Here is a 144,179-nt window from a genome sequence, read left to right as displayed (position 1 = left end):
GATATTGTCCATGATTGTGGCTGGTTCTTGTAATGTTTTCCATGATCCTTTACCTTTGACCACCTTGATGAAGACCTCTGCTGAGAGTACACTCATATTCAGGCATATCAGTTAGCACAGCTTCACAATATGCACCCTACCAAAGCTGCATGTCAGATCCCTGATGGATGTACTCTGCATTATTCATGTAAGGATGTTTATCTCACACAGGCATCCTCCCCATTGTTATGTCACCTTGTGCGACAAAACACATTTTCACTGCATAGAACCTCCTGTATCATATAAATGTGTGATTGGTGTTGCTGCTTCAACCGTCTTCCATTGACATCCCTCCTTTGCTGTACATTAGGTAGTTTCACCTGCCCTGTTTCCCAGTGTTCATTTCCACAATTCCTGTGTGTGTCCCAATTCAATGCACACACTTCCCCCTGAGTGTTCATTTTACATTGCAGTCCATGGCCCATTATGGGTCTACTTTGGTAGACCGAACTCCTATTACCCGACTCTCACTTGCCCGAGACGAAACCACCAATAACTACAGAAGACAGACATCCAGAACACCGACTTCGCACACGAGGTAAGTAACCGCTTGGCCATCCCGAACAAAAACAATTAAAAAAACTAAACCCACCAATGTGGGGGGCTTTGCCCACCACACCCCACTATGTGGGGGGCTTCATCCCCCACAACCCCCTAACTAAATATACTAACTCTGAGATTCACTACTGCGAGGGGTAAGGGGCAAAGTTCAACAGGATGGTCAAACAGTTACTTACCTCGTGTGTGAACTCGGTGTTCTGGATGTGAGTCTTATGAAGTTCTCAGTGCTTTCGTCTAGGAAACTTCAGCTTCAGGTAAGTAAAAGATCATTTAAACAGCTTCAGTACACAGTGCCAGAAGTGGGATATCACAGTACTGTGCACTGTAGGTACACTGCCCTGCACTGTTTTTGGACCATATACTTTGCATTCATACCTCTCAACTGTCCAGATATTCGCAGGATGTCCAGATGTGTTCCTTATCAAGTTTGTTGTTTTCTGTCATTAGGTGGGATTAGTGGTGGTATTAATCTGATATTGTCACTGGGATGATCTCAGGACTGATGTAAGTCTATTACATATATTTCAGTTCTTTCAGTTCATACCTCTCAGCTGCCCTGGTTTGTGCAGAATGTCTACTTTTTGTCTCATATTTTTGATCATTTCCTCATAACATTTTGTTTTTCTGGTAAATCATTGGCATGTCATTGCAGATTGAAGTCAGAAACTGATGACGGACATTTGAGTTTCAAGCTTCATGCTCTTCATAAAGTGCAGGCTAATGTAAACCTGTTATTCTATCAACTTTGTAAGTTTGGAAGAGCAATATGAAACATCTGTCCCTATTTTTGGGCCCTTGTCTCCTCCTCCCCCCATTATTTATGGCTTTCACCAGTTTCTTGCTCCAACAGGTTGAGAGGTAAATTTGAGTTTCATTCTATCACAGTTCTATGTGACATCTATGTCAGATATGTGCCTATTTCTTGCTAAATGTCCCACAATGTGTTGGCATTTGTGCAGGTGTGTTGCATTAACAGGTTAACAGCCATCTCTGAAACTTTGGTGATCATTGTGGCATTCCGCTCAAATCCGCAGACCGTAGATGCTCTGCTTTACACAGAATTGATGTTTGCTTACATGTTTTTCTGGCCAGCAACACTGTTGCCAGCCGTGAAACCTAGCTTAGCCGAGCCACTAGGGTTGCCAGTTGTCCAGTTTTTGACCGGACTACGGTTTTCAGTGAAATTGTCCGGTGAAAAAAAATCATCAAAACTGGACTAATGAAGTCCGTTTTTTTTTTTTGTGCAGTCAGGAGTCATCCGAGTCAAGGAGGACTGAAAAGTAAAAACAACTGAAACATAATGCAAATTCAGTTAGCAGCAGACACACACAGTGCAAATTACCGCCGCCGCCCGTGTTCTCTCTTCTTTTCCCTTTAAGTTGACTACTCCAGGCTAGGCTAGCAAAAGGCAGAGTCAGTAACTAGGATGTTGCGCGTTGCGCCTTTGTCTAATTTGCTTTGATCACACCAACCTGAACCACCATCACTCACTTTTACCTCCTGTTGCTGTTAGACAGTAGGCATTCTGTTCTATTCTGTTTAGTTGGATCAGCACGGTATTGCAATGCTTTCTATTTCATTCACGATCACGGTCCAAGTACTGTACGGGCCGGCTTTAGTCATCATCAGCTGTTCAGCTCATGCGTGCGTGCATGCTTATTCCATTCACCAGTGTGGTGGAATGGAAATAAATCGCTCAGAAATTTTAAGCAGCACAGCACAGTTCCAGGCTCCAGCGTGTGATTGAAGAGCAAGAGCCGGCCCAAGACTAGGGGGAGTGTGTGTCACCACCACAACCACGTACGCGGACTGCTAGGTCAGGTGACAGGTCAGTCAGACTCAGATTATTCTCTCTCTTTTGTTTTAATAAGTCAGACATCACCATATAGCACTGCAGCCTGTCCTCAATGATAAAATTAGTGGATGGTGGAAAAGGTAACCCAGACTGGGATTTTGGGAATAATGACAGATAAAGTTATATTTATTTTATTTTAAACAAAATAATAATGATGTGAAGTAATAATGAATATAGTGATATAAATACATAATTTATTATTTATTGATATAGTATTTTATTCATCTGTTAAACAATTAACTCTACTAGGCATAAGTCTGTTTTAGGGGTGACCAGGGAACACTGGCGAGTTAAGAGACTTGCTTAGAGTCACACAGCAAACAAACAGAGGCTGAAAGAATCAAACTCTGAACTACAGGATGAAGCTTATCAGCAGCATAGCTTTTTCTCAGTATTTTTTCCTCCTTGCAGCTATCCATTAACTGTCCCTAGCACCTTTTCTTGTCCACCAGTTCTACAGCACCCTCCTTCCCATAGACTACACTCTGCCTCATGCATCAAGGCCAGTGAAGAAATTGAAGCAGTTGGGGAAGCAACGTACTGTTGCCAAGGAGCATTTTTAAATCCCCTACCTCCTCTTTCTCTTTTGTGTGCACTCTTCAGTCCTTATCCAGCCATGAAATGGTGGCTGCTGGCATATGGTTCCACATCTGCAGCAGTTCTGCAAATGTCCAATACCACCACCACCTAATGGAACTCCAATTATACAAGTAAGGGTCCACCCAATCTCCCCTTGCCAGCATCTCAGATGCCCAAGCTACTAATCAAACCTGGGACACTTGGACTATAGTCAAGGCTTTATCTCTCTATACTATATGTCAGGTTTAATGTTTCTTTCTTCTCTTTCTGATTATGTATGGAAAAAAAAACAGTGGTTTAACTATTTTTGTTAAAGCTTTATTTGAATTATTCATTTGTCTGTTTATTTTTTTATGTATTTATGTATGTATTTTATCTGGTTATCTTTTGTTGTATCTTCTTTCTTTTTCTTTTAGATGTCAGAAATAATTTATACTGAAAAAGTAAGGCAAACTGAAATATTTTTTCTCACATTAAACTTTACTGTGATTCATAGCTACAATGCAGATGTCCTTCAAGGATGCATCTGCAGTCCTTACATATGGGTTGTCCTGCCTCAGGCAGCCTTGATCGGATTCCAAAGTCTGGGTCCGCGTCGACTGAAGTCGCCCTTTCCCGACGTCACAGCCTGGGGTATAAAAGCGTCAGCCGGCGCCATCTTCCTCAGTCTTTCTTGCGTGGTGCCGAAGCAGAAGCAGTTCGCAAGTGCTGGTCGGCCAGCTCCTGTAATTCAGCTACCGAAAACTTCAAAAGCTAAGTACCCCGTTGGGGACTCTTTCTTGCCTCAGCTGATGTCAGATAAAGTTAATAATTGCTTAACTTGTGGGAAACAAATACCTCATAAGGATTTCCACTCTTACTGCCTCCCCTGCCTAGGCCCAGACCACGACGTCTCGGCCTGTTCAGCCTGTGCTTCCTTCAATCGACGCACTCTTAGGCGTCAGGCGGAGTTTGCAGAGGAATTTTTTGGGACTACTTTCTCTTACAATATGCCATCGGAGACTCCGACTCCTCATTTAACCAAGAAACGGAAGGACAAGGACCGACACACGCGGACCGTGGTTTTGGCTGAAACCACGGCTAGGCCTACCGCGAGTGTCTCGGTCTCAGCTGAAACCGAGTCCTTGGTACCTCTGACCACCGAAACCGCTCAACCGACAACCTCGGCCCCGGAGGCCCCTTCTGAGTCAGTTATTGAATTCCCTTCTGAAACTGGTGTCCTGGAAACTTCCGACACCATTCCCCTAGACAAAACTACACCAACACATGGTGCAGCCAGGCCTCCTGCATCCATGTCCATAAAGGCATTCACCAGGGCTAAAGCTGCTAAACACCCAAAAGCTTTGCCTCCCAGGGCTATTCCTCAGGGACCCACTACAGGTTCACAGATCCTAAGTTTATCTGAGGACCTTATTTCCTTAATTAGGGGCTCTCAGCCACATCCGGACAGGGGCTCTCAACCTCCTCTAGACAAAAGGCCCAGGGTTGAGCCCTCTGATCCCCACAACTCAGATGAGGCCTCTGATGGCTCTGCTCTCTCGGATTACCAGGAGGAGGCTTTTTCGGCCTACAAGAATTCTGATTCAGAGGAATCTATCCCCTCGGCCTCCCCTCCTGAAGAGCTGTCCTTTGGGGAGACCCTTCACTCCATGAGAGAGCATTTCCAATGGCAGGGCCAGGATTTTTCTGATTCCAGGAAGAGGTTAAGGACTTTTTTGCATTTACCTCAGCATAGACCTTTGGCTATTCCTCCTGTTTTGAATGTCATTGATGATGTGTACTGTGAGTCTAGCATAACCCCTGACACTTCCTCCGGCTCCTGTCAAACCCGATAGGTACTACAGGGTCCCGGACTCTCATCTTTTCCTTTACAAGGCCCACTCTGCTGATCCAGAAACTATTTCCCAGGGCCCTAAAGGGGTTGCAGCTGCCACTACTAAAAATCCACTCCCCTCTGAAAGGGAGTCCAGGGCTTTAGAGAGATGGGGTAAAAAAGTGTATACCTCTACTACTCTTTCTATGAGGGCATTAAATTGTCAATTTCGTATGATACAGTACCAAGAGTATTTGTTAGATGAATTGCATAAAAAACTGTCTTCACCTGAACCCCTAGATCGCAAATCACTTCAGGATCTGGTACATAACAGGTTAGCAACCATTTCTTGCAGTGTGGTTATGATGCATTGGAAGCTTCATGTAGGTCAGCTATGACAGGTGCAGTCATACGTAGGCATGCTTGGCTGAAGGAATAATCTCTGCCAGACCATGTTAAAGCAAAGCTTCTGGATGCTTCACTGGAAAAGCAAAAGTTATTTGGCTCCACTGCTCAGGAGGTCTTAAAGAAATTTGAGGAAAAGGCAAAATCTGTACAAACAGTCAAAGATTTTCTCCAAGTCCAATCACCAAGATTCATCAGAAATTGGCCTTCCAAGAATTGGTCCTTTCCAGACACAGAGAGATTTCAAAGAGGCAAGAACAGGCGTGCCAGAGGTAGAGGGCAAGCTAGAGGCTCCTACAGAGGACGTCAATGGCAGCCTCCTAACCAGAGAGGTAGTGCAGGACCTACAACTGCTGCACAAGGACAGACTCAATGACTTTACTTTGACCCCCGCCAACCAGGGCTCAATTGGAAGCACCTTTGGGTGGGTAGAAAGCTTTCTTTATTCTCAGAAAATTGGCACAGTATTACAAGGGACAAATGGACACTGCAAATAATAGACAAAGGATACAGGTTCCATTTTCACACATTACCAAAAAGAAAAGGCATGCCAGACTTGCCACCGAATCAAAGGGCAGAGGCTTTGAAACAAATCTCCAACTTAATGCAAATGAAAGCTATAGAAAAGGTTCCTCTTTCAGAACAAGGCCAAGGATTTTTTCCAGACTATTCCTTGTTCCAAGAAAAGAAAAACAATGGAGGCCTATTCTCGACTTGTCCGCACTGAATACTTATCTCATTGTGCCAAAATTCAAAATGCTGACTCTACAGCAACTCCTTCCCATGCTGGGCAAGGGGTCTTGGCTGGTAACTCTAGACCTCAAGGAGGCATACCTGCATGTCCCTATCAGACAAAGTTGCAGAAGACACCTCAGATTTCTTGCAGGTTCAGAGCATTATCAATTCTTAGCATTGCCCTTTGGCTTATCTACTGCGCCCAGAGTATTCACGAAATGCCTGGCATCAGTAATTGCACACTGCAGACTTCAGGGGATTCAAATATACCCATATCTGGACGACTGCCTTATACAAGCGGACAGCCAACAAACTTTGGTAAAACACTTGAATTATGCCATCCGCCTACTTCAGGCCTTGGGATATACAGTCAACATTCACAAATCAAGACTTGTTCCATCACAAAGAATAACTTTTCTGGGTGCGAATCTAGATACAACCACCCGAATGGCTTTTTTCACAGAAGAAAAACAGAGACAACTACTGGATTACTTCAAAAATCTGACAAGACAAACTCAGCTGACTGCAAGGAAAATCCTGCAGGCCCTGGGTTACATGGCATCCTGCATTCTGCTGATTCCACAAGCAAGGCTGCATATGAGGAAACTACAATGGTACCTAAGGAGTTTATGGACTCAGCACAGTCACAGCTTAGAAACTTTGATACCACTCATTCCATGCCTTCAAGGTGGGCTCAAGCAAGCCAGTCAAACAGGGGTCTGCCCTTCAGCAAGCCAATAACCAGCCAAACCATTACAACGGACGCTTCAGACCACGGATGGGGAGCACACATGGAGGGCAGATGCATTCGAGGATTATGGTCACGAAAAGAGCTACGCATGCACATAAACCAAAAGGAAATGCTGGCAGTGATACATGCAATCGAGGCCTTCAAACTCTTTCTGCATCAAGGCCACCTGCTAATAAAAACAGACAATACCACAGTTATATGGTACATAAACAAGCAAGGAGGTACCCATTCCTACCCTCTTTGCAGACTGGCAATGAATCTTTGGGAACTTTCCCTGAAACTCAATATAGAGCTGCAATCCCAGTTTGTGCCAGGAAAAGACAACATACTGGCGGACAGCCTAAGCAGAAAAATCATGGATGCACACGAATGGATGCTGCACCCAAACATCTTCCTTCAGATAACTCAATCATGGGGGAGGCCGGACATAGATCTTTTTGCCTCCCACCACAATCATCAGCTGAAGAAATTCTGCTCAAGGACATACCACCCACAAGCATGGAAAGTGGACGCTCTCTCTTTCAGCTGGAGAACTCTAACAGTGTATGCATTTCCACCTCTCCCATTAATGACCAAGGTCTTACTGAAGATCAGGAGAGAGCAGCCAAAAGTGATTCTGATAGCTCCAGACTGGCCAAGACAGCACTGGTACCCACTGTTAAAGAGCATGTCACGAAACCGTGGCCTCTTCCTCAATGGCCACTTCTTCTGACACAGCACAATTACAAGACTCTGCATTCCAACCTGAAAACCTTGCAGCTAACAGCCTGGAGAATACCTTGACTCCTCCCCAGGATAAGCTATCCAAGAGAGTGAAGGATATCATCATGGAAGCTCGACGGCCTTCCACAAGAAAGGCATATTCAGCAAAATGGAAAAGATTTCGCACTTGGAGCACCACAAAGGGCCTAGATGCGACAGTGATGAACATGGAACATATCCTGGAATACTTGGCAGAAATGCTCCACAATGGCCTGTCTTACTCTTCCATAAAAATTCATGCTTCAGCAATTTCAGCAGAATACAATACTGATCCACCTGTCTTCTCTCATCCTCTCCTAAGACAGTTTCTAAGAGGAATTAAAAACATCAATCCTCCAAGGAAACCACCAGTGCCTACATGGGACCTTAACTTCATGTTGGAAAAACTAACACTGCCTCCCTTTGAACCAGCAGCATCTTCAGAACTACAGTTCCTGTCTTGGAAGACTGCCTTCCTTCTGGCCATAACCTCAGCAAGAAGAGTATCTGAGTTGCAGGCCCTCATGGCAGTACAACCATTTCTTATCTTTCATCAGGACAGAGTCTCATTGAGAACCAATCCTTCATTCATGCCAAAGGTGGTATCCAGGGTCTCATTGAACCAAGCTATTCACCTGCCTACCTTCTTTCCAAATCCACAAAACAAAGGGGAGAAACTTCTGCATACCCTGGACATTCACAGACAGTTGCGCTACTACTTGGACAGAACTAAAACTTATAGAAAAACTGACCAGCTGTTTGTAGCATATGCTGCTGGTGCACAAGGAAAAGCAATTTCCAAACAGACAATTTCAAAATGGATAGGGAATTGCATTCGATTTTGTTACTCCTTTCATGGCAAAACTGTGCCATCTAACATTAGACCTCATTCCACCAGAGCCACAGCCACCTCCATAGCCTTCTTAAGAGAGGGGTGGCTACCAAGGACATTTTAGAAGCTGCTACATGGAGCTCTGTGCATACATTTTCCAAGCATTACAACTTACCCTTATATTCCAGATCCAGAGCAGGCTTTGCTACGGCAGTCCTGCAGGGCATTTTAGCTACACCATCCTGTTCTTAGATCCTACCACCCCCACATTGGCTATGGTATTCTACCCATATGTAAGGACTGCAGATGCATCCTTGAAGGACATAGTACAATTTTGTACCTACCATAAATGTAGATGTCCGATAGCTATGCATCTGCAGTCAGGTTTACCCTCCCTCCTTCCCCTCTGTGGTATTCCTTGGGTACTTATCCCTCTCATAGCTAGCTGGGGTTATCTATTATGGTGTATTTGTTTTATATTTCTGTGCATGTTTGGATTTTATTGCATCTCTCCAAATTTAGCCTTCCTTAGAGGGCACCTGGCATCTGGGGCAAGAAAAACTGAGGAAGATGGCGTCGGATGATGCTTTTATACCCCAGGCGCTGTGACGTCGGGGAAAGGGCAACTTCAGCCGACGCCGGACCCAGACTTTGGAATCCGGCCGACCGAAGGGCTGCCTGAGGCAGGACAACCCATATGTAAGGACTGCAGATGCATACCTATCGGACATCTACATTTATGGTAGGTACAAAACTGTACTTTGTCTAGCCTGGCTGCAGTCTGACACTTCAAGACATGGCTTGAATATCAGTAGCATAGTTCTTTACAAACATGTAATATATTCCATGTAATATAAGCTTAAATATGTTTACAAAAAGAATCAGTTAGGTGACAACTCCAAAAACTGAAAGACACACAACATTTTCTCACATCATTTTACTTGTCAGTTTGTCTGATGGTATGCTTGTTACATTTTTTTAATTTTTTTCTTTTGTAGTTTTATCTGTGGTATGCTTGTTGCCTTTTTTAACTGGGTTTCTATTGCAATTTTATGTGCATTTGATACAATAAACACCTCTAAAAAATGGTGAAGATGAAAGAAAAGTCTTAAAGGCAGGATGTCTGTATGAATGGATTTCTTTTTGGTATGGTACAGAAAAGGTACAGAAAAACAGACTGGATTTCATCCATATCATCAATGTTTAAAACATGTCCTTACAAAAGAATATTTTATTCAATAATATTTCAATACCTCAAATTCTCTTTTTATAGTGGCCAAGGATGAACACAGGATAGCAGCAGATTTCTTCAGCTCCACCAATTTCATTACATTGACAGGAATTAATTACTTAAAAAATTAATTCTTGAAGTAATTTTCTTTCTAAATATGTTTGTTTTATATAGTTCTTGAACTATATCTAAAAAAGAAAGGAAATCTTAATAATATTCCTGTCAGAAATTACTTTGGAAATTTTCCTGTCAGTTTATCAGTCTGAAATGAGTTCCAGTAAGACAAATTCTCAAGACTCCAGCATCAAGAAAGAACTTCAGTCTCTGATAATTATAGTCCAGCAACTTACTGCTAAGATGGATAAAATGGATACTAAAATAGACACTTTCATAGAAAAAACTACAAAACAAATAGACTTGTTACATATGGACCTGCAACAACAGAAGATCCAGATGACAGGCATAGAAGAAGCTGTGAATGACATGGAAAATAAAATACAAGAAGAGGGAATCAACATTGAGTTTCTGCTGAAACAAAATACACATTTACAAACAAAGCTGGATGACCTGGAAAATAGATCTAGGCAATAACATTAGGATTTTGGACTGCCAGAAAATATTGAAGGTAACAATATTACTTCTTTTTTAACAACATGGCTCTCTAAAACTTTAGATTTACCAGAAGCATTCTCTTTTGGTATCGAAAGAGCACATAGATCTATAGCTAATACTAACTCTAACAAAACTATCCTAGATCAGTTATAGTTAGATTTCTATCATCTTTTGATAAAGAGATGGTTCTTAAATCTGCTTGGGCTAAAGCTCCTGTTAAGTTTAATGAGACAACTGTGCGTTTTGACAATGACTATTCTTCCATGGTAATTGCTAAAAGAAAAGTTTTTCTGCCACTAATAAGGGAGCTTAAAAGCACAGTTTAAAACATACCTTCTGTTTCCTGCCAAGCTTAAAATCTTCCTTCCTGATGGTCCTAAGGTCTTCAATGATTTAGACTCTGCTTTACTGTTTGTCAAAGAAAAAGGATTTTGGATAAAATAGAAGAAATGGAATGGGCCAGTTCTTCATTGAAGAGATTGGCAACTGAAGCTTCCTGGAAGACTTCAGAGAAGAAGAAGAGACTAAAAAACAAATGATTTGTTATATGTTTTTTTTCTCTCTCATCATTTTAGTTCATTATTAATCTTTTTGAATATAGTTCCTGCATTTCCAGAAAGCCACAAATATTTTGGAAAAGATTTAATCAAAGTTATTCTCTATGTGCAAAGAAATGTTTTGTTTCATAACCAGTCAAAATGCCTGAGGATTTAATGGCAGGCTGTGACTCGATTTGTTTCTCTTTCTGAAAAAAGTAAGGTTAGTAATTTGATACATTTTTTATCTTTACCTTTTCTTTCCTTCTTTTATTATTTTCTTTGTTTAAACAATGACATTCTATTTAGATTATGTAGTGGGTAAAGGGTGGGGGAGGGCAGGGAGAGAACAGTAATGAAAATATCATTAATAGAATAATAACATATTTATTTCTTGTAAAAGTTTATAAGTTCTTCAAATGCTATTTCTAATTATACTTTCTTGATTATACTGCTTATGCTTGTTTGTAAATAATCTGTCATGCTTTAACTAATAATAATCAGAACTAAATAAGAGTAAATAATATGTTTTATTTTTAACTCTATTAATATAAACAGTAAGTAACATTCCATTGTATATACTTCTTACAGCTTTCTCTTACATTTTTTATTTCTGCCTCACTCCCTTTTATTTTCTACTCTCTTTTCTTTTCTTTATTAATATATAGAAATGCTTTTGACTGTGTGGGCACAGTGAATAATAGGATTTGTATGAAAACTGAGTTGGGAGAAGAATGCTGAGTTTTATTGCTTGTTGGTAATTTTGAGTTTAATTTCACTTGCATAGAGGCTGTGATGATCTGTGGAATACATTGTGGAGGTTCTGTCATGTTTAGATGCATTTACACTGCTAAATGAATGTTTGTCACTAGATTTTAATAAGTTTCCGCCAAAATGTTAAGAGAGACAATCTGGGATGTGGGCTGTCTCATGCACAGTGTCTGAGTTACCTCAGAATCTTCAAATGACAGAATTCTCACAGAGAAACTGAAAGCAGTTAGTATAAACATTGACAAGGTTATCACACTGACACACCACAGATTCAGGAAAAATACCCTGTTCATAAAATATGTCAGTTATAATGAGTTTAAATGATGTAGTTTCTTGTAGTAAGTAAATGTCTTATTTTAGAAGGCATAAAAAATGAAACATTTATTTAAATGTTTTGGAAAATCTACTTAGCAGCAGCATAATAATCTGTGTTAAAATTTGTGTCCCAAACATATACTTTACTATAACTCATTTAATTCATCTGATTGACAAACATAAATAATCTTATAACTCTATTCTGGAAGAAATGTCATGTGATATATTTTAAAGCAGTAGGTTAGCATGATTGTAAAATCTGGTTACTAATATGTGTTTGCTGTGCATTATTTTGTATAAAGCAGACAGATTTATTCTAGGAACAGCAAATAGGATACTGCTCTACAAAGACACAACTCAGTGAGATCATATATATATATATATATATATATATATATATATATATATATATATATGTGTGTGTGTGTGTGTGTGTGTGTGTGTGTGTATGTATGTATGTATATATGTGTATGTGTATATGTGTGTGTGTGTGTGTGTGTGGGTGTGGGTGTGTGATGGCTTTTTTTTTTTTTAGGTAATAACGCAGGTGTTTCTGAGAATCTGCATAACTATGCAATATGATTTATAATAATTTTTATAAATACAATATTTAACTCTATTGACAATAATGAGTTTAAGTAAATGCTCATATACAAACAATTCAAGATTTTTTTGGAAGCTGTTGATAGAATTCACATGACAGAAAATAGATGCATCTTAATGCATGTAATGTCTGAATCATATTAGCCAAAGTTTTTGATTTAAATGAATGTTAGAACATAATTTTCTCTCCTCTTGATTTCTAACATTAAGATTATTTGAATGCTATTAGAATACAAGTGTTATATATTACATAGATCTATATAATAGTATGAACAGTTTTTAAAAAAAAAAAAAGTTTATTTTAGTTTATATGATGCTGTTTTACCAAATGTGTAGTTTTGTCTTGATAGATAATTGAATTGAAAACTGTTAACCTCAGTTAAATATAACTAGTATTAAATTGATAAGGTGGTAGCTGAGGTACTGCTGCTTAGGGTAGGGGGTTAACTTGAGTAGCAAATACTACTCTAAGTTGGAGTTTTTAACTCCAGGCGGGATGCAAGGTTTAATCCTTACATTATTTTCACTTGTTCATTGTTATATGTATATAGTTTTGACATCCACAATATATTTTGTACACTCATTGTCACTACAAACAAAATTGAATCCTATACAAAATCCCATAAGAGATTTAATAAATACAGCTATATTTAAAGGTACACCTAAAGAGGAGATGTAACATTATTTATCTTGTTATTTGTTATTTCGATCATAAGATTCTTGAGTTTTAAAAATACCAAATGACATCTTTAAAAGGAATTTCTTTAAACATTAATGGATTGAATAATCCATGTAAAAGGGCAAGCCTAATAAGATACATTAATCTACACAAGGCCAATCTAGTCTTCCTGCAAGAAACCCATCTCTTGAAAAAGATATTGATAAACTAGCCACTAATAAGTATACAGTATTGGTTAGTTCAGAGCACACTCAGAAAAAAGAGGAGTGGCTATTTTATGGAATAAAAGTATGCCCATTCCTAAAACCATTAAGTCTTATCAGGATGACAAAGGAATGTTTTGTATGGTTACAATACAAATTAATGGGAAGACTTACACTTTAATTAATGTATATTGGATACCTGGAATTGGTATTAATACAGTGAAACATCATATTGATAAGATCATATCATTCTCTATAGGGGATATTATTTTAGCTGGTGATTTTAATTGTATACTACATGAAAGTGATACTACCACTATAAAGAAAAGAAGAATTACATCTAATGCAAAACATTTAAATGATTTTGCTAATTCTTATCATTTGAATGATATTAATAATCAGATAGAGTCAAAATCATTACCATACACCTTTTTTCTAACAGATACAAAACTTATTCAAAAATAGATAGGGTCTTTATTTCTAACCAGATGGTAACAGATTTAATTAATTCCAAAATCATTTCATGTCCTATATCTGATCATAACTCAATTGTTTTGAATTCATGATAAAAAATACTCATAATGTTCAGATCAAAAGGATACCAGCATACTTAACTCAGCTAAAAGACTATAAAGAATATATACTTTCAGAAGTACAACATTTTCTAGACATAAATAATACTCCTGAAGTCTCCATTGTCTATGTTTGGGATGCCTTAAAATCATATCTATATGGACAAAGTATCAGATGGTATAATAATAAAAGGAAATCTTGGGATAAGGAATTGTTAGATATTCAAAGTAAACTAGACTCTTATAAACATAATAATAAAGAAAATATTATGGACAAGAAAGTTATTGAAGAAATAAACAAACTAAATGAGAAATACAAAGAAATTTTAACTCATAAAGTTAAAATAACTTTAGAGAAATACAAGTTTTTGTCTTATTCAATAAGCCCCAAATACTTACATAGACTTAAAAATAAAACAAAAAGATTGAATAAACAAAACCATATCAAAGAAATCTTTTCTCTAAGGAAAAGAAGAATGTTTCTAGTATACCAGAAATACTGGATGAATTTAGAAATCACTTTCACAAGATTAACCATAACAACATTAACATGGAACCTAAAGATAAAATAAAGGAGTTTATAACCACAAACATGAATAAAAAGCTTAATAAACAACAGATTAAACTATTGGACAAGAGTATTTCATATACAGAAGTTATTACACAAATAAATAAGCTTAAATCAAACAAAGCACCGGGTAATGATGGTATTATACCAGAGATATATAAAATCCTTTCTAAAACTACATATTCATTAATACATAAGGTTTTTATTCTGGCCCAAACTGAGTTAATAACCCCCATCTTGGCAATATACATTTATTTCACCAATTTTAAAACCTAATAAAGATCCAACTAGATGTTCTTCATATCGACCCATCTCATTACTTAATGTTGATTATAAAATGTTTATGAGTATTTTTGCTGATAGATTGAAGACAATTATCCCGGCATTATAGACATAGATCAGACGGGCTTCATTGTAAATAGAAATACTTTTGATAATATAAGAAGAACTTTAACATTAATTGATTTTGCAAATAGGAAAAAGAAAGATTTAACACTTATTAGTCTTGATATAGGTTCAGCATTTGATTCAGTAAGTTGGGACTATCTGTTTACCTTAATGAAATGCACAAATTTCTCTGATGCATTTGTAAATTTAATTGAACATTTATACAAAGGAACGCTGGCTTATATTAAGGTAGGAACATATGTTTCACAAAAATACCCATTCTTAAAGGTACAAAGCAAGGATGTCCACTTTCTCCACTATTATTCACTTTAGTAATGGAGCCTTGGGCTAATTTGATTAGAAACAGTACTGACATAGAGGGTTTTGAAATAGAAGAAAATACAACATCAAAAATTCAACTTTTGCAGATGATGTTCTAATTACATCAGCAGGATCTAATTCTTCTATGCAGTCTTTATTTGATAAAATGATGAATTTTAAAAGTATTTCTGGTTTAATATTCAATGAAGAAAAACTAAAATACTACCTATATATACACGAAAAATACTCTCATTAGTGATTTTACTAAATATGTACCCAACTCAGGTCAGATAACTTATTTAGGTATAATACTATCTAAAGATATTAAATCTATTATATATAATAACTATAATACCTGTTTTCTTAATATACAAAATCTTTTTAATACCTGGAATAATATGTTTTTACTGTGGAGGAGAGACTTACAATTATTAAAATGATAATATTCCCCAAGATTTTATACTTAATACAATCAATAATACTTTCACCTACAAAAATAACTATCAAGAAACTGAATACACTAATGTTAAATTTCTTATGGGCACCTAATAGACCTAGGATTGCATTAAAGAAACATACTAATAGCTGGTCTCAAGGGGTTATTTCTTTTCCAGACTTTAATTTATATATTATCTCTTCTATTATAAAAGTTATTACTTTATTAATAGATCGGTCATATGTCATAAAATGGAAAGATTATTGGGAGCTAATTAGTATGCACTTCATGAAAATCTCCTTAACACATAAAAATATGATTATAAATAACTCCATGTTGTGGTTGCTAAAGGAATTTTGTACTTCACCTATTACACCTAAACATATGGTCTGTTACCCATTAAATATTATTATTAGTTATCGTAACTTTATATTCATGCACCCTAAGTATAGGGAATGGAATTTTATTGTATTCCTATAATTTATACTCAGGGTATGCTTATGTCATCTACTTCTGAAGGAGCTCATTTAGCTATAGATAATAATCTAAAGTACTGGTATCAGCTGATATCTGATAATAAAGTTAAAAATCTAGATTTCTTAAAACAAGAATTTGATCTAAGAGAAACTTGCTGGTTAGAGGTTCAGATCTTTAGACAACATCTCATTGATAGAATAGATCTAATGTCTATAACAGTTAAAGAATCTATTCCAAAACTGATTGATTACTTGATAATAAATTTACAGCATAAAGTTTCTGATAAAGGTAAACTTTCATATATATATAAAATTATCAGACAAGAAACTTTTTACAATGTAGATTCATACTGGAATTATTTCACCTCTATTAATGGGGACCCACCAACTCAACAAGATAAACAATATATATTGGAATCTGCTTATAGAACTACATCTTCCATTGTCTGGAGACTTTATACATGGAAATTTTTACATAGATCTTTTATACACCTTTGATGATGAATAAAATTAATAATAAAGATAATCTATGTAAGAGATGTAATGTAGAAATTAATGCTGACTGGGCTCATATGTTTTATGACTGTATGAAGTTGAAAGAATACTGGAAGTCAATTAATGAATTTTTGCAGGCTCTTTTTACAGATAATTTCATTATTTCTAAGTCTCTTATATTATTCAACACACCTGTACCTCAATGTGTTAAAAAGATTAAGCTTCCCTTGTTATGGTCTATCCTAGCAGTGGCTAGGAAAATAATAACTAGAAATTGGATTTCAGATACACCTCCTTCGTTCAATGAATTTAAAAATGTTATGAATATAATGTGTCATATGGAAATAAGCACAATTAGAATGAGAACAACTAGAAAAACATCACATTTTATTGTATGGGATAATTTACAAAATTTGTTAAAAAAATTCTAATTTCAATAGCACAATATTTTAGTTTAATTAATTGATTTGATTGTAGTGGATGTCTTTGTAAATACTTTAGTTGTTTTGTTGAATATTATAATAATACCTATTTTTAATTATTTGTATAAAATTGTTATGATATTTCTCTTATATGTTAAAACAATAAACTTGTTTTGAAAAAAAAATTCTCTTTTTATTGTACCATCTTCATTTTCTTCAACCTGGTCCCTATATGTTGACTTCAAGATTTTCACTGCTAGCTTTTGATATGTTTGAACAGCTAAACATAGTCTGCTAGAAAGATACAGTTTTCTAAGTTTCGTATATTGTAAGTAGTAATCACACACGTGTTCTAAGCATTCACAGTTAGTAAGATGGCAAGAAATGTCATATAAGTGAATGAAGTTATATAAAACTCAAGAAAATGTGGACAAAGAAAACTGTAGCCTTACATTTTCACAATGGCTATATTGAGAGTTACTGTCATTAAGTAAGAGGTATTAATTCTGAGTGATATAAATCATGATGAAGCTAATGCGTTCCAGAATTATGTCTAATAATCTCAAGATGATTTCTTGATGAAATTATATCCTTCTGCAACTTTATTATCATAGTCACTGACAGCATCTGTCATCACGGGCCATTACAAATTTACAAATTTAGAGCAAAATGTGTTTTTGAAGTACTGCCAAGTTTTTGTTTGTTCTCTTGTTAAAAATATGCTTCTGTCAGAAATTATTGCTATGACAGCACTGAAACAAAGCTGTTTACTTTGTGCCTCCATGCTAATTGCTGAGCAACAGCTCTAAAGTAATTGCTTCATGTAATAATTGGCCTGAGTGTGAGAAGCCCACTATACTACTCTAGTGTAATTCCCATTCAGTACACCTAACTCTGCTATTATACTTTACATGTACACCTGTCACCCAGGACACCCTATAACTATACCTCCCTAAACAACTTTATAATATTACAGAATCACTCTCAATATTGTCTACCTGCTGTCATCTTCCATCTAACATTTTGCATCATTCCCAACAGCCTTTTTCCCTCCAATAGTGCCTTGCTCTATATACACTCCAAGTCAGATCCCATTTCCCAACAGTAAATAAGACATTCATTACCAAAACTCCTTTACCATTCATCCCTGCAATCTTCTCTTATATACTACAATCAGATTGATATTTATCTCTAATCAATAGTATCATGTTACTAATGTGCTTAAACTCCTCTAACCTCAATCTCTCTATATACATTCCCATTTAAAAAAGTAATTTTTGTCTTACTACCCTTCCTTTCTCATACCTATTCTGCTGTGTCAGCAGACCCCTAACCACATACATTCAACCTCATTTATATTGATATCTCGAATGCTTAAAAAAGTGAATGATGAATAATTGACCCCATGTAAGCAAAAGCTTACAATCTCAAAAGCTCAGAACAGGGATTTCTTACCAAGGGAAAAAAATCGCTGTTCCAAAAAAAAAAAGAAAGAAAAAATAATTGAAAGAATACATAAAGTGGGAGGCTTTGCCTCCCACACCCCCTACTTAAATATATCAACTCCAAGATCGTACTAATCAAAGGCAGTTTTGATTTATTCCAAGTTTTAGTTTAGTACATACTAGTGTAAAAGTTTGTGTAAAATGACCAGACAGGCATGATTTAACTTTGGGTGTGTAATTCAGTGAGCTCTCTCAATACACACATAACAGTATTCCTCAGAAACATTGCCAGAATGCCAGTACTTTCTGGAGAAATATAAAGTGCTACTGTCCTCCTTCCCCTTAGGCAAGCCAGTAACCTTTAACTTGTTTCTACAGCAGCAGTATTCCAACTCATTGAGTTTGCTTTCTAGTTTCTCTGTACTATATATATATATATATATATATATATATATATATATATATATATATATATATATATATATATATATAAAATATATATTTATAAAATCTATATGAGAGAGAGAGAAATACATGTATAAAATACAAGTATGTGTGGGTTTAGTGTATTTATAGGCTGCTAATGGTAAATGTGAATTCAAGCACCACAAATAAATTAAAAAAATAGTAAATTCTGTACAAATCAGTTTGATATAGAAATGACATATAATTCTTTACAAAACTCCAGCCAGCTGTGTTGGCATAATGTTACACATCCACTGCCCTACTTCACCAGGCATGGCTGGCAGTACCTCCTATCGTCACATCTACTCTCATCATTTTTGTATAATGCTTACATTGCCAGTTTCACATTTAACATTATAAGGATTTTCTTTACTCCTGAGCAGCCGGTAGTATTTTCTTGCTTGCTTGTTAAGAGTTCTTTCTGGATACCAATAACAGTAGTCCAAAGGCATGCAAATATGTAATGCACATGGCAATTTAAGCAGGACAGTGGCTGGAGTATCCAAAGGTGAGTTCTGCAGCTGTTAAGATGGTATTTTACCAGGACAAAACAGATTATCTTTTTGGTACCCCCTCCAATTGCTTATAATAGGGATTACGTAGGGTTGCCAGCTGTCCGTTTGCCCCTAGTCTTTTTGAGAAATACTATGATATATTTGTGCATCTACCTGGGTACTGCCAACTCAGTGAAATGTCTCATCTGAAGAACAGCACATTCAGAGGAGTGCAGCATCCCTTAATACTGCACTACAGTGTCAGTAATGGAAAAAAAATTAGTCTAGTCACCTGAAGTGGGACTAGAACTCACAATCTTCTCATCTTCAAGAACCAAAGGCAAGTGTGTTACCTGTTGAACACTGACACTGCAAGTAAACATTTAGAACTTAGCAAGGAGATGATGAGAGTTTGAGAGTCAGGGCCCAGGGCAGGGGTCAGTATAATTTTTGTATGGCATATATTGAGTATTAAGTGTGTGTGAGAGATAGAGGGAAACAATAATAATAATAATAATAATGTAGGGCATCAGATTAGATTTTGGTGTTTAGGGCAGCCAACGCAACTACTCACATTCTTCTTCTTTCAGCTGCACCCATTAGGGGTCGCCACACAGCGGATCATCTGTTTCCATTTCTTCCTGTCCTCTGCATCTTGCTCTGTCACACCAACCACCTGCATGTCCTCTCTCATCACCACACCCATAAACCTTATCTTATGCCTTCCTCTCTTTTCCTCAGAATAAAACAATATGATGACCCAGAAGGCAAAACAATAAAGCACAGAACGGTGCTGCCACTTCCTCTTTTCCTGTTACCTGGCAGCTTCATCTTTAGCATCTTTTTCCCAATATGCATCCACCCTCAGCACATGTCCAAACCAATGTAATCTTGCCTCTCTGGCTTTGTCTCTAAACCTTCCAACCTGTGCTGACCCTCTAATATACTTATTTCTAATCCTGTCCACCCTTGTCACACCCAGTGCAAATTTTAACATCTTTAACTCTGCCATGTCCAGCTCAGACTCCTGCCATTTTGGCAATGCCACTGTCTCCAACCCATATAACATACATAGCCTTCTAGCTTATCAATGGGACTGTGGGACACCATGGTGTGGGAATACCCAATGCTACTAGACAGTAGACTCTGCCAGTATAGCCTTGCACCAGTCTGGGGACAGACACTAACAAGCAGATGTTCCTTTCATAAGAAACAGATACTTCAGTGATGCAAAAGTAGTTGCACAGTATTTCTGTAGACTCTTTATTAACGCAGCTTTTTGTCTTTAAGTTTAACTAACTCATTATATGTCTGCTGTCACTGTCTACAGGTACTTTATTAATACTGTTATTATGGAAGACAGGAATAACGGTGTCCGTGTCAATGATAATGAGAGTTTTGGCAGCCCAACTACACGGTCAGACAGGTCTACCCCACCAAAGAAGCGAAAACGAAACATCTGTTATAATGCAGAGTGGGAAAGGGAATTTTCATGGATACAAAAATGCACAGAAGATACAAAAGCTAGATGCAAGCTTTGTGCAACATCATTCACTGTTGCATATGATGGAAAAAAAGCAGTTACAGCACACCAAAGCACTAAAAAGCATACTACTTGTTCCCAAGCTAGTGCGTCATCTCAACGACTGAAGACATTTTTCACATCGCCAAACAGTATGGCATCTCACAAAGTATCCCTAGCGGAAATTGCTGAAGTGTATCATGGAATTAGACATCATATTTCATATAATGCACAGGACTGTGGTATCAAAGTTATGAAGTCTATAATTGATGACTCTGAAATCGTTAAAAAGATGACCTGTTTCCGAACAAAAGTTTCCGCCATAGTCAACAATGTTTTGTACCCATTTTCACTAGAATTCGTCCTTGATAAGCTACATGCTGGTTTGCCATTTTCCATTGCTACTGATGCATCTAACAAAGGGAACCGTAAATTCTATCCGGTTCGTGTTCAGTTCTTCACCCCACAGAACGGAATTTCTTTCTGTGTTATTGACTTTTACGAGGATGCATTTGAAGACTCCAAGTTCGTTAAGAATCAACTCTGTCATGTTTTATCAGAATGTAAATTGTCTTTGCAAAATGTTACCGCTTATGCCGCAGATAATGCATCGGTAAACTATGGCATAAACAACTCCATTTATCAGAAGTTAGTTTCAGAGGAGAATCCTAACATTATTGCAGCACACTGCAATGACCACGTTATGCATAACTGTGTGAAAAATGCTTTAAAGGGCATGTCATTTGATGTTGAAAATTTCGTCATGAAAGTGTTTGCTGAATTCAGTAACTCTGCCTTGAGGCGAGCAGAACTGAAGAGCTGCTTTGATTTCTATGAGTCTGAATACCACGAGATAATCAGACATGTTCCAACGCACTGGTTGAGTTTGTTCAAGGCTCTTGACCGAATTTTGCTGTGCTGGATGCCTTTGAAAACGTATTTCTTGTCTCAAGGAGAAGCTGATTGTCTGAAAGTGATATGGAAAATGTTAAAGGACCAGGAAAACGAACTGGCACCAGACGACAGCCCAACAAAGTCGGAGCTGTATCTATATTTTACACACTTCTTTATGTCATCCTTTCAAGAGACATTTTTAAAGCTTGAGAACAAGTCAACAACAGCTTGTGAACTGTACGGTATAATGGAACAGTTTAAGCTGTCTCTGCAGAACAGGACTGATGATAAATTTTTTGGTATGAAGGTAGCATTTGCTCTGCGCAAAAGTTATGTACCACAGCAGTTCATTGAGAAGTTCATAATTGAAGCTCTGAATGTGTACAAGCGAGCAATGACATATTTGAACAAATGGTTTGCATTTGAACATTCCCCATATCGTCACTTCAAGTCACTGTCTTTGACTAGTGTCACAAGATTGCCTTTGCTTGATGAAGTGATTGACATTTGGATGCAAACGCCTCTATCCACCCACCGTCCATCCGACAGCCTGCACGATGAAGTGCGCGCTCTTAGTGAAGTGTTTGACGTTATCCATAGCTGTGCAAGCACAGCTGAGGCTTGGTGTAAGTTTTTCGAGCACGAGTCTGCACCAAATATGTTGAAACTTGTTCAGCACATTCTGTCTGTTCCAGTCTCGAATGCATCCGTTGAGCGTGTGTTTAGCATTATGAATAACATTTGGACGGATGAACGAAACAGACTTACGCCAGAATCAGTTAAAAGTGAACTGTCAGTTTTCTTTAACCTGCCATATTCCTGCACCGAGTTTAAGTCTGTTATTTCACAGAACAAGTGCCTGATCAGGGCTGCTCAGTCGAACTCCAAATACCACAAATGTGGAACTTCAACTGAACTATGCACTATTCCTAACAGACTCTAAAAATGGACACTCTACACACAGTGCCCAAACTGTGACCACATTCCAACTATGAATGTACAGTACAAGTGCATGCAAAGTATGGCTGTACAACTCCCTGACCATCACCACAGACCAGAGCTGCTCCACAAGAGTTCAGACAGAATGAAAGAACAGGTCTTTGGGAGCATAATCTGTTGTCCACCCTCTCAGTCCATATAGGTGAGGGATGCTCTCAAGTCAAAAAGTTTGAAAGTTATGATCAAAAAAATTCCACAGGCACAGTGGCACAGAGTGACAGAGGTTAAGACTGTTTCAAACCCTCAGGTCTACACAGTTCAGTCCCATCCACTGGTTACTGTATAAAGTTTGAATGTTCTGAGTGAGCTTTTTTTTGTCTACTTCAGTCTGTTCCTGCCTTCCAAAAATAAATTAGCTGATTGACTATTTTAGTCTCTGTATATATATTTAATTGTCCTTGCTCTTGTGGCCTGGGTCATGGCTGAAAAGGGTCAAAGCACCAGTTCATTTACTCAGCCAATGAATAATGCACAGAAGTTAGCCTACTCCAACACAAATATTAGGCTGCATAATTGACAGATTTCTAACAACATTTATTTACATCAGGAAGCAGCAGACACAGCAAAGCAGGCCGAACTGAACCGGGTCTAATGGATTTGTTGTCAAGACGAGCTCTGAATAGGTTTTCCTACAAGTTTGCAAAGGACAACTGGCCATTTTATGAATGGCCAAATGTCTTTGCCCAACACGATTCAGTTTCTGAATGAAAATTCGGCAAACTGACCTGTGTGAAGGAAGGAGGAGGTACAATGAGGAAGAAGTAGAAGGATGGAGGAGGTTACTAGGGAGCAAGAGGAGGAGTTAAGGAGTGAGAGTGAAAAAAAAAGACATCTAACGTTACATGGCACTTCACCACCAGTGGAATCTGGGGAGATGCTTTAGACACTGATTAATGTGAATGAACAACTCGTAAGAAGCCCATGTTTGAGTTGCTTATTTACATTTTTTATAGGACATTGCTCACGTACAAGGAACACTTTTTAAAATATTAGCGATGTTAATCTGAGAAGTTGACAAAATAACTGGATGTGTGAGCTGCACCTATCTCTTTGGCATGTACTTGACCAGACACACAAAACAGCTGGAACATATTTAAAGCTTCCTTACTAGAAAAATCCAGTGTCTAAACACATTGTCTTATACAGATCTCCTTAAAGCCCTATCACTATACCGGGTCTCCAACAGGTTACTGAGAAAGAATGTCTGGCATACAAGGCATCCTTGGATCCAGCACTGATTGATGGACCTTTTGGACAGCCACAAAATGAACAGTATCAAACCATTATATCCAAAAATTTAAATTTTGCTTGTGACATAAATAGGCCATGTGATGTTGTGTTGATGAGACACAAATGTGTCTCAGAGAGGGTCCCCATGCACTGGAACAAGCTTCCCATTCATGTGGAGCACAGTCTATCCCTAGGCTAGCCCTATTTAAGCATAACGTTGAGTCTTTGAACAATAGGTGGGAAATTGGAAATCACCCTGTTGCCACTGCCAATATGCAATGCCAGTTATCTGTTTTTTTCTGGACTATCCACACAAATCAAATCAATTCTCTGCTCTGGACTGGTAGTCAGGAAATTGGGAAAACACTGTACAAACTCCATTTTTCTGTTTTACAAAAAGAAACAGACTATCAGTGTTTGTTACAATTGGCTGATTTGCTATGCTTTTTTTACAGAAAAGCATAGTAAATCGGCTGAAAGCAGGCATCTGGAACAGAAAAAGAGAGTGTTCCTATCCGCTGATGTCACGGTGATGTCACAGAAATGGGCGTGGCATTGATGGGAAAGTGGGTGGGAATGGGTGGGGTTATGGGTGATGCGAGGGTCCGGTTTTAGCCACAAAGAAATCTGGCAACCCTACGAGCCACGCAGCATTAATATTCACTGTGCACTCCAACTCACCGCACACACCATGCAAATATGTAAAGTCCGTGTAGGCTTTTCAGTGAACCTACACAGAGTTTATTGAATCACAGGGCAAATCGTAATTTTAAGAAAGGCATCAGTTATTTTAATATGTCCTAAAGTAATTACTGAAGTGGCATCTGTTTTTATTATTCTGTTTTATTTTATTTTATTTTCATCGCTGCAAATCGTCTAAATGGGTGAGGCCTGTGTACAGCGAAATTCTGAAAAAAAGGCTCTAAAAGGGAATTCATTAAAATGTTATGTAAAGTTATTTATTTAGAAAGAAGTCCACTAAAAATTGATAATTACAAAAGATAACAGCCAGAATTGTTATTGGATGTATTATCAGTTTTTATTTATTTTTTTGATTTCAGTTTGTTTACTGGGATAGAACAGTTCGTATTTCATTTAATCGGTGGATAAATAATCACATAGTGAAACCGATAGTTTGTCATGAGTTGTGCAGTTTGCATGTTCTCTGTATGAGCACTTTTTTTTTTCCCGCTGGGTACATCAGTTTCCCCTCACATGTCAGAGATCTATCAGTCCTCCGACTTGATTGTAGGTGTGATATATGTGCATGCAGATGTGGACACACATAGGTATGTATGTGAGCATGTGTGTACTATGTAACAGCTTGTCACCATGCCCCGGATTAGTTTCTCCAGAGCTTTACAAAGGAATCTAGCCTTTGGGGCAATATATCCACCCCCAATGGAAATTCACAATAAGTAATGAATTTTCATCTGCTATTGCATTCCAAGTGTTTAGGACATTTACTTACTCTGTGTTGGTTTCACAATAACTACTAAATTAACTTTGAAATAAATATTTTTCCAAGATGTTCAAGAACAAGTGCACCAAACCTACTAAGCACAACACATCCTATATATTTTGTAGTTTATGTTGCAGTGTGCATTCCTCCTGGCAACCACCAGTGTAAGTGACTTCATGCCCACACTTTTAATTTATGTAACTATATTAACTCCAAGATCGGACAACCTTGTGGAATTGAGAAACACTCTACAGGGGTAAAAAGAATAGCTGCACAAAGTATGAGTGGGCATCTACTTCATTTAATAGGAAATACATATGGGAAAATGATACTTTGGGGAAACTATTCTGGAGAGTGAATGGTTGGCCGTCTGCCTTTTGACCACATGTAGGAGAGTCATATACAATGTATAAAATAAGTGTATAGTATAAACAATATTTAAGCGTAGTGATGCAGCTTTACAGCAAGAGGTTCTCTGGTTCGATTCTCAGCTGGGGAGCCTTCTGTGCGGAGTTTGCATCTTCTTCCCGTGTTCGCGTGGGTTTCCTCCGGGTACTCCGGTTTCCTCCCACATTCTAAAGACATGCATTTGGAGCATTTTTCCCTGGGCCTTCACAGAAAACAGGCTCTCCTAGTCGGACTTTCACGGTCAACAAATAAAAAATTAAAAAAAAAATCAAAATAGCAAAGTCCAAAACAAAATTTTATAATTAGTAGAATTTGTTGATAATGTACAAAAGTAAAGAGGAGGGTAAACAAAAAAGTGCATTTTTTGCATAATTAATGTATGTACTTTAACAGTGTCTTAACACATGGTCACATATTCATCAAAAAAGGCGCTAAAATCTGTGAAGAACTGATCTGGTATCTCAACCTGTAGCCTCAAGAGTCTTCAGGACAAAAAAAAGATTAAGAATAAGGATAAATGTTCAGAATATCAGATCCATCCCTCAGTTACCTTAGAAAAAACTTAGCAAAAATAAATAAAATTATCTTTTCAGTGGGTGAAAAAACAATTCAATTAAGGGCTTAAGTGGATTTTTATCCAGTGATGGGCAAGCATTCTTGTCTGATTCTAAACTCACAACTGAGCAATTTAAATAATATCATTCCAGGTGGCAATGCCAGGTCTATCTTTGTGGAAATGGAAAAAGTAAGCCACCATTTGTACAGTCAGTGGAAAGGGGCTATACCTGGTGTGTCCATGTTACCCAGAAGACACAAAAGTCTATCGTTTCACATTGTAATAGGTATCTTTCACCAGTATATAGATGATATCATCTGAAGAAGTCTCCATGAGAGATGAAAGCGCTTATGTGATGTGTTTTAACTAATAAATACAATAGTATTTTATTCACGTTAAAGTCTGGTTAATTTCTACACTTTTTTACTGGTTTGGTGAAGTTTGAGCCATTTACTCTTTTGTGTCCATGTTACCCAGAAGACACAAAAGTCTTATATCATTTCACATTGTAAAAGGTATCTCTCACCAGTAAATCCCAGAAGTAATAAATCACCACCTTAATATAAAGTGAATGCATAAAAATATGAGCAGAAATCTGAACATTCTGTGAAAATCTGGGCAGTTGAGAGGTTTGTTTGTGTCTTTCAGCTTTTCCTGGTTAGGGGTCACCACAGCGGAACTCCGGTCCACTAATGATTGGTAGTTGATTTTTACGTGCTGAGTTACCAGCCCTGATGCACAACCTTCAATGAAGGTACGCCCATTCACGCATGTCTCTACACAGAAGACGCTCTAACTGAGAATCGAACCGGACAGTGTCTGACTGTGAGGCGACAACGCTACCGCAGTACCACCACCGCTGGGCAGTTGAGAGGTAGTAAGGCCTTATTAAGTTTAATTATGTTGACTGTTAAAAAAATACTGGAAAATGAAATCAAAGTCTACACCAACTATATTTGAGGTACTGAATATTATAAAAAATAAAAGAACTGGATGACAGATCTTTAGAAAAGGGAAGGAAAAATAAACATTACCAGAATTGTAAAAAAAGGGCAGGTATAGTGAAAAAGGATTGTGGGTATCATTTAGGGTAGCTGTGGGTGACAAATGAAACAGATTATTATCCTTACAATAATGGTTTCTGCCATGTTACATAGAAAAGTTAGTAAACAAAATAGGTTTATAAACTCTGTAAATGAAGAGTTTTGCAACAAAACCTCTTATTACAATTGACAATTTGACACTACTGAAAGTGAATAGATAACGTAAGGAGAAATGGGAATGTGCATGTTTGTATGTGTCATGGGATATCTATGCACACATACATGAGAAGACACGTTGGGAAAATTAGGGTACTGTGATATGTGATGAAGCAGTGATTGGTATGAGACAATCTTTAAGTCTAATTGCAGGATGAGCTGTGCCCATTTAAAACCTAGATAATTATAGGCTATGCATTGCAAACATCATTTGGAGATGTTGACAGGTAGGATTCATGTTGTGGCTCAAAACATAGAAACTGGAGAATATAAACCACCATTCTTGCTGTAAGTTAAGTACTTTAACTTAACTTCATTGGTATGGGAAAAGAAAGTGGGGTATATTCCACTATATGTAGCAAAGATGCATGGCATGAAAATGACAGCAGCAGGCCAGCACACAAGCAGTACTGGATAATAGCTAAAGCTTACTAGGGGTCACATATAGTCAGTAGATAGATCACAAATGTAAACTGAACTATAAAAAAAAGGTACAGTTAGATGACATGAGAAATGTATTACCTAATTAATGATACTAAAAATGAGGAGAATCAGTCAACTGCTAGTCCCACAATAGCAGGTCACTCAGAGTTGCATCCATTTAACTTATAACAAAGGTGGGAGGGAGAGGTTGTGGTTGGTTAACACTGTAGATATTCTACGATTTGGCTGATTCACATTGGGAATAAAATCAATGGCAGTACAAAGGGTGTAATATAGTTGTTGGTATAAAGCAGAAAATCAGACTGAAAAGAAAAAAAAATAATGGGAGAAAAAGTTTGTATACAAATAGAACAGTAGTTTTTTGAAAAAAAAACTAAGGATTAGTCACACGCATACAGATATAGTTATATAAACAGGAAAGACTTTACGACATCATCCTGAGAGAGGTGTGTGTGTATGTGAGTGTGTGTATGTGAGTGTGTATATGTGTGTGTGTGTATATGTGTGTGTGTGTGTGTGTGTGTGTGTGTGTGTGTTGCAGTAAGAGTGAGATATATGTCAAATGAGCAGTTCTGTGGTGATAAAATTTAGGAACTTCTCCAGTATTAAAGTTATCAACTATTTAATACATATTATGCAGGCAAATGCTTGGCAGCAATTATCATTTCTACTACTAGATTCCTTTTAGTGTAAAGCTCTGTGAATCACTATTATAAGCCTTACAGCAATGCCTGGTTTAACTTTGAAGTTGAAATGAATGATAATTTCTAAGTAACAAAGAGAACAGGGTATTTAGAGGCCCAGAAGAATATCAAAGAGTGAGTCTTCCAACTCCAAGTGTAAAGATTATGGGTGGTCCTTCAGTGCAGTAAACACCAGCGTTCCTTTCAGTTTTACACTCACTTAAGACTTAAAAAAGCTTTCTGCTAAATATAATTTATAATTTCAGAAGTTTGAAGGCTTAAGAACAAAGATGTAGGAACTGACCACATTACTGAATTATTAAAAAAAATAGTCAAGGCAAGCAGTTGACAGCATTCGCACTAGGACAGGCCAAAAGCTAAGAATGAAAGCTTAACTTTAGAAATCATCTCACTCTGTGACCTCCACTTTTTCATCGACTGCTGATGTACTAAATGAAACTGCCAAAATGAACTGTTATTGTTGTTCTTTTAAAAATACACATTGACAAAATATTACATCACTGCCCTGATTTTCACCACACTCAGTCTCTTCAGAAATTCACACAACACATCTCCAAATAAGAGCGTGTGGGTTAAAGATATATCTGAAATTTCGATTGCTGGTTGGGATATAAATCAGCTTGAGGGTGTCTGAGAGAAGGAGAAAAATTAATGCTGTTGCAGCTACTCTGTTTTTTCTGCTAAAGCAGCACAGTGTTTATTGAATGCAACATTTTGCAAAACAAAATAAAAATATCCTTTCTGCTGGGAATTCTTTGCAAGATGGAACTTATGTCCAAGTCCTATCACCTTTAGCCTTCATAGGGTTCTCAGTTTTCTGCCTTATACCCACTGCCTCCTCAGATAGTCTAACTCCACCACTTTCTTGAACTGGGTAAAGCAAATAATTAGTTACTTAATAAATTATGTATAATGTTACACAGTTACAGAAGAATGGTGATAGGTGTTTTCTTGTTAGAGCAAGATGGTATGTGAGTCCAGTGCTCTGAAATATACATTTAAATTACAGAAATTAGTTATTGACAAAATTTACATTATTTGCAGTAAAAAAAGTTATAGAAGAAAAAACATTAAGTAAAGGGTAAAAGGCTAAAAGATCATGGATAAGGTTAACAAACTGTAAAGGTGATAAGTGACAGGTGAGTTCTAAAGGTTTAGAGCCGAATTAAGTGAATAACAAGAATTTATGCTAATTCAATAGCAACCCCCTGTTTAAAAAACTTTAGTTATTCTACCCATAACTGTTACAGCTACAGTCTCAGGAAGTTATCTAAAGGAAACTAAACAGCAGCTTCTGTACTGATAAGTTCTTATTGTTTTTCTGACTCTGCTATATTACAAATCATCTCACTATAAATTTTTGTCACTTAGTTCATGATGTAATTGAGCAAAACTTGTTTCTTTGTTTCTCTGTTTTATAATGTGTAAATGTATCTGTTCTTATTTCATGTCCAAATGTAATGTGTAATATTTGTGGAGCTTTTCTCCCTGGGCCTCCACTGAAAAAGGATGTGTCCAGTCAGACTTTCCCGATAAACAATAAATTTATATCGAGGGGGGGTGGCCCGCAGATGAATAACTTGAAAGGAAGAAGCTGGGATATGTGAAGTTAAGTGGGAGAGACTGAAAGGCATTAAGACAGAAAACAGAGCAGTCATGTTTACATGCTGAGCAGCGTTATTCTAGTTAACAGTATTATCTGTAAGAGGGCGAGAGATGATGAATGAAGAGGTAGATAAAAGAAATCTGATGTAGAGGATGAAGCAAAATTGTTATGGAATTTGTGGTAGAAGCAGCAAAAGGATGCAGTAAGTAGGGCTTTTAGCTTGGAGGATAATGGTTAATAGTTTTATTCTGTGTCACACTGACATGATGGTTAACGAGCTTTGTGCAACAATGAAGGGATGGGAAGTTTTGTAGTCAAGTGATAGTAACTATAGACCATTCTACTGCTGCACAACCTTACGTTAGAAAGGTGGTCTTTTGTGAGCTTTTTGAATAGAGGAAGGCATAGAGAGCTGTGGTTATTAAAGTCTCATATTTTGGTCTGTAAAAAACAAGAGAAACATCACTGTATAACTATTTGATTTGTTGACATGGAGTGTTAGTCAGCAAGAGGAACACAGTAAAGTACCAGGTGCTCATATCGTCAGTAATCTTTTTAAGGAGAGGCATTTTACTGGTGTAATTGTGACTGATTTTACAGTTCTGCCCAATCATTTATTAATTCACTCTCTTATTTTGTGCAGGGATCATAGAGTCCCCATTTTCAGTCACAGACTAATTTCAGAATGCCATAAAAGCTCATTTAGGAAAGCACTATTTCATACTTAATTAATACTAAGAGGTTAAAGAGCAATAAATAATAAAAGGATGCCAGCTTAGCACATTACTTAGAGAAAAGGAAAGCCTACCAGTACTAAAAAGTTATATACAATAAAAAGCCTTCAGTAGTTAGTGTTCAGACCAGAGGAATAACTCACATCTGCCCCTGCTGATCCTTACTGTAACTAAACTGCTGTAATTGAACCTTCATATTAGTCAAAAAACTGCTGTTTGATAAAAGTCATAATGCAAATTAAACTAAGCCTGATACTAAGCCTTTTAGTAACAGAACAACACACACACACACACACACACACACACACACTCTACAGCAACTCATAAGTTATTTACAAGGTAAAGGGTATAGTTGGAATAAATTAGACTACAGGAGAGCTATGTCACTAGTCAAGAAGTTTTATAGATGAATTAGTATATAATGTAGTATTAAGAAGGCTTAAAACTATGTGATGAGAGTGCATCAGAAATAATGTGCTTGAAGGCTCAGAGGTTTTTTGAGGACTATTAAAGGGGGCAATGAGGGCTGTACTGTAATGTTAGGTTGTAGCTTGTTCCAGACTCTGTGCTAGAACATTATATATTTGAGGTGTATGCAGTGATAATGTTCTTACGGAAAGATTAAGTCGTAGGTTTAAAGACCAGTGTAGAGGTTAGTATCACTATCCTAATATTAACAAGGAGCCATCCAACTTTTGTGAAGGCAAAACAGTGATCTTTCCATTTAATGGACTTATTCATGATATAACAGGTTTGGTTTAAGAACACTTGATTTCTGTGTTGGATTGTGGTAAAGGAAGATTGTATTATGCAAATAGAACTATAGCAGTCTTCCCTAAAGTTATCTTTGCTGCAGCTATTAGGAAAGGTAATACAAAGCTGTAAGCCCATCAGCAAAGAAGATAATTTTGCTTCTGATTTGTTGATATGCATAAGAAATACCAATATAGGTCCATCCACATACCAAGATATTTAAATGATTCAGCTATTTATTAGACAGAGACAGACTATGGATCATCATGGATATTACAGTCTAGGATTTCCGAAATTTGCAGTATCCATTCAGCATTCTAAATAGCATTGCTGTGGTGTTTGTAAAATTTATTTTTGCTCATCTGGGGTAAACCACCTGGAGATAAAATCAACATCATATGTTAAAAACATTGGAGCATTACCAAGATTTTTGCAGTTGTACCACAAATTCCACTAAGTTGTCCCACACCGCACATCAAGTGCATCTCACTCGAACTATGAACAGTCCACATTTCTGGGCAGCATACCTTTACAGCATGGTTCCCTATTGAAATGCTGAGTGCAGACAAGTTGAAAAAAAAAGGACCGAAAACACAGGAGAAGAGCGAATTTCTAAAATCACTCTCTTCCCTTAAAGTGGAGGAAATCCCAAGCCTGTACCTCAGTGAGGTGGGCAAGCACCTACCACCACCAAACTTGTATATATACCAACTCTGAAATCACCATACCCTAGAGAAAAGGAAATATTCAGAGAAATGGTATATTGGACTTAGTTTATGTAAGCCCATTCTTTCGGCCATTCAGTGTCTGTCTTTTGGGACTCACTGTAGCTCTACCTTACAGAACAGTCCAGACAGACAAAAAAACTCCTAAAAATGACAGACTTAAACAAAAAAAAGAAAAGTACGACAAGATTTTTTTAAGAATTAAAATTTTAGCACATATAATAGATACATGATTAAAAAATGTTTGCCAGGGCATGTAGGGCATAGGCCTGGCTCTGTCTTGTTGAAATGGAGCTAATGAAGGTAGGAAATAGCATTTACTTTGAAATGTGGGTTGTGGATGATACTTATGATCAAGAAGAACAATGATAGATCACATAGTTGTCTTTAATATACATCTCTGGCAAGAGCAGGAAGACGAGAGAGTTGTGTACAGTGACTGACATGTTCCCCACGTAGTCTTTAAAGCAGTTATAGACTTAGTGTAGATCGTGGGGACCAAATCTATTGGGCTTCATAGGATGACAAACTGACACAAAGTCTTTTTGAATTTCACAAAGTTTACCATCTTCTGTGTTACTTGAATGTTTAGGTACTTTGAAATGTTTTGGAATTAGGCCGTGAGAACCTAGATAGTTTTTACTTGTCTAGAGACCAGTTTATCTCAAAGCTTACCCAGGGTGAGAACCGGAGAAATTGATCTGTAATCTGACCCTGTACTGTAGTCCCACTCATTGGGAAAGGAATGACAGTTGCAGTTTTCTTCAGTTACGGGAACAAACCAGTGGAATGTGGAACATTAAACTTGCAATTGAAGGTGAGAAACTCTGAGGTGTTACATCCGCAAAGACATTTTCGAAATTGTTTATCGGCACCCAGTTAACTAAAGTAAGGAAGCTCCTTTTTGCATTTAATTATTGGTAGTGAGTGTATGATGTCCAGATAATGTCTCACTGGAATGCCAACAATAATGTGACATCCCCTACTATCCTTGGTCAGTAACTAGGGAGCTTGACTCCAGTGTGAGACTGTCACGTAAACAGGAGTAATATTTAATAGTCATCCCAAAGAGCACAACAGGAACATGCTCTATAACCTGGGACTGGACTGTATACTTCTGTCCACCCCAACTGTGACTCTTTGTTGCACACTTCAGAACAATGTGTCCCAGTTTAAGACCTCTGATACACTCACACTTAAATAAATTAAATTCACACATCCAAACACTTCTGGGAAAGCCTTACACAGATTTCCAGCTGTGTCTCTTCCCCAAAATAATACTGTAGCATGCTGCCACCAACCAGAGAGTCTACATGCCCTTTTAAAGGGGTGTCCAATTATGAAAATTAGATATTAAAACAAATGATAGCAAGTGACCTAAAGCAGACAGGCTTTTGTAGTGTCCCAGGAAGTTATCAAGGCAAGTATAAGCACTCTCAAATTACTAAAGAAAACACTGATTGACCAGACACAATGTAAATTAATAAAAAATATTTAACGATGAGCAAAATTATTAAAAATATAAAGCAGTAATTTCCAATAAACAAACAGAACTCAAATCACCAGGAAAATGAAATCAGTACTGAAGGATAGAAATTCAACATTTATAAGAACTCTGATTAGTTATAATTTTCCTGTGTGACTAAAGAACACTGTCCCTGATCTTACTAAAGTATTATAACAGAGCAAAGGCGGGCTTACAGTTCTTGGTGAGTCCATTTAGGAATCCACTGCGCAGTACAACTGTTAACAGCTGCAATAGGCAACTGACAACTGTAACTGACTGTTAACTGTCTTCGGAAGTCTGTTTTATAGACTAGCTTTACTGTCACAACCATCCCAGTTCTAATTTTCATTTTATATTTTAAAAATCAACCAACAGCTGTTCACTAAAGTTCATTCCTGTCTTTCAGCCTCTGACAGTAACACATAGCAACTGTCAACATTTCAGTGACATTATCTGCTGATCAGCTGATTCTGAAACAGTCTGCATTTAGAATAATCTTCACAAATATGCACAGTTAGAGATGTAAAGGGACACTGTTCAAGTCTTTAAAACATCCTGCACAAACAGATTATAAATCAATATGTAAAAACTTATTTACAATTTCATAGCTAGTCATGCTGGCATGTAATACACTGGTTAATCTTAAATTATGTACAAAAACTTTAGCCAAACATGCTAGCACTGATGACAGTGTCTAATTTCTTTATATTTCTCCCTCCATGAGTCAAGTACGGTTTTCACGTAAACCTTGAAAAATAATGCTTGAGAAAAGGGGTCTGTCTGGGAATATCAACCCACTCCTCTCTTGGACAATCCATTTGCATTGGCATTATTAACCTCACTGCAGTGTTCTTCTCCTTCTGAGTACAGCCCCCACCCCATAATTTGAAACATCTACTTGCACAACAAATTCTGGGTCTGCCTGGGAATATCAACCCACACCTGCCTTGGCATTATTAACCCCACTGCAGTGTTCTTCTCCTTCTGAGGAAACTTGGTTGAGTACAGCCCCCACCCCATAATTTGAAACATCTACTTGCACAACAAATTATTTTCTATAATCTGGGCTGACTAACACAGGGGGTCCTCCCAAAATCTCTTTTTTGGAATGCCTGCTCACAATCTGTGGTCCACACCATCTTATCCCGTTTATTTTTCCTAGTTAGGTCAATAAGGGGTGCAGCTATTGTACTAGAATTGGGCACACATTTTCTGTACTACCCCACTGTCCCTAAAAATGCTCTTACTTGCTTTTTTGTAGCAGAAACTGGCCGCATTGAATAGCTTCCACTCTTGACAGGTTCTGGCCTAATCTTACCACTCCCCACTATGTGTCCTAGATAAGTGACCTCTGCCATACTCACCTGACAGTTACTTGGTTTAATGGTTAACTTTGCCCTTTTAAACTGGTCTGAAAATGCCCATAGCATAGTCTTTAATGTACAGTTTAACCTTTCCACAAGGCAGTTAGTCTGGGGATGATAGGGGGTGGTCTTTAAATGTTTCACCCCACAATGCTTCCACAGCAAGTCAGCAGGTCTGACATGAAATTTGCACCTTTGTCAGTCAGTATCTCCCCTGGAAAAGCTACCCTGCTGAAATTTTCTAGCAAAGCATTTGCCACCATTTCTACATCAATATCACCTGCAAAAGGAATATTTGGAACTATAGCTAGAAGTGGCAGATGGTAGGCTGTAGGCTCCACCAACTGCCGTATTACCTCACCTTCCAGCCCTCCCATAGGAGTCCACTCTTTATACAGCAAACATTCCTTCTCTGCCTCAATATCACCTGCACAAGGAATATTAGGGACTATAACTAGAAGTGACAGATGTAAGCTCTAGACTACCAATTAACATACTATCTCACCTACCAGCCCTCCCTTGAGTCCACTTTTTATACAGAAAAACCTTCCTTCTCTGCCTCAGTATCACCTGCACAAAGAATATTACAGACTATAGCTAGAAGTGGCAGATGGTACAGTCTAGGCTCTACCAACTGCTGTTACTAGCTCACCTTCCAGCCCTCCCTTAGGAGTCCACTTTTTGTACAGCAAACATTCCTTCTCTGCCTCAATATCACCTGCAGAAGAAATGTTAGGGACTGTAGCAAGAAGAGGCAGATGGTAGGCTCTAGGCTCTACCAGCTGCCATACTACCTCACCTTCAAGATGTCCCTTAGGAGTCCACTCTTTATACAACAAACCTTTGTTCCTGTATATAGACTTCCCTCTTCCTCGAGTCTCAGGTGCTTACTAAGCCATCTCCCTCAAGCTTTGTAATGTAGGATCCGTAAATTGAACCTGCCTCAACTCTACATTTGTGACCCTCCCAAGCTTTCCTTCTGCAGGAAGCCTGGTAACGTCTGACAGCTGTAGCTCACTGTCAATCTGGATACTATCACTCACCTCTGTCCTTGTAGTCACCATGTCCAGGAGAACATCAGTACCTACCAGCAGCTGTGGTTCGCTTTCAGACTTACTACTACAGGTGGCTCCTTCTCTGAAACAGCCACCACACCAGTCCCAGCTTCAGGTATGAGATCTGTCTGGGTTTCCCCCAGGTAACTGGACCTACAAGCCTTACTCCAAGCCTGTGTCATTGCATGCACACAAGTAACTGCATCATCAAAGTCATTCCCTATCAGGACATCTGCAGGAATATCCTCACACACCAGTTACCTGCTTGCTTCCTTTTCAACCCTTCCAGTCAAGATAAACCTTAGCCAGAGGTATTTGGAATGGAGTCCCTTCCAAAGCTCTGACTGGAGTGGACTGTCCAAGCAACTACTGCTCTTCTCTAACCACAGCAGGCCATACGATGGTTATATCAGAAGCTGCCTCTGTCTTAGCAGTAATCTGTTTACCATCTCCTAAGATAGGATATAAATTTTGGTGATAGTTTGGCACCCCTGTTGTTTCCATACAACTTACCACTGGCAGTTTGTCATGCCCACTTACTGGCTACATCACCTTTTTGCTTCTCACCTTGCTTTGCTGGATATTTGACTGCTATGTGGCCCCTCTGGTTACATTTGAAACATTTAATCCCTAACCATGTACTTGGACTGGTAGTTTCCCCTATTACTGGTGTATTCTGTTGTTGTGGTTTAGATTGCTCCCCCATAGGTTCCCTTATTTCCATGTGTAGCATTGGGTATCCTGTTCTTATGTATTGGTGCTCTGCTTGCTAAGTAGAGATCCCCTTTTCTCCCCAACTCCTCTGCAGAGTTACTTGCCATCCAGATTCTCATGTCATCAGGCAAACTACTGAGGGCTTGTTCCCTCACCAAAAGGTCTGCCAGTCCCTCAAAAGTGGTGACCTGGCACCCACTTACCCATCTGTGAAAGTACTTAAATCAGCGATATAATCATGTACACTTTCGTCTGCCTTGCTTCTATGGTCACAAAACTTTTATCTACAAGCTTCAGGTGTTAGTTTAAAACAGTCAAGAAGACAGTTTTTAACCCTAACATAATTCAAACAATCTAAATCTGACAATTTTGATATGGCCTGAACAGCTTTACCATGGAGTAAGGGAGTCAGGAGCCGAACCCAGAGCTCACTGTCAACATCATACAGTCTACATTCCCTCTCAATTATATAAATAAAACTATCAAAGTCATCCCCATCCCTGTATTGAGGAAAAAGTTTACTGACCTTTACAGCTTCTGGGGTCTGGTTATTCCCTTCCCCATTACCTCCATGAACCTCTCAAAGGGTAAGAAGCTCCACTTCATGCTGGTGCTGTCTTTTGTTTTCTGCAGCTTCTAAATGTCTCCGTTTCTGTGCTGATTCTAGTTCAAGATGTTTGACCTCCAGTTCATATAGATGCTGCTTCTCCTCAGCCTCCAATTCATATTGATGCTGCTTCTCATTTTCCTCAGCCTCCAGTCATTGGGCTTCAGGGTGCAACCTCTGCATATTCCAATTCAGGACATTTGGCCTCCATATTGACTCTGCTTCTCCTTAGACTCCAGACGTTGCATTCCCTCCTCAGCTTCCAGGTACAGTCTCTCTAGCTCCAAATGGATTTTCAGATCCTCCAAAGAAAAGGTGGACTGTCCTGTCTCGGCAGGTTGCACATCCCCATTACCAAACTGGATATCCTTCGAACGGCTGGTCTGAGCTGAAGCTGCAACTAAGGTTGAAATTATGGCTTTCTTAGTCAGGTTGGCATGCACCAGTCTTCTGGCTTCACCCTCCTTGGCCAACTGGTTCTTTGTCAGCTTACTGTAGTCTTCTGCTGACATCTTTGCCTTCTGTCCCTGACTAACTAACTAAAAATAAATACAACTGTGGTGGACTGAGATTCTGTATGTTTACTTTGTGGCTATCGAGAGTGCACACTTTAATGACAACTACCCACAGGTTACTGAAGTCCAGTTAAAAATCCCATGCTCCTGCCACCAAATAATGTGATTTTTGGATAATACCCCACCGGACTGCCAGCAATAATGTGACATCCCCTACTATCCTGTGTCAGTAACTAAGGAGCTTCAGTTCTTACTACTGACTCCAGTGTGAGACTTTCACTTAAACAGGAGTAATATTTCACAGTTTCCTCTAAGAGCAAGACAGGAACATTCTCTATAACCTGGGACTGGACTGTATACTTCTGTCCACTCCAAATGTAACTCCTTATTACACACTTCAGAGCAATATATCCCAGTTTAAGACCTCTGATACACTCACACTTAAATAAATCTCACACATCCAAACACTTCTGGGAAAGCCTTACACAGATTTCCAGCTGTGTCTCTTCCCCAAAATAATGTGGTAACACGCTGCCACCAACCAGAGCGTCTACATGCCCTTTTAAAATGATGTCCAATTATGAAAATTAGATGCTAAAACAAATGATAGCAAACAAAGTAAAGCAGCCAGGCTTTCGTAGTAGCCCAGGAAGTTATCAAGGCAAGTATAAGCACTCTCAGATTACTAAAGAAAACCGTGACTAATTAACCACAATGTAAGTTAATAAAAAAGTATTTAATAATGAGCAAAATGATTGAAAATATAAAACAGTAATTTCCAATAAACAAACAGAACTCAGTCACCAGGAAAATGAAATCAATACTGAAGGATAGAAGTTCAGCATTTATAAAAACTCTAACTGGTTAGTTATAATTTTCCTATCTGACTAAACAACACTGTCCCTCATCTAACTAAATTATTATAACAGAGAAAAATCAGGTTTACAGTTCTTGATGAATCCTCAGCTGCAACAGGCAACTGACAACTGTAACTGACTATTAACTGTCTTCAGCAGGCTCTTTTATAGACTAGTTAACAGTCACAACTGTATCAGTTCTAATTTTCATTTCCTATTTTGAAAATCAACCAACAGGTGTTTACTAAAGTTCCTTCCTGTCTTTCAGCCTCTGACAGTAACACATAGTAACTGTCAACATTCCGATGACATAATCTCAGATCAGCTGATTCTGAAACAGTCTGCATTTAGAATCTTCTTCACAAATATGCACAGTTAGAGAGATGTAAGGAACACTGTTCAAGTCTTTAAAACATTCTGCACAAACAGATTATAAATTAACATGTAAGAACTTATTTACAATATCATAGCTAGTCATGTTGGCATATAATAACTAGGTTAATCTGAAATTAGGTAGAAAAACTTCAGACAGACATGCTAGAACAGATGACAGTGTCTAATTTCTTCACAGAGTGAACTGTGCACTAAGAAGAAATAAGGGGGGAAAACAAGGTATCTTTTGGTTTTATGGGGCTAGTTTACCACACGACATGTAACACAAAATGTTCAGCAAATTATTATGATACTGTTTTAGAGATAAAACAAATGCCTCCATTTGTGTTGCACTGTCTGAATCAATTTGCATTTTTCTTTCTCAAAGATAGCTATTCTCTTTTCAAAAGTTCTTTGGACTGTTGAGAAGACAGAAATATTTCTTGAAACCTCACCTTGTGTGGTTTCCTCTCCAGTGGTGAAATTTTGCAATAACAAATGGAGATCATGTCAGTTTGTAATATCCAGTGTCCAGGTAATGTATATAACCAGCCAGAAGAGAGTAGTTGTGAACCAGTGGTCCCACATAGAATGTTATGCTGTAGTGCAAGGTCCATCTGCATTAAAACTAACAGACTTCTTGTATGACACTGACCTCATATTTTGATCAAAATTTGTCTTTTTGGGTCACCTCTTGTAGCCTTTCTGCCTCTGGGTGTCTTAGTTATTCAACACCTTATATTTGACACTATCTGGGGGAGTAGATTAGCTGTTTATTCCAAGTCAGGGGTGTATCTAGTTTTGTGCAGGGCTACCAGTACATTTGAGTGCGTCGTGGATGCAGAAGCAAACAGCAGGTTTCATCATATTTTTATCTACCCATGCTTGCAGACGTTTGTATGTTTTCATTTTGACTCGGTACTGATTCATCCATACTGCTTAGTGCTGATGGTTTCAACATTTGCGTTAATGGCAATTTTTGCAAACGGTTTTGCATTCATTATGAAATGGCTTTGATTAATTCTTGTCATTACCACTTCCACGCATAAGCATGGTCATTCACTGGATTAGGTGTTTTAGCTTTTTGATAAGAACCCCTTCCCCCAATTATTTTCTTGGAGTGGAATCTCCTGCCATGACATCATTAAAGACTAAACCTACAATGCCTCACTCCTTAAATTGATGTATACGCTACCACCCTAAATTCAAAAGTAGAGCCATACTTTTTAGAAAGACAAGTTGTCAACTATGTCTTGTGGATGGAACGTTGAAAATGAACATACGATGATGTAATAATGAAACAAAATTCAATAAGCTGCCCTTCTAAAGAAGTAACCTGGTTTTGCTTATTTATAATGCTTTCCATTTGTATGTAAATCATTGCCCAGGACTTTCTGTGACATAATTTTGTAGGTGTGGTTAAAATGAAAAAATAGAAATAGTGAATCTAAGAAAATAATAATAAACATTGAATATAATGTATTTTTTGGCAACATTACTTGTAATTTTAACATGAAGGGTATAACTGGAGTTGAAATTAATTAAAAAAGCAAATATGCTTTAGAAAGTGAGCAATATGCTTTAAAGGAGCTTTTGGTGCACTATAAGCCTTCTTGTGCCCTATTTTTCACTTGTGTCTGGAGTGCTGATGATCTCCAGGATTAGGCTTGATCTGGATTCAAGTCCTGTTATCATCATGCCCTTCACCTGAGGGATTCAGTTATGCTACCATGCAGTGAGTTGCATTTCAAAGGAGTAGTGCTTCAAAAAAATCTGTAAATAAAACTATATTATAAAACTCTGTGTGAAGTGGGATAGGAACACTCCCGCACACATCAAGTTAAGTGTTTTGTCCTTTGCATTCCGTTGCTTAATATGACCTGTACAACCTCAAGTTAACAAGTTTTACAGAAGCAGGCCTTTGCTTAAGTGCAGCTTGCCAGACCAGTAGATGCCTGTGAGATTCACTGCCATGGTAGCTTTGTATCTGCAAATGCATGTATTGCTTTAGGAGTTGGCCTAATATGCAGCTTTTATCATAAAATACTACCTACTCAAGACTTGGTCCTGTGACTTAATCTTTATCTTGTATGCATTCATAAAGGAAATAAGCTTGACTTTACTGTCTAAAGAACTACAAATTAATACATTTTTATTATCAGAGGGGAATTGTTCAGTGGTATGAAATATCAAAGAGCAATCCATTAACAGTAATTTGATATGGATCTAACATTGCAATCTTTAAATACTAATGGCTTAAATAATCCAAGTAAAAGATCTAACCTACTGAGATATCTAAGATTAAACAAAGCACAAGTAGTTTTTCTTCAAGAAACTCACTTTAAAACAAATGATAGATATACATGGAATCCTAATGAAAATATGATTTTAGCTAGAGGGTCTTATAATGTTTGTTATAGTAAAATTGAATAACAGAATATGGACATTAGTAAATCTATAGTGGTCCCATGGTTTTGGAGTAGGAACTGTTAAACACTTAGACTTCATTACTAGCAATTATAAAGGTAACTTAGTAATAGGAGGAGATTTTAATTGCATCTTAGATACTTCTGAAACTACTAATAAGAGATCTAATCGTAGATCCTCCACTGCAAAATCCTTAAAAAATGGACTGAGTCATTTCATTTAATGGACACGTTTAGATTGAAAGAAGATAAATCATTATTGTTTTCTCATCAAGATTATAGATTTGGTACTCAAACTAGAATAGATAAAATATTTGTTGCTCGGGATCTACATTCAAAAATTACTAATTTTTCAATAATTCCATGTCCATTTTCTGGTCATAATGATTTTGAAATTTGAAAGTGAGTTAAAACCATTAACTTTTTCTTCTAGAATTCCATCATATATCATAAAAATTAAACAATTTAAATCTTGGTTGTTGTCAGAACTACAGTTTTTCCTAGATATTAACTATACAACAGAAATTAGTCATGATATGGGATTCACTAAATGCCTATATATTTGGTAAAATCCTTAGCTGGTACAAAAATAAAATTTGAGAATGGGATTCTGAATTACAAGACTTACAATCTCGTCTTTTTGTTGGTGAAATCTGAAAAACTCCAAAACTCTCCAGAAATTAAAAAGAACATAGAGGAATTAAATAAGAAGTATAATGAAATTTTAGCACACAAAACTAATTTAGTACTAGAAAGATTAAATGTAAATTCTTTGGCTACTTCCCCTAGATATTTACATAATTTATCTACAAGAATTAAAATAAAATCCAAGGCTAATAATATTAACAATATTTATCATGAAGAGATGGGAAAGAGAGTGTTGGATATAGAAGATATTCTGGATGCATTTAGACATCATTATATGGAACACTTATAAAATGGAAAATTGTCTATTGATCAATTAAATTTGGAAACAATTTCTACCAACATAAAAAAAATCCCCGAAGAACTAAAGTTAGATTTGCAAAGACCCATTCCATTTCTTATAAAGAAATAACTGATAGAATAAAAGAAAGTAAAACTATTAAAGCCCAGGATTGGATGGCATAACTATAGAGAGATATAAACTCTTTCCCACGCTTATTATCTCCATTTTTCATAAAACATTATTAGAAATCCAATCACAAGAAATAATACCTCCTTCTTGGAAATACTCTTTAATTACTCCAATCCTAAAAGAAAATAAAGATCCATATCTTTGTACCTCATATAGACGTATATCATTATTAAACAATGATTCTAAGATATTTATGTCAATTATAGCAAATAGAATGAAAATTTGATTATCTAAAATAATAGATAATGATCAAACTGGTTTTATACACAATAGACATGCCCATGACAATATCAAAAGGATACTTACTCTTATTGATTACTTAAACAGGGAAAGTCAAGAAACACTGATAATTGGATTAGACATAGAGAAGGCTTTTGATTCCTTAAGTTGAGAATATCTATTTAAAATTCTAGTTTTATTTGACTCCCCCTCTTTGTTCATCTCATAAAGGCTATATATAAAAGTAATCTAGCTTATGTTAAAGTAGGTCCTTTCACCTCAGAATCTATTTCTCTAACAAAAGGCACTAAACAAGGTTGTCCCTTGTCACCTATTTTATTTGCATTTGCTATTTAAATTCTTGTAGTTTTAGTATGTAACAATTCAAAACTAAGAGGGGAGGATATTTTTGATCAATTTAACTCTAAAATAATGCTGTTTTGCTGACGATATACTACTAACATTATCTAATGCCAAAGAAACTCTAGAGGAATTAGATATATTAATTGAGAAATATTATATGATATTAGGTCTTCACTTCAGTAGATCACAATCTAAATTTTTATTTCTAAAAAAGAAAGAAATGCAAGTTAAAGAGAATCATATCATATGAATTGTTTTATGTAAGGATTTTAATGAGTTAATATCAGTAAATTGCAATAATATCTTTAACATAATTAAAACTTCTGTGGAAAAGTGGAATAAAATATTTTGACCTTTGAAGATAGACTACAATTAATAAAAGTGATTTTACTTCCCAAGGTTTTGGATGTAGCATTAGCAATTCAGTTGTTTCCTGAGAGACATGTCCTTAAAGAAATAAGTACAAGTTTATTAAAATTTCTATGATTTCCTAAAATAAATAAAGTAGCCTTAACTCATCATATTAGACAATGGGAACAAGGAGAACTAAACTTTCCAGATATTGAATCCTATATAAAGGCATCCATATTTAAAACTGTTATGGAGTGGATAAATTCTAAATATTCTACCAACTGGAAAGTATTACATACTTTTTATATTAACAAATGAAACTACTTCAGTAAAAACATTTTCAGTATCAGATAAAATCAGTAAATTATGGCATTTATTAAGTATTACTATGCAATACAGTATAACAAGACCCACCAAATTATATTTGATTAATTACTGCTTCAACTCCTTTTGGAAATGTATTAACATAAATATGGATTTAAAACTTTGGTTTGATATTTTAATCCCATTTATCATGACAAAAAGTTATCCTCACAAAATATATAGAGAAATATTTACTTCCTGGAAACACAATAACTTTATTTGTTGGCAAAAATGCATCAAAGAACTAAAAGTTCTAGGTATGCAAATGTTAAAGAAAATTTTGAAATTTCATCTCAGGACTGGTTAACCCTGCAAAACATCTTAATGTATTCCCAGGACTTATGTAGATTAATTAATAGTTGTTCCTTTAAAGATACTCCAAAACTTATAAACTACCTATATGGAATTATATATAATGAGCATAACATGAAGAATGGTATTTCAAATTTATATAAAGAATTAATGACTTATAAAAGGATATTTAAAGTATCCTACTGGCAGTTTATTTCTAAAGGTCATTCATTACATCTATCAGAAGAAATCAAATCAAATATTTTACTGTCAGTAAAACGTATATCTAGCTCACAGTACTGGACATTTTTTAATTGGAAATATTTATATAGAGCATTTTTAACCCCAGATAAAATTACTAAAATCAGCTCTTCCAGAAATGGATTATGTTGGAGATGAAAGCAGGTATCTAGAACTGACTGGAATCTTATTTTTATGATTGTATTAACATTAAACCATACTGGAATGGAATCAATAACTTCCTACAGGCCTTATTCAATGAATCATTTGTTTTATCTAAAGCTTTGATTCTGTTGAATATAAACAAAGATCCTTATTTGAACAAAACAAACTTGCATTTACTATGGACAATACTTGCAATTTCTAGGAATACATAACCAGAAGATGGAATTCAAATACAACACCAACCATGAAAGACTTGTTGACTTTACTGAGGTGTTCAGTATTGATGGAAATCAAAATTAAAGAACTAAGCATTTATCCTAAACCATTGATAAACAACCTATGGAAAAAGTCTTATCATTGATTGATACTTGCAACTAACATCAGATACATTCTGATAATTGCATTTCTTTCATCTGTTCAGTAATTAGGAACCATTTGATAGTATTACTGATGGTGATGTCAGGCTGACTGTAAACATTGTATATAGTTGTTTAAAATTTTATACATAATATACCATGAATGTTTTCATAATGTTATTTGAAAATAAAAACTATATGAGTAAAAAAAAGGACTTGTTCCTGTCAAACCCCTACATGACAATGTTATCACTTATCCAGCCTTCACTCATCTAATCTATACCCCCCCTTTTTCTCCCCTCTTCCTCTCTGTCTGTAATGCTATATCATTTCTCTTTCTGGATGTAATACTCAAAATTTCCCCCTAAATTTATAATATCAAATTGTGTCATTATGATGTCTTTTTCTATCAAATGTCTTAAGTGTATCACATATCTTGTAACAACTTTGTCAGCTAATTCCTTACTTCTATTTTTATTATCTCATGTACAGTATGTAATAATGTTAACTGTGGCTATTTCTCCCCATATTTTGTCTTCTGTACCAACTTTTCATTTCCATTGTATGCTTATAATTTTAAAGTGTGTGATTCAAACTGGAGCTTTTCTCCTCGGGGCTCCACTGAAAATGGGTCCCTGGCTCAGTTGGACTAATCCGGTTAACAAATGTCAAATAAAATAAAATAAAAATAATGCTTTTTGGGACCCCTTTTATTTACTGAGTATCCTTAAAATCCCTAAGGTTGTATAGCTTTATGCTATACACTTTTACGTGATTTGCTTTTTTCTTATTTGTTTATGTTTTAATACTTTAACATTCTAATATGCTTAGCTGTATAGCCATACAAATTTATTTATTTATTTAGCTAGTTAGTTAGCTATTGACATTTGATTACTGTTAAAGTCAGACTGTGTAGAAGTCAATTTTCAGCGGAGGCCTGGGGGCAAGAGCTCCAAAGTATTACAAAACATTTTAAAAACAGTAATTTTACAGTCTTTAAAAATAATGCAAAAAAACAAATACAGTTTAAATAATTATACCAGATTAGACATAATATGAAAGCATTGGTTATGAATAGATACAAGTAGTATGGCATTATGCATTTTTCATTAGGTTACTCATCACTCAGACATGCAGCGTTCCATTTATGATGACTATACTGGTGTGCGTTATACTAATGCATATCTGTGCTCTGAAATTATGCAGACTGTTATCTGATATTACAGTGTTGTTTGGGAAAAACCTTGATGTGCACAGCAGGGCATGATCATATTAAACACTATGCTACTGTAAGTGCTTGAGAAGGAACGTTTTATATTTTTGTCATGATGTGCTTTAAAGAAGTCTTGGTAGTACTGTTGAGTTTGCTGTGGTTAATTTCTTCATAAATTGTCGTTAAGGGGGATTCAGTAAAGTCTACATGGTTATTTTTCACCTTGTGCACATTGCTGTGTGATGCGCACATGGCCTCGGAAAGTTTTAAATTCATTAAGTGCCCTGTAGCAGCTGGCACCACCATGCAAGCAAGGTAGACACTGTGACATGCTAATTACAACATAAGCAGCTGAACTGCATGCTAATTAACTAATCTAACATGGTGGAGCTATTCAGTAAGTTATAAAGCATCTATGTTGCCTCCGTGTTGGTTTCTCCTGCAAATTCCAAAACTTTTGGAATACAGCCATGGAAAGGAGTCTACACAGAAACAGTGTTAAGAGCTGCTGCTGGTTTGATTCATTTGTATGTGCTACATGCTGAAGCCAGTGCTGCTTCAACTTTGGAAACTGCTGCATTTAAAAGTTAAGTCCTGAACTTGGAGTGTATTGTTTAATAATATAAATGTGCGGCATGTTCTTGTATTTCATTAGTTGGTACGGTAAGCAAGTAAAAGGTGGGAGATTTGTACAAAAATTACCTTAACATGTGACAGCAGAGACTTATTTAATTTATATGTGCCCATTACTAAGTAGTAGGTCACAGGCATCAAAGATTCACACCGTCATACCTCTCAAAAGTACTAATGACCACTGCATGCCTTCAGTTTAGCACCATGCATTTGTACTGGAAAATCATTACAAAGTGAAGTTAGAAAGTAATGATACACATTGCAGTTTCTGACTTCACAGCCCTCACAAGATCATTCACTATAAAGCTACGAAATTTTGATGCTATCAACTGTCTAACTTTCCATGGCCAATATAAGTCAAAGGTACAATTACCAGTTCAACACCACAAATGCATATATACTAAGCACCAAGTTAGCTATGCAACCTGAGCACCAGACAGAAAGCATTTGTATCCCTGAATCCAAAAGATAGAAAACAGGGATATGGCACAGTTATCATCACTTGCACAGGGTGTTGTGTGGGCGGGCCAGAAAGCCTAGGCTGACACAAAAGGTCGGTGAGTGTGTGTGAATAAGAAAGAGAAGACAGACATGTGAATAAACCAACAAATGGCCAGTGAAACAAAATTAATATCTGTTATATGTGTCTGAAGGGACACTACATCCAAAACTAATACATGTATAAATAACACTTGTATGGTTTGATATCAGTGTAGATGCTCTTGCAATTGGTTGTGTGCATACTGATTTTTTTTGCTACAGATGTGTTTGTGTGGCAAAGAGGAATAAGGCACCCAACCTGTGTTCTAAAGTTGCACTGAAGTGAGAGTTCTAATCCAGACCGATTTAGAAATATCTCATGTATACTAACATTTTCTAGTGTGTTTGTCATGGATTGCTTTTCCTCTCATATCAAATACCTCTTCCTTTTTTCTCTTTTTTTTTTTGGGGCACTCTTTGCATGATGTGCTGCTTAGTGCAGACTGGACAACTGGCCAGACAGGACCCAAACGAAAGACGGATGCATTCAATTAATATTATTAAGCATCACACAAACCCACTAAGTGAGGTTGTGTGGTGGTTAACAGCGAGACCTTAAGAATGATTACTAAAATAGGCAATGTCATATAACTATTCCTGTGGCAGCAGGTGTATGTGTCGGGCTGGAATACAGTTGGTCCTGGGTTCTAGTGCAGGATGTGCAACCTTTGTTTTACTGTTGTGACATTGCAGTTTATAGCAGTGAACTGCAGCATAGAAAAGTGTTTTCTCAACCTTCTTGTGGCAACAGGTGTAAGTGCAGGAGTGCCATACACATGGTCCTGGGTTCGAACACAGCATATTCTATACTTTTACTGCTGTTCCACTTCCCATTATAGTCACTGTCACTTATAACACTTGACATGGTGTAGATGATATTAATTATATGTATGAGGGCTGAGGCACTAGTACTGTGTTAGTTATGTATTCATTTATCCTATGTATTATCACATTTAACCAAACCGAAGTTCATAGGTTCATACTAGGCTATGTGCCCTGGGGCAATTATAAGCCTAGCCCGATTCTGTATGGCTTACGCCACCCCTTGATTTGAGTATACTGTGCCCTTTTTAAGGTTTAGTTTACTGTGCCTCTGTCTGATAGTGACACAGGAGTAATCCCTGGGACAAACCTACGATCCCCCATCCACTTATCGAGATTCTTCTTGAAGAGATTCAGTGAGGTGCTCTGCCTCACATGAACTGGAATTCTATTCCAGAGCGAAGGGAGCCTCTGGGTTATGAACCTGTCCCTCCAGCAAGTTCTATTTATTTCTCTGCTGAGGTTTAAGTCCCTCGAGCGTGTGGCTCTAAGGGATTTAGATTTACTGAGGTGGAGCATGTCCATTAATTCTGGATTTGACATAGCTTTGTATGTCAGGCATAGATCGCCTCGAAGTAGGCGGTATGCAACTGAGTAGAGCTGGAGTTTTTAACCGAGCAGCATATGGCATCTGTTTGAGACCCTTGATCCTCTTGGTGAGATACTTTTGGGGTCTTTCTAATTGCTGCAGGTGTCGGGTAAGGTACATCCCAAAAGGGGCATTGTATTCTATGATGGGCCTGATGAGGGATGAATAAAGGGGCACGATTACCTCTCTTGATCTAGATGTGAAACCCTTCGTGATGAGGTGGGCTATGTAGAAGGTCTTTCTAACCACTTTGGCAATGTGGTTTTCAAAGGAGAGATTGCTATCAACTTGGGTCCCCAGGTCCCTAATAACTTTCTCTGTACTTAATGGGTTTCCACCTATGTGGTAATTTGTGGGTACATTATTTTTGCCAAAGGGTATGACTATACATTTTTTGGCATTTAGCTTTAAACCATGGTGCTGGCACCAGTTATCTGTCTGTGTGAGACTTTTTTGAAGGATGTTTGTGTCAGCTGGAGAGTTGATTATAGCGCCCAGTTTGCAGTCGTCTGCGAACTTGGTGAGCCATAGTCCTCCCATGTTTGCTTGTACCTCGGAAAAGTATATACCGAACAAGAGTGGTCCCACGACAGAACCCTGTGGGATGCCACTTGTGACTGGTTTCGAGTCTGACATGGCTCCAGCAACTCTCACTCTGTGGGTTCTGTCTTTGAGCCAGTTTGCGACCCATCTTGTGACATAGGGGTTTATATTTAAGCTGGATAGCTTATTTATGATGCCCGAGTGGGGTATTGTGTCAAGTGCCTTTGCAAGGTCCAGATAGGCTGTGTGGACTACCTTCCCTTCATCTATGGCTTTGGTGACTGTTTCAAAGAAGTCAACCAGGTTCAAAAGGCAGGATCTGCCCTTGACAAAGCCGAACTGGGTAGGATCTAGTGTCTGTAGGTCCCCAATGTCTTTGTTTATGAGCTCCATGATGATCCTCTCCATAGCCTTGCAGACTAAGCTAGTCAGGCCTATGGGGCGATAGTTTCCAGGGTCCGTAGAGGCTCCACCTTTGTGGAGTGGGACCACTGTTGCTGTACGCCATTCTGTGGGCACATATCCTGTAGTGAGGCTGAGATTGTATAGCTGTTTTATTTGAGGGATTAGTTCCTCTTGTAGTTCATGTAGGACGCAACCTGGGACGCCATCTGGTCCCATGAAAGCAGTGTTTTTTGCTTTGGAGAGGGCAGCCTTCACCTGAGCATCTGAGATGTTTGGGAGGCAGCCCTCTGCCGTGATAGATACTTGCACTTTTGGGGGGGAGGGGGTGGAGAAGTTTGCACTGAACCTGTCTGCCAGGATATTGGCGATGTCTGTGGGTTCAGTGTATTTTTTGTCGTTTAGAATCAACTAAGAACAAGTCTGGGAGTTGCATCCCAGGTTTCTAACATAACTGAAAAAAGCCTTATGATTGTCTTTGGTGTCCTGTGCAATTTTTCTCTCGAAGCTGGCCTTGGAGGATTTTATGAGGATCGTAATTTTTGCTAGTACTGATCAGAGATGCCTTCCCTATTAGGGATTTTGCTCTATCATGTAGTAGCTTCCGCCTTCTGTTGTACAGTTTATTTATGGCAGGGGTCCACCAGACTGGACACCTGCCTTTGGATGATTGGGTCTTGGTTTTGTTTGGGATAGCATGATCCATGCATTCCTGGAGATGTCCGTAGAATGCATTTATATAGGATTCTGCAGTTTGGGCTGTAGTTTCCACTGGCCCTGGGGCCTTGAAAGATTCCATTTCGGTTTTGAGAAGTGAGAAGTTCGCTTTTGAGAAGTTTTTCACTGTGGTTTTCTGGGCTGGGGGTGGGGTCGGGATGTGGACATCCAGTGAAATTAATTTATGGTCTGATCTTACCAATGAGGGATATACTTCTGGTGTGGAGCATAGAGTCCCCATGTTGGTAATGATCAGGTCTAGTATGTTGTCCCTCTTGTGGGAGTGGTGACTAGTTGTTCCATAGCATTTGAGTTTATAATTTCCAGGAATCTTTGGGCTAAGGTGCTGGGGCTTGAGTAGTGCTTCCAGTCAATGTTTGGGTAGTTGAAGTCGCCCAATATAATGGTGTTCGGAGAGATCTTCATGTTCGCCAATGTTTTCAGGAAAGCCGAATGGGATTCCTGACTTTGAGAGGGTGGTCTGTAGGATGCTATAAACTGAAAAGCAGTCTTGCCCACTGTTAGTTGCACATGGATGGTCTCCGATACGTGCAATTCCACTAACCTGGAGGTGTGGATATCCTTGATAAATATGGAAACTCCCCTCCTTTTGTGGTTCGGTCCGGGTTTTGGGGCCAAAAAGCATGATATGAGGTATAGCCTGGTAGTGCTGGGGTGCTCTCTGGAGCCTTGAACCAGGTTTCTGTCACTGCACAGATATCAATGTTCTCCATACTGAGGAGAGCTTCGAGTGCATGCATCTTGAGGTTAAGACTTCTGGCATTTAGCAGCATTACCCTTAGTTTCTTGTTCCTTGTGCTGTCTATGGGGGTGGGTTTGACTTTTGAGCCTTGCCTAAAAAAGGCACTATGGGGATGGCAAGAGCCTTTGCCAATATCCGAAAGCCCAGTGGTGACAGGTGCAAGCCGTCCCTAGCGACTGTAATATTTTGTTTGTTCTTGTTTTTTATGTGGAGCTTTTCTCCCCGGGCCTCTACTGAAAATGGACATATATCCAGTTAGACTAGCCCGGTCAACAAATGTAAAATAAATAAAAAAAATAAATAAATTTATTTTCAAATGTATGATTGTGGGTATATTGTGTACTGTATTCCTGTAGGTGTATTTCTGGTATCCGGACTGCCATGGCCTTCGCATTTGTCTAACACATATACAATACTATCTGTACATCCAATAACCTTGAATTTGCTTTGCTTGATACTGTCGTGCTCCACTTACCATCTCACAAACACGGTGTTCAGAGGTGTGCACTGCCCATCATCGCGTTTGCATGATGGTAAGCGGAACACAACATTTTCAAAGTGTATGCACTCCCAGTAAACATTATGACTGGAATTGATGGTAAAGCATATTTTTCCATTGCTCTAGATCCATGGCAGTCATGGCAGGCATTTGTGGGGAAGGTGTCAGGTTTAGGGTACAGAGATGGGGTGTCCAGGAGTCCAAGATTTTTATTGGACTCCTACTTAAGAACCACAGTGCCAGACTTTTGCAGGGGGACTGTTCTGGCTCCCAGTACAAGTTGGAAGCTTGGGATAGTTTAACCCGGGCTGTAACCAGTGCCACCGGTATCTGTTGCACTGGTGAACAATGTCGACATCACTACAGTGACCTCTGGTGGAGGAAGAGGGATACCCTCGACTGTTGGATTGGGGAATTTAGGACTGCGGACATCCCACACCTGTGTAAGTATTCACTACAGAGAGAACTTGTAAGACTTAAAAACTGAATATATGCAAGAGTGGTATTCATAATGGTATTCTGTTCTGTTTTTTTCCACAGCTGCTAGGAATTGTGAGGTCAATGTACAAACTCTTGAGGCTAGATTGGTGAGGATGAGGGAAGCACGTGGTATGTATGTAGCAAAATAATAGTGTTATTCTGGCATTAAAAGTTAAAGATAGCTCTTTTGGTATTTTATAGAGTTGTATCAAATTGAACATGTTTTGGTATTTTATAGAGTTGTATCACATTGAGCATGCATATCTCAACTATAAAAGCAAGTATGCATGCATTAGTTTGTAGCACAAACCAAGATACAATATTAGACTTTAGTCAGACATTGTGGGTTCAAAAACCACACTTCCAAACTATACAATACTGTTAATTCTTCAATTATGAGTAATTTAAAGGTTTAAAGTTAAAGCTCTATACTGGTGGCACACATGTTGTGCTGTAATCTGTAATCTATATACTTGGAACACATATGTGCAAAATATGCACATGTCAAGCGGAGTATGTGCTACAATCTGTAGTATAGGAGCTGGTTATCTTCAAAGTAAAAGTTATCTGTTAGGAGTTGGTAGTCTTAAAAGTTAAAATTAAGATAATAGAGTCATTTAATTGTATCAGTGCATTGTATGTCACATATGAAGGTACTAATCTTATCTCTTTTTTTCCTCTCACACCAACCCTTATCTTCTCTTTTTTATTTAATTTTTTTATTACATGTTGTCAAAATTTGTCTGTATCATCCATGTGTACCACTTCACTAAATGCTTCACAGCACAGCAGCGTAGGCCTGCCCCATAGGATCTGCCTGACCCTTCCTCCACCTCCAGCACAGTTGCCCAGCATGTCTGGGAGCCAGTCTGGCAGCACTGCCTCTGCTGCCCCTGCACTACCTGCCCTCTCAGGTAGTCCTGCCCTAGAACCTAGTCCTGTGGTACCCTCCAGGAGTAGTGGCAGAGGTGGTGATTTTATCACCTGTGTTGAATTGCCAAGGATGGTGCATAGGATTGTGTGCCCCACTGTTGGTGCATGGCTACACCAGCTGGAGAGGCTGCTGTCCCTCATTTTACATAATACCGGGAAGAGGAGATACCAGATATCAGGTAATCCGGCCAGAAGCAGAGTGAGGTGACACTGATGACAGTCTAGTGGGGGAGAACTCGATTTCTCACTGTCGCCTAGCTTGATGACCATGGGTTCATGATGTCCCTACCCTCACCTCAGTCATGGTGTCCCCCAAACTTTTGTGTCCATCACTGTCCCTGTCTCATATCTTGTTTGTCTTGTCTGTCTACAGTTGCTTCTTCATCTAACCAACTTACCTCACTCAGACGAGACATTCCTATGTTCCTTCCCTAGCATTCATCTCTCTCTCTCTGTCTTTCTCGGAATAAAAAAAAAAAAAAAAAATTGCCCCATACATAGATCTTCATTTGTTATTTTGCACACGTGCCTTCTTGACACATTTGGTTCAATCCAATTCGCTGTGCAACATGATTGTGTTGTGTCCACCCCTCTGTCTGGAGGCGACAATCCAAATTCAGTTAATATTTGGCAGATATGTTCACGTTACACTGTTAAAAAATGGATAGCTATGGTTCTTTCCTACTTCCCTCCTGCACGTTCCTGCCCTTGTTTCCCTTTGTTCTTCCCCCTGCTTGCTCCCCATTTCACCACTGCCCTATCTTCCCCATTTCTTTGCTTTGATACATTATCGCGTGATGGTGCACGAATGCAGAACAACAGTAATGTGAAAATAGTGAACGTATTACACACAGCTGTATTCAAACCGGTACCATCTGGCCCCAAAAAGGAATGTATCACTGCATTAATTGCATTTGCATGTCCTGCCACAGAGTCGGTTATGTAGCAGGTGTATTCCAGAGACTCATTACTAACTGTCAGACTTTGTTCTTCCCCCTGCTTCCTCCCCATTTCACCACTTTCCTAGCTTCCCCATTTTAACATCTTTAATCTGGTGAAAAATAGAATCAGACACAAAACACATAAGCATTAGAAAAAGCAATAGCAGCAATAGCTCTGTTCACTGTTTGGGCTCCATGTTTGTGAGGAGGTGTGCATGGCGCACCAATGTGCAGTGACGATGAGCTGTGGCAAAATGCAGCAGCACAGCTCATATAAACAATTCATGTCACTGCATTATCACTCTGTAATGAAAAGCATTTTAAAGTATTAGATACACCTGTATTCAAACCCAGTACTATCTGGGCCAAAAAAGGAGTGCATCAGTGCCTTATCACATGCTGCCCTAGGGGCATTTAAGCAGCAGGTTTACTTCATAGACTCGTAGGATCATAGGAGATTATTAGGCTATCGACCCAGCGGTAATTTTAGGCCTAGCTTTTTCATCCCAATGTAACACCATAGAAATGCTAGTCAGTACCCAAGACTGAATTTATTGATGACTGTCCATGTCTAGGAGGGTTGTGGGTGCTATCCCTTGTAGGAATTTATGATGCCTCATCTCCTCGTCCAGGCTCCTTTTGAACAGTGTCATAGAGGTGCTCTATTTCACATGAATTGGTAGCCTGTTCCAAAGACACAGCCTTCTCTGGGTGATAAAGCTGTCCTTCCAGCATGTTATATTTAAGTTTCAGGCCATATTTAGGTCCCTGGAATAGGTAGCCCTAGTCCAGTTTGATTTACAGATATGCAGCAAGTTCATTAGGTTTGGGTCTTGGATTGCTCTGTAGGATAGGCATAAGTCTCCACTATGAAGTCTGTATGATACGGAGTATAGTGTCAGGGACTTTAGTCCATCTGTGTAAGGCACATGCTGGAGCCCCTTGATCTTCTTTGTTAGAAAACTTTGAGGTCTCTGTAATTGCTGCAGGTGCTTAGTACAATACATGCCAAACAGGGTGTTATACTCCATTATTGGCCAGATAAGTGCCAAGTATGGGGGGATGCATCTTTTTTTGCTCTCGAGGTAATGCCTTTACTAATCAAGTATGTTACGTAGAAAGCTTTCCTTACTACAGTAGACACATGGGGGTCTAAGTTAAGGTCGTAGTCCACTTGTGATCCCAGGTATTGTTGATTTGATAGAGTGAGGGGACATTGTTTGTGCCAAAGGGAATGATGCATTTATTTGCATTTGGTCTGAGACTGTGACTAATACACCAGTCATTGGTCTTCTTGAAACCTTCCAGGAGTATACTGACATCATTTGGTGATTCAATGACTGCACCTAGTATGCAGTCATTTGCAAACTTGGTCAGCCACAACCCCTTAGTTTTTACCTGAACTTCTGAGAAGTAGAGGGGGTAGGGGGCCCAGCATTGACCCCTGTGACACCCTGCTGGTAACCAGTCTGCTGGTTGATGTGGAGCCACCCACTTTGATAGTGTATGTCCAGTTTGTGAGCCAGTTGGCAATCCATCTCAGAATGAAGGGGTTTACATTCCGTTTGCTAAGTTTATTGGTAATGTCTGAATGTGGGATTGTGTCAAAAGCTTTTGCCAGGTCAGGGTATGCTGTGTGCACAGATTTTCCCTCATCAGTAGCCTGGTCACATTTTCAAAGAATCCACAAGATTTAACAGGCAGGATCTGCTGTTCACAAAGCCAAATTGAGTAGGATCCAGGGTTTGGAGGGTATCTATGTCTTTATTTATGAAGTCCATAATGATACATTCCATGGCCTTACAGATGAGGCTAGTCAGGCTTATGGGTCCATAATTCCCCGGGTCTGTTGATAGGCCACCTTTGTGGAAGGGAATAACTGTTGCTCTTCTCCATTCTGCAGGAACAAGGCCTGTGGTTAGACTATGATTGAAAAGGGTACTTGGTGGTGATGCTAGTTTATGTTTTTCCTGTTTAGAAGACAGCTTGGGATGTTGTCTGGTCCCACAGTGGCTGTGTTTTTTGCCTTGGACAAAGCTTTGAGGACCTACTCTTCAGATATATTGGGTGGGGTAGAAGTTTGTGGGTAGGTTTGTTGTAAGTTAGGAGGGGATAAGGGAATGACATTTTCACTAAACCTATCCGCTAGCAAGTTTCTTATCTCTGTGGGGTCAGTGTGTGTGATACCATTGACCACTAGTTCTGCATATTGCTTGAGTCCTACCTTTTAAGTTACGTACATAGCTGTAAAAGGCCTTATGGTTATCCCTGGCTGTACTTGCTAAGTTTCTCTCAAAGGAGTCCTTGGAGGATTTGACAAGTTGTTTTATTTGCCTGTTGAGGCTGTGGAGTATGCTTTTCCATTGTTGGGGACTTGGCTTTTTTTGCTGATAATAGCAACTGTCAGGCTTTAGTAGTGCAGCTCACGTTTGTGCACTGCTTTGCTATGTGCAAACATGTGTATCTCACATATATCAATCACAGTACAAAATGTAATCTCAAATGCATGCTATGCAATGCACATCAATCTGGTAACATGCAGAACTATAACTATTGACCCATATGCTTAAAAACACTTATCTGCAAGGCTATGGAATGAATCAGCATGGACCATTTTTGCAGGGACATAAGTTACCTTCAGCATATGTGACCCTACCCATTTTGTTTTTGTCAAGGGTACAGCTTGCTTATTGAACCTTGTGATATTCTTGGATACTGACCCCACAGACCTGGATGAGGGGTAACAGGACATACTGCCTATGTTGACTTATCCAAGCCCTTTGACACTATCCCCATTCATGTGTCAAAGTGAAGTTCTCCTATTTGGGAGTTAAAGCATACAGTAGTACAGGGATAGGCAATTGATTCACTAATATAAAACACATTCTCAAAGTTGGGGACTGCACCTCCACCAGTAGCCATTTACCATTAGAATACCACAAGGATCTGTGCTGGGCCCTCAGTTGTTTGCAAACTACTTCCCTGAAGTGCAGGTAATGGTAGATGGTTTGTGGTTTTCCAAGTTTTCAGATGAGTGGTAACTGGATGCACTAATATAGAGTCCCCCAATAATGGTAACATATTATGGAAGGAGTTGCCACACACAAATGATTGGTGCCAAACTCACGGACTTAACCTTAAAGCATACAATGGCTCATTGTCTCCTTTGGCAAGGAAGTACCCCTGCTAATTATGATATAAATAGCACCCGTCTCAGCTCAGACACAGTGTTGCGAGACTTGGGAACACTTGATGATAGCAAGCCACACTTTTGTCACTATGTGTCTATAGTGGTGACATACACATGCTGCATTGCGCACATCATACATATTGATATCAGATCCAAGAGCAGGGTAGTCATACCTCTTCTGTACTCTACCCTTCTCAAACCATTGAGTACAATGCTGCCTTCTGTCTGTACCTCACCAGACACCTGCAGCGATTGGATAAAATCAGGGTTGTGCCTAGGAGACTCCAGAGCCTCCAAACATGATGTACATGTAAAGAATGAAAGACCTGTCAGTATACTCTTTATCATGTAGGCTGCTGAGAGGTGACCTATGCCTGCCCTACAGATCCGTGTCAGACCCTTCCCTACTGGAAATACTGCACATCTGCAAATCAAATAGGATGAGAATAACTTGGCTCAGGGTTCTCAACCTAGCCTGTGACATAAATAGAACATGCTGGGGAGACGGATATATCCCCCATTGACTCACAGTTCTCAGTAATAAGCTCCCATTGCATGTGAATCAGTGCTTTTCAATGACCGTGTTCAAGCGCAACCCTGACTACTGGTTGGGGGATTGTAAAGTCACCTCTGGGGTGGCACCCATGTCTTTCATGGACAGGGACAGTTAGTGCTGCTCAAATAATTGCTCTGCTAACAACAAACAAACAACTATGCTAGTAAGTGCACTTGTGGTTTTACACAGCTAGGCATCTAAACACAATAGGGCCATTAGGCTAGGTAGCCTCTTATGTACATATGAAGCTATGAGTCTGTGCAGAATATCATCTACTATAAGTTCACCTGCAGTCTTGTAAAAATCAAACTTGTGCCGTGGCGCTTGCATAACTTACTGTGTTCTGTAGTCTGTATACTTAGATAGGTAGGGATTCTGTTCTCACTGCAGTCAACTCTGTGTCTGTGTCTAGCCAGAAGAGCAGAAGTGTGTATCTTACAGTTACCGCTCCAAGCCCTTGGATTAACGGTGTTTTGATTCTTGCACATGCCTGCACATCCATTTCATGCAGGCCTCCCAACTTCCTCTCTCCAACATGCACTGCTGATGTCATCCATTATAAGTTGACCTGCAGCCATGTAAAAGTCAGACTTGTGCCATGACACTTGCATAAAGTACTGAGTTCCATGTCTGTGTACTTAAATAGGTAGGGGTTCTGTTCTCACTGCAGTCAGCTGTGTGTGTGTGTGTGTGTGTGTGTGTGTGTGTGTGTGTGTGGCCAGAAGAGCAGAAGTGTGTATCCTGCAGGTACTGCTCCAGTCTCATGAATTTGACAATATTTTGATACTTGCACATGTCTACCGATCCATTTCATGTAGGCCTCCCACTTTCTTCTGTCCACCATGTACTGCTGATGTCATACACTATAAGTTGACCTGCAGCCATGTAAAAGTCAGACGTGTCTTGTGGTGCTTGTGTAAAGTACTACGTTCTGTAGTCTGTGTGCCTTAGATAAGTAAGGGTTCTATTCTGACTGCAGTCAACTTTATGTGTGAGCTGTAGCTTGACATTAGGGAGAGCATTTTACACCAGCATGTGGAACACTGTTATATTCTCCTCAACAGACGCTGATGATATCGGCTATAAGGTGTTGTTTTGACACACTCCAAGTCAGACTTGAACTATGATGCTTGCGTACAATACTGTGTTTTGTAGTCTGTGTACTTTATATAAGTAGGGGTTCTATTCTCACTGCAGTCAACTGTTTGTGAGCTGTTGCTTGACATTACAAAGAGACATTACAAAGAGCATTTTACACCAGTATGTGGGACACTGTTATATTCTCAACATACACTGCTGATGTCATCAGCTATAAAGTGTTTTCTGAGACACTTCAAGTCAGACTTGAGCCATGGCATTTCCTTAAATAGAGAGGTTTGTAGTGTATGCATTTAAATAGGTAGGGGTTCTATTCTCACTACAGTTAATAGGGTGTGTGTGTGTGTGTGTGTGTGTGTGAGAGAGAGAGAGAGCGAGCTTTTGCTTGACACTATGGAGAGCCTTTTACACAAGCATGTGGGACACTGTTATATTCTCTTCAACAGATACTGCTGATGTCATCAGCTACAAAGCATTATCTGAGACACTCCAAGTCAGACTTGAGCTGTGGTGCTTGTCTTAAATACAGTGGTCTGTAGTCTGTGTACCTAGATAGGTAGAGATTCTGCTCTCACTGCAGTCAACTAGTTGTGTGTTTGTTCACTTGCTTGATAGTAAAGACAGCATTTTACAACAGCATGTGGGATATTGCTTTTACTGTCTTCCTCTCAACAAATTCTGCTGATTTGTGGATGTGCAGTATACACATCAGAGCAGGGTCAGAGATGTCCTGTACACCAGGCAAAATTTATGTCATCCTTTCCAGTACAGATTTCAGGAACACAAATTTTAGTATATCCACATACGTCATGGCATGGTTTGTAGGACCTGTATTTTCTTGGTGTGAAACCCCCATTCTGGTCAGGTACATGCAAAAGGAAGCATTATGTTGACTTCTAAGGTGGATGACATTGCCTTTGCATACCACTGTGGAAACTTGGTTGAAGTTCAGATTGCTGTATGCATTCCCAATTCTTAAAACACTGTTTGCAGCTTTGGGGTGTTGTCAGTGGTATATTTACCAGGAAATTCATCTTTGCATAAGGCACAAATCCTTACACATTCTGTATTTATTAGTAGACAGTGTGGCTTTGCCACCAATTATTTGTATGTGTTAGCCCCTCTTGTACTGTAGTCACATCATTCGTGGATTAGCCCCCCCTTGTACTATAGTCATATAATTGGTGGAATCAATATGCATAAATCATCAAACATGGTAAGCTACAGGTTGTATTTTGTAGCTTGGACTGTTGAGAAATAGATTCCAAACAGTGTATGACCCAGCACAGATCCTTGAGGTACACCAGTGATGACAGCTTGCAGTAGTAGACATTGATTCACCAACTTTTCCAGTATGTGGTATGTTGGTGAGGACATCGGTTACCATCAAGTGACGTAAGTGTTAATCCCCAGTTGGTAGAGTTTGTCAGTGATACGTGAGTAGGAGGATTGTGTCCAAATCCTGGGACAGATCATGATAGGCAGTATGCACTGTGTTACCTTTGTGCAGGTCTAGCATACAGAAACAATCCAAACAGTAAAATGCAGACGTCACATTTAAGGTCCAGACTCAAAGCAGAATCCTCAGTAGCAAAAATGATGATAATCCGGACCACCACACTGATAAAAACAATATTTAATAAAACAGACAAAACAATTGGTGAGCACTTTCAGGTTTAAACCCTTCTTCAGACAACATACAAAATGACTCAAACACTTTTAAAGACATTCCAACCAATCAGGTTTTAGTAATAAACCGTCCTTTTCAAAACAGGTTTAATGGGGATAACTCCATTCAAACCTGATGCCCTATCAGCACCTAAATCAATTATCCACTTGTCTCATTGTATTCTGTTAAATTCTTTAAATCACCCCCCCCCCCCCCGGATGGATGAATAGTCTGCAACACCATAAAACAAAATGTATGATCAGGATACTGCTTCACATGTTGATATATGGCATTATGAGTGTTGGCTGTATGTATAGCTGAAATATGCAGTAGTATTCTAAATTTTAATATACAGTTAGTCTTTCCAACGTAAAATGAATAGCATTTTATACATTGAGACAAGTAACTAATATTACTGGTATGACAGTCAGCATGTTGTTTCAAGGAGTACCTTTTTCCTGACACCAGATGCACAAATACATTGTTATTCCTAATATATTCATAAGCTTTGCAGTGCCTGCAAGGGAATGTCCCTGGTCGTCCTACAACTGATTTCTTAAACATCTGTTGATCATTACACAACAAATCCTTCAAGTTCTTACGTTTGAAACAGAAAAGGGGTTCCTGAGTTATTAATTATTTTACTTTATCATCTCTTAGCAAAATTTTCCAGTTCTGCTGAATAGTATTACAGATACCACCCACATAATTTCCATAGTTCAAAGTTACATGAAGTGGTTGCCTATCCCTTGTCTGAAGAAAGGTTTTAACCTGAAAGCGCTCACCCATTGTTTTGTCTGTTTTACTAAATATTGTTTTTTATCAGCATGATGGTCTGGATCATCATCATTTTTTGCATACAGAAATAATGGGCTGTGACAACACCACAGATTGCCTATAGCATGACTCAGAACATACGCCTACCTGACACAGTGTGAGACGCACTTCAATGTACCCTGCAAATGGGCTATGTTCCCATAGAAGGGTGTACATCGATATGCATCCATCTGAGTGGGCTGGGGACAGCACCTGATACATGCATGTATAGACACATCCTGACTCTCCTGATCTGTGAGGTAGAGCAGCATGTCATCATGGACCTTCTCTAAATGGACACTAGTAATATCCCGGGTGTGTGCAACAGACGTGTGAGTTTTTGATGCTACAGCTATGTCTGTTATATCTGTCAGATATCCTCAAAGAGCATCATCCTGTGAAACTTGAAAAGGCCAAGGCAGTCGACAGGAGTTCACACTGAGGTATTCACTCTACAATGACAGATGTGGCTGTCAACACCTATATCACCAAGTGGGTAGAACAGTGGATCACATACATGGCATCTAAATATGTGGAAATGTGTGAAGTGACGTATATCTAGTGTCCAGTGATCAAATGTGTACATCATAGCTGTCTGCTAGGCCCTTTCCTGTTCATGATTGAAATCACAGATGCATCCCAACAGCTTTCTGGAGGAATACAGATTGTGAACATTAATTGATTCCAACTCTGAGATTGGTATAGTACAGACAGTATCAACATACATCAAAGATTGCTGCCACAACCATGACAACAAATGAGATGAAAAAAAAGCAACATGGGATTTGTTTTGTTATGCAAACAAATGCACAAACCAAGGATCATGTAGATGTCACACCCTGTCAGCAGACCAGTTGTTATATGGCCTGTGTCTGGGATTATGGTATTGGAATATCCACTAGCATGTGTCCACGGTGTTGAGTACCTCTTGTATATAACGCAACTACTGAGTATGCGCAGGACATCCACATGACAGGCCATAATACCTTCATAGTTCATAGCCTTCACCACATCAATACTTGTGTACAATGCTCCCTTCCTCATGTCCCTCCACAGACATCTTCCATTGATGTGTAACTGAAGTGTACCATCTTTATCACTGTGAACTGTCACACATCTATTTGTGCATACCTAGGTATAGGTTTTGTTGCATAAACATTACTGTCTGATGGTACGGATCCCCCATCAAGTTGTAATACCACATGAATGTTTGATATCTGTTTTGGTGATGCACTCATGACATACATAGCTGTTTAATGACATTGATGGCATGGTGTACATTTGTGACAGTGGGGATTGTGCTATATATATCTCTGCCATGCACACCAGTCAATTAGCCTGTAGTGATCATAATGTCAAGTGCTTCTCCTCATACCTCCTGCATATGTTAGTGTCAGGAGAGCTTGCTTGATTACACTCATAGATTGAAGACATGTCCTAATAGTTGTACAAGTGTATTGGGGCAGAACCATCTATGCTCACTCAGAAATACATATGTTGTGTCAGAGACTTGGGTATTACTGGTGGTATTATTCTGATATTGTCCATGATTATGCGTGATGGTTTTACTTTTGGCCATGAGCCTGTATCTGTGCCTTAGTTGTTGGAAGCCTCTGCTGACAATACAGGCATACTCAGGCAAATCATTTTGCACAGTTTCACAGTATGCACCCAGCCCTAGTTGTATTTAACATCCATGATGCATGTCTTTTTCATTGTTCATGTCCGGATACTTATATCACAAAGACATCCTCCACTGTTATGTCACCTTGTGTGACATTCACATCATATACATTTGTTACTGTGCAGTCTGTAGTGTGCCATGTGGAGCTGTGATTAGTGTTCCTGCTGCAACTGTCTTCCTTTTACATTTCCTCATATGCGGTACATTACAGTGTTTCACCTGTCCTCCTTCCCGGTCTTCATCCCTAAAATTTTCTGTATGTCCCTATTCAATAAACACACTTCCCATAACTGTTTCTTATTAATGGCAGTCCATGTGCCCTTACAGATCATTGACACAACTTGTACAGACTGCCTGGAATGAGATTCCACAATACTCAGCACTATATACACTGTCCTGTCCCCGTAACATAATACATTGATATATGAAAAATCCTGGTGGCCCTTCTGGCATTCTGCATAATCCCACTAGCCCAGTATGCTGGAGTGTACACGTACACTGTTCTGTCCTCTCCTCGCAACATATTACATTGATATATGAAAAATCCTGGTGGTCCTTGTGACATTCCACACAATCCTGCTAGCCTAGTATGCTGGACTATACACATACACTGTCCTGTCCCCGCAACGTAATACATTGATATATGAAAAACCCTGGTGGTCCTTGTGGCATTCTGCGCAATCCCACTAATCTGGTTTACTGTGCAGTAACTAAGTTCTTTGTCTGTGTTGCTTTACACAGTTTCTTGGCTGCCACGAAACCCTGCTTGCTTACATTTGAATGTGGGCCATGTCGTGAATATTCATTGAGCACTGTTGCTCACCATGCAAACACTTAAACTCCCTGTAGGCTTCACGCAAAGCATACACAGAGTTTATTGAATCCCAGTTATTATCTTTTTAATATGTAAAAAGCATCTAGAAGTGTATTCATTTGTGAGATGAGGTATTCAATGTGGATGTCACAAGTCATTGATTTAGGTTTGTTATTATATGTTTAATCCAGTGTACTACCATTAGAGGTTGGTGGGTGAATGTTATTATTTTAAGCAGTTGTGATCTATTTGGTGGATCAGACTGGTACAAGTACATTTTAATTTGTTGCCTTTTAGGTAAATATGTGAATTGCCCAGTGACAGGAATCTAAATGTACTTTATAACTGAGTTTGTAATGACTGAGTTGTGGGTGCAGAACCAAGAAGGATGGAGTTATTGCATGTTAACTTCTCACAATGGGACATATTGTGTCTCTCTTCAACTGTTGTTTAGACTAAGGACCCAATAACTGATCCATGAGTGACACCATTTTACGTATACTATTGGAGCTGGGATGGAGGGATGCTGCTGTGTTCCAGTTCATGTTATGCTAATGGATAGAGAGGTAGCTGTTAACAATTTAGTGTGATGAATGTGGGTATTTAGGTGGATGAGTTTATTTAGGAGCCTTAATAACCTACTGCACTAAACACTTTGCAAAAGTCAAGGAATACACAGTAGTTTTTAGATTATTGCCATTTAGTTTCTAATCTCAGTTAGATGATTTGTCTATTGATGCTGGATCTTATTGCATAGAATGATCAAGAAACAGCATTTACTGTGTTTGGAATTTCATAGACAATTTCAGTACCACTGAGAGAGAGAGTGAAGGCATTTTTAAAATTTACAACTCTTTGCTTCCTTTATGAAAAACAGAGATATTAGATGACTAATTAAGGCATTACAAATGTCTACCAGAATTATAATAAGCCTTTTTCAGGGTGGAGAAGTCCCACTGTACAAAGGTAATACCTTCCTGTTACCTTTATTAGAAATAATTCCTTAGCAAACATTTGACCTGCTTTGCCATACTTTTGCCAACTATTAGAAGGGTGGCATGGTTTCTAAAAGATAGCTTGCTTTAGTGAAAATGGTATTTCAAAGTGCTTCAGCACAAGGAATGCTTATTTTCATTTTTAATGTAGTTCACCCTCCATTGTATTTTTCTGTGGCCCACTTCAGATTCCATGTGTTATGAATCTACTGCAAGAAAACATTTCAAATGTAAGAAATGTGTGAGGTTTTCACTACAAACTTTATTTTTCAAAAGCATATCTTGCAGCAGATGTCTTTGTTTTCCTGGCCATCTTCTGCATGTTGCCTTTCAGGGGTCTTATTTTACATTTTACCTTACAGGGTAGTGTCTGATTTTCAGACCATTGTCACATTTCTTGAGGGGGGGGGGGGGGGCAGTTAACCAGAGTTACCTGTGAGAGTACAAAAAGGAGCCAAAGAGAATCTGTAGGAGAATCACTAACTATGAACAAGTGTAAGTAGCGTGATGGTACCAGTAAGATAGGGGGTCACACAGCAATTTCTGGAAAATCAGACACCAGAAACTATGATAAGATTGTTGATTTATGGATATCCTGAAAAAAACACTTCTGAAGATCAAGTTTCATGGTGTATACCTTGCATAATGTTTTTGTTTGTGTTTATAATTGCTGGCAGCCAAGCTGTAGAGTTGCTGTACTTTTGGGTATGAGTGAGTGGGAGGTAATAGATCTGTAACAGACTTTATTAGTACTGAACTCTGACTACTTCCTTACTCACTTATGACCTAATAAATGACCTCTGTACAGAACATTTGTGATAAGTTAAGAAGCCTTTTGAAAAGTTTATTGTGAAAGATGATTCCTCGCAGGCACCACCATCACCAAATGTATATCAAATCCATTATTTTTAAATTTCCAGGAGTTACTCATAGAAGAAGCACTAGCAGACTCCAGTTAAAATACATCTGTCTGTTTAGAAGCCTTTTGAAAAGTTTATTGTGAAAGATGATTCCTCACAGGCACCACCATCACCAAATGTATATCAAATCCATTCTTTTTAAATTTCCAGGAGTTACTCATAGAAGAAGCACTAGCAGACTCCAGTTAAAATACATCTGTCTGTTTAGAGGCTGTGGCAGTGCAAATGAGTCTTGCACTTACATTTTGCAGTTAATTGAATACTGATATGTTCTCTTACTTTAATTACACAGTATGAATGACATCAGCCATGTTTATAATGGACATTTTAAGTACCCCTTTGTAATTATGTTGTTTTATTTTCTGTTTGCAACTAATACTGGGTGCCAGCCACTTCTTTTTCTTTCTCTGTTTTTACCTTCATGTGCCTGCTTGTGTGGATTGCATTTACACATGTAATGTGTTCTTTTGCTAGCAGGTTAAACTCTACATACAGAATAGAGCAAATCTCACCATTTGAAGAGCAGTTCATTGCTTAGAGCTGGTGATTGATAGACTAGTTAACTAGTATGGAGTCATCAGTGTCCTCGTTTAAAATTGTTATTAGTACAAAGATCAGAGAGATATTATCACTAATGACTTTAGCACACAAGATCTGAATGAAACTCTTAAAACACGAGCTACCTTTTTTATTTTATTTAACATGTTAAAGTACAGAAGCATGTACATCTAGGGCCTCAAGTTTTTGAAAATAATAGTTAATGTCTAAACTTTTATCTTAAACAGGGTCATTGAGGTACTCTATTTGATATAGATTGGAAGCCTATTCCAGAGGAGTGGCAATCTCTGAGCAGTGTATCTACCTGTCCAGCAGGTCCTGTTTAAGTCGCAGGCTAGATTGAGGTCCCTGGAATGTGTGTCTCTAGTCCCATTTGACTTATGGATGTGCAGCATTTCCATTAGATTTGGGTCAGGGATAGCCCTGTAAGCCACAATACGTCACCTGTAAGTAGTCTGTACACTACTGAGTATAGTAACAGTGACTTCATTCTGTCCATTAAGACATGTGCTGGAGACCCTGAATCTTCTTAGTTAGAAATTTCTGAGGCCTTGCACGTTGCTGCAATTGTCTGATACTGTACATACCAATGGGAGCATTATATTCAGTAATAGGCCTGATGAGTACAGGAGATTTATAACCTCTTTTGCTTTTGAGACAATGCCTTTGCTAATCAGGTGAGTGACGTAGAATGCCTTCCTCACCACAGTAGACACATGCTGGTCAAAGTTGAGGTCACAGTCAACTTGTGTTCTTAGGTCACTCACTACTGAATTGGTACTTAGGCTGCTTTTGTTTATTTTATAATCAGCAGGGACATTGTTTTTACCAAAGGGAATGAAGATGCATTTTTTAGCATTTAGTTTAAGACCATGGCTTTGGCACCAATCATTGGTCTGTGTAAGCCCCCTTTGAAGTACGCTGACGTCGCTAGGGGATTGAATGATAGCTCGTAATTTGCAGTCATCTGCAAACTTGGTTAGCTACAGCCTCTCCATTTTGGCCCAGCACCGACCCTTGTGGGACCTCACTGGTGACTAGTCTGCTGGTAGAGGTGAAGTCTCCCACTTTGACTGAGTGTTGTTGATCTATGAGTCAGTTTGCAACCCACCTGACAGAATTGGGGTTAATATTCAAATGGGTTAGTTTGTCAATTATCCCAAATATAGGATAGTGTTGAACGCCTTGGCCCAAGTCAAGATAGGCTGTGTGCCCAGCTTTGACCTCGTCTATGGCTCTGGTCATGTTCTTGAAGTCCATCGAGTTTAACAGGCATGATCTGCGCTGGACAAACCCAAACTGGGACGGATCCAGGGTTTGGAGGTCACCTGTATCCTTATTTATGAGGTCCACAATGATTTGTTCCATTGCCTTACAGATGAGGCTGGTTAAACTTATGGGTCTCTAGTTTCCTGGATCTGTTGCCGAGCCACCCTTGTGAAGGGGGATAACAGTTGCTGTTTTCCATTCATTGAGGACAAAGCCAATACTCAGGCTGTGGTTGAATAGAGTGTCTAATGGAGTAGCTAGCTCTTGTTTTAGAACAATAAGAATGGAGCCTGGAATGCCATCTGGTCCCATGGAGGCTGTGTTTTTAGTCTTGGAGAGAGCATTGATGACTTGCTCTTTGGAGATGCACGGAGGAGAAGATTTTATAGACATGGTTTGTGGTATGGTTGGTGGGGATGGGGAGGAGTGAAATTTTCAATAAACCTGTCTGCTAGCAGGTTTGCAATTTCCACGGGGTTAGTGTGTGTAGTACCATCCACAGTTAGTTTTGCACACGCCTGAGTCCTACCTTTCAGGTTGAGGACTTAGCTCAAGAAAGTCTTGTCATTGTCCTTGGCTATGGTTACTAAATTTTTCTTATAGTTGCTCTTTGAGGATTTTATGAGTTATCTTATTTGCTTGTTTATGCCAAGGAGGATGCTCTTCCAGTTCTGGGATCTCACTCTTGTATTTTTAGACAGCGGCTTTCATTTATTGTTTAATTTATTAATGCTAGACATCCACCAGGATGGTTTGCTTTCTCTTGAGGATCTTGCTTTAATCCTATCAGGCATGGCTGTGTCTTTACATTTGTGTAGATGTTTATACAGGGCATCAGTGTATACCTTAGTATAGCCATCAATGCCATCTGTGGAAACTGGAGCTTGGAAGTTTATTATACCTTCCCTTAGGGGGGTATAGTTAGCTTTGTTGAAGTTTTTTAGTCTGACTTCTCCTTTGGGGAGTTCTGTTGATATTGCTACTTCAGAAATTACTGACTTACGGTTGGACTTACCAGTGCAGGCCCTGCACTTGAGGCGCTGCATCAGTCGCTCATATTGGTGAGGACCAGGTCTAGAATATTGGAGCCCTTTGTGGGGTGGTACACTATTTGTTCCAGGGCATTTGAGTTAACAAAGTCCAGGAACTTTTGTGCAAGTGAGTTTGGGCTCATATAAGTTTCCCTTTCAATGGAAGGATAGTTAGTCACCCATGACTATGGTGTTAGGTTGTACTTTAATTGTCCTAAGTAGGTCTAAATAAGCTGTGTGGGCATCTTGGTTCATGAAAGGGGACCTGTAACTGGAGACAACATGGAGGGAGGGGTCTTACCCTTGGTAATTTGGATATGGAGTAGTTCCATAGAGCTTTCTTGTCTAACCTTTCCAAAGGCATAATTATTTTTAATGACGATAGATAACTCCACCTCCTTTGGTTCTCACACCATCAGTTTGTGGTCGGAAAGTGTGGAAGGCATTCTAGTCTTGCAAGGCCGGGGTGCTTTCTGCAGCCTTGAACCAGGTTTCTGTGACTGCACAAATGTCTACATCTTCAGGGAGAGGGTTGCTTCCGGAGAGTGCAGGTTCTGGTTTAAACTCCAAGGGTTTAGCAGCATGATCCTTAGTTTCTTTGTGTTTGATATTTTCATGTCGAAAATTTTGTTGTTATGACCTTGCCTAAAAAGGCATTATGGGGGAGGCAAGTGTCTTAGCTAGCAACTGAAAGCCTACAGGTGCCAAGTGTTGACCATCTCTGGCAAAGCAGCATGTTCTATCCACCATGTTGCCCCAGGCCGACAGGAATTGGATCCGCTGAATCCAGTTCTATAGATTAAGCACTAAAAATCAGGACATCTTTTTTGGAATACTACAAAACAATATATAAAGAGGAACAAAAGTGGCAAAAACAAACTATGAAAGATCAGTTCATAACAGACAGACAAAGAATATAAGTTAAGTAAAATAAAATATAATCTTTACTATGGCATACTTTATTTTTTTTTTTGTTTGCGATATAAATGTGCTTGGTGATCAGAAAATACAGTAGTAATGCACAAGTAGTAATGTTACAAGAAACACATCTGAATCATAGAGAACATGAAACTTTTTTAAAGAAAAGTGGAAATAAGGGTTACTTTCCTGGAATAGGATAGCAAAAGAAAGGAGTCTTAATATTAACGAAAAAAGGTAGAGGAATAAAGACTGAGGAACCAGTGAAAAGCATGGAAGATATATAGTGGTGAGAAGCTGTTTGCATGGTGTAATATTTATACTAGTTGCACCATATTTTCCACCAAAAGTAGTGAGACAGGATACAAAGAATATTATGGGAGATGTTATAGCTTTTTATCAGGGATGTCTGATACTAGCAGGAGAGTATAACAGTATATGAAATATGGAAGATATCTCTGGAGGGCCCAGATGCCATAGGCTGAGCATAGATGCTAATAGAAGTGTATGCTTGCATTTGGGCTTACTGATGTAGTGAAAGGAAGAGAGAAAGAGGAGAAATATGCACACTTTTCAGCAAAAATAGTTATTGGGCTAGATTAGAAAATGGTACATAATTTAAAGAATACAACAATATGCTCCTAACCATGAAAACACATCTGGTGATAAAATCTGACCCAAACCATTACACATTAAAGTATGTAAGCAAGTAAAGATATAATGTGATAAACATAGGCATTTTCCCTTATTCCTTTTGAAAATGAATGTAATGACTGAGTAAATCAAACACTAACTGAAATTTTATTATTTTTTTTGTTTGTTTTACATTTGTTTACCGGGAAAGTCTGACTGGACACAGGTCCATTTTCAGCAGTGGCCTAAGGAGAAAAGCTCCAATACAGTATGGTACAAAAGATACAATATGGCAATATGTAGTGGGTTTTGAGATGTTTTTTAAATTGGGAAGTAGAGGTGGTAGAAGTTAAGTGATTTGGGAGTGAATTCCTGGTTCTGGCAATAGAGCAGGCAAAGAGAGATTTGCCAGCCTCATTTTTGTGTTTAATGACATTTATGTGGTTCTGATTACTAAATCTTAAGGTTCTGGAGGTGGTGTAGGGGTGGATTAGATGCCGAAGGGCAGGGGTTTTGTCAGGAGGTAGTAGAGCTTGTGAGTTATTGTGAGTTGGTTGAGGAGGAGTTGTGAAAACTCAAGCCAGTAAATTTGCTTGAGGGCTAGACAGCGATAGGTCCTATGAGTGGCATCGGTAGCAAACTTGGCAATCTTGTTGTAGCAAGATTCCATCTTGGTTAGTTCGATGTGGCGATGGTTAGTTAAGACAGGGGAGGCATAAAGAAGGATGGATAACAGATGGGTTTTTGCAATAGTGGTTTCGGTGTACTTAGTCATGAACTGTCGGCTACTGTAAAGGAGACATAGCTTTTTGTTGACCTTCTTAATTGATTGGGCTATATGTATGTTATTAGATTTGAACCTAAGCAGTAAAAGTCTTGCAAAGAACTGGGTTAATTGTACACTGAAGATAAGAAATAAAGTCAGAATGAAAGCAGGCAAGTAAAATATGAAATAACAGCCACATTATGTGTCTAGAGGGCTTTGAAAAGTAAGGATAAGTGGAACACAGGTTGAAGAGAAATTGAAAGAAGCCAGAAAGTGTACACAACGGTATTTAGAATACACGAATGAGCATAGAACAGTGGCTTTATAATAAATATTTTTGATAGTACCGCTAGAGCAACCAAATTGTTGGCTCAAAATATGAGGAAACAAAAATTTAAATGGATGATTACTAAAATTTGGAATTATGAGAATGACAAGGTAGAAATGGATCCAGGAAAATATATGAATGTAACAAAGTATTATAGTACACTGTATAAATAGTTGTTAAGGTTGATAGTAACAAACAGGAAACATGAGTATTTGGGCAGATCTAGGAAATGAATATAAAGAGTATTATGTACAGCTGTATATAAATATAGTGTTTTTTTATCCTGGAAGTCTGATAACAACAATAAGTTATACTGCATGTAGAAAGACACCAGAAATTAATGAGAATTTGGAGAATAAAGATTAAAGAACCAAAAATTTTGCAGCAGGTGACAAAAGGAGATGGAATAATAAAATGGGATGAAACTAGACAAAATTTGAGGTTGTTGAGCTCAGGTTAGCTTGCCTGTGCAGGGTTATTGTTCAGTGAAGATATGGAGAGGTTGGAAAGTAATTTTATTAAACCACAATAGTAGACTTTATAGTTAAGGTTAGAAGAGAAATGGCAGACCAAAAAATAGTAATTAGATCATATAAGGCAATATTAGATTTAGAAAACAATGCATCACATGGATATGAGGTAAAGGTTGGTGTATACTCACAATAAACACATATACATTTTCCAGACAATCCCTAAAGACACTCTCTAGTTAATTCCACCCCCTAACCATACCATACACCTCCTACTGACTCCCTTTTTAATTTTTCTATGACCAATCATTGGACCTGCCCTTACTCCTACACTGCAGATGTCACATCTTCAGGCAGAAGTGATCTGTACTTCTCCAACTATTTACCCTATTGGCTGTCTTCCAAGTATTTTATTTCTTTTCTACCACTGGTACAGAATGACAGTGGAGCAAAAAACCCTCAGTGACCCCACTTTCTGTAGCACTTCTGCCAACTGCCTTGCACTGCTTTACATGGTAGATGAAATCTCTGTTAAGGTAAACAACAACAGAGACTTACCAACTTGCCCTTATCTGTACAAACTTCACCTCCATTCCACTTACTCAGGAATCACCGTCCTCCACCCTATCCCCATATAAGAAAATATATATTGTCAAATTATACCAAAGTTCATTCAGAAGTTTTAGCAATTTATGTATATTATGAAACTAAAATTCACTGTCCATAGGTTCATAGTGTTGGAGACATAAATCGAAATCCTGGACAGTTCTGTCAAAATTATTTCTAACACTCTTAATTCCATCACAGTAAATCTACCTTATCATAGCACTTCACCTTCCATGTCTAATTACTCCACACCCACCAGTCATTCTGTTTCAGGGTTTTCTTCCACTTCAAACAATATCCATCCAAGTGAAGGTTTCAAGATCTGCCAGATTAATGCCTAAAGCTTAATGAATAAAATTGGCAGCTTGTAACAGTGGTGAACTGATGTGAACCAAAACATTCGAGCTATAAGTGAGACTTTACTCAAACTCTCAACAGTCCCATTTACAGTTATATACAGGACAGAGAGTAAGTAGAGGAGTGCTACTACTAATTAGAAAAAGATACAATCTCCCTTCCACCTTGGTAACTGAACACTCCCCCTCCTCTGATACTGAACCTAACTTGGTACTCCCTAAGGTTACCATTGGTGCATGTGTACATTTACTAGTAGCTGCAGGTTATATCCTCCTTACATGTTCACTTAAGCATTTAAAAAGAAAACCTTACTAGCATATTAAAACAAAGTAACAGAAACAAGAAACAGTAATAAACGTCTCCTTCAGGGAAACATTAACTTTGATTTGCTCCTAAAAGGGGCTCTCAAGTACTGGAATTTTTTTTTCTCATTCAGGGAAACTTTAACTTTGATTTGCTCCCAAAAGGGGCTCTCAAGTACTGGAATTTTTTTTAACACCATTATTGAATTATCACATTTGATAGAAGCAAATTAACATTTATATAAAAGTAAAAAAAACTGTATTAACAAGTTCACGTTAACAAACATTATACTTCACATATATTGCTATACATCATGTAACCTAAGCAACGTTACCTAAATTAATCAAGTCCTGCCCTTTCTTTTTCTTTAAACAAGAAACAATTTTATAAACCATCACTTGCAACATAGGCATTCATACATTTATATAAATGAAAACAAACAACACCAACACAGTCCTAGTTGCAAGCATTTTATATCATAAACCATACTGACACATTACCAGTTGCAAACATTCTATATCACTTATAATCTACCCAATCATTTTCAGTCAAACATTACATAGCTCATTTAAGTCCTGCCTCACAGTAAGAGGTTCTCCTGTTCGATTCTCGACTGGAGTGCCTTCTGTGTGGAGTCTGCATGTCTTCCCCGCGTTTGAGTGGCATTCAAAATTCATGCGTGAATAGGGGTGTCTTCGCTGAAGGTTGGGCGTCGGGCTGGCAACTCGGCACCATAAAAATCTACTGCCAATCATTAGTGGACCTGAGTTCTGCTGTGGCAACCCCTAACCGGGAAAAGCCAAAAAGACAAACAACAATTTCTTTTAAACCTACTTCCTCCCCAGTATGTACAGAATATGGTCTTGCCCTTCTTGGATGGCATTAACCTCTAACAAGCATGTTCTTATGTAATATGTTCCTACCCTTTTCTAAATATCTTAATTCCACTTGCTTTTTCTCTGTTACTATTTTCACTACTACTAATATAGTTGGTTTAGCTTTTGATTTCCATTTTCTAGGAATTGCTGTTTCAGCAGCAACCATAATTAGACACAGCAAGGCCTTACCATGTCTAAGCAATTCCAGTTCTTTATCATGGCTCAGAAAAGTCATCTCCCTTGTCACACCAGTCCACCCACCCTGCATCCCCAACATTGCATCCTGCAGGGATGACCCTGCAAACTAGAGTCATCACCCTGCAGAATTCTTACAGCTTACTGAGTACTAGTAACTTATAAAGCGCTTAAAAAACACATAAAAGTGAATGCTTTAATAGGTAAAGGCAAACCTTCTCCACTCATCCATCTTCTGCTCTCTTGTTCTTATCTACACCAAAAAGCTGTAACTCTTAAAGATTCTCATCACGTAGTGAGATTTCCCTCTCATTGTAAATATGCACAGTTAATTTAACAGTACGTTATCCAGTTATACTAGACCTGAACACATTTTTTCTCTTATCTAATGACTTTACTGACTCCTCTCATCACCACTTATCCACAGCTGTATCTTCACTTCACAACTTAATATTTTTCTGCCCTTGATTTTATACACAATTCTCTGTGTAGCGCTCAGGCCATAATTCTTTTTCATGTACCAACTCCAGTATCTTTTTAAAGGAGCTTTATGTACAAACATAGATACAGTTGCTCATATAATAAGATTGTCTGTCTAGAAAATATTTTAGCACATGCTAATGTTGTATAACCTAAATTTACATACTTGTGTAATCTGTGTAACATTAGGTTTGTTTTTTCATTCCTACATTGAGATTTTTGTGAATCAGTTTAACTCTGTATCTAGTTATTGCTTAATTGCTATGTAGTTGTGCCGGGTCTATATTAGATAATTGAACATTTGAAAGTTCGACTGTCATATGGTCGACACCGTATGATTGAACTTTCAAAGGTTCGAAAATCTTAATAAAAAAAAAATAAAGTACACAAAACACCTACCTGAATGTTTTAAGCAGGGAGAGTCTCCCTGCACCTCCCACACCCCCCACTCTTTAAATATACCAACTCTGAGATCGTACTACAGTGCAGAAAAGGGAAATCTTCCCATTCCGCATTGTACGGAGATCTCCGTTACAACGTTCGAACATTCAAAAATCCGATCATATGGTGTCGACCGTATGACACTTGAAATTTTGAATGTTCGAACATTCAATATAGATCCGTTGTACCACTGGCACATATGTAATTGCTGAAAAGGGTCCAAGGGCCAGCCCACAGATCTGATTAACAAAGATTAAATACACTGATGGATTTACCAGTTTATGGAGCTAAACCGCCAACATTAGCACTCCCTGCTTAACTGCTGCTTTTAGCATATATAGCAATACATTCATTTTTTTTTTTTTTGGCCTTCTGTTGTGCCACATTACTTTGTTTTACTTGCTGCTTGCAAGGCTCTTGAGATGGGACTGGGCTTTAAAAACTAGTTCCTTGTCAGTTAATCCTGGCAGCCCATTCACTTTCCAAGAGCAACGGTGCCACGTCTGGGTCAAAAGATCCTGGCAAGAGTGCAAAAGGCAGTAACAGTTCATCCTTGAATGGAATTAACTGTTTTGCATCTGTATGTCTGGACACTCAGGATTTGTTGAGAATGACACATACCGCCCAACTGTATAGATTTTCACAGAATGTCAGATTTTTGCTTCATATTTTTGGTATGTTCCTCAAAAAAAAATCTGTGGTTTTCTGGCAAATGGTTGGAAATTGACATTATTAAATAATTACATATGTCTGAGTTTCAGACTTCATATCCTTCAGAAAATGTATGCTAACACAAACACCATTATTCTAGCAACTTTCTAAGTTTATAGGAGCAATATTTAAAATTTATTCCTATTTTTTGACCTTCGTCCCCCCCCCCCATAATTTTAGGCTTTGTCCAAATGTCTTGCACTAAGGGGGCCAAGAGGTATGAGAGTGTTTAATACCCCTGAACTTCTTTGCTTAAGAAATGTGGACAAAAATAAATGATGGGGGTGGAGGAGGTAAAGGTCCAAAATCGGGGACAATTTTTAAATATTTCTCTAATTCACTTAAAAAGTTAGAAAACAGGTTTTGTATGCATTTTTTTTTTGAATAATAAGTATGAAACTCTACTGGCTGACACTGATGACTATTATCATCATTGATTTACCAGAAAATTGAACACTTTACATGGTACGAGGCATAAATATGGAGTAAAATCAGCAACATTCTATGAAGTCATTGACAGTTGAGTGATACAGTGATTGCACTTAGCAGGAATGTTATTATGGTACTCGGAAGTCTGCATATGTAGGTTAACTTCAATTCACCTGAACCTAAAGCTGCACTGTTGTATGCAGGAAGTGTCTGGTGAGCATTAATGTACTGCATTACCTTCCACATTACACAGATGTATCTTTTTTAATCTACTTGAACTTAATTTGTAATTAATGTTTCTTTTGTAGCTGAATTTAACAGATTGAGCTAAAACTGATAATTGGTGCCTTGAGTTATATTTTTAATGTTATGCCTCTTGCTGTTAATGTAAGTATAATTAAAACTTGGTGTAGAATATTTTTGGTAGAATATTCATACAATTAAACAATGGTTGTTTTTTGTAACAATTTATTGAACTAAGTGCTATCAAAGTATATAATAAGCTTGTGTTAACAAATGAAGGTTTAAAACAAGTGGATAGATTACATGTCTTTGATAAGGGATTTCTGAGTGTAGATTTAAGCAGATTGTAACACCTCTGCTTTCTTTGTCTGTCTGTCTATTCTCTGTCTTGTAGGCTTATGCTTCTCTTCTTGACTGGCCTTACATACCTCTCAATTAAAAAAACGTAAATGGGCATACCTTCTTTGAAGGCTGGGCATCGGGCTGGCAACTCGGCGCCACAAAAATCCACTGCCAATCATTTGCGGACCGGAGTTCCGCTGTGGCAACCCCTAACTGGGAAAAGCCGAAAGACAATGACAGTGCCTATAGAAAGTACCCGATTAACAAGACCAGAAAATAATGTTCAAGGACTCAACTTCAGTAGTAACAATGAAGACTAAAACAAAATAATCTGAATGCATTAAATATTACTAAATCTGCTCTTCATAAGTACATTTGGGGATGATATCATTCAAAACTGTAACAGAAATAAATTAAGGTCAAAGAAAAACATCACTAACTATGAAGTAATTAATTTCAGAGTGGTTGGTCGAAGTTGTCAGTTGTTTAGATTGGAATAGGCTATATTATCAAATGACAAGGGTCTCAACATTCTATATCCAAAATGTGGAACACTGAATACTTTAGAACAATCAAGCAGAGCTTTAAGAGTTTTTCAGTTGATTACGTGGTTTGGCTTTTTTTCCTGTAAAAACATCTGATATGAGGCTGCACATTGTCAAATTATGGAATTCTTATAGACAGCTGCACATTAGTTCATCCATCCAGTCAACCCCTACTATTCAAATGCACTTAATTGTAAAAAGTGTTCCTTGATTTGTCTTTCAAAGTCACTGTTCCACTCTGTTCCATACTGGAAGTGTCTCTCACACATTCATTTATAGGTTTCGTCTTTTTTGCTCAAGAATCAGGGATTCAGGGATAAAGCCAAAAAGAATGGGATGGAAAGGCCAAAATCAGGAACAATTTTTAAATATTACTCGTAACTCGCATAGGAGGTTAGTAGAGCGACAGATTTTGCATCTACATGCAATTTCCTGAACAATACAAAGTATAAAACTCTGATGTTGGGCGCGGAGTTAAAATTTTCCATGGCACAGGGAGAAATATGAGACACAATCTGGGACATTTGAGAGTATGCATTCATTTTTAAGAATGTTTTTTTACAAATATCCATTGTAAATAATACTGAATCGTGTTAATTCATGAAAAGAACATTTTGTGTTCAGGAAGAAGCAGTTACTAACAAGGCTGCAAGCTTCCTAGGTAATGCTAATAGTAAGTATTCCGCATTTTGACCATTTGTTCCACGCTGTGAAAGGTAGTATTCCAGTTTTGGAGAGGGAAGGCTGACATCTATGACTCATCTTTCTGTTTGACTACTACCAAAGACAGATACAAAAGTGACTATAGTTGCTGTGTACAGGGACTTTATGTGAATGAATATGATTGACCCTGTTGTCAGTTGCACAGCATATGGAACTTTCGGTGAATGAATATGGCTAACTCTTCTGTAATGATCATGTTAAACAGTCATTAGTCTTGCATTTGCAGGATTCATGGGCATTTGTGTGAAGCAAGTGGTTATTGCTATTTTTTATCACAATCACACATCTGAGGTGTGTACAGTCAACAAATTGACTGTAACTACTGCCTACTGGGGCTGTCTGTGAATGCAAGTGACTGACCCTGCTGTTGCTTGCTGTCTTTACGCAGTCATTGTACTGGCTTTTACAGGAGTAGTGTATTTGTGAGAGGTGATTGGCTATTATTTACACAATCAGATATTCAGTAGCACACAGTCAACAAAGTGACTGTAACTGCTGTCATTTGCTCAGTTTTAACACTCATTAACCGTATTTGCAGGATTAGTGTGTGCTTTCTGTGAAGTATGTGTGGATTCTTTACTGTGGCTATAGTGTGTTTGTGTGAAATATATTACTGTAGACCTCTCTTTATTTTCAAATCAGACAACTGAAATGTACACAGTTGAGGTAGTTGTAATTGCTGGAAACTGTCTGTGGATGAAAATGGCTAACTGTATAGTCATGGTCATGTTAAGAAGTCATTAATCTGGCTTTGCAGTGCTAGTGTACATTTGTTTAAAGCAAGTTAGAATACCTTACTGATGCCATTTAAAACAAAATCCCATTCAGACATCTGAGGCATATACAGTCAATAAAGAATGTGTCTTTGGATAAAAGTGACACTGCTTCTGTTGTTTAGTCACAGTGAAACAGTTACTAATCTGGTTTAGAATGAACAGTGTCACATAGTTTATTGTATCTGCTGATAGCCATGAAAATGATCATTGCTATGACTTATGCATATGTGTGTGTGTATATTTGTGTGTGTGGAGGGGTTGCATTGCAACTAATAAAAGCAGGCTGGCCATAATTTCTTTACCTTTTCCTCACAGTTTTATCTCAGCATTGTAGAAAGTTAGAGCCTATCACTGGTGATCTGGGCAGGATGTGTATCAAAGCAACTGATCATTTGCACAGTGGCACATATTGCAGCATTGCCATAACTCAGGTCCTGTTTCCTAGTTCTGTTTGGGTTGTTGGTTGTGGTTACTTGTATGGAATTACTTTGTTCTTCTGGTTTCTGTGGGGGTTTTATCCAACTGTTCTCAACTTGTCTATAAGGAAATATGTAGTGTAAGAGACTAGTGTGTGTATGAAAAAATAATAGCACTGATTCTAACTGTGGACGCATACTTTATTGGGGTTATATACATGCACAACTCTTCTGGATAGCGGTGCAAATAATTAACAAGTAATTATCATTCAAACAATGCAAAAATGTATTACAGAGCATCTAGACCCTCAGAGTTGCTCAGGACCTGGTATTTCTTTGCTCCCTGACTGTATAAGTAAATTTTGACACAGGCTTAGTAGTGGAGTCCCTTCTTCAACCTCTGGTCTGGCCTTGATGTTTCAGAGGTGGGCACAGAAGTTTGCTATAGCTTAAGTGGGGCTAAGGACAGTGTGGTTATTATTTAACTTTCCTCACAGTCTGACCTCAGTGGTTTGCACAGAATTTTGCTACAGCTTGTGTAAAGCCAGTGGACTGTCCTGGAATGATAAGATGGAATACATTATTGTGATAATATGTTTTCCATTTTCCTTGTAATCAGACATGTATGTAAGTGACTATCTCTTATGGGTTGGTGTGGGAAGGCAAACTGTATATATACATCTGACAGCATCAAGTTGAAATTTGTTACTGTGGTCAGTTTGTTCATTTGCTTTGTCCCAGTCTGACATTAGAGAGGTATACAGAAGTTGGTCGATAGGGTTAGGGTTGAGGATGCTAAACATGACAACAGCAACTTAAAAAATGTGATTGTTAACATTTGTTCTTTCATTTTCATCTCAGTTTTTGGGGGGGGGAGCAGTATCTCCAGACATGATTTATGTATCATTATAAGTATTTGTCTGCTCAGTTTATTGGGTAATGATGTTTGTTTTGTCTGCTTTTACTATTAAGCCTTGGACACAACTTATTTATTTCTTGAAAGAAAATAAGGCTGCATTTCTTTCCTTAGTCATGATTTTTGTTCATCTCATCAATAGGTCAAGTATGTAGTGTGAAACATTAAAATGCACATTGCAGCATCTAGAATCTCAGGACTTCTGGGGGCCAGTTGCTTCCAGACTACCTGCTTAATTCACTTATTTTAGGGCAGTGTTGCCTAGCTGTGGTGTGCTGAAAGCTTGGAAGAAAAAGCTAAAAAATAAGGCTGTGTGTGAAAAAACAAGACCTAAATTATTTTACATTATTTTTAATGTTAGATGGACATTGGGGTAGGTGAGAGGAAGCAAAACAAGCAGGGATTATCATTTTGGGGTATGTTTAATACCTAGTTTTATGAATTCCATTTATGGATGCAAGTATGAAATGTACTTGCTTTTTACAATTAAGTGTTCACAGCTTCAGTGTGCTTGTAAATATGCTGAACTTGAAAAGAAAATGAGGGATGAGTATAAAAAGAAATGACTGAGTGACTACTGAGAGTCATGTTTGATCAGCAATAGCCCCCCATATCAATATCTGATCCAAATCCACCACTAAAATAAATAAATTAAATAAATAAATGGGACAAGAAAGCTACCGCTATTTCTTCAGAGACCTAGCTTAATAGTTCAATTGCTCTTTTAAAACTGCATTGAGGCCATAAGGCCAATTAAAACACAGATGCTATAACAATAGTGTAGGCTTTAGTACCCACCCATGTGTCTAAATTCTTTTTAAATAAGTATAGTAAATTAGCTTGCCAAATATATAACGGTAATCTGTTCTGTAAGCGAACCATTGATTGTGATAAATATCTAGCTCTTAATACTGTTCGACATTTGTCAACTTTGTTTGTATTCTAGTATTTCTACATGTATCAAGTAAATCAATATTTCATATCAAATGAAGTTCTTCATTTATCAAACCTTTATATGCCAGGCATAATTTGCCCCGCAAATACTTCTAGGTTGTGGAAAAGAGAACAAGACTCTCTTAAGGTAGAGTGATATGAGTTGCCACTAATCCCAGGAATTCTCTGTGTAAACGTATACTAAATTCCCTCTAGTCATAACAAGTCTTCTTTACTATATGAGCAAAACAGCATATTATACTCCATGATTGCACAAACATATGATGTAAACAGTCTAACTATCAAAGTTCCTGAATATTTGGACAACCATTTTCATTGACTTAATGTTTATGTTCTAGACATGTGTCTGGAATCTGAGGTTATTGCTAACAGAGGTACCCCGATCTTTCTACTAGTCCTTTTCCATATCTGAAAATACCCCAGGATCACATCAGTATTTATACTAGTTTTACCAAAGAATACATCTCTGCATTTCTCCATATTAACCTTCAACCCATTATGCTTTAACCAGTAGTCAAGTTGGTTGAGGTATACTGGTTGAATTTATCAATGTTGTTAGCAGAAGTAACTAAACATCCAATTTTTATATTGTCTTTATATTTTGCTGTCCATGTCATTGGTAGCCTAGGTATTAATGAAAAAACAATATTGAGTAAATGCGGTACCAAAACTGATCCCTGACGTACTTCTGTTTAAATCTCTAACTACACTGATGTGTAGTTCTCTGTTTTAACCCTTATTTGCCTCCCACTAAGCCAGGTTTACGACTCAGGGAATAGCATAAGGATTTATTTAATGTTTATGCATGGCATCTAAAATGACAGTGTGTGGAATACTTTCAAAGACCTTGAATAAGTCCAGACATACAGCAACAGCTGGTAATCCCAAATCTAAGGCTAAGGAGACTGGCTTATAAAAATGAACCATGTTAGTAAAAGCTGATCTATTCTTGGTAAAACCACACTGTGAGGTACCCAGTAAGCTACCCTGAAGTTCACAAGTCAGTTTGTGTCTTTCAGCTTTTTCTGGTTAGGGGTCGCCACAGCGGAACTCTGGTCCGCTAATGATTGGTAGTTGATTTTTACGTGCCGAGTTACCAGCCCTAATGCACAACCTTCAATGAAGGTATGCCCATTCACGCACGTCTCCATGCAGAAGACGCTGTAGCTGAGAATCGAACTGGACAGCGTGTGACTGTGAGGCGACAACGCTACCGCAGCACCACCACCGCATACCTTTAACAAACACCTTTCAAAAATCTTTTTAACTCATTCACTCCGGAGCAGCTCAGAAAAAGCTGCCTGCTTAATTCCACCATAGGAACAACAGTGCAGCCTGAGCTCATTTTCAGAAAATCCATTTGTAATACTTTACAGAAAACAAATGTTCATAACTCTTTAACTATAAGAGCTACACTAAAAATGTAAACGTGAAAGTTGTTCAGCAGACACTGACCTTTCCAACCGTGTAAATGTTGATAGTGCATATCAAAGTCATTATTAAATATTTGGCAAGGAATGCTGATATTGTGCATATTTTTTACCTTTTTGGAAAAGTAAAGCACAATATCTTGGTCTATGTACCATACAGACCCATACAATTTGAATTTAATTTGTTAGTATGAATGTCAGCTGTAAAATGATACCTTAACAATTACTGTGTGATGCTCCTTTCATGAGATATTCACAGAAATATGATTAATATATTATTTCTCATAATTGATAAACAAAGCATAATATCTCATCAGCAGTAACAGACAGAGCATACATATCAGTGTAGAAGTTGTGCATCTGAATGTCAGCTTCAAAATGATGACATGTTTGATCTTCGTAATACAAAATGGGTATGTTGCAATGAGCTGGAAAAGGGAACCTAAAGGCTCAAATCATAAAACGTAGAGAAAGAGTGCTACACAAGTTCACCATAATGGGAGTTTCTGTGCAAGATTAATGTTTCAAAATGAGGTATTGCTTAGCATATTGACATGCTCCCTTGCAAAGTTATTTACCAAAATATGAAAAGAAATCATAATTTTCATAATCTTAGACCTAAACTTTGATATCTATATATATGTACAGCATACAGACATAGCTATTTTATCATGTTGTAAAATGAAATATCGCTTGGCACAGTTACATGCTCACTGGCAAAGTTATTTACCAAAATATGAAAAAAAATCATAATTTCCTAATCTAAGTCCTAAATAAAGTGTGATATCTGTAGAGGTGTACAGAATACTGACACCTTTCTTTTATCATACTGTAAGGACTAACACTCTCTTTAGCATGAGGTATAACTTGCCACAATTACGGGCTCCCTAGCAAACTTATTTACTAAAATATGAAAACAATTATAATTTCCATAACCAAAGTCTTAAACAAAACAGTATATCTGTACGTACCCACCACCCTTGACAACACCAAGTGACACACAATGAGTGATGCAGTTGGAAGAGATCACCCACAGCTCAACTCTCCCTCCTTGTTGGTAAAGGGGGTTGTTTCCCTCTTGTTTGTTGATGTACCAAACCAGTGACATATTGTCCATTTGGATGGCAATTATCCCTAGAGGAGGGAGTTCTGAAATGCCTGCAACTCTAAAAAGATGATGTTCATCATGTTACCCTGCTGCAGTCATCACACTTGGGTTATCCTGTCGTCAGGCGGTCCCGCAATCGGCCAGAATTCCAAAGTCTTGGTCCGGCGTTGGTTGCAGTCGCCTCTTCCCTGATGTCAGTGCGCCGGGGGTATATATAATGCAACCAAAGCCATTTTCTTCAGTCTTTCTTGCCGCGCGGTGCCCGAAGCAGAAGCAGTTCGCAAGTGCCGGTCGGCCGACACCTGAGATTTTCGAATTCGAATTTCAGACCAAAGTCTTCTATAAAGCTAAGTACCCCGTTGGGGAAACTTTTCTTGCCTCAGACCGATGTCAGAAAAAGTTAACAATTGTATTTCTTGTGGGAAGCAAAAAAAGTCCAAAATGAGAAACGGAGAGTATAAACCACTTCTTAGGCCAAAGTTTATTCAAATCACGTTCCACGCAGTAAATGTTATCTCTCTATATACACTCTATGTTAAAACATAAATGCTATTGAACACACGCGTTTTCGTCTGTTAAAATCAGACTTCATCTTGTGGGAAGCAAATACCTCATAAGGATTTTCATTCTTATTGCATACCTTGCCTAGGCCCAGACCACGACGTCACTTCTTGTCGGTTTAATAAGCGTACTATTAAAAGACGCTTTGATTTCGCACACCACTACTTCGGTAGGAAATTTAACTACACCATGCCGTCGGAGCAACCGACTACCGGCGTTCACAAAAAACGCAGGGATAAGGACAGACATCCCAGGCCTAAACCAGATTCCGAGGCCTCAGCAGATCCGGTCTCCAGTTCTCCGGTCCTCAGTGAGGCTCCGACGCAGCCCCTGACTATCGCAGATCTGGAACCTGAGACCGCTATGGAAATTTTGACGGAAACATCAAAGATCCCCATGAGTGGAAACTAGATCCACAAATATTTACAATGATAACTCAAAAATGGGGCCTTCCAAACATAGACCTCTTTGCCAGTCCTCAAAACTATCAACTGACAAAATTTTGTACAAGGACATTTCACCATCAAGCTTGGTAAGTGGACGCTGTCTCTCTTTCAGTTGGAAAAACCTGACGGTATATGCCTTCCCTCCATTGCCTCTCCTCACAAAGGTTCTTTTGAAAGTCAAAAAGGAGAGACCACAACTGATTCTTATAGCCCTAGACTGGCCACGCCAGCACTGGTATCCGCTATTGCAAAATATGGCCCACCATGGATATTGCCTCTAATACCTCATTTGCTCACACAACAAAACAATCAGATTCTTCACAGCCAGCTCAAAACTTTAAATCTGGCTGCATGGCAAATCAACTAAACACCCAACCAGTTCCTCTTTCACAAGCAGTTCTGGATGTTATTCTGGAAGCCAGGAGGCCAAGCACCAGGAAGGCTTATTCGGACAAATGGAAAAGGTTTTGTGCCTGGAACCAAGCTAAAGGCCAAGACACAATTCAGCCTCACATGCCTCCCATTCTACAGTATTTAGCTGAGATGTTGCACAAAGGACTTTCCTTTTCCTCAATTAAAATCCATGCTTCAGCTATTTCAGCTCATTACAACACGGATCCACCTTTATTTTCACATCCTCTTCTAAGGCAGTTCCTCAGAGGGGCAAAAAACATTAGACCACCCAGGAGAGCTCCTACATCAACATGGGACCTCAACTTTGTTCTGGAAAAACTAACGCTACTTCTCTTTGAACCAGCTTTCTCTGCAGATCTTCAGTTCCTATCATGGAAGACTGCCCTGCTCCTAGAATAACTTCAGCTAGAAGAGTCTCAGAGCTACAGGCACTAATGGCAGTGGAACCTTTCCTCATTTTTCATCAAGACAGAGTTTCTCTACGAGCTAATCCTTCCTTTATGCCTAAGGTGGTTTCCAGTGTAGCTTTAAATCAAACCATCCACTTACCCACCTTCTTCCTCAATCCACAGAACAAAGGTGAGAGACTCCTGCATTCCTTGGACATTCACAGGCAGCTTTGTTACTACTTGGACAAAACTAAGGCTTTCAGAAAATCTGGCCAGCTCTTTGTATCCTATGCTACAGCTTCTCAAGGGAAGGCTATATCAAACCAAACCATTTCTAAATGGATAGGTCATTGCATACGTTTCTGCTATCCCATAATGGGAAACCAGTTCCTGCTACCATTAGATCCCACTCTACCAGGGCAACAGCTAGCTCTACAGCCGTTCTCAGGGGGGTTCCAACCAAGGAAATTTTAAAAGCTGCAACTTGGAGTTCAGTACACACCTTTACCAAACACTATCACTTACCTCTTTACTCTTAAGTCCAGGGCGGGCTTCACCACTGCAGTTCTGCAGGGCCTTATTGCCTCCACTAACCCTCTATGATACCACCCCCTACCTTAGCTTTGGTATTCAACCCAAGTGTGATGACTGCAGCAGGGTAACACGATGAACATAGTACAGTTTTGTACCTACCATAAATGTAGATGTTTGAGTGTTCACCCTGCTGCAGTCCAGGTTGCCCTCCCTCTATCCCCTCTGTTCTTCTGGCTAAATCTCTTCTATGCCTTACTGATGTATTTGCTTATAGCTGAAGGGATTTAGTGTTTGTGCAATGGTTACTCCATTTGGTACTGATTCTGACCACCTTTTTGGGGACACCTGACATCTGGGGCAAGAAAAACTGAAGAAAATGGTGTCGGTTGCATTATGTAAACCCCTGGCGCACTGACGTCAGGGAAGAGGCGACAGCAACCAACGCTGGACCAAGACTTTGGAATTCCAGCCGACTGCGGGACCGCCTGACGACAGGATAACCCAAGTGTGATGACTGCAGCAGGGTGAACACTCTAACATCTACATTTATGGTAGGTACAAAACTGTACTTTCTCTTCTCCAAGGCATTTATATGCATACTGGTCTCTTCTGAGAACCATATAACCACAATGAGGACTTTACTGTCTATCAAACAAATTGTACCAATAATAGAAAGAAACTGGTGGGGGGTGACTTGAAATGACTTTACATAGACAAAAACCCAAATCTGGCTTGTGCATTCATCAATGTGATAGCAACCTCTACTCAACAGTGACAGCTGCTGAGAGTTTTACCTGAAGTGGTAATGACTCAGTGCTATAGTGGAACTGCACTTATTGTTAATGTGATAATGACCTGCATTTTGTCACTTGAAAGTTATGCATGCTCAGACACAGGTGATGATTGCTGCACATAACCATTTGAGTAGGCATTCATTATAATTCAGTGGAAATAGTATATAATTATAATTCAGTAGAAATAGTATAACACTTGTATATTACTGTGCCCTTCTCATCCCACCTAATTTCTACACATGACTGACAAAGCCAGGAAAAATGCCCAAAATATATGGTAGCTGCATGCTCGTAGTAGTCAGCAAGTAATAACCTTTACCTCAGTCTGGCAACTCCTAAGTATAAACAGAAATACAATGATACAAGCAGAAATGGCAAATTTATCTGGTTCATCAATGTAAGAATTAATCCAAAAAGTAGTAATTCAAGTTATCTCACCTAACCATCCCTCTGGTTACAATAACACACACCACTATTTGTTATCCATCAATCCAACATGTCTTCAGACATGTTTATTATCAGTGTTCCTCAATGCAGTATGTGCATATTGTTAACAGATAATAAATGATTCTTGAAAACTGGATACATAAAAAAATTATAATAACCATCACTGAAACCTGAGCTAAAGATAACCTATGCCTTTTACACCATAGCTGTAGTGCAATATTCTAACAAATAGTTCAGCTGAGAGAGCATGGCATGGCACCTTGCAGTCAACCAGTGAATCAGTTGTCTGTGTTGTGTATGCATCAGCATCAAAATGACACAATAAACTGTTTTACCCACCAATCACTTCAGCAGTCTGACCATGTATGCACAAGCACATCCCTGGTACACATGAATTATTTCCCTTGAATAACCCTTCTGTAACAGTTCCTGGTATATAGATGCACCAAAACGAGGCATTCACCCAAGTCACCCCTTTCAAAAAGCAGTTTAACACACCAAGACAGAGACAGAGAGAAGCTAACGTTCCATTCAATGTTTTTCCAACATATAAGCACATATGTCTACATCTTGCATTTATTTTATCACTTCATTGAGTCCCCTTTGTAGTTTCATCAATTTAATATATTATTACATCATTATTATACATTACATCATCATATTATACATTGTTTATATGCTGTTTGTTCGGTTTATAGAATTATGAATGCCTAAGGAAACAAACGAAGGGTGTTTCCTTAGGCATTCCATCATATTATATACTGGTTATATACTGTTTATTCAGTTTATAGAATTATGAATGCCTAAGGAAACAAACAAAGGATGAAGAGTTAATTTTCTGCACAGAAACAGAAAGATAATGACAGGTTTTAGTCCTGGGTGTACACTACTCTACCCCCTATAAAAGCAAAATATAACTGTAACAGCAGAGTTGTTTTCAAATGCCCTATTTTTACAAGGCATTCTGAATTATGGTTGAAAATACCATGACATTACAACACAGACTGCTTTCTTTTCTTTTGCATCAGTCACTGGTACAGAAGTAATTCTTCTGAAATGTAAAACGGTTGAGGTCACAGACATGCAATCATTGCCAATATCTTTGATGTCACTAAAACATGTCCACAATTTGGAGGAAAACCCCCTTTCCAATATTATAGAATTGCTGGAGACTTTTGTACCTCACCTCATTCAGAGGTACAGTACCACACTTTCCCAGCAGTACTCAGTCTTTCCCATGGTTAACTACACTAGGAAAATATATACAGAAATTAATGTAAAAGAGAAACTAAATACTTTACACTTTTCCCCGAGCAACATCTTCATTAGTATGTCCAGGTATAAACATGCACCAAAATGAAGCATTTCCCCAAACAACCCTTCAGTAACATTTCATAGTATGTGCAACTACCAAAATATGCACTTCACCCAAGCAACTCCTTCAGTAGAATGTTGAGGTATGCACAATCATCAAAATTAAACTTTTCCTCAAATGAAACTTCAGTAACATTTACTAGTCTGTACAACCACCAAAATGAAGCATTCACCCAAGTGACCCCTTCAATAAAATGTATGCACAAAGCACCAGAATTAAAGATTTCCCCAAAACGACCGTTGAGTAACATTTCCTGGTATGTACAAGCACCAAAATGAAACATTCACCAAAGCAAGCCCCTTATGTGCAGGTAGATAGTAGCTGCACATTACCTGTTGAGTAGATATTTATTATATTCTTTTCTGCTGTCATGCACGCAGTCACTCACAGATGCAGCACATACACACACTCACACATCATTTTTGTAGTCTGAAGTTGGTGTACTTTACACTAGCTAAGCAGCAAAAGAGCTGCTTAGCAAGTGCAAAATAATGGATCAACAGACATCCCTACTGACTCTGTCATAGTGCATCTTGCATACCACTCAACTGTACAGATTTTCGTAGAATGTCCAGATTTTTGCCTCATATTTTTGGAATGTGTATTATAAAATTGTGGTTTTCTGCCATATTTGTGGCAAATCATTAAAGAATGAAGTTAGAAAATAATGACAGACACCAGATGGATGTTGGAGAATTTCAGGTATTATCCTTTTTGTCCTTTCCATTCTGCTTCCCCATCTGATACATAGCAATGAACGCTGAGGATTCAAGGAATTTCAGATACCTCTCCCTTGATTACCCTAGATAGGACGGGTATTTTTCCAGCCCTTGTATTGTTGACCCTGACACTCTGACATCTGAATGGTTTTCCCTTTACTTTCAAGTCCTTTCAGATTTGTGGTTGGCAGTCTTGTCACTTCATGTGCTTGATTTCTGCTTTATTCTCTATACTGCAGCATGGCAGTATTGCAGGTCATCTCCTTGAGTATTTGGTATGTCATCATGATTTAAATGCAAGATATTTCTGTTTAGAGTCAATTGGAAATTGTTTCTGAACCTTAATGTGAGGATGTGCTTTAGCAGGGGGAACATTTGTTGTGGAACAGGATGCAAATTCATTTAAGGCTGTCTTCATTTCTGCTAAATGCTATACTAAGTGTTTAAGGGCAGATGTTGGTGTATTCCCATGATCTTGTATGTGACCTTACTGCATTTTCTGATAAGAGCTTAGACCTTCACTAGCATCTTGTTCATGGTGTCATGCAGAGCCTTTAGAGATTATTCAGAACTTATTGACCATGCTAGGATATTATTTGGGGGATCTGATATTTAGTACAGTACTCTTTCAGGTCTTTTAGGCAAATCACCTTACTAGGGCCTTGGTTAGTGTTCTGATGCAGGGTCTTATAAGACAGTTGCCATGCTATGACTTTGAGTGCTGTTTCAGGATCTTTTGAGCTGATTGCTTTGCTCACCACTCACTACTAGGGCTTCAGTGTGTCTCCTGGAACCAGACTGTTTCAACCTCAGGCTTGCACACAAAAACAAAATGCCAGCAAGGGGGTCCACACAAAAACAAAATGCCAGCAAGAGGGTCTCGTACTCACATCACATACACATTCATTTAGCCATTTACACACACATACACTCTTTCATACATGCACTGCTCACTCTGTCTCATACACACAGACACATACACATTCTCTGCTGCATTCACACACACACACAGACATTTTGCTTTCACGCACAGACGGTTTATTGCTCATGTTTAGCTCACTCTCTCTCATACAGATACATGCATTCGTACACACACACACAGGCATTTTGCTTTCATGCATGCACTCTTAATTCTGTGATGCACTGCCCACTTATTCTCATACACACACATTCTCTTCTGCATTCGTACACACATGCATTCTGCTTCCATGCACGTACTGTTCAGTTTCTCATGCATTGCTCACTTTTAACTCTTACACACATATACACACCTCTTCCACATTCATACACACACATTCATACTCCTTTCTTGCACGCATTCACTCACAAACATGAAGACAAAAGCAGACACGCATAAACAGTCAAGCAGACACACACACACATTTTTCTTTTTGGTCCGGTACCAAAGGAAGCCTAGTGGTTGTGGACTACTGCGATATTGGAAAACACTACAGCTCAACAGTCCAGATTTCGGTCTCATATTTTTGGTCTTCTCATCTTGAATCTGCCTACTGCAGATGACTGAAGTTCACTAAATAATGCCATACATTTGACTTTCCAACTGCGCACTTTCTAGGGGGGAGGCAGTGCAAGCAAGCAGAAAAGCACTTATTGGTCGGAACAAAGTGTTTGGGACGGCCAAAACTTAAGGCAATGCAAGCAAGCAAAAAAGCACTTATTGCCAGAACAAAGCGTTTGTGACAGCCAAAACTTAAGGCAATGCAAGCAAGCAGAAAAGCACTTATTGCCGGAACAAAGTGTTTGTGATGGCCAAAACTTATACCAGTTCCTGGGGGTGGAGGTGTTATGCAAGTGGCTGCTTGACATGGAACAATCCGATTGGCTGCCACCACTTGCTCCTTGAAATGCATAGATAATCGGCATACTAAGAGTACTTGTATATACAGCCGATTTTCTCCAAAAAGTTAAATATGAACATCATGTAACTCCACAATGAAAAGTAAGTTAAGAAAGTAACTGAAAAAGTTCAGTTACCTTTTCAACTTATTTTTTAACAGTGGAGTTCCAATATGGGTGTAAAGTTAGAAGCGCCTGTGGAAGGGACTCGGTTGTAACTGCATACAATTACTACCTTCTCACAGCGCGCTCGGATTTAAGCACAGAGGCGCTGTGAGATGATACTCGGGGTTAATGAATTAAGCTATCAAAATAAGACTGATTGACCTGTAGCTGGTAGTTATTTCTACAACCCTCCCTTTATGAATGGGAATAATGTCTGCAGGTTTCCAGTTGCAGGAATGTAACCATATATTAACCGATACACATGATCTTTGCCAGCAGCATGAGCTGTACTTGATCATTGTTTTTTCTTTGAAACATCTTTGCTTGACAGTAAGCCAGGTTCATAGTTGCTGGCTACATATGCATGCCTCAGAAGAATCATGAAGCCATTCCTTGGTGGTCCATGTTTAACACAATGACATCACTGCTAGTTTTCATGAACAAGTGCACAGACACAGTATTATTAACTCTGTCAGCAGTATTCACAAATATTGTGTACTAAAACACATTGGGCCAAACCTTCAGCACCATCTCCAAACTAGTTTTGCATACCAGCTTTGAAACGTCTTTAAACATTATTGGAAAATGTCATTGTACGGGAAATATGAGAGTAATACACCCATGTATAGAGTTGTACCTCTTATTCTTTTTGCTGGCAAGTACAAAATTGTAATAATCATCCTATATCTTGACATGACCTTTAGGTATTTGTAAGTATTTGTCATTGTTATTACATTGCCAACCAGGTGTGCTTGTCTATTTGACACTTTATTTTGCTAAGGTAAGTTCCTGGAAAGACTGGAGGTATTTTTTAAACATCTTTATTGAATTATCACTTGTGACATAGGCAAATTTACATTCACATAAAAGTAATCAAACTATAATTAACATAACAAACATTATACTTCACATATATAGCTATATATAATATATCCTAAGCAGCATTATATAAATTATTCAATTCCTGCCTTTTTCTGTTAAACGAGAAACATCTTTATTAAACCATCACTTACTACATAGGCAATCATACATTTGTATAAATGAAAACAAACCACATAGACACAGCCCTAGTTGGCAAGCATTTTACATCACAAACCGTACTGACACACTACCAGTTGCAAACATTTTACATAACTTATAATCTACCCAATCGTTTTTTTCAGTCAAGCATTACATAGCTCATTTAAGTCTTGTCACCTTTTTAACCTCATTCCTCTCTTGTATGTATTGCTTCCACAATACCCATTTTTTCCTACATAGTTTGCTCCTATCCTTTTCTAAAGATCTCAATTCCAGTTGTTTTATCTCTGTTACTATATTCACTACTTCTGGTACATTCCATTTTCTAGTAATTGCTTTTTTGGCAGCCACCATTATTAGACACAGCAGGGCCTTACCATGTCTAAGCAATTCCGATTCTGTGTCATAGCTGAGAAAAATCATCTCTTTTGACAGACCAATCTGCCCACCCAGCATCTTTGACAGTGCAACCCACAGGGAATCCTTAAAGTTTACCAGTTCACCACACTCCCAGAAAATATGTTCACAATTACCTCTTTCTTCTCAGTCACACCTCCAAAATCTGCCATCTGCCTGAGGAAATCATTTCTGGAGTCTACTTGGGATATTGAAATATCTATGTAAACATTTCCAGGCAAAAATCCTAAAATCTTCTAGATTTTGTTGTATATTTGGGAGACATACATATATCCTCCCATTGTTAATTTGTGAATTGCTTATCCAATCTTTCTTCCCAAGCCTTTCAAACCTTCTCTGATTGATTCTTGTAGTTATGCAATATTTTATATGCTTTACTAATTATTCCTTTTTTAATGGCAGCTTCCATTCTAGATTCTACTAAAAACTCTGCCAGTGTTGGTCTTTCGTTTAAGACCCCCCCCCCCAGTTCTTTCTCTTTGCCTATACTCTGATATCAAGCCCTGATAGGGAAGGCAATCTCTAACCTGCAGTCCAAATACATTTTCTTGGCGTCTTCCCAGTCTGTCATCTTTTCCTCTCTAGTTATTTGCTCCCAATACCTTGGTTCCTTTGCCAGTTTTCTCCAATAAATTCCAGCTTCCTCTTGCCTATTGTCTGTATCCCTAATTGCAGTCATCCCTATCATTAGAATCTCCTTTCTCCAATCCCTTGTTGGCTTAGTTCTTGAAATGCTTTCTGCTGTTTTATGGATATAATATTCTGTATGATTATTGTTATTCTCCTTAAATGCCTGCATCCAAAATCCCAATCACTTCTTGTATATTGAGCATCCCCATTTTATTATCATCCCTTTCCACTTTGAATTATAGATGTTAAGTTGTCTATCTCGCCTTCATTCTTGCTGGTTGGGTTCGGTTTCGACTCTGCCATCTTCAGAAGCTCGAGAGCTACATACTGGCTTGAGGCCTCCCCATATCCCATGATGCCTGGCGCTAGATACCCAGATCTCGTTTGCCGCTTCTGCTGTGAGGTTGCTGTACTGGCTCAGGTCGTATAAAACTTTTATATTGTCTTTTTTCTGTCACAGATTAGTTAATTTTAGAGTAGAAATTCTCGTTTAGTTATATCCCTTGTATTGTACTTGTTTTTGTTTCCCCTCCCCCTTCTCTTTCTCCTTTCCTCTTAAGGTTTTCCGTTTAAGTTAGAGGATAACCTTACCTCTAAAGGTGTCCATTTAAGTTAGAGGATAACCTTTATCTCTCTCTATCTCCTTAACAAGAAAGAATTTTTTTTTTTTAATCACTGTTAGTTTAGCTATAGTTAATTATAGTTGTTGGTGTAGTTTTGTTTTTGGTAACTGTAGTGTAATTTTGTTATGTTAATTACCTTAACCTTTTTGTGTGTGTTTTTCCTTGTTTTTTTCCTTTCAGGATGTCCAAGGATCCTAAGCCGTCCGTATTCAAGAAGTGTGACTCATGCTGTCAGAAGAAGTCTCTGACAGATGGTCACACTTCTTGTGTTTATTGTCTGGGCGCCGTGCACCTGCAGGACTCTTGCTCCATTTGCCATGCATTCAGTCCAAGAGTCCTGCAGGAGCGCAAAAATAAATTGATCCTTAGAGGTTTACTTAAACCTCAAGATTCACCGGCTAAGGCTCAGCCTGTGAAATCTTCCAGGGCACCTAAACCATCGGCTTCCAGTTCTGAGCCATCGTTGGGTGAATCTGTACCTTCCATCTCGGCTCCGGCTGGAACCGATGCTCCTCACTCCCAGTTGGCTCCGATACGTTCTTCGGAGCCCTCTGAGAGTCGAACAAGGTCTAGGTCTCCCTCTCAGGAGTTGATACGCTCGGTTCCGAGATCACCTCTGCTCCAGTCAGAGCGTAGTCATCGCTCATCCCACTCTTCTCGGTCCTCAAGACTTTCAGACCATGACTTGGAAAGAGTGGTCAGTAGACTGTTAAAATCGCAGGCACTGGCTAAAATGTTGTCCAGCCCACCCCATCAGGGGTCAGCTCTGTCCATGTCTGCCGATATTCCTCCTCCGACTCACCCTTTGAGCTCATTACCGGAGTTCGAGTCGTGGCACCGTCTGCTCCGATACCTTCTCCTTCGGTTCTGTCGTCGGCTCCGATCACTTCCATGGTTCCATCCTTGAAAGGATCTGGGCGCCATGACTCCCTTGTTGGCTCCGAGGGGGCGAGTGGCATCGGACCCTTGTCCGACTCCGCTCTTCCCCTCGGAGCTTCGGCTCAGGTGAGTTCGGCTCCCACATCCACCTCAGAGCCATCCCCCTCGGTGCGGAGAGGGATTCTGATTTCTTCAGAACCGGACCCCTCTCTGCGTTCTGATAAGGATGCCTTCGAGGTCATGAGGAGTGTACTGGCCCCTGAGCCAGTGCTACGATCAACCCCATCGGCTCCTCCCCCTATGGTGCCTGCGTCAGCCTCTACCTCTCTTCCAGACCCCAAGTGTGGGGATCCAGTGTCCCAGGACATCCCTTTGGGTGTATCTTCCTCTTCCGAGGCCTCCCATGATCATTCAGAGGAACCACCTCGTAAGAGGAAATATAAGAGGAAGCATGTTGACTCCCCTGAGTCTGTCACATCAGATACCGACTTAGAGGATTCGGAAGGGTCCCCGAGATCCCCCTCTGAAGATTTCTCCTTCTCAGACATCCTTGAGATGCTTAGGCAGAGGGGGAACTGGACTGCCCTAAGCCCTTCCGAGGATGAGTCGGTATTCCTGGACGCGTTTGGATCCCGACCTTCCACCTCTTGGGTGTCTCTGCCTTTTGACCCACTGATGTCTGTGGTGGCTCGGAAGTTGTGGTCAGCTCCAGACACAGTGGAACCGATCCCCAGAAGGCCAGCTAAATTTATTACTGCACCACATGACAAGTAATTTTTGGCCAAAGGTGTCCCCGTTCATGCCATGGTGGTAGCGGTGGCCACGAAGAAGGAGTTGGCTGAAACTTCTTCATCTGTCCATCTCCCTAATAAGGAGTCTAGGACGATGGACAGATATGGGAAGCGGATGTTTTCTTCAGCGACGTTTTCCATGAAGTCTCTGAACTACTTGTGCCACTTTACCCATCTACAGAGGGATCTCCTTAAAGAGCTTGGAGATACCCTTCAAGATCCATCAGTTGAGGGGGCCCAGGCCAAGGTTGCCTCCCAGCTGGCGACTCTTAATTCAGTGGTAAACTCCTCCATGAGGCTCATTTCTTATGCAGCCGATGGTGCGAGTAGAGCCGCAGGCACAGGCGTCGCTCTAAGGAGACACGCTTGGATGCGGCTTTGTAACTTTGTGGAACCTTTCAGAGCATCTTTCACCAACACCCCCTTTGATGGTTCCTCTCTCTTTGGATCACAGGTGAAGGACACCCTTACCAGGTGTGAGCAGGAAGGCAAGACTCTCTCTGCTGTAGGAGTCCATTTTTCAACTCCTTCCAGACCATATCCCAAGGGTCAGAAGAATGGAAAGATGTGGTTCCGGAAATCCCAGGGAGCCTTGCCGGACACACATGGTGAGTTTCCCTCCAGGGGCAGAGGAGGGAACAGTAACAGACGCCGCCCTCGTGGCAGAGGGGGACCGTAAAACCAGGGCAGCAGAGAATCTTTCTCTGACAAGCCCTTCCAGCATCCCTGAAGGGTTGCCCGGCTGCCCACCTCTGGAGGCAGTCGGGGGAAGATTATCACTGTACCCAAGAGCCTGGCAAGACATAACACAAGACAAATGGGTACAGTCTGTTATATCCGGAGGCTACAGAATTCCCTTCATTCGTGCTCCTTTCTTGCCGAACAAGTCCCTTCCAGATGTTCCACCCAATCTTAAGGGATCAAGCAGTTCAGGAAGTTTCAAAACTGCTAAGAAAAAGGGCCATCCAGCGAGTCCCAGCAGACCAGCAAGGATCCGGAATTTACTCAAGGTTCTTTTTGGTACCAAAAAAGGCAGGGGACTGGAGACCCATTTTGGATCTCAGCAGACTAAACAGGTCTGTACAGAGAATGAAGTTTCGGATGGTCATGCTACAGTCCATTTTACCCTTCCTGGGTCAGGACAATTGGATGTGCTCCATAGATCTTCAGGATGCATACTACCACATCAAAATGGACAGACGCTCCAGAAGATTCCTGTGCTTCCGGCTGGGAGCCAGCCATTATCAGTTCAGCCTTTTGGTCTCACCACAGCCCCCAAGGTGTTCACCATATGTATGGCAGTAGTTACCACTCACCTGAGACGGCAAGGATTCCAGGTGTTTCCGTATCTAGATGACTGGCTCCTCACCGCTACCACCAGGCATCACCTTCTGCAAGTCAGAGACTATACCATACAGATGTGTTCCAGACTAGGTATCACTATAAATTTCGAAAAATCTGCTTTGTCACCTTGTCAGTCTATCACCTTTATAGACACAAACTTAAATACAAAAGACAGGTCAGCCAGCCTTCCACCAGACAGGGTGTCAGTCATTCGGCAGCATGTCCAGGTCTTGTTAGGTTGCAAGAGAATTCAAGCCAGGTTCATCCTCCAAACCCTGGGTCTCATGGCAACAGCAATTATACTCGTCCCTCTAGCCCGTTTTTACATGAGGATCCTCCAATGGCTTCTTTTCACCCAATGGTCCTTCCAGCAGCTTCCCATGTCTCACATAATTATCATCACAGAAGCATGCAAAAAGCACCTTGCGTGGTGGATGGTCTCCTCATCAGTGCCAGTGGGCAGACCATTTCTACTTCCCCCTCCAGTTGCTATGGTAACCATGGACTCCTTGATCGGGGGGGGGGGGGCATTATCAGGGCAGAACAATCCAAGGCACCTGGCAACCTCAGGAGTACCATCTGCACATAAACGTCTTGGAGATGAGGGCCGTGCTTTTAGCATTGCAAACTCTTCAGGATTCTCTTCCTACCGGGACAATTGCAATTCATACGGACAATACGTCAGTCGTGTGGTACATCAACAAGCAGGGCGGAACCAGGTCCTACCCCCAATGTCGAGAAGCACTCAGACTCTGGCAGTGGGCGATCTCTTCCCAATGGTTTCTGACCACAACGCATATCCCAGGGAAAGTCATAGCAGACAGGCTGAGCAGAGCTATTCTGATGCCTCACGAGTGGTCTCTGAATCAAGTAGTAGCGGACCAAGTCTTCCGCAAATGGGGCAATGTTGCTGCAACCTCTTTGCCACCCCCTTCAACAGGAAGTGCAGCAACTCCTTCTCGCTCCTTCCACATCCACAGTATTCCCCCAGATACGCTCTAGTCCACGATTGGCCTCAGAGACTTCTGTATGCATTCCCCCCCTTTTCCCCTAATTCCCAAGCTGATACAGAAAGCTACCATATTGGGTTGCAAAATGATTCTCATTGCCCCATACTGGCCTCAACAAATATGGTTTCCGTTCCTGCATCATTATCTTATCGAGCAGCCTTAGACTCTGGACCCAGTTCAAGACCTCCTGATCCATCAATCGGGTGGGCTGCATCATTCCCTACAATCTCTCAAACTCACAGCTTGGTTGCTCCACTTCCAACCCTAGCCAGGCTTCCTGATATCTCCCAATCAGTGCGTGAAATCATTTTATCATTGCACAAGTCTACCACTAGAAAAACTTACGCTAGTAAGTGGAAACATTTTTCTTCCTGGGAAGAGGCTAAGAGTATAGCCCCATTTTCAGCCCCTGTTCACCACATCCTGGAATTTCTTGCGGAGCTTTTTCATGCTGGGTCCGTTTCCGCTACAAATAGAGTGCAGTTAGCCGCAGTTTCAAATTTTCACATTGGCCTTTCGGAAAATAGTATAATGTTCCATAAGCTTTGTAAGGCCTTCCTCAAAGGAACCACTCTGCTCAGGCCCCCAGTGAGAGATCCTCCACCTCTGTGGGATCTGAATTTGATTCTATCCTCTCTAATTTTGCCCCCCTTCGAACCTGCAGCTCTCTGTTTGTTGAAGTTTTTATCTTGGAAAACACTTTTTCTGGTAGCAGTTACTTTAGCCAGAAGAGTTTCCGAACTGCAGGCTCTGTCTGTTCGTCTCCCGTACCTAGTGTTCCACAAAGACAGGGTTGCTCTTAGGACTAATCCCTCCTTCCTACCTAAGGTCTCTTCTGAGAATAACTTGAATCAGTCCATTGACCTTCCTGTGTTTTTTCCCAACCATTCCAACAGGGCGGAATATAAGTTATGTCAGTTAGATGTTCATAGACAACTGCACTTTTTTTTACATAGGACTAAGCAATTCAGAAAATCGGATCAGATTTTCCTCTCTTATGCAGAGGGTAAACAAGGTATACCAGTATCAAAAGTAACTTTTTATCTAGGTGGCTGACGTCTATCATTTCCTTTATCTATCAGCTGAGGAATAAAGAATTGCCTGTTAAACCTAAAGGGCACTCCACCAGAGCATTAGCCACTTCTGTTGCTTTTCAGGCTAGGTTGCCCATGGAATCTATTTGTGCAGCAGCTACCTGGGCAAACCCTCATACTTTCATCTCGCATTATAAGTTGGACGTAGTTTCCAGAAGCAGAGCTGATTTTGGTTCCACTGTTCTGAAGAGTCTGTTCCATTGAGCCACCCAGGATATTAGGTGCTAGGGACGCTGTCCCAACCAGCAAGAATGAAGGTGAGATAGACAACTTAACATAAAGAAGTTATGTACCTACCATAACGTTCCATGTTAGTTGTCTCCTCTCGCCTTCTTTCTTGCATCCCACCCTCCATCCCCCTATCCTACTAGACCGAGAAGAGTTTTCTCTATAAGATTGCTCAGGCTGAGCCTTCTCTGGCTATCCCACTCTACATGGTAGTCTCTATAGTTGGGCTTATGTATGATAGGATAGGATTCCTTCATTATTTTGTCTGCTGTTAGTCTTGCCAAACGAGATCTGGTTATCTAGCGCCAGGCATCTTGGGATATGGGGAGGCCTCGAGCCAGTATGTAGCTCTCAAGCTTTAGAAGATGGCCGAGTCGGAGCCGAGGATCGGCTCCGAACCCAACCAGCAAGAACGAAGGCGAGAGGAGACAGCTAACATGGAACGTTGTGGTAGGTACATAACTTCTTTTTTTCTGCTTGTGCTATGTATAGGAGCCTTAACTGTGTAGCTCTGAAATACTCCTTCAATTTGTGTAGAGAGACTGGAGGTACTTGATACTACAAACCTAACATGAAGTTTTGTAGTGTTGAAGACTTTCTTGCACAAATGGTAAAGGTAGAAAAATGATGAGGTGTAGTGTGTTCAAAGATTAAAGCTACAGTATGAAAATGTGAGAGATGTATGTGGTACATAAATGTAACACGAATACTACTAAAAGATGGTGCTGGGTGTGGATGATGGTGGCTTGGATTGTATGACACAAAGGTGCACTACCTCATCTTGATACGTGCATGCAGTAGTAACAGCTGTTTTCTATTTTTTGAATTAGTAGCAGTGAGAATGCAAGGAGGTACTCTAATGACATACTTCTGAAATTACTGGTTCTTCATCAAGAAGGGATCTAGCATCTTCTCACAGATCTTAGAAATTTTTAGGCTCAAAGCAAATTTATCCACCATGTGTTAAGTTGCTAACTTGGTTATCCCTCTTTTATCGTCCACAGTTCCACCAAAGGCAAAGATGACTGACATATCAGAGAGCGATAGTACCAAGCTGAAATGCAGAGTTAGTGGATTTTACCCTCGAGATATTGATGTTTATTTTGTTAAAGGTGATAATGACAAAACTGAAACCGCAACATCCTCTGGAGTTCTGCCAAACAGTGATGGAACATATTACACTGAGAAATGGATAGAAATTGATCCACAAGACAAATATCGTCACTCATGCCACGTTGAGCATGAAGGTTTAGAATCAAAGCTGATTGTAAAGCTCGGTAAGTAATTTATTTTTAAACAGCATTATTAATGTATTCAGTGTGTTGTAAAATATTGAAGTGAGGTACAGCTAATGCATTAATAGGTGGTCATGTTTTTGCAAAAGCTACTAACTGAAGTTTTCCCAGCATTCAGCTACAATTAGGTTAACCTTCCTGCTGCATTCATAGCTCAAGTCCCCTGTATCCCTTAGTTGTGGCCTCATATTTTTCACCTTACAGTTTATTAATGCAACATCAGCTTCTCTTTTTAGAAAATAAAGCTCTCCACATCTTTTCTGTTCTTAGTGGCAAATAAAATATCAGAACATACTCTTAAGTAATACCCATGTCAAGTAACCTTTCTTACATTTCAACACTGCAGTACTTAATTCTGTATTTCCTCTCATGTATGACTATTTGCTTGGTTGAGTTTAATGGGGAGAACTGTTAAAAAAAGAAAACTTGCCAATGATGCAAAATATTCACTGACTGTTTGACAACATGTCAAGGATCTTAGATATAAAACTGTGATCAAAGTGTCATAACGGACCAGCAGTACAAATTGGACCTCATTTTGGAAGAGAAGAAAGGGAAGATACATTTAAGTACCCACCTGGGTGTAGTTCCACCTTTTCTATAATATTTCACCCATTGTAGGTCTTTGACAGCAGAAATGGACTGTAGAGCCTATACAATTTACTCATTTTTTTACTGGATAAGCAGCAGGTTTTATTTATCTCGACAGTTTATTTGCCCCAAACACAGCCCTCAAAAGATTTACTTGGCACCAGTCTAAGATATTGTTGAATTTAGCCACATTTTTGAACATATTTACTACAATAATGCAGCTGCTGTCACCACTTTTCTGTGGAACAGTACTTCATTGTATCTCTCATGAACCGTCTATCTTGTGTCCTCAAACTATTTCCTCTTGTTCTCATCTTTCTCTCTCTTTCTCCTTCTTTAATGGTTCCCATGTAAGCTCTTTAGAGTCTCCTGTTGTCATTGAATATTTCTGTCATGTTCAGTCTCTGACTCCTTTTCTCAAAACTGTATGCTTTAAGTTGTTGTAATCTGTCTTTATATGAGTTGTAATGCAGACTACACACCAAAGTCTTGCCCTGCTCTGTACTGCCTGTTGTATCCTTCCAGTGATGTTATGATGATAAAATCTACATAACTTGAAAGAGTAGTCAGTGATTCCCTCCTTAAGACCTCATCTTCATTTCCATGAATGACAACGTCCATGGTCTGATGTTCTTCGTGTTTCACTGTTGTAGTCATCACATTTGGGTTATCTGCTTGCAGTAGCCCTCAGTCTGCCTGATTATCAAAGTTTTGGGTCCTGCGTTGGTTGCTGTTTCATCTTCCATGACGTCAGGTAGTCAGGGGAATAAAGCACGCAGCTAATGCCATTACCTCAGTCTTTCTTACCGTGCAGTGCCCAAAGCAGAAACATTTCGCAAGTGCCGGTCGGCCGACTCCTGAAATTTTCGTTTTCGAGTTTCAGAACCGAAGTCTTCAACTAAAGCTAAGCACCCCGTTGGGGAAACTTTTTCTTGCTCTAAACCGATGTCAGTAAAAGTCAATAATTGTATTTCTTGTGGAAAGCAAATACCTCATAAAGATTTTCATTCGTACTGTATTCCTTGCCAGACTGCATGGGCAGGCCTCTGTGCCTAAAAACAAATGATAAGAATGGCTGAAGACCTTATTACTTTAATCAGGGGAAGACAGCCTTCCCCCTCTTAAGAGATCTAGGATTGATTTTACTTTTGATTCTTCTGATCAGGGTTCTGAAATTTATGTTTCCTCTGATGACCAAGATTCACCCTTATCTACCTATGAGGATTCTGATGCAGAGGACTCTATTCCCTCTGCTTCCCCTCCAGAAGATTTCTCTTTTGGTGAAACCTTGCATACTCTTAGGGAGCATTTTCGCTGGGAAAGCCAGGATTACTCTGATTCTAAAAAGAGGCTTAAGGATTTCTTATTCCTGCCCCAACACAGGCCTTTATTTATTTCCCCTGTACTGGACATTGTTGATGATGCCTTTTCGGAATCTAGCTTGGCCCCTGACTCCTTACCTCCTGCTCCCAGAAAACCAGATAGATATTACAGGGTTCCTGATTCTCACAAGTTCCCCTTTAAAACTCCTACTACAGATCCTGAGACTATTTCACAGGGACCCAAGGGCATTAAGGCTACTACTGCCAACAATCCTACCCCCTCTGATAGAGATTCCAGGGCGCTGGATAGATGGGGTAAGAAGGTATACACTTCTGCAACCTTGGCCATTAGGGCCTTAAACTCCCAGTTTCATATGTTAAAGTATCAGCAGCATATTATTGGACTGCTTAAACAGAAAATGATGTTGATTCCTGACTGTGCTGAAAATAAGGATTTACAGGATTTCATGCATTCTGCTGAACAAGTTGTAAAGCATACTTTGCAATGTGGTTTTGATTCACTAGCGGCATCCTGCAGGGCTGCTGTCACTGGATCTGTACTTAGAAGGCATGCTTGGCTTAAGGAGCAATCTTTGCCAGATCATGTTAAAGCTAAATTGCTGGATGCTCCTTTAAACCAGGACCACCTGTTTGGCAACAAAGTAGAAGAAGTACTTAAAAAGATGGAGGAAAAAGCTAAATCTATGCAAACTCTTAAAGATTTCCTGCAAGTACAGCCACCAGGATTTAGTAGGCATTGGCCCTCTAAGAATTGGTCCTTTCCTGCCTCTTCCAGGCCTTCTCAGTCCAAACCCAGAACCAGCAGAACATCCAGGCTTCAATCCCAAGGTACACATAGGACTAAGCAGTGGGGGGCTCCCACTTCCAAAGCAGGGAGTAGTAAGACTCCCCCCATGGTAAACTGTCTCAATGACTTAACTTTAAGACTTCTAAGCCCTTCTCAACTGAGTGCTCCTTTAGGGGGAAAGATTGCTCTGCAGGCAAAAAGCTGGGAACTCATTACCCAGGACAAATGGGTTTTAAATATAGTTTCCCAAGGATACAGATTCCACTTCCACACTTTACCAACACCAAATCAGTGGACAGAGGCTCAAAAGCAAGTTCTCTCTCTCTTAAGTATAAGGGCTATTCAAACTGTCCCAGAAGAGGAAAGGGGACACGGTTTCTACTCAAGACTTTTCCTGGTGCCCTCTACCCCCTGCCGCCCAAACCCTAACAACAGATGCATCAGACTATGCATGAGGGACTCACTTGGCAGGAAAGTGCATTCAGGGCAAATGGAACCCAAGTCAAATGCACCTGCATATCAATCAGAAAGAAATGTTAGCTGTACAGAATGCTCTGACAGCCTTCAAGGACCACATTCTTCCAGGACAATTAATGGTAAAGATGGACAGCACCACTGTTATGTGGTACATAAAACAAGCAGGGGGGAACCCAGTCATACCCTGTATGCAGACTAACCATGGCTCTATGGAACACAGCCTTGAACTACCAAGTGGACCTACAGGCTCAATTCCTGTCAGGAAAACTAAATACACTGGCAGACAAACTAAGCAGAAATCTCATGGACCCACACAAGTGGAAACTGGAGCCAAAGACATTCAAATGTTGATAAACAAATGGGGGAGCCCAGATATAGACCTGTTTGCCTCCCTCCAGAACTACCAATTGGACAAATTCTGCACAAGGACTCCCCACAAACAAGCTTGAAAAGTGGATGCCCTGTCCTTCACCTGGAAAAATCTGTCAGTTTATGCCTTTCCTCCTCTGCCTTTCCTCCCCTAGGTACTACTATAGATCAAACAGGACAAACCAAGAATGATACTGATTGCACCAAACTGGCCACGCCAACTCTGGTACCCCCTCTTGCGCAGAGTGTCACTGCTGGCACCGGCCTCAGGCCCCTAGCCTGCTGTCCCAGCAGGAGGGCCAGATTCTGCACCCTCAGCTTCAAACCCTGAACCTGGCAGCCTGACTAATTACCTGATCTCTCCATTACCATTCCTCAGTAAACAAGTGTTGGATGTCATTCTGGAGGCAAGGAGGTCTAGTACTAGAAAATCGTATGCTGAAAAATGGAAAAAATTCTGTTCCTGGAACCAAACTCAGGGGATGGGCACAGCAGCACCCAATTTACCTCAGATTCTTCAATACTTAACTGAGATGCTTCACAAGGGCCTTTCCTTTTCCTCCATCAGAATTCATGCCTCAGCCATTTCAGCTCATTATAACACAGAACCATCCCTCTTCTCTCACCCACTGCTCAAGCAGTTCCTCAGAGGGGCCAAAAACTTAAGAACACCCAGGAGAGCCCCAACCCCAACCTGGGACCTTAATGTTGTATTGGAAAAACTCACTCTACCTCCTATTGAGCCAGCTGCAAGTGCAGAGTTGAAATTCCTTTCTTGGAAAACAGCCTTCCTTTTTGCCATCACTTCAGCAAGAAGGGTGCCTGAATTACAGGCCCTTATGGCAGTGGAGCCTTTCATCATCTTTCATGCGGACAGGGTGTTCCTCAGGACCAATCCCTCTTTCATGCCCAAGGTAGTATCCACTGTGGCTCTTAATCAGTCCATTCATTTGCCAACCTTATTTTCTAACCCACAGAACAAAGGGGGATGTATACTGCACTCCTTAGATGTGCACAGACAACTTAGATTTTACTTGGACAGGACTAAACCTCTCAGGAATTCTGAACAGCTGCTGGTGGCATTTGCAGCAGGGGCAGAGGAGAAGGCCATTTCAAAGCAAACCATTTCTAAATGGATAGGCCATTGCATTGCATTGAAAATCCCCAGTCCTGCTCTTGGTTGCTGCGTGTCCCTGGCGTTAGCATCCACACCTACACAATCCATCCTGCTCGCCTATAACAATCACATAGTGACTGTGCCCTGCTGAACAGCTAAGAATTGGTCACACAGATAGACTTGTACCGATCTGCTTCTCCCCCAGCAAGAAAGGTTCCAATCTACTCCCTGAGCAGTACACTTTCAAGGAGCTGAGAAACAATCCATCCTGCTTGCCTAAAACAGTCGCCTAGTGACTGTGCCTTGCTGAACAGCTAAGAACTGATCACACAGATAGACTTGTATCTATCTGCTTCACCCCCAACAAGAAAGGTTCCAATCTACTCCCTGAGCAGTACACTTTCAAGGAGCTGAGAAAGTATGTTAATTGATGTTTACCTCAAATAATGTATTGTAACTTTGTTTAGAGCACTCTCCCTGCCAAGACTCCTAGCAGCCATTTCCCTTCTCACTCTGCACCCCCAATATCCTCCCTTATCTAAACCTTGTAAATGTATAGAATCCTTAGTTTTTAACCCCCAGAAGCTAGTATCTGAACCATATAACCTACGAACTTACTGCATTAAGTAATGTATTACATTTCAACCCAAACAGGCTGTTAGTAAGATGTTAGCCCCTTAGATACTTTGTTGACCCAGTGCCCCCTCACCTTGAGCTCTGCTCTCTGCTTCACTGATTGTTTTCTGCTCTGCTGGATAAGTCTTCTTTGCTCCAACCAACGTGTTAACCTGACCCTCCTGCCTTTCATTAACCACTTCTGCCCTCACTGAAGCCTGCCTTTGAGCCCAGGCATTCCTGCCATCCACTACCCCCATCTCTTATTCTTCCTTCTGTCCTCACCTCCTACCCAATAGACCTGCCTTGCACAGATTTTGTAATCCAAGCATACTTCTCTCTCTCATTGCCTGCTTTTCGGGGCAGTACCTGCACACACCCACCTTACTCCTCCCCCTTTCTAGCTATATCCACTCCAATCCCATCTTAAGGACCCAGTCCCATGAGGTGCCATCTTTAAATCCCCAGTCCTGCTCTCGTCTGCTGTGTGTCCCTGGCTTTACCGTCCACACCTACAGTAAGTTTGCAACTGTTTACTGTACTGTCTTACTTCGGAAAGCTTGTATTTTTATTGTATGCTGTTCTTTCGTGGAATCTGCAGTCAGACTGTCTAAAGTGTTCTACCTGAATTGTTGCAAATGTTGCTTGTACTTCTCTGATATACACCCAACCTGTGATAGCGTTTTGAATGAGCATAAACACATATCAGTGTACTTTTAAGCGTTCGCACGTTTACTAGTTGCAGTAACGCGGAATGACTGATGTAGTGTCTTAATGTAGTTCTAGTACTTACAATCACTGAAAATGAAGATCTAACCTGCCCTGAATATAAAATAGTGAAAGGAATTGTACCTGTGCATTCTATCCACTAGTTGTAGGGCGTTCTTTCAATATTAGTGCTTACACTCACTACATATTAAGACATTATTATTGCCTATATAAATACAAGAGTGTAGTTTTAAGCTTTTGCGCATTTACAAGCTGCAGTAATGCAGAACGACTGAGGTAGTAGTCATTATGTAGTCTTATTACTCTTGCTGTATATGAAGACCGTACCTGCCCGGGATTAAAACCTATTAATGGTAATAGTACTGGTGATTTTTATCCAGTATTTGTAGTGCCTTTATGCTTTATTAGAGCTTACACTCGCAAAACACACTGATCTAACCTACCCCTGTTTTTTTTTAAATAAATACCGGACACTATAATACTACCTGTGACTAAAGCAAAGCAAGTATTAGCGTTTTGTCTCTGCATGAAGCCGTAAATGTGATATGCTGGCTAAAGAACTATGGTAGATGAAAGGTCATTGCACTAGCCTGCTAAAGTGCGACATTACAATGCACTGTGATATATAGACTCACCCATGTGATAAACTGTTATAGTTACAGTCTCAGTCACCCTTAGGCAGCTTTAGATACTAGCTACTGTGTTTATTTTAAATGTATCCTTGAAGTTGTTTCTGCACTAAATGTCCTGACTTGTTCACATGACAAATGTGTATTTTATCTGTGTTTTACGCACTGTTGAATAGCCTCTATTTTTCTGTTTAAGACTCCCCTTTACAACTACCTCTCTCCATATCTCCGCAGCAATCCATCCTGCTTGCCTAAAGTAATCACCTAGTGACTGTGCCCTGCTGAACAGCTAAGCACTGATCATACAGATAGACTTGTATCTATCTGCTTCACCCCCAACAAGAAAGGTTCTAATCTACTCCCTGAGCAGTACACTTTCAAGGAGCTGAGAAAGTATGCTAATTGATGTTTACCTCACATAATGTATTGTAACTTTGCCTAATTTCTTGCTAGGTGGTAAGTGCACACTCCCTGCCAAGACTCCCATTTTTTCTCACCCAATCCCACACTGTTCTCCTCATCAGCCACTCCCACTCCCATCCTTCACCAATTAACCAACCTCACCCCAACCTTATCCATTATACCCCCTACACTTTTCCACGCCCCTCACGCCTTCTCTCACACTTACCCACTGACACCAAACTTACCTATTCCCACCCCCTCAGTTTACCATGCTGTCTCCACTTTCTGTAACCCTTCCCTGCCACTCAATCTTCTTACTTCTTCTAATCACTCTGATCCATGCTACCTCTTGTCCCACCTCCAAACTCCCCCTTCTTTCCTACCCCCCACCTCCTCAACCAACTCCTTTCCTATCCCTACAACCTCCCACTTTCACACCATATCCTCCTCTCTTGTTCAACCAAATCCACTCCACTACTACAAATGTGAGATCACATCCTCCTTATTGAAGCACAATACACCTAAAGCAGTATTGCTTTCCCCACATAACTCAAGTAGCAAACCCAAGCTCCTGCTCACATCTTCCTTTGCCAACCTCTTCTTATCAGGAGACATACACCCCAACCCCGGACCAAAGACTAGGACCAACCACACTCCTCCAATCACTACCCATACCACCAAGCCTAAATATCTCAAACTACTTACCATTAACACCCAGAGTTTGAGAAATAAAATATCCAACTTCCAGGCTTGGCTAAACCATACTCTACCAGATATAGTTGCAGTCTCTGAGACCTGGCTAAAACCCCACATTCCTGAATCTAAAATCCTACCCCCTGGGTTCGAAACAATCAGACAAGACCGCCAAAATAAGAAAGAAGGAGGAGTAGCGTTAATTTACTCTAGTCTACTCTCCATCACTCCTTACCCAAACCCCATTCCTCAGTTCAATAACACTGAACTAGTCATAGGAATTCTCAAAATGAATGACCATAAAAACATTTGTGTTATGGCCATCTACATTCCCCCTGGAAACAACAGCAATACACTTGAAGAAATACTTCTATGGGCCACAACCAATATTACACTTGAGACATATATTTGGGGGATGTGAACATTGACTGGAAAAAAATCAATTCCAAAACTCCCTCCATTTCTATCAATCTATTTAACTTCACACAACGTATATGTGACATCACCAGACCCAACAAAAATAATCCCCCAGGGACCATTCTTGACTGGATACTTGCCTCCCACCCAAATAAAATCTCACACTCGGGCACCTTACCAAACTCCATGAGTGATCATTTTGCCAGCCTTCATCCATAGAGAAACCCCCTCCACTCCTCACCTTCACCAGTACTTCCATACTCGAAACCTCACTAACTTTAACCCCACACCTTTTTCCTACTCCCTCAAACTCACAAACTGGGACAGCCTAAAAACTCTTCCTCTAGATAATGCTGTAGACTTCTTTGACTCTACCTTCTTAAATACCCTGAACTCCCAAGCCCCACCTAGAACAAAACGTATAAAACCCAACTTTGCCCCATGGCTAACTAAAGAAACTAAAACTGTTATGCAACAAAGAGAAAAGGCTTGGAAACTTTATCACCAAATAAAGACCCTGACTCCCTTCTGAAATATAAGCAACTCCGCAACCTAGCCAAAAAAACAAGTTATAAAAGAGAAAAAAATCCTTAAAATGTTGATGCGAAGAATCTCACCAAATGCAGATATCCAGGACACCAAAAAATATAAAACCAAAATGCAGTATTTCGTTTTTTGAGTGTAAATCACCCTTAAAGCAGAAGATAAATGTCCAAACAATAAAGTTGAATACCTCTGTTGGTTTTATTTCCACGAACAAAGACAAAAGCGAAATGCAAACCAAGCGCTTTCGCCCGGTATTACCAGGCTTTTTCAAGTGTACTGAACTCAGTGTTGTGCTGAGCTTAAATAGTGCACTACATCATCAATAATCAAACAATTAACATAATGAAGCAATTAATATGTTCAGTTAAAAATTAAAATCAAATGACTGATGAAATTTTTGACAGACCAAGTTGTAATATATAATAACGTTCTAAAAAATTTTTTTGGTTGAAACCAAAAACAACTAATAATAATAAAACAACTAGTCCTAATCTAAAACCAATATACTCTTTTGTTTTAAACCATTGGTATGTTTCCTTAAAACTGTCTGATACTTCGCTACTTCAAGCATAAATATCGTGTGTGAACTAAAGTGAACAGTCGAATAAATGGTTAGAGCAACCCTGTTCTGAAAATCATTCTTACGGAATATATGTTTGTTACTAGCGTTCTTTCCGTGAACTTAAAAATAAATACTGAATTAAACACACATTGCAATTCTGGAGGCATAGAAAACATAAAAATATAAAAAATGCTTAAAAACGCTTCCTTGTATATAGTGACTGTAACGCTAATTACATCTTGTACATTACTTCTCAAAACAATTCATCCTTACAAGTATAAACCCATTTTGAATCCTCATAATTATAAATTTTAAAGGTATTACATTGTAAACAGTGTGTAAAATGAATTTATTTCTTATTCATCATGTAATAAATTAATTGCTTGTTTAAATGCGTAAAAAATATATAATGTACCAGAAAATGCTATAAATTCGTTGAAAATACACTAATAAAACTTGAAATAAATGATTTATAATACTTTATGATTTATAATAAGAAAAAATCGTACTATACCAAACTCCAGGCTAACCATTCCAAAAACCCCAAACAATTTTGGAACTCCATCAACTCTTTTCTAAACCCAGGTACCAAATAAAACCCTTGCCCAGACACCAGCAAAACAGATCTAGAAATAGCTACTCTATTCAACTCCTTCTTTACGAACTCTATAGCAGAACTCACTAAGACCTTCCCAAATAACGACCCCTCCACCACCCTCAAAGCCTCCTCCCTAACCTCTACCAAACCTCCCATCCCCAGCAATCCTCCTTCATTTCAACTCAAACCCATATCCACTGCTTACTTAAAAAAAAAAGTTCTCTCCAAACTCAAGCCATGTTCCAGCGCCCCTGACTATATCCCCCCATCATTCCTAAAACTTGCAGCTGATGGTATCGCAGTCTCTATCAGCATTCTCATTAATAGATCCATTCAGGAATCCTATGTCCCCAAACTATGGAGCTCTGCCTTTATCCTACTCCTCCACAAAGGAGGCAAAAGTAACAACTTCTCAAACATCCGACCTATAGCCATTCTCCCCCCATCTCATAAATTCTTGAAAAATGCATCCACCTCCAGCTCATGCCTTTCCTTACTAATAATCAGCTGTTCACCCCTACTCAGCATGGTTTCCGCCCTGGCCACAGTACTATAACTGCTCTTCTCTCTTACCTAGACATAGTAAATCACGCCCGAGACTCTGGAGAAATCGTATCTACAGTCCTCCTCGATCTCTCCAAAGCATTTGACACAGTCTCCCACTCCCACCTCCTTAAACACCTCTCTAACCTTAATCTATCTCAAAACACTCTAACCTAGTTCAGTAGCTATCTCACTGACAGATCTCAGGTTGTCAATTGGCAAACTGGCACCTCAAACTTTCTTCCCACTCCAACCGGGGTTCCCCAAGGATCCATACTTGGTCCAATGCTCTTTAATATATTCATTAATGATTTCCATGCCGCCATCCCAAACACTAAGATAGTACAATACGCAGATAACTCAACCCTAGTCTGCTCCGCTTCTTACCTACCAGAGCTCCAAACACTAACTCAAATCGCCTTTTGAACTACAGAGAACTGGATGCTTCAAAATCACCTCTCCCTAAATGCCAACAAATCTAAGGTATTACTTTTCACTCCCTCTAAATCCCTCACTATCAACAAAAACTCTTTCAAAATAATATACCAACTTATCCATAGAAGTTGTTTCATCTGCTAAACTTCTTGGGGTTACTATTGATGAACACCTAAGATTCGATACTCATATTCAGCTAAATGTTAAGAAAACACATCAAAAACTTGGTATGTTGTACAGAAACTCCCATTGTCTCTCACCATTTACAAGACAAACACTCGCCACTACCATCACTCTTGTATGGTGCTTCTCTTCTTACTAACCTGTCTTCCTCTATCGCTTCCAAACTAGAAATCTGTTACAACAAAATCTCTAAATTCTCCACTAAATCCAAATACACCTCCCACCACTGTTTATCTCTCCACCAGTTTCAGTGGATAGAACTTCCCAACTTCCATATCTACCTCCAACTCACTTCAGCCCACAAACTAATTTTTAAACCCACCAGTTGCGCAGCTCTAACTAACATCTTACCAACATACATACCTCACAGAACTAATTTTTAAACCCACCAGTTGCGCAGCTCTAACTAACATCTTACCAACATACATACCTCACAGAACTCTAAGATCTGCCCACCAAAATCTACTTTCTGTATACAAACCAAACCGTCCCACCGGCCAACTTTTCCTATCATTTTCCCTAGCAAAAAAAATGGAATTCTCTCCCTCCCACTCTAAGAACCTCAGAAAACCTTGGAACACTTCAAAACTCAGCTCCATTCCCACTTTACCCAAAATAGAAACTGCAGATGCACTCAACCCACCTAGCTCACTAAGCCCCTACCACAAGTTAATCTACCCCATGCTGACTGTCTAAAACAGTAGCCTCCCTTTGAATATAACATTACTTAGCATTTTTTATCTTAAATGTATATATTGTAAATAGCTTTCCAACTGTCCTTCTTCCCCTTTCTGGGGAAGAGTCTCTCTACTGGCAATTCTTAAACTTTGATGCTATTAACTAAATCATCCTCACTTCTCATCCTGAATGAGGATGTATACACTTCTTATCCTGAATGGTGATGTATACACCCCACCTTCTCTAGTTCTTTTCTCTCTGTCCCATCTCAATACTTTTTAAATAATGTACTTTCCACCTACATTCTCCCCTCTATGCAAATTTGTGTTTACAAAAGTCATTCTATAACTACATTCTAATGAATAACTACACTCAGATGAATAACAGCTGTTATTTTACAACCTTACTCTCATCATCTACCTCCTCAGTGCAACTAATCATCTGTATGAACTTGTCCCAATCCTAATACAATTGTATGTATGAATATAACGTATAAATGTATGTATGCAATACATGTTGCCATTTTCTTGACTGTACCCTAATATGTTTTACTATGTAATATAACTTTTTGCTTATTGTTACTGTGTATTATAAATATGTAATAATACTTTATTGCTTATTGTTACTGTGTCTTTGGAGCTTTTCAACCCGGGCCTCCACTGAAAACGGGCTCCCTGAGCCCAGAGGACCTCCCCAGTCATCAAACTGGAAATAAATAAATAATAATAAATAAATAAATTAATTTCTGCTATAAGCACAATGGAAAACTTATCCCACAAGGGGATAAGACCACATTCAACCAGGGCTGCATCTACCTCTACAGCCTTTCTCAGAGGTGTCCCTACCAGGGACATCTTAGAAGCTGCTACCTGGAGTTCTGTACATACGTTCACCAAAATCCAGAGCTGGCTTTGCCACTGCAGTCTTACAGGGCCTTATAGTTGGTCCTAATGCTATCTAATTTCCTCCTCCCATCCTTAGCTTTGGGAATCTACCCAAATGTGATGACTGCAACAGTGAAACATGAAGAACATAGTACAGTTGTGTACACTTACCATAAATGTAGATGTTCGAGTGTATTCACTGTTGCAGTCCTAGTTACCCTCCCTCCATCCCCCTAACTTCCATTGGCTATACCTCTCTTCTTGCTTATTATGCTTAAAGCTTTTTGGTGTATTTGCTTTTTTGTTGGAGGTGTAACCTTGTATATATAATTGCTTCCCATTATGGGGGCACCTGACATCTGGGGCAAGAAAAACTGATGTAATGGCGTCGGCTGTATGCTTTATACTCCTGGCTGCCTGACGTCATGGAAGATGAGACAGCAATCGATGTAGGAACCAAGACTTTGATAATCAGGCCGACTGAGGGCTACTGCAAGCAGATAACCCAAATGTGATGACTGCAACAGTGAATATCCTCGAACTTCTACATTTATGGTAAGTGTACACAACTGTACTTTGTCCTTTTTTTCATAAGACCAAACATTTTTGAAAATGCATCAGTAAGCTTACCAAAGGTAAAAGCTAAGTGCTGTTACCTTGCCCACAGCTTAACATCTTAGACTCTTGATATGATATCATATAATCAGTGAATGTATTGTATCATTGTTGAATTTTCTTTATTAACAGTTCTCTTCAGTAAGCTCAACCCAACAAACTTGTCCAAATTAACTCTCATTCATACTTTAGACTTGAGCTACTTGCAACAGCCAGTGTGAATTAACTACTTCGCAATATAAAGTGAGGAGAACACTGCTGAATTATACAAAAATATGGTTCTTTTCCCAAGGATACCTCTCAACTTCTAAGTGCAAGAAATCTGGACAAAGCCAGAAAGAATGGGGGACAAAGGCCCAAAAATAGGGATATAATTTAAATATTGCTCCTATAAACTTAGAAAGTTGCTATAATAACAGGTTTTGCATTATTGTGTATTTTCTGAAGGATGTAAAGTCTGAAATTCAAATGTCTGTCATTATTTAGCATTTTTAGTGCTTTCAGTCTTCAGTGATTTGCCAGAAATCCATAAATTTTATGAGGAAGAGTCCAAAAATATGAGGCAAAAATCTGCACATTCTGTAAAAATCTATACAGTTGAGAGATATATTCCCAAGATATTCTTGCCTTACAACAGATGCTATTTCTAAACAAGTCCCAATGTCAGTAAATGGGACTAGTATATGAGGTATCATTGCTCAGCATCTGAGGAAGGCCACTGTTGGATGCTTATGATGCTAAAGGACTTAACAGTTTACCTCTGAGCTTCATTTCCTAGGTAAACTGATTTATAGGATGGTTCACACTATAGTCTCTGGTTATCTTAAGCAGTTCAGTTTTATTATAGAGGTTCAGCATGGTTTTCAAAAAGACTGCCTTCAACGATCTCATTGATCATCTTTGGGACAATCATAATGCTGATGACATTGCAGGAGCAGCCCTTTTATTTCTCCTGAGCTTTTGGTGTGGTTATTTATAATCTTTTACTGGTTATGTTGACAAGGTATGATGTTATTATTATTCTCTTTCGATCTGGCTGAAACAGTATTTCTGGTGTAGATCATGGAAGATGAGGCATGGGAGTCATGTGTCATATTCAGCTTCTAGAATGCTACAGAATCAGTGTTTGGACATATGCCTATAATATTTGTAAATATTGAAGGATACTAAATGCAGGGTAAGTACTACGAGGGGTTTATTTTAAACACGTAGAATAAATCCAATATGATTCAGCTTTATGACTTGATTATGTTGGAACATGACAAAAGAAATCAAGCTGATACTTTATCCATTGACTTTAAGAAAGTCTTTAAAACTAGAGCCTCACAGACGACTGAAAGGATAACAAAAAGGACTTGGAGTAAGAAATCACCTGACTAAATGGACAGAAGGATATATGTGTGTTATGTGACAACATAGCAAAAGAAAGGGAAGTGGGGGTGGGGTTTCAAAGGGGTCAGTCCTGGGACCAGTGCCATTTGGTAACTTTGTATCAGACATCACAAAGGAAATTGTGAAAAGGATTGTAGATCTGTGTGTGTGTGTGTGTGTGTGTGTGTGTATGTACATTTAAGAAGGTATCCATGGGCTTGCGCAAGTGTATAAATACTGAGCACGTGCGAGACTGACTGCCATTTTGTAGTAATCTGTTAAGATGTGAACATGTATGTGTGTAAGGTCTGTCATTCAGTTTGTTCATATTTTATGAAGCTGCTATCCATTTTGATGTGTTTTCTGTGTAATAAAGCCTCCAAATGAAATACCTTGTCTACTTCACCTTTCTTGCCTGGAGAGCGAGCAACATGGTGTCAGAATGGGATGTGGTGCTAGAAGAGGCATGGTTCAGATGACAAATGGCCAGAAAGAACTCCAGTTTCTCCAATTCGAGTTATAGAGGCTTTCGGCTACCTTTGGGGAATATACAGGAGTGGATCACCAAGGCACAATTTGCCAAACAGGTCAGAAACTAATTTCAGATGTTAAAACTTACTTAAGTAAGTTCTCATTCGCAAAATATGAAATGAAGTTTACAGAATGCTCTAAACAATAATATAATTAATCAAAATGTCTGATATTGCTAAGATTATTCAAATTACTACAGAAAATGTTTGACATTAAGTTCGAATTGCACAAAACAAATAAAATAAAGGGAAATGAGTGCACTTTTTACACAGCACGTATTTTTCATATTAAATAAACCTATTTGAGTTACAAAAAGTGTATGAAGTGTTTGTATGTTTGTGCATTATTACAGTACAGTTATTTCACAAAATATAGCCATTTTAGGGCATATTTCACAAAGCAAAGTGTTTCAAAGAGTTTAATGTGCATTTGAATGCTACTGCAAATTGCTGAGAGAAGTGTGCTCTTATATGAGTACAAGGGCCATATTTTCAGTGTGTTTGTACATACTTTGTTGGCATGGCATACAGATTTCGAAAACCAGGTCCATTAGTGTTGAGGCTAATGTTGCTGAGAACTGGAGAGTATTTGAGCAAGAGTATGACATTTTCATACAGGCTGCATTTTTCTGATAAGGATGACTGCACAAAGGCATTTATTCTGCTTAATTTAACTGGGTCAGAAGCCATAGAAAGGGAGTGTTCATTTGTATATGCACCAGCTATCTATGCAGGAGAAGGGGAAAACTATCATATTGGTGTACAGACTGAGTCAAAAAAGGACCCTGAGTGCTTAAAACGTAAATTTAGAGAAATGTGTACCCCCCCCCCCCCCGAGACAAACATTACAATGGAAAGGCACTTATTTTACACAAGAGAGCAAAAACCTGGTGAAACATTTGCAGCATATATAACTGTCCTGAGAAATAAATCTAAAATGTGCAGATCTGGTGATCTAAAGGATGAGTTGATAAAGGACAGACTTGTGTGTGGTATTAACGATGATTCTGTGAGAAAGATTTCGCTTTGTGACAGTTATTTAACTTTGAATAAGGCCATTAAGATTTGTCAGATATATGAGCTCACAGAGAAGCACACAAATATGCTTATAAATGAGAACAGCTGTAGAAGGTACAGTGACAGAGCTCACGCTGATAGCATGCAGCACGTAGTTAAAAGAAACAGGCCCAAGCACATGGCAGCAATTGTAGCCCCTGCAGCACTCACTGGTAAACCCCAGAGCTTTCTGGCACATTCCAGAAACTGCACAGTCTCAGTGAAGCATAAGAGTTGAGTCAGTAAATTCAAGATAAGGGCCAACACCTAATTTCTTTGCTAACTGTCGTAATTCTGGTTGAAGGCAAGAGTCTAAAAAGGAAAAGTGCTTAGCTTTTGGTCAACAATGCCACAATATGTAATAAATGGAATGACTTCAAAAAATGTTGTAAATCAAAGAACGTACATTCTTTTATTAAAAGGAAACATTTTAAGAAACGAGTTAATCAGAGAGTTGTGAACATACTTTTCATGTTGATAGTGTGTCTGTGCTTAGTGAAACAGTTAATGCAGTAGATTTATGGGCCAAGAATGGGCTTTTTTGTACTGTTCAGATAAGTGGCAAACCCAAAGTTGACAGGCTCTAAGTGCATTGTTATGTAAGCAGATACATTTGCCAGAGTATGTCATGGTGAAAGGCTTGATTTGACAAAATGTGCAAAGCTTGTTGCCTGTGGTGGGGAAGAAATTCAAATTGAAGGCTCAGTAATGCTTTCATGTTACTCTGCTGGGAGATGCTGTGACTCATTATTTTATTTGGTCAGAAGGCAATTTCAGTGATTATTAGGGCTCAGAGACACTTTAAGAATGGGACTGCTTTAATTTACTATGGAAATCCATCATGTTAGCTTAAAAGACCACAGTTCTAATTTCGCCCAGTCTATTTTTTTCTTCCTATGTTGAGCTCTTCAAAGACCAACTAGACAAGCTTACAGTTGTGTACTCCATGAGGTTAGACCCAGATGTCAATCCAGTTATCAGGCCAGCTCGTAGAGTTCCAGTAGCCATGCAGGACAGAGCCAAGGCTGAGTCAGACAAAATGGTGTGACAAGGTGTAATTTGTCCATAGATGAACTGAGTGGGTATCTTCCATGGTGGTGGCACATAAGAAAAACTCAGATGACATCCAAATATGTATAGATCCATGAGATTTGAACAAGGAACTGAAAAGACCTCATCACCCTGTGTGCATAGTCAAAGAGGTTGCTTTGGTTATGCCAAATGCCACTGTTTTTTTTTTTGTGTCTTAGACGCAAAAAGTTCATTTTGGCAGATTCTGCTTGAAGAGAAATCTTCATTGCTCACTACTTTCTGTACTCTCTTTGGCAGGTACAAATTTTTGAGAATGCCATTTGGGATAAATTCAGCAAGGGAGGTCTTTCAGCATGCAATGGAGCAAATTTTTTCTGGGTATACTTGTGCCATTATAGTAGACAACATACTAGTAGGAGGCAGTGGTGAAGCTGAGCATGACATGAACCTCAGAAAAGTTCTGGAAAGAGCACATCAAGTGACTCTCACGCTGAATCCTCAGAAATGCAAATTTAGGTTACCAGAAGTCACTTACGTTGGTCATTTATTTACCAGTTTAAGCTTATGACCAGACCCTTCTAAACAAACAGCCATTCTTGAGATGCCAGCACCAGACAATGTTCAGTCCCTGAAACATTTTCTTGAAATGGTTAACTATCTAGGCAAGTTTATTCCAGACTTGAGTCAAACAGGAGCACCGCTCAGAGAGTTTTGACACGCAAAGATGTATCCTGGTCATATAGAACAAAATCAGACAGCATTTGATGTCCTGAAACAGAGAATTGCCAGTCCACCAACTCTCAGATATTATGATATTCACAAGCCAGTTACTTAATGTGATGCTTCAAAATTTGGTCTTGGTGCAGTCATTCTACAAGAGGATCATCCTATTGCCTGTGGGTCCAGATCTCTTAGCCCAACTGAAATGCAGTACGCACAGATAGAGAAAGAGCTTTTGACAATTGTATTTGCATGTTCCAAGTTCCATAATTATGTATATGGTAGACCTGTCCAGATCGAAACAGACCAGCAACCTTTAGTCACTATTCTGAGGAAGCCTATGCACACAGTTCCAGCCAGACTGCAACGCATGATGCTGAAATTGCAAAAATATAATTTCAGTCTTGTCTGCAACAAAGGCAAACTTTTTTATCTTTCTGATACAGTATCCAGATTGTGCAGAACAACCACTGAACAGCATGAGAATGAAAACCTTGATTTAGAAGTCATGGAAGTGCGTAATTTTTCTTCAACATGTCATCATGGGCTTAAGAGATCACACAGCTGCAGATCCAGTTTTACAGAAGTTCAACTCCATTATCAAACTTGGATGGCCATCAAAGCAGTCTAGTTTACCTCAAGAAGTGCAGCCTTATTTTCCAGGGTCTATATTATGTTATCGAATAGCCGTTATGTCAAACGGCTATTCATCGACCTGTAAATGTCGAACGCTGACAACAGCGAACACCCAAATGAGTGATTTCTTTCCCTGGGAAAGAAACCACTTTCCCATCCTCATGAGTTTGCCCTTTTCCCCACTGTAGTGCGATCACGGATTAGGTATATTTAGTAAGGGGGGGTGTGTGGAGGGCACAGCCTCCCACATTGGGGGGTGTGGGGGCGAAGCCCCCCACTTTGTAATGTTTAAATTAGTGTGTAGCTCATCGTAAGGCTACCAATTTCTTTCCCAGGGAAAGAAATCAGTTATTTGGATGTTCGCTGTTATCAGCGTTAATTTATGGGTCGATGAGTAGCCATTCGATATAATGGCTATTCGATAACATAATATAGACCCATTTTCCATATGGAGATGAGATTTTGTTTGACAATAGTTTCATCTTGAAAGGTCCTAAAGTTGTTGTTCCAAAGTCTTTGCAACAGGAGTACATCGCTATCTTGCATTGAAGTCACCCAGGAGTAGACTCTACACAACGAAGGGCAAGAGGACTAGTATTATGGCCTTCTGCGTCACAAGATATTGAAAGAGTAGTATCTTCTTGTTCTCTGTGTAACAGTACTAAGTCACAACAGAAAGAACTGCTTCAGCTAAACCAGATTTGCGGAGTTCCGTGGACAAACCCGCACAAAGTTATTTCTGACAATGGCACGCAGTTTACAAGCCAACAGTTCAAAATATTTGCCAAAGAGTGGGACTTTACTCATATCACGAGTAGCCCAGAGTATCCTCAGTCAAATGGTTTGACAGGACGCGCAGTTCACAGTGCAAAACAGTTACTAGAGAAGTCAAAATGAGACAACAGTGATGTTTTCCTGAATCTTCTGAATCTTAGGAATATTCCACGTGATAAAAATCTTGGTTTGCCTGCCCAGAGACTTCTGTCAAGACAAACCAGAACCACATTACCAATCAGTAGTCAATTGTTGGTTCCATATGTCAAGAACAGCAGGTCTGTGAAAGCCAGTCTGTTGAAGAAGCATTTAATCCAGAAGTCCTATTGCTATAAGATCAGCAAACCGCTCAATCCATTACAAGAGGGAGAAGTAGTAAGGATGCAAATGTCCTGAGATTATGATCGGATTGGAGTCGTGAAGAGTATTTGCCCAGAGCCCAGATCGTACATTGTAGATTCACAAGGAGCAGAATTTAGGCGGAAATGGAAACATTTGCTACCGGTATCTGAGCCTATACCACAGCATGTAGCCTGTGAGAAAGACTCTTCGTCTCAGAATGAGTTGTCCAGTGTTCCAGTACCAGAAGAAGTTCCAGAAAGTACCATTTTCTTCTCTGGTAGAAAAGACAAGCATTCTACCACTTGTCAGCAAACTATATATATATATATATATATATATATATATATATATATATATATGTGTGTGTGTGTGTGTGTGTGTGTGTGTGTGTGTATGTAGATATAGCTATAGATATCTACATACATATATCCCAAAGTTCCTGATACGAGTTGTTCACCGAAGACTGCCCTGTTGCTAAATCCAGTTCTGATTGTTACATAACTAGATCTGTTCGTATTTTCAGACCATGTTACAGATACACAGCGACTTGGACATAACTGTTTTGTTTATTTTCTCGTGTCTATATCAATGCATGTCTAGCTACAATGTCTTTTATTAAGGGCAATCTTTTTTAAGAGGGAGGATGTAGATCAGTGTGTGTGTGTGTGTGTGTGTGTGTATATATACCTTTAAGAAGCTATCCATGGGCTTGCACAAGTGTATAAATGCTGAGCATTATATTTTGTGAAGCTGCTGCCCATCCTGATGTGCTTTCTGTGTAATAAAGCCTCCAAATGAAATACCTTGCTTACTTCATCTTTCATGCCCAGAGAACAAGTGGCAAGCATCAATCTATTTGTAGATGACACTAAATGGAAGAACAGTGAAAGATGAAGGAGCAAACCTTCAGAGGGACTGAAGAAACAGAGTGGGCTGAAAATGGCATTTGTGGTTTAATGCAGGGAAGTGAAACTGCTTTTGAATTGTAATACTCCCAAAGTGAAACACTAGCTGAAAAGAGTATCCATAAGAAGCACACATCAGGGAAAATACCTTGTTATGATAGTAATGAAGTACAGGTATAAAATGAGAAAGTAACAGTCAAGCCAATAAGCTGCTGAGCTGTATCCCTAGAGGAGCAGTTTTCATAAATGGAAAGGTTATATTACATTTGTTTAGTCCCTTGGTCAGGCCCCCGCTGGAGTACTGAATTTATTCAAGTTGCTTCTACAGGGTTAATTATGTAGGTTTGTAGGAAGTTACTAGGCTGTTGACCAGAGGGTCTTTCCAAGCCTAGCCTATTACACCTATTATATTTCAAGAGAAAAAGTCTAGTCAGTACCCAAGGTTATTATTAGTAATGACTACCCATGTCCATGAGGGATGTGGGAGCTATTCCCGGCAGGAATTTGCAGTTTCCTATCCATTCATCCAGGCTGCTTTTGAACAGAGTCATAGAGGTGCTCTGCTTAACATGAATTGGTTGCCTATTCCAGAGAAGTGTTGAATTTGTCTTTCCAACATGTCCTATTTAAATCACAGGCCAGATGTAGGTCACTGAAGCAGGTAATTCTAGTCCAGTTTGACCTACAGATGTGCAGAAACTTAATCAGGTTGGGGTCGGAGATTGCTCTGTAAACCAGGCACAAGTCTTCCCTAAGTAGCCTGTATGCTGCTGAGAACAGCATGTAAGGCATGTGCTGAAGACCCTGGATCTTCCCATTTAAAAATCTCTGGGGTTTATCCAGCTGCTGCAGATGCCTAGTACAGTACATACCAAAGGGAGCAATACTGAATTAGGGGCCTAATGAGGGATGAATACGGGGGGGGGGGGTTATAACCTCTTTTCCTCTTGAGGCTGTGTCTTTGCTAATCAAATATGCGATGTAGAATGCCTTTCTTACTACAGCGGACACATGGTAGTCAAAGTTTAGGTTACGGTCTACTTGTGTGTCCAAATCCCTCCCTACAGAGTTCATATTTAACGTATTTTTGTTTATTTGATAGTTAGTAGGGATATTGCTTTTACCAAAGGGGATAACGATGCATTTTTTTGCATTTAGTTTGAGTCAATGGCTTTGGCACCAATCTTTGTTCTTTGTAAGCCCCTCTTGGAGTATACTGACATCATTTTGGAGTCAACGATTGTGCCAAGTTTGCAGTTGTCAGCAAACTTGGTCAGCCACAGCCCCTTTGTTTTGGCCTGAACTTCTGAGAAGTAAATACCAAACCAAAGGGAGCTCAGTACTGACCCTTGTGGAACTCCACTGGTGATGTGTCTGCTGACTGAGGTGGAGCCATCCACTTTGATAGCATGTGTATGGTTAGTAAGCCAGTTTGCAAGCCACCTAACAACAAAGGGATTGACATTTATATGGGTGAGTTTGTCAATAATGTCTGAATGGGGGATTGTCTCAAAGGCCTTTGCCAAGTCCAGATATGCTGTGTGCACAGATTTGCCCTCATCTATGGCCCTAGCCACATTTGTGAAGAAGTCTACTAGGTTTAACGGGCATGATCGACCCTTTATAAAGCCGAACTGGATTGGATCAAGGGTTTGGAGGTCACCTATATCTTTATGTATGAGGTCCATGATGATATGTTCCATGGCCTTACAGATAAGGCTGGTCAGACCTATGGGTGTATAATTTCCCAGATCTGTTGCTACACCTTCCTTGTGAGGGGATTTAATGGTCGTGGTTTTCCATCCAGCCAGGACAAATCCTGTATTTAGACTGTGGTTAAATAAGGTGCCTAAGGTGGTTGCTAATTCCTGGTTTAGTTTGTTTAAAATGTAGCCTGGGATGCCATAAGGACTCATAGAGGTTATATTTTTTGCCTTAAACAGAGCTTTGAAGACTTGATCTTTAGATATGTAGGGTGGGGGTGCTGTTGATGGTATGATTTGTGATATGTTTGGAGGAGGTAAAGGGGAGAAATTTTCACCAAACTTGTCCGCTAGTAGGTTAGCAATTTCCACAGGATCAGTGTGTGATATCATTTGTCAGTAGTCAGCAGATATCTGGGTCCTACCTTTTAGACAACAGATGTAGCTGATGAAAGCCTTATGGTTATCCTTAGCTATGTTTGCAAAATTTTTCTCGAAGTTGCCCTTAGAGGATTTTTTAAGTTGTCTTATTTCTTTATTTATGCTTAGGAGGGTGCTTTTCCGGTTCTGGGAGCTTCCTTTGGTATTCTTAGACAACAGCTTCTTATGCTTGTTGTATAGTTTATTTATGCGAGAAGTCCACCAGTGTGGCTTGTTTTTTCTTGAGACTGAATCATGTTAGGGCACCAGGAAGCACCAGAGTCACATTAAATACATAGAAAATCCAAGGCTTCGAGAATAACACAGCAACTAGAACTTTATTAATGCTTAACAATTATCACCGAGTTTTCATCTGTATCAAACGACTTCATCAACTATACAGGTTTCTCAAACATTCCTCTTTAAATGTCCAGTTTTCCCCTTAATGAATTACTTAATTCACAATCAACAGTTCAGTTTAATTAAAATGTCCTGCACTAAACCAAGGTAGAATCCTATATACACAACCTGTATGCCATTTATTTAATGTGTAAAAGCCCCTTTTTAAATCATGCATTCACTTGGCAACGTGCTTTTGTTTCTGGTGTTTGATTTTTGGGTGCTGCTTACCTTTCTTCCTTACTTTGGTCTTAACCAGCAGAGTTGAGTCTACACATTTGTATAAGTGTTAGTACAGGGCATCAGAGTATACTTTTGTATAGTTGCAAAGACCATTTGTGGGGACTGGGGCTTGGAAATTATTTATGCCAACCCTTAAGGAAGGTGTAGTCAACTTTGGTGAAGTTTTTTTTAATTTGACTTCACCTCTGATGGGTTCTGGAGTTTATTGCTGCTTCAAAAGTAACTGACGTATGATTAGATTTTACTAATGAGGGTCCTACAATTATGGTAGAGCAAAGTTCTCTCATGTTGAGAACCAGGTCATGTATATTTGAGCCCCTTGTAAGATTTTGTATAATTTGTTCCAGGGCATTTGAGTTATCAGTGTCAAGGAACTTTAGTGCAAGTAAGTTAGGTTTCCAAGTTGATAGTAGGATAGTGAAAATCCCCCATGACAAGGGTGTTAGGTTGTATTTTAATTGACTCAAGTAAAGCCAAATAAGCCACATGAGCATCTTGGTTCATGGAGGGGGATCTGTAACTAGCAATGACTTGAAGAGGGTTCCTATCCATGGTAATCTGAACTTGGAGTAGCTCCATAGAGTTATCTTGTCTAACCAATCTGGAAGAGTATTTATCTTTGATGTAGGTAGATACTCCGCCACCTTTTGTTCTCACACTATCGTTTTGTGGTCTGAAGGTGTGGAAGGCATTGTAGCCTTACAAGGCTGAGGTACTTTGTGTGGCCTTGAATCAGGTGTCTGTGACTGCACAAATGTCTACATCATACAAGGAAAGGAATGCTTCCAGAGAGTGCAGTTTTTGGTTTAAACTCCTACAGTTCAGCAGCATAACCCTTAGTTTGTGCAGTATATTTTCACATCAGAAGTTCTGTGTTTGAGATCTTGTCTAAAAAAGGCACTTTTGGCTGATGGTTAAGGGTCTTGCCTCACCCAAAGCCCAGAGGTGCCAGGTGCAGACCATCTCTGGCAAAGCAGTGAGGTCTGTTAACCATGTCATCCCAGGCTGACAGAAACTGGATCCCCCTTGAATGACACCAAACACTAAGCCAATTATTAAAGTCAGCCAATCTTTGTTTATATTGTGGCATTGTAGTAGGTGAGGGCAAAATGCTGCTCATGGCTAGGGTCATTCCTGCCTGGGACTCATATTTAGAGAGTTCAATCATATCACTTTTCATATAGTCCAGGTGAGGTAGGTCTCAGTTCAGTCACACCATATAGTCCACGTGAGGTAGGTCTCAGTTCAATCACAGCAGCATGAACTATAATTGAATCAGAATGGTACTTTTTGTTGAGTGATTTGAGTGTATGTGTGATCTGACAAATCCTGGAACAGGACAAACAAGCTGGCACTGACTTCTTATCTAGTCTGGTGAGCAGGATATCAGTGTGTCTCACTATAGAATCTCCAGTAACAAGAAAATTAGGTTTGGGTGTGTTGCGCCTTAAGGACCTAGTTGGTGAGACACTGGTGCTGTTGAGTGCTGTGGGTACCATGTCAGGTGTAGCAACCTTTTGCTTAGGAGGTGTCTGGTGTTTAATTACATTTTTGGAGAGTACCTCTACGTATTATGGTCTGTGTGTTGAGTTCAAGCTTTGTGTATGAGTTGCTGTGTGAATGTTTTTGTATGAGTTGTGGTGTGTGAGCTGACAACCTCTTCGGTATTACTGTTTAGTGCGTGAGAGAGCAGGGATTCTATCTTCTTGGTGTAGATACATCTCTAGCACTTCATACTAGAGTGATTTAGTAGTAGAGGGTTGTCTGTGTACATGAGGCAGTTGCTACATTGCCTGAGGAGACCCGTATCACCCAGGTTGGCAGGAGAAACAATGGTAATCTTTCTGTCCATAATGCTAGGTTTAGAAGTGTTACTGAGTAGAGGAGGAAAAGGGGTGGCACTACTGAGTGTCACTTCTAAGGGAAAATTTGTCACTGTTAACTTTTGTATCTATAACCACCAAGGGCCACCCCTTTGTGCAGTGGTGCACAATGGTGCGGGAAGGTGCACAGCTCACAAACAATAGGAAACAGTTGGAAACAAATGAACCAATCCTAAAGCTCAACCTTGAGTCCTGTTACAGTAACCTTCAGTTAGATTAGTCCAAACTGTACTTTTCTCCCAAAAAGGCACAAGGTGGCCCCTCCAACAGAAGATTTTTTGATTTACTGCTCAATCTGTACAACCAGAACTAGATTCAGCAGATCTGAATCTAGCCTATACTCCAGCAACTAGAAGTGCAACCAAGAATAAGAACACAGAAAGTTCACAGTAAAAACAGTAAAAGAAAAGTTGAAATTGTAGCAGGTATGGTTTAAATAGAGCAAATACAATTAAAACACAATAAAACTGCAGAAAACAGTTTAAATAAGGCACTTAGTATTCGTTGATCACACAGTAGCTTTGGAAGATAAGTAGAGCAGAGGCAGGTTACCAAACTCATGGAAGCTGTGTTAGAACAAGCGCAAAGCCACACAAACACCGGGATTTTATAACAAACAAGAGGAAATGGTTGGAAACAAATTAACCAATCCTAAAGTTCAAAACAGAGCCCTGTTACAGTAACCTTCAGTTAGATCGGTCCACACTGTACCTTCTTCCCACGAGGGCACCGGGGGGGGGGGGCTCTCCAACAAAAGATTTCCTAATTTAGTGCTCAATCTGTACAACCAGAACTAAATTCAGCAGGTCAGCATCTAACTTATGCTACAGCAACTAAAAGTACAACCAAGAATCGGAACACAGTAAATACTCAGTAAAACCAGTAAAAAAAATAGTTGAAGTTGCAGCAGGTGCAGTTCAAATGCAGCAGATACAATTAAAACACAGTACAAGTGCAGAAAATAGTTTAAATAAGCCACTTAGCATTTGCTGATCACAGAGTAGCTTTGGAAGATCAGTGAAGCAGAGGCAGGTCGCTAAACTTACTGGAGTTGTGTTAAAACAAGCATAAACCTGCACAAATGCAGGTTTTTTTAACAAACAAGAGGAAAAGGTTGGAAAAAATTAACCAATCCCGAAGCTCAAAACTGAGCCCTGTTACAGTAACCTTCAATTAGATCAGTCCAAACTGTACCTTCCTCCCACGTGGGCACACGGGGCCTCTCCAACAAAAGATTTTGTAATTTAGTGCTCAATCTGTACTACCAGGACTAGATTCAGCAGGTCGGAATCTAGCCTGAGCTACAGCAACTAGAAGTTCAACCCAGAATCAGAACACAGTAAAAAATAGTTGAAGTTGCAGCAGTTATGGTTCAAATGCAGCAAATACAATTAAAACACAGTACAAGTGCAGAAAATAGTTTAAATAAGCCACTTAGCATTTGCTGATCACAGAGTAGCTTTGGAAGATCAGTGGAGTAGAGGCAAGTCACCAAACTCACTGGAGCTGTGTTAAAACAAGCACAACCCACACAAATGCAGGGCTTTTATAACAAACAAGGGGAAACGGTTGGAAACAATTTAACCAATCCTAAATCTCAAAACAGAGCCCTGTTACAGTAACCTTCAGTTAGATCAGTCCAAACTGTACCTTCCTCCCACGTGGGTACAAAGGGGGGGCCCTCTCTCAGCAAAAGATTTCCTGATTTAGTGCTAAATCTGTACAACCAGAACTAGATTCAGCAAGTCTGAATCTAACCTATGCTACAGCAACAAGAAGTGCAACCAAGAATCAGAACATAGTAAATACACAATAAAAACATTAAAAAAACAGTTGAAATTGCAGCGGATATGGTTTAAATGCAGCAAATACAATTAAAACACAGTAGAAGTGAATAGGAATCTAGTCAAGAAGATAGAAAGAAAGGCTGCCAGGTAGTAAAGGGAATGAAGGACTAGAGGTACAAGAGAGAGTCACAGTAGCTAAATCTGTTCTCGGTCAAGAGGAGATATAATCTGGATGCACAAGATGCTTAGAAATAGTATGATGGCATATAGCTCGAGAGGCAAAACGTAGGGGGGAGCTAGCAGGTCTACCAAATTAAGGGTACAAAGTTCAAACCTAGACATTATAAAGTACTTTTTAATGGAAAAATACACAGAATAGAATACCTGAGTAGGTGGTGGATTGTTAAGGCCAGAGTCCCTCATTAAGACTTGTGATGGTAGTGAAGTAAGAGAAGGGGCATAGAAATAGTAGATGATATTAGCTAAACATATAAGGCAGATTAAGCTATTTTTATGACATCATAACTATGTAATACAGTGTCTGATACGAGGCAGGCATATACTGCTGATACAGGGAGTTACTTGACAGATGGTTGCCACTATTTGCTTTTCTGTGGCAACTTAGCAGGTAGTGATCTTCAGATTGCAGTCTTTATTTATTTACATAAGGAGTGTCATACATGGAACTCTCTTGTAGTGCATGCTGGGAATACCAGCTTAATGATACTGAATAATAAAATTCTAGCAAATACAGGACAGGTTTAATGGCTAAAGAACATTAAATAATTTAATTATAAAGGCATACGCAACCTCATGAATGTAGCACTGTACTATACCAGAAATTTATTTACTTTAATCATGTTAGCTGTGTTATAAAGAAAAGTGCAGTTTAGGATGAGGCATTGTATATAAACAGGTTATGACAAACCATCTGGTGACTCGCTAGGCAGAGGGAGTGTTTTACCTAGGCTGTTATCAGCAAGGGTAGAGAAATGTTCCCTTTAACAGGGGACATTTCTGGAAAGAACAGTTCTGGAAGCAGTTGGTGGAACTGGATCAGTTACCATTAGATCACCATGGCAATTAAACAGTGTTGCTGTGGATAGGATGCAGGAGTAGATTAGATCCAGCCAGAAGTGCCAAAGAGGCTAAACATTGTTCGAGTCTTATGACTAATATGCATTTTCAGTGCTGTGTGGATGGCTGGGACAGTACCTACGGCTAGGCAGACTGGAGTAGTAGACCATTTTCAGAAAAGAGTCAGAAGGGTGTATTCCAGTTATAGAGGGATCACACTCCGTAGGTTCCCTGGGAAAGCATATGCCAATGTGCTGGAATCAAATTAAACTATATTAAAAAAGAACTGTGCAAACTGGATCCAAATAAGCACAAGGAGGAGATGGAATTAGTAATAAAAATTACAGTACCATTATATCTATTATTTACTAGGTCAGGGGTCGGTCACCTGTGGTATGCATGCCAAGTGTGGCATATGGAGCAGTTTTTAATGGCATGCTGACTTTGTGCAAGTGAGAGATCTGAGAGACAGTGAATGAGTGAGTGTAAGAATGAAAGAGGAAGAGACTGTGTGGGTGTACGATCTGAGTGAGTGAGTGAGTGAATGCATGCATGAAAGGCAAGAGACTGTGTGGGTGTGTGGTTGGAGTGAGTGAGTGGATGCATGCATGAAAGATGAGGAGACTGTGTGGGTATGCAATCAGAGTGAGTGACTGGGTGAATGCATGCATGCAAGAGGAAGAGACTGTGTGGATGTACGATTGGAGTGAGTGAGTCAATGCATGCAGGAAAGATGAGACTGTGTGGGTGTACGATTGGAGTGAGTGAATGCATGCATAAAAGAGGAAGAAACTGTGTGGGTGTGCAATTGGAGTGAGTGACTGGGAGAATGCATGTATGAAAGAGGAAGAGACTGTGTGGTTGTGCGATCAGAGAGTGAATGAAAGCATGAAAGATGAGGAGACTGTGGGTGTGGGATTGGAGTGAGTGAATGCATACATGAAAGAGGAAGTAGCTGTGTGGGTGTGCGATTGGATTGAGTGACTGGGTGAATAAATGTATGAAAGAGAAAGAGACTGTGTGAGTGTGTTATCTGAGTGAGTGAATGCATGATGGATGAGGAGACTGTATGGATGTGCGATTGGAGTGAGTGACTGGGTGAATGCATATATGAAAGAGGAAGAGACTGTGTGGGTGTGCGATCGGAGTGAGTGAATGCATGCATGAAAGAGGAAGAAACTGTGTGGGTGTGCGATCAGAGTGAATAAGTGAGTGAATGCATGCATGAAAGATGAGGAGAATGTGTGGGTGTGCGATCGGATTGAGTGACTGGGTGAATGCATGTATGAAAGAGGAAGAGGCTGTGTGGATGTGTGATCGGACTGAGTGAGTGAATGCATGCAAGAAAGATGAGGAGACTGTGGATGTATGACTGGACTGAGTGAGTGAGTGAATGCATGCAAGAAAGATGAGGAGACTGTGTAGGTGTGCAGTCGGAGTGAGTGAATGAATGCATGCATGAAAGAGGAAGAGACTGTTTGGGTGTGCAATCGGAGTTAGTGAATGAGTGAATGCATGCATGAAAGAGGAAGAAACTGGGGAGTGCGATCGAAGTGAGTGACTGGGTGAATGCATGTATGAAAGAGGAATGTATGAAAGAGGAAGAGACTGTGTGGGTGTGTGATTGGAGTGAGTGACTGAGTGAGGGAATGCATGTATGAAAGCTGAAGCGACTGTGTGTGTGAGAGAGATTGGAGAGAGAGAGAGAGAGAGTGATCGTAATCATAGGTTTCAACCTTAGAGCTAGGAATCTGGACAAAGCCAAGTGGGTCAAAGGCTTAAAAATAGGGACAATTTTTAAATATTGCTCTTACAAACTTAGAAAGTTGATAGAATAACAAGTTTTGCATTAGAGTGAATTTTTTGAAAGGTATGACGTATGAAACTCAAATATCTGTCATTATTTTCTAACTTCAGTCTTTAATGATTTGCCACTAATTTGCCAGAAAACCTCAATTTTTAAAAAAATGGACCAAAAATATGAGGCAAAAATCTCTGGATTATCTGTAAAAATCTGTACAGTTGAGAGGTGTGATTGTAACAAATGTACTAGTTACAGCAGCAACTAAAAATTATTCTTCTCAACATTACTTAGCTGCAAAGCCATACTTACTGCTTTACACAGATAAAATTGATGTCGAGCAGAACTGAGTTCAGCTACATACCTTCAAAATGAAAGTTGTTGAGTACTGTGTTTCTTATTTATTTACTCTTTGTTGACTGGACGTTGTCATTCAGCAAGAAGATGCAGGAATACATGGTGGTGTTATTAAGTAATACATTGGTATCTTTTAAAATGACTCTGAAAAGCAAAAACTTGATATCCGCTCATTTCAAGACTTTTGGATACAGGAATATGGATTCATACAACAAAAGGATTGCGCTGTTTGTGCTTTGTGTTGTGAAACTGTTGTGTGCCATACGTCAAGTGTACAAAGACACTATCAAACCAAGTATCTGTCCATGTTTAAAAACTCTGAGGAGAAAAGTGAGCCATGAAAAGGTCTGTTTCTGCCTACAAAAAACAAACTAGTATTTTTTGTCAAGTAATTGGAACCAAATATAAAGCTACCGAATGTAGTTGTAAAATTGCTCAGTGTGTGGCTTCAAAGGCCAAACCTTTCACAGATGGGAATTCATCAAGGAAACTTTTTTAGCATTGCTGAAATTTTGTTTAGTGACTTATCAAATAAAGAAACAATACTGTCTCAGATTTGAGAAATACCAGCTTCTGCGAGATCAGTTGAGAGACAGAATGACATGGCATGCCTAGCAATAGTTGTGATATTGTGAGAACAGCAGTATTTATGAAGAACCGTGCTGCTTGATACCTCTTGCTAGCACAGCTAAGGGAGAGGATATTATAACTGCATTTGTAAGCTATTTCGAAAATCAGCACAGTGACATAAATATAATATTCTGTTTTACTACTGATGCCACCCCTGCAATGGTCAAAAAGAACAAGGGATTTGTTAAACTTCTTCAGGATTATATTGAACTTCAAGTATTGAGCTTGCATTGCATTATACACCAGGAGAGTGTGTGTGAAGATTTCATCATGGTGCTTGAACTCTGTAATGGAAACTGTTGCAGGATAGTTAACTTCATAGTTTCTCGCTCTTCATTGAATCACAGGCAATTCAAATCTCTTTTACACGAAATGGGGAGCGCATATATGGACCTCCCATTGTACAGCAATGTTCATTGGCTTAGTCAAGGTAATGTTTTGAACAGATTTGTATCAAATCTAGAAGTAATCAAGGTGTTTCATGAAGAAAAAGAACAGCATTTCCCGGAACTGAATGATGACGACTGGTTGTGCAAGCTGATGTTTCTGGCTGACATAACTAAACATCTGAATGACTTATTTATTTATTGATTAATTTATTTATTTAACATTTGTTTGTTTAACATTTGTTTGCCGGGAAAGTCCGACTGGACACAGGTCCTTTTTCAGTGGAGGCCCGGGGAGAAAAGCCCCATGAGTAACAGTAAATTTTCATGCACACATTACAGTTACTATTAAAGTGTAAAGTAAACAAAATGTATTATACATAAGAACATACAAATCTGCTACATCTTGACAACAAAACCTAGGCTTTGAAAATAGCTAGTACTATTTGTAGGTATGACTTATTTCAAGATATAAGGTTAAGACAGGTCGATAGGAACAAAGGATTAAACACCGGGGGAGAAGTTGGATATGTTTTGGGTATACTATGATGTATCAGAGCACTCATGAGAAGTTAGTACAGGAACATAGCCACTTATTTTTAGATAAGCTTTAAGTGGTGGCTTAAAGTAGTTAGTGGATGAGATTGAGAGAATGGATTTAGGAAGGGATTTCCATATACGAGATATATAGTTGGAAAATAAAGATTCTCCTGCAGTGTTGTTGGCCTTGGAGACGCTGAGTAAGGTCTTATTGTTAGAGCGAAGTGGTCTGCTGGAACTGTAAGGAAGGATGAGATTTTGTAGTGCAGGGGTTCTAGTTGGTTGTGTTACAATTTTGTGAGTAAGAGAGAGTTGGTTGAAAAGAATAATGTTGGGAAGCTCAAGTCAGTCTAGTATCCTTAAAACTGTACAATGATGTGTTCGATATGGGCAGTCAGATGCAAACTTAGCACTTTTATTATAACATGCTTCTAGCTTAAATAAGTCCGTTTTCCTTAGATTAGTTAAAATTAGAGAGAGAGCAGATGGGTTTGTGCTAATGTAATTGTGGCCATTGTGGTCAGGAACCTTTTGTACCTATATAGACTTCCAAGTTTCTTATGGACTTTTTTTATAGTTAGGGAGACATGGAAGTCAAATTATAGGGTATTGTCTATTTCCACTCCAAGAAGCTTTGTATGGGTTGATGGTGAGATCACAGTATTGTCTTTGGCTATTATGTTAAATGTTGGGCATGAGACAGATGTCTTGTTAGATTGGAAGAGTAATAATTTAGTTTTGTTTGGGTTCAGGATTAAATGGGCATTGGTTACCCGTGTTTCAACAGAAGTGAAAGATTCCTGTGTTTGAGAATGAAGAGTTGATAGAGAAGTGGCAGTACAGGTAAGTGTTGAATCATCTGCATACTGTATTATATAACCATGTGGAGTAGCTGTGTGTAGATTATTAGTAAAGAGGGAGAAAAGGAGAGGGCCCAAGATAGATCCTTGGGGGACACCAATGGATAAAGGAAGGCATGGAGATAGGTGACCCTGCCATAGAACAGATTGTTGACGGCCAGATAAATAGTTATGAAATCATGCTGTGGCAGATGGTGGAAGGACAGTTCAGTTAGTACATCTATTAGTTTGGAATGGGAGACCATATCATAAGCTTTTGATAGGTCTAGAAAGATGGCAGATACAACGTTGTTATTCCTGTGACGGTTTACAGTATTAGTGAAGGATGAGAGAGCTGTAGTGGTACTATGTGATGGGCGAAACCCATGCTGAATGTTTGCGAGAAGGTTATTTGTTAGTAAGAATTTCATGACCTGGAGATGATACACCTTTCGAGTAGCTTAGAAAGAGGTAAAAGAATAGCAATTGGCCAATAGTTTGTCAGTTCTATGGAAGGTCCCCCTTTATGAAGTGGGATTACATGGGAAATTTTCCACATTTGAGGGACCTTGTTTTCGAGAATGGATTTATTTATAAGGATTGATACTGGGAAGGCTATAGTTCAGCTGCATTTTTCAGGTATTCACTGGGTAAGTTATCTACGGCAAGTGTAGTAGGTTTTAGATTTTGTAGTAGTTTTTTTATAGTGGCTGTAGGAACTGGGGAGAAAGAGAATCGGGCATTGGTAGTTGTAGACTTGGCTGGTTTGGTATCAGGAGTAGGAGTTTGCTGTTTGGAAAGGGCAATTATAGATTCAATAACATGTTTGTTAAAAATGGTAGCTATGCTGTCGGAATTGTTGTGGATTTTTGGCATTGGTGTAGTACATTTTCCTGGGTGAAGGACTGAGTTTATAGCCGGCCAGAATTTTTGAGGGTTTTTTTGATATATGTTTTGAATGTTATGATAGAAATTTATTTTATCCTGTTTTATTTGCGGGTTTTTTTGCCCTATTTCTAAGTTCCTGATACTGTTGTTTAGAAACTACTGTGTTAGTCTTATGCCATAGTTCCCAGGCTTTATCTCTAATTTTCAGAAGGGCCCTAGTGTCTACTCTGATAGTTCTAACAGGGCCATGTGCATTTAATATATCTAAGAAAGATTTATTAAAGTGGTTCACTGCATCATCTAGGTCAAGGTACTTGAGTGAAGACCAATTGCACCTTTGTAGGTCAGCTAGGAAGTTGTCAAGATTAAAGTTAATTATTTTTCTCAGTTGTTTAAACATAGTAGGTTTTGGTGGTAATATGTGTTGTCGTATAAGAAATGTGGGTAGGTGGTTGCTCAGACCATCAGGAAGGCAACCTGATTGGAATGAGTGAGAGGAATTATTTAATAATATCCAATCCAATGTGCATTGTTTTTTACTAGCTTTATCTATTCGGTTAGGTTTTTGAATAGTTTGTGTAAAACCATGCAAGTTTGTGTGATCAATGGGGTGATCTGTATCGCATGCAAACCGGTCTAAATTAAAATCACCCAGTATGAATGTCTCCTGACTAAGGGTACTACTTGCCCAGTGAAATAGACATTCTATAACTGGGACATTATTTCCAGGTGGGATATAGCAGCCAATTATATTAATTGTTTTTCTTGAATTTATGGTTTGTGTGGTATAGATGATTTCTGCACTGTCCAGTTGTCAGGTTTTGCATTCAAGGAAAGTTAAAGTGAGATGGTCTTTAAAGAGGACAGCAACTCCACCTCCTCTTTTGTTCAGTCTATCCACCCGTAATATGGAGTAACCTGGGGGTAGTATTTCATTATCTTTTGTAATTGTTTTAACCATGTTTCAGTGATTATGACTATGTATGGGGAGTATGTAGCTAGATGTCCAGTTTGTTAGCTATACTTCTAATATTAATGTTCATTAGCAATAGGTCTGATTTTTTTTTCTGTTTAGGATTGGATGTATGGGGGCGTTGAGACTAGAGTGATTAGATGGGTTGGTGTTATCTGAGAGTAGTCCAGGGATTGGATGGATCTCACCACTAAGCAGTAGCCTAGAGGTAATGTTGGTAAGTAGTTTCAATTGTTTGATAAGCTCATTTTTGAATAACTGAAGATTTTAGTGACTATCTTTACTAGGTATTAATTTAAATGGAAAATATTGGAGGCTAATAATATTGACAAGTGTAGGACTTATGGTGAGATATGTACATGGAGTAGTATGGTAAGGTGGGTTTGTGGTGTGATGAAAAGTGGGTGTTTGGAATGTGTTGTGATAAGTAGTGAGGTGAGATAGTAATATGAGTGTAGTAAGAAGTGATAGGTGAAGTACGAGCATGTTATAGGTCTAGGAGGAAACAGGATAACAGGAAATGCGTTTAATTGGATGGATAGAGTGAGGAAGTGTCAGCCTAATGCTCAAGAGTAGAAGCACTGGGGGCGGGTGAGATATGGGGGCAGGGGAGAGGAGTGAGCCCAAAGGGCGAACGGAGTGGGCAGAGCAACCCCAGTGGGAGGGATTCCAAAAAGAAAAGAAAAAGACAATCAGGAGCCAGGAAATGTAAGTAAGATAATACACTATGTTAGAGCTTTTCAGCTTACAGAAATCAAATGTTGCTAGCAAGCTCTTTAAGGATGAGTAGAACTAAGGGAATTGGGACTGAACTAAAGGTTTGTTTTGGAATAGTTTTAACCTTAGACTCTGGAGCTCACCTGTTTGTATACAGAGGGAATAAGGAACTTGTACAATAAGTAGCGTGTGTTCCTACCTAGTGGCTGACTTCATTAAAGCTCTCCAAGTTGGAAGCTGAATGGAGCTCAATGCAGCTGTGCTCACCTCACAATGATGGTCACAAAGTAAGAGAAAATTGTTAAAAACAATTCAATGACATTCACCTAATAATTAATTCTTCTGGAAGGCTTGTGTTTAAAAGTTGGGATTTCCCAGGGCTGATTTGAGCTTTTGCTGAAAACTTGCATTTACAAAGACGGGGTCAAACAGTACTTGAACTTTTTGAGCACTGGAATGTATTTGCGTCAAAATTCGATTTATTTTCCCATGATATTACCACTATCACCTACAAGTACTTTCCAAATGTAAAGGCTCATTCAGATCGCTTTACTGTCAACAGAGATGAGCTTCAGAAGTACATTGAAGCGCTCAAAGGAGAGTTTGCTAAACGAGGTCAAGACTTCTAAATTCACTGGCCCATATTTTATTACCTCATCAAGCCTGACTTAATAGATCTTACTACCACCCAATTTGACTTATCTTTTTTGAGTGGATGGATGTTGACAATTTTGAAAAACAACACATCGAATTCAAGTCATCACAGTAATGGACGATAACATTTATAGAATTTTGGAAAAGTCGGCTGCCATCCTCAACTGCTGGATATCCCTGCCTGAAGTGTTCACCTAGTTGAAGGAAGTTGCATTTGCTCTGCTTTTGGTTTTTGGGTCAGCTTACGCATGTGAACAAATTTTCTCACACATAAAAGCTGTTTTGAGTCCACAGAGAAGTTGCCTAACCTGTGTGCGTTCAGAAGTTTGTGTGAAAAGGAAAGTGACCAAATGTACACCTGATATTAAACAATTAACCAAGGTGACTCAGATCAGCAATAATCAATGATTACTCATATTAAAATGTTAATAAACTGGTTTATGTTTGATTTATTTTAATAGTTTTGTTCTTCTAGCTGTTGGACTTTGTTTTAAAATGTACAGTTGACAATTTAACATTTTTCAAAATGTGTCCAGAACTTAAATAAAACATAGTTTTCTTATTTGTTTCTATGTATATTAAAATATTGAATACTCAACAAGAGGAGAATAGTTATATTAACAAGTTTTTTTTTTGTTTGTCGCTTGGCAATCCTGGAACTTTTGGCACACTGACTGACTTTGCAACATTACTTTGGCACAACACTACTAAAAAGTTGCTGACTCCTGTATTAGGTCATATAAATATGGGGAGAGTTCTCAAGATTGGAGACATGCACTTATTAAACCTGTCTTTAAGGAAAAGGGGAGTAAGACAAACCCAAAGTCATACAGACCATTAAGTCTGTTTTCATGATGTGGAAAAATAATGGAGAAGGTAATAGTGGATAAGTATTGTCAGAATTGGATAGGTTGGGACTTGAAACTGTATATCAGAATGCATATGTTGAAAATAGATATATTACCACCTGTAACATGATGTTCTATAGTAATATAATAACATCTAAATAAATTACATCACAGCACAATTTTTCATTCATAGATTTAACTTCAGCATTTGACAGGATCCTATACAAAACACTGATCAGTAAATTAGACCAACTACATATCAATGTAAAACACACAAATGAAGTGGATGAATCACCAGATAAAAGTTTATTTTTTCATGTTAAATAATGTCTTTATAACATTTTGAGAGAATATTTAATATTGCATTTTATGCTGGGTTTCTGTATTGGTTTGTTTCACCATTTTCAAGTGTTTCAGTTGTTTAATTGATGGGATGGGCATATTAAGAAGTAATTAAGAATGTTTGTTCATTATTTAAGCTGTTGCATTTTGATGGAAAACTATCCCATGAAGGCGAAGAGCCGAGTTACCAGGATTAAACTTTTGGAGGTGTTTTCATTTTATTGGATTAGATATCAATGTACTCTTGATAAGATAGATAGCTGCATGGCTTGCAAATAGAACATGGCAAGTATCATACCACAACTGGACAGGTGAAATTTTTGGTTATAGACAGGGCTTGTAGAATATGTATGTGTGTTGTACCTTTAAGAATGATTTCCAAGCACAGCACTTGCATATAAATAGCAAGTGCATGCTAACTTCACTGCCATTTGGAGAGTACAGCCAGAGTGTGAACATGTATGAGTGTGATAGTTTGTTTATATGTTTATCTAAGTTAAAGTTACTAAGTCTCAATCCTGTTGTGTTCGTACATAATAAAGCTGCTTGAACAGTACCCACGAATGTTCATCTGTTTTATCCTGACCAGATGAGCGACATGGTGTGAGAACCGGGATTCCAGAGACTGCTTTTCAGAGCTATGAGGTACAGATTTAACAGTTAAGATAAATTAAGAAAAGTGAGAGCAAAAAAGGGCCAGAAACAAGCTAAAAGTAATGAAAACTTGCGCACATGATTATTTTATTAAAAAAGATGAAATGGAGCATTACAAGGGCACAGAATGCAGTATTAAAAAAAAGGCACAAAAAGTTTAATTAAATGAAATGTTCAAAATTAAGATATTTGATAAAATGATTATCTGAAAAGCACATAGGAGGTTTAGAGTCACCTCAGAATTCCAAAATGAAAATGTTTACAGTAAAGCAAGCACAGGAAAAAGAGATTAAATGGGCAAAACAAATATAATAAAGGGCACATTAAGCATAAATAAAGCAAGATGACTGCATGTTTTTTGGCAAATTAGAGTGTTTTGGCATAAACTACTATTTTGTATTGACTGAAGCTATTCAGGGCATAACTGGAGTTATTTGAAGTATTGCAAAGTGTGTAAAAGTGCTTACAGTGTATGTTTATTAATGTGCATTTAATCCGAAGAATTTATTGTGTGCAAAGTGCAACTGTTTCATGAAGTGCAGTCAAAATACAACCATTTCAAAAAGTTTCTTGTGCTGGATATATCTATTCGCAAACGTCTGCCATTACAGCGTGTTTCTTGTACTGTAAAGAGTTATTTAGCAAAGTACAGCCATTTTGGAAGTGTTTCAGTGTGCTACTAAATGTTTATTCGCAAAGTGCAGTTACTTCGAAATGTTTCTTACCGTGAGCTTCTTTTGCTGCCCAGTTTATTCACACAGTATAGTTATTTTGAAATGTCTCTTACACCAAGAGGTGATTTCTCGAAGTACAGTAATTTCAAGAGTGTTCTTGTGCCACAGATACTTGTTTCACAAAGTATTTTGCAAAGTTCAGTTATTCAGAGGCTTATTGTGCTATTTGGCATAGTTACAAGTACTGGCATAAATTTCTGGCATATATATATATATATATATATATATGTATGTGGTCGAGCATACTTGCTGTGTTAAGATGGCAGAGGCATTTCGCAGACCAAGTCCACTTGTATTTGATCAGGATATTGCAGAGAATTGGAGCATATTTGAGCAAGAGTATGATATTTTCATACAAGCAGCTTATTCTGATAAAGATGCATGCACCAGGACATTCATTTTGCTAAACCTAACTGGGTCAGAGGCCATTGAAAGAGAGTGTTCATTTGTGTATGCACCAGCAGTATATGAAGGAGAGGGTGAAAACTATCCTGTAGTTATACAGGCTGAATCAAGGAAAGACCCAGAGTGTTTGAAATGCAAATTCAGAGAAGCGTGCAACCCCCAGACAAATGTTACATTAGAAAGGTATTTGTTTTACACAAGAGATCAAAAGCCAGGAGAAACTTTTGCAGCTTATATTACTGATCTGAGGAAAAAAGCTAAAATGTGCAGGTTTGGTGATTTAAAAGATGAGTTAATAAAGGACAGTGTTGTGTGTGGTATTAATAGTGCTGCAGTGAAAAAGATTTTGCTTCATGACAGTGACTTAATGCTGAGTAAATCTATTGAGATTTGTCAAATCCATGAAGTTACAGAAAGGCTCACAAGTATGCTTGCAAGTGATAAGAGCATGGTTTCAGTAGGCTCCAGAGCAAATGTAAAAAAGGCAGCATGTGGCAAGCAGAAACAGGCCTAATCACATGGCAGCTGCAGCCCCTGCGTGTGTGGCAAGGAAGTCCCATAGTCTTCCTGTAAGTTCTGAGACTAGTTCAGTTAAAGGAACATTCACAGTGCAGTACAAGGGTGAATCAGCAAAACCCAAGTCAAGCTTTATTGTTAACCGTCACAATTGTGGTACCAGCCATGCGTCGTAAAAGAAAAAAGTGCTTAGCATTTGGTCAGCAATGTCACAAGTGTAAAAAATTGAATCCGTTTCAAAAGTTTTGTAAATCAAGTAAACCTCACTCAGTTACAAAGAAAGGTCACTTAAAAAGCAAGTTGATCATATAGAAAGATGCAACTCTACTTTCTGTGTAGATGGTGTATCAGTAGTTGGTGAAAAGGTTAATACAATAGATTTACTGGCAAAAAGTGAAGTGTTTTGTACTGTCCTAATCCATGGCAAACCCACCCACCGAGCTCAAAGCAGACACAGGTTCAAAGTGTAATGGTAATGTCAGCAGAAACATTTGCTAAAGTGAGAGCTGGTGAGCAACTTAATGTGGCCAGTCGTGCACAACTTGTTGCTTATGGAGTTGAAGAAATTCAAACCGACGGCTCAGTAGTATTTTCAAGTTGTTTGGCTGGGAACAGTTGCAAGTTATTATGCTATGTAGTCTGAAGACCTGTCCAGTCATTATTAGGTCTCAGAGACTGTTTGAGAATGAATTTGCTTTCCTTTGCCAAGGAAGTCCATCATATAAGCACATGTCCCAGTTCTAGCTTCACTGATACTATTTTCTGAGAATATGCTGATGTTTTCGAGGATAAGCTAGGCAAATTACAGTTGTGTATTCCATGAAGGTCAGTCCAGTCGTTAGACCAGCAAGAAGAGTTCCAACATCTATGTAGAGCAAAGTCAAAGCTCAGTTGGATAAACTGGTATGACAAGGTATAATTTGTCCAGTTACAGAACCTACTGAATGGGTGTCTTCCATGGTAGCAGCTCACAAAAAAAGGTTTGGACAAAATCAGAGTATGCATTGACCCAAAAGATTTGAACAAAGCGTTAAAGAGATTTCAACATCCTATGCGAACAGTCGAGGAAGTCACAGCCGTAATACCGAATGTCACTGTTTTTTTCTGTCTTGGATACAAAGAGTTTATTTTGGCAAGTAATGTTTGATCCCAGATCTTCACTACTGACTACATTCAGTACTCCATTTGGAAGGTAGAGATTCCTCAAGATGCCATTTGGAATAAATTCTGCAAGTGAAGTCTTTCAGCATGCAATGGACCAAATTTTTTCAGGTTATCTCTGTTCCATAATAGTAGATGATTTATTGGTTGGAGACAGTGGTGAAATAGAGCATGACAGAAACCTCAGGAAAGTTCTAGACAGAGCACATGAAGTGAACTTACTGCTCATTCCTCTGAAGTTCAGATTCAGACTACTAGACGTTACATATGTAGGTCATTTATTTACTAGCACTGGCTTGCAGCCAGACTCGTCCAAGCAAGCAGCCATTCTTGAGATGCCAGCACCAGATAATGTTCATGCTCTACAAGGTTTTCTTGGTATGGTCAGCTATTTGGGCAAATTCATACAAGACTCAGTGAGTTGACAGCACTTTTAAGAGAGCTGACGTGCAAAAATGTTGCATGGTCGAATAGCACCAGAGAGCATTTGAAGACCTTAAGCAGAAAATTGCCACTCCACCTACATTAAGATATATCAATAAACCAGTCATTCTTTCCTGTGATGCTTCAAAATTTGGTCTTGGCACACTTATTTTTCAAGAGGGCAGACCAGTAGCCTATGCATCTAGAACTCTTACCCAAACTGAGATGCAATAAGTTCAAATTGAAAAAGATCTTTTAACAATTGTGTTCGCATGTTCAAAATTTCCTGATTATATTTATGTCAAGCTGTCCAATTTGAAACTGATCATCAACCTCTAGTCACTATTTTAAAGAAACCTATGCCTTCTGCTCCAGCAAGATAACAAAGAATGATGCTCAAATTGCAGGAGTACAACTTCAAAATGGTTTATACAAAAGGCAAACTTCTTTATCTGGCTGATACTTTATCCACATCACCCAGAAATACAACGGAACAGCTTGATGCAGAGAACTGTGACTTCAATGTCATGGAAGTGCATAATTTTTCTACCACGAAACTTGATGAGCTGAAAGATTATACAAAGACTGATCCAGTTTTGCAAAAGCTCAACCACTACATCAGTGTAGGATGGCCGTCAAAGCAATCCAGTGTACTGCTTGAAGTGCAACCTTATTTTCCTTACAGAGATGGGATGTTAATGGAAGATGGTGTTATTTTCAAAGGTCATAAATTGTTGTTCCTGCTTCCTTACAATGTGAATATATCCAGATTGTTTCTAAGTTTCTCTGAGTTAAAGTTACTAAGCCTCAATCATGATGTGTTTGTACATAATAAAGCTGCTTGAACAGAACCCACGAATGTTCATCTGTTTTATCCTGACCAGATGAGCAACAGGGTGTTTCTCAGGGCTCTGTCCTAAGCCCTTCTTGTTTAGATTGTATTGTTCAGACCTAACATTTTCATCTGAGGTGCTCTTCACTTTATGCAGATGATCTGAAATTTGGTAAACTGATTATATGTGTTACAGATACAGCATGTTTGCAAAAAAACTTGACTAAATTGACCATTTGGGCACAGAGAGCACCCCAGCACTACTAGGCTGTAACTCATACCATGCCTTTCAGCCACAGAACTCGGACCGAAACACAAAAAGCGGGGGTGTATCCATATTCATCAAGGATACTCATACCTCCAGGTTAGTGGCACAGCACGATGCATCAGAGATCATCCAAGTGCAACTAACAATGGGCAAAACTGCAATCCAAATTGTATCTTGCTACAGATCACCCACCATGACCCAGGACCCCCATTCCGCATTTCTGGAGACATTGGGAAATATGAAGGTTCTGCCAAATGCCCTAATACTGGGTGATTTCAACTACCCAAACATTAACTGGGAGAACTACTCAAGTACTAACTCCCTTGCCCAACGCTTCCTAGAATTTATAAACTCGAATGCCCTAGATCAACTGGTCAACACCCCCACCAGAGGGAACAACATATTGGACCTGGTCATCACTAACATGGGCGACCGGTGTTCCACACCTGACATCAACCCCTTGCTGGTTAGATCAGACCATAGACTAATCCCTCTGGATATTCGCATTCCGCCCCCAAACCCAATCAAGGAAACCACTGTGAAAAACTTTTCAAAAGCAAACTTCACATTGCTTATAACTGAGGTGGAAAGATTCACAGCCCCCACACCAATGGACAATGCTGTGTAAGCTGCTGAAACCTATACAAAGGCACTCTATGACCATCTGCAGGAATGCATGGATTGTGCTATCCCAAGTAAAACCAAGACTCGCTCCTCCAAGAAAAGGAAACCAGTCTGGTGGACCCCTGCCATAAACAGGCTCTACAGTAGGAGGAGGAAACTAGTACAGATAAGAGCAAAATCCCTAAAAGGAAAGGCATCCCTGATCAGTATCAGCAAGAAACTATGATCCCTCATTAAATCATCCAAGGCTAGCTTCGAAAGAAAAACTGCCAAGGACTCCAAAGGTAACCACAAAGCGTTC

Source organism: Protopterus annectens, chromosome 9.part0 (genome assembly GCF_019279795.1).
Source record: "Protopterus annectens isolate FY-2018-M chromosome 9.part0, PAN1.0, whole genome shotgun sequence".
NCBI lineage: Eukaryota > Metazoa > Chordata > Ceratodontiformes > Protopteridae > Protopterus > Protopterus annectens.
This window is presented reverse-complemented; position numbering follows the sequence as displayed.